We start from the raw sequence: 144,179 nt of genomic DNA on the forward strand, positions 1-144,179 counted from the left end.
GATCTTCAGTTTCATGAACTTCTATAAAGAAGAAAGAAGAAAACTGCAGGCAAGCCTACAGCCAACTTGGAAAAGTAATACAAGTGCCCACAGTTCAATTAAATGGAGAACACAATAACCAGCACTCTCAAGAAAAATGTAAGACAGAAAAAGCTACTTTTCAACCCAGAAGAAGGCAACAAAAGTTATCATATCACTGAATAGAGGAAGGAAGAAATTAACTCATTCATGGGAAATTTTTAATAAGAAGCCAGCCTTATATGCAAACAATGAATCATGGAATACTACATCAAAAACTAATGATGTAATGTAAGGTGATTAACATAACATAATAAAATTAAAAAAAAAAAGCCAGCCTTAACACAAAATTGTTAAGTTCAAATCCCTTACAGGACCTTCCTGCCCCCAAATTCTCAATCTATTAATTTTGTTTTAAAGTTGACAGGACTGGTAGATTCCTCAAATCTGTGGCAAAAGTAAACAAAATGAATTCTGAAGAAACATCATGATAAACATCATGATAGACTTAAAAGAACTTCTTCAAATAATTTTTCAAGTAAAATGAGCATCTCAGGGCATACAATTAAAGGCAATACAAGAGGTCGCCTGGGTGGCTCAGTTGGTTAAGTGACTGCTTTTAGCTCAGGTCATGATCCCCGAGTCCCACATGGGGCTCCTGGTTCAGTGGGAAGCCTGCTTCTCCCTCTGACCCTCTCCCCTCTCATGCTGTTTCTCTTTCTCTCTCAAATAAATAAATAAAGTCTTTTTAAAAAAGAAAGGCAATACAAGAAAATAAGACATATGAACAAGAAACATCAAAAACATTCTCAACTATACTTCTACAAATATTTTATATGTTAGAATTTTCAGATACAGAAAATTACAGTGGATTCAATGTTTTTAAAAAATAAAGAATAAACATAAAAGAAATGATCTGGTTAATAAGAATCATGAGGATATAATAAATTAACCAAGAATGTTGAAAAATAGCTAAATAGATATACAACTATATAATCCATTTAAATATAATCTCTGTATAACATATAAAATATACTATCTAAAATATAGAATAGAACAGAATGTCCACAATAGGAAAACATAACAATAGATATTACTAATTCTGGATTTAATAGAACACTAAGTTGAGAATTGGTGAACTGAAAGTAGATTTCTAAAAAACTATAAAATGCAGCACAAAAAGATAAAGAAATGAAATGTAGAAAAATGTAAGGGAAACCAAATACAGAGTGAAAAGCTCTACCTTCTAACTAATGAAAATTCCAGAAAGAGAAGTGAGAATGAGAAAGAGACAAGACAATGTTCACTGAATAATCGTGAGATGGCAGGACTAAAAGTGAAGCAAACTATACTCAAAAGACTATTTGTAATATAATGTAATTGTCCAGTTGTAAACTTAAGAATATCTTGCATGGCCAAGGAAGTAGAAGAGAAAACAGGGTTTTTTAAGAAGTAAATTTCTTTGATATGGTAAATGACTTGAACGGAATGAAAAGTTATTGTATGATCTTGAATAGTGGAATGAAAGTCAGTGGGTTCTGCCTTGAGGGCATTATGCTAAGTGAAATAAGTCAGACAGAGAAAAATATAATATCACTTACATGTTGAATCTAAAAAAGCCAAACTCAAAGAAACAGAGTATAGTTGTGGTTACTAGGAGTTTGAGAGTGGATGGGCGAAACAGGGAGATATTGATCAAAAGGTACAAACTTCCAACTATGATTAACAAATTTGGTACATGGTGATTAACAAGATGATTACAGCTAAAAATACTGTATCATATATTTGAATATTGCTAAGAGAGATCGCAAATGTTTTAATAATTTTGTAACTTATTAATGTATCAAATGAACACATTGTACACCCTAAACTTACAAATGTTATGTGTCAATTATATCTCAGTAAAGCTGGAAAAAAAGAAAAGACAGTTGGTTCTACAGTTATGGGTAGCTCTTAATTTCTTCTGAAATACTGAGTTTATCATCATTTTGTAATTTTTCAGATTAATTTCAATTTTTATCTTAATAATCTCTTGCTGGGCTTTAGAAATTAAAATTCTCTCATATTTATCTAAGATGTTATGTATTATGATAATGCATATGATATATGTATTCTTTTCATTCCTATATTGTTAAAATGCAAAGGTAGAAGGTCTTATTTTATCTATTAATCTATGTATCATCTAATCTATATATTACCTATGTATTATCTACAAATTTATAATACAGATATACCAAGACTTGATTCACAATTCCTCTAATAGTAATAAGGCACAGCTATTTTGTTCCAATGATAAAATAAACAGTAACACAGTAAATAAAGCTTAAGTTTAGATCTGGCTATTTTCAGAAATATATTCAACAACATTCAGGTTGTGTTTGAAAAGCAACCAATATAAAACATACTTTGTGATAATTTTCCCCAGTGTGTGCAATTATAGTTTTGAGAACTTTGTACAATAACTTGTACTCATTAATTTATGCAGCAATAACAACTTTGGCATGAGGTTAGTACTGCAGGCAGATGAAACAGTTGAGCAGGCAGAATTTTCCCTGCCTGTGAAGACAATAAGCCTCAGAGGATTTTAAGGGAAAGACTAACTGATAAGTATTTACAAGAGTGACTTTGACTACAGTTAGTTTATCTGTCCTTTAGGTCATTTGTGCTGGGAGATTCTCCAGAATAGGACATAGATGAAAAAGTTTATATAAAATCATATTTTATGCATCTCTTGCCATATATTATACATAGTTTATTTTAAGATCTGGTCACAAAAGAACATTCTATCACTATACTTAAGCTTAATGCTTAGTGTTTATTCATTGTCAACCATGGTTTGAAATTTATAGCCCATTGTTTTAAACTTAGATACATCCTCCTTTTGGGGGCACATCTTAGGGTATTTTTAGCATTTGATATGGCAGTGTGCTCTAAAGAGACACTAAACAATGAGTCATATACAAATCTCCCTCACACACAAATATTATAGGTATTTAGCTTTATTTTACTTACACTAGATTTTTATTATTAGCATACTAATTACATCAGCTAATTACTACTAGCATACTATTACATCAGCATATACACTGATATCTCTTTTGCTACTGTCAGATTTTTAAAAAGTCCCTTGGATTTAATATTGTTGAGCAGCCACAAAATATCCATTAAATACCTTGATAATTGGAAGAAATCAAGAGTCTTTAAATAAATCTGACACACTGAACAAAATGAACCTACAACTGAGATAAAGAAAATGTTGGTGTGTAAAATCAATTTTCTATGCTTGGACAGAAAGACTATGGAATTCAATTAATACTCTCCATAAATACATATTCTTTAGCATAGTCGTAGGAAATATTGCTTAAAGTGGAAGACTTGTAGGTATCCTTAAAATTCATTTTTGCCACTGTCCATCCCTACCCAAACATGACCACCAGCCCCTGTTTCCTTCCTAACCTCCTCATTTCCACAGTACCCCTACCCTCCAGGGCAGATATAGATTATATATCATATGAAAATTCAGGAGTGTTGTTGTTGTGGTTGCTACCTCAACCTTTATGGGGCTTTTTATATAGATCAGGGAAATCAAAAAGGGTAAATAAAATAATTAAATAAACTAGAAGGATGTACATTATAAAAGACAACCAGTGATTTCATAGAAGAGGCTAGGTGATTAGAGATTGAATTGTCTAAAACTATGGACTTTATAGAATTGAGAGGCAGATTATAAAAAAGGGAAAGGGATTTGAGAAGTACCTACCAGACTTGGAAATGATACTAAGATGACCAGGGCGGGGGAGATTTTTATGAAATTATTCCTGTTTCCTATCATTTCTTCTAAAGACTCTGGTAAATATTTCTATTGTTTTCTAAATTAATATATTGATAGCTATATATTTATCTTTTTTATGTTTAAGGACTTAGCTCAGAAACTAGCTAAAGGAATAAAGAAAATAAAAAACGAGATAAATAACTTGTCCAAGATCACTCCGCTAATGAAGGATAGAGCTGGAACTAGAGCAGAAGCTTCCTAGCCCCTTGTTTTGATTCCTGTTTGACTAAGCTACTCTCAAAACTAACAACAGACTGTTCAAAACTGCCCTTGTTTCCTCTTCATATTCTGTATTAGAGAAATATTTGTTCAGCTTTGTTTCTTGGAATAATTTCAGCAAATTAACACTCTATTATCTCTGACCAGACTATACATAGGAATATTTTATTTTCTCTGTTAGTAAATTGGCTCAGAGCCTGTTGACCACTTTAGACAATTTCAGTAGAGTTCAGAACCTAGCACACTGTGGTGGGTTTCTGTGAACTTCTAAGACTGATTGTATCCCACCAGATACAAATAGTTTTAAATTCTACTTTAAAAAATTTTCCCTTGAAAATCACTCTCAGAATATCATGCAAATTAATGATGTCAAAACTGAATGTATCCCCTTTTCCCTGAAATCTGAATTTTTTCCTTGTGTTTACAGTGATCTTGGGGTTTACCTCTGATCTCTCCTTCACACTTAATATACAACCATTCTCCAAAGCTTACCTCATAAATACCTATTTGATCCCTAACTTATCTCCAACAACTTCTAAACTCTACCCCAAATAGTGATTTTTCTTTGCTCAGATTAGATTACTGCTAACACCCCCTCTCCCCGCTCCCCCACACACCCCAAACAACAAAAAACCATTGATTCAGTGTTCCCAACCTTCAGGTCATTCTCTACCTTATTATCAACATTTTGTTTCATAAACAAAAATCCAGTTATGACATTCTCCTGTTTAAAACTCTTCTATCATTCCTGTGACCTTAAGATAAAGTCCAAATCCCTAGCCATGGTCACTGCCTACTGCATGGCCTCATCTCTCACCACTTAACTTTCACTGTCTTTACTCCATATCCTCCTAACCTAATAGGTTCTAAAACCTCTGCTGATGCTCTTTTCTGTGATGAAAGCATAGTCTTTTTTTTTTCCTATATCAGGTCCCAGTTAAGTGCTTCACTTATAGTATTCTTCTACACCTTAAACTTTCCTATCATAGTACCTATCATGATTTATCATATTTGTTTCATTATTTTTTGTATCCTCACCCTCCCTTCCAATGGATTATAAAATCAGAGAGGGCAGATTATTTCTACCCGTTTACTCTTATAACTCTCAGTACAGAAGGTCCTTGGTTAATAGTTTTTGAATGATTAACTCTCGGAATAGCTAACTACCAAACAAAATATATGATTTAAAAATAAACCTTTATTTGATGAGTGAAGGAGCTGTTATATCTTTACCTCCTCTTTCCTTTTATTCTCTTGTGAAATCATCATTCCCTTTGCTCACAACTGATGAAGTAAGCACGCGCACACATACACACACAGCATAAGTTTTGTGGGCAGAACTAAAATTTTCTACCCTGAATTTGGCTACGACATTTCTTTCAGTACTCTAGATCATTAGCCAAATATCCACAACTATAGCACACTTTCTGGAACAGATGAATTCTAAAAATTCAATTTCTGTCAGTTGACTCATGTTCACATTGATTTATATTCTAATTTTAAAGTGACTTTATTTTTATTTTCTAGTTATTTTCAATGGCCATTGATTTCTAATATCTTGCTACTTTTTCTCAGCCCATGAAATAATTGTATAAGCACTTACCTGTGTGTAACTGTATAAATGGTTGCCAACCTTTAAAGACACTGCTTTTTAAAGCATATTCATCTAAATAATCCTCCTGGTCAGATAATAATATTCTCCTTCATTACAATAAAGTAGATTATTAGAAATCAATCTTTTTTTAAGTGTTTTTTAAATTTTTATTGTTATGTTAATCACCATACATTACATCATTAGTTTTTGATGTAGTGTTCCATGATTCATTGTTTGCGTATAACACCCAGTTATACGTGCCCTCTTTAATACCCATCACCAGGTTAACCTATCCTCCCCACCCCCCTCCCCTCTAGAACCCTCAGTTTGTTCTTCAGAGTCCACAGTCTCTCATGGTTCGTCTCCCCCTCCAATCTCCCCCCTTCATTCTTCCCCTCTTGCTATCTTCTTCTTCTTCTTTTATATATATATATATAGAGAGAGAGAGAGAGAGAGAATTATTTGTTTAAGAGGTACAGATCTGTGATTCAACAGACTTGCACAATGCACAGTGCTCACCATAGCACATACCATAGAAATCAGTCTTAAAATGCAGAACATGCATCGTTTACTATTCTACAACTTCTGGAAAATTGTCATTTAAAGTCTGGATGACCAAGCTTCTGAGTTCAATTTGTTTAGAAAAGATTAAATTCTTCTTTTTATTATTATTATGTTTAGTTAGCCAGCATATAGTACATCATTAGTTTTTGATGTGGTGCTCAGTTATTCACTAGTTGCATATAACACCCCATGCTCATCACAGCACATGCCCTCCTTAATACCCATCACCCAGTTACCTCATCCCCCATCCCCTCCCTTCTGTAACCCTCAGTTTCTTTCCCAGAGTCCAGAGTCTCTCATGGTTTGTCTCCCTATCTGATTTCTTCCCATTCAATTTTCCCTCCCTTCCCCTCTGCACAGTGGTCCTCTGCACCATTCCTTATGTTCCACATATGAGTGAAACCATATGAAAATTGTCTTTCTCTGGTTGACTTATTTCACTTAGCATAATCCCCTCCAGTTCCATCCATGTCAGTGCAAATGGTGAGTATTCATCCTTTCTGATGACTGAGTAATATTCCATTGTATATATGTACCACATCTTCTTTATCCATTCATCTGTTGAAGGGCATCTTGGCTTCTTCCACAGTTTGGCTATTGTGGACGTTGGTGCTATGAACATAGGGGTGCATTCAAATCACTACATGTGTATCTTTGGGGTAAATTTGTTATGTGAATGGTGGAGATCTGTTTTGGGGCTTTGTAGCTTCAGTAGATATATCCAAGTAGAAAATAACTGCAAATAACTTGCATTTGTACAGTACTTTAAAATCTGTAAGTTACTTTCTTTCATATATCCTTCATTAGATTTTTCACAGCAATCATTTCAGGTAAACAAGAATTTTGCTACTTGTTTACAAATATTTTAATTACTCTGGAAAAACAAGTGCATTTTTTAAACATCACTCACAGACTAAATATTAGAGGATAGATATACTCAGGGTTTTTATATACTTAATTCCATTTTCAGTGGTTATTCTACTATAAAATGTTACTATTTAATGTGGAAAAGGCATTCCTAGACACTGGTCATTCAGTGGTGAATATGCCATACAACATTCTAATTGGCAGGGAACTTACATAAAAGTAGGAAGAATTAGAAATAATATTTAAAAATCCTTTTCCAGACAGAAAAGAGAGATGAAAGTAAAAAATCTGTAATGTGAAATGGCTTGAGAGAGGTAAGTCATGATAATCAAGGGAGACCCTATTTACAGAGGTGATATTTTAGCTGGATAAAAAATTCCAAACAGAGGTCCTGAAGAAGGAGCTGACTTGGCTAATTTGAGGAACCCAAAGAAAGCCAAGATGCTTAGTGTATGAGAACAAGGTATCAGGAGAAGAGGTCAAATATGTAGGCAGTAGAAACAATAATGTAGGATATAAAAGCTATGATAAAGAGATTAATTGTTACTAAATGTGCATTAGGAAGCTATTAAAAGGTTCTAGGTGAGGGAATTATGTGATTTGATTTATAGTTTAAAAGAGATCATCCTACTGTTATATATAGAATGGATTTGAAAAATAGAAGTAAAATTGGAATCAAGGAGATGAGCTATTGTATTAGTTCTGAAAAGAGAGAAAGTAAGAAGTTTAGCATGATAGAGTTGAGATAAAAACAAATTAAAGTGAATAGATTAAAATAGACTGTGAAGGTAGAATTAACATAATGTAGTGATTTATTGAGTATGGAATATGAGGAAAATAGAAGAATCAAGGCTAATAATAATTTATTTGAATCAATGCAATTGGTGCTTTTTTTCTTAGGTGCGGTCCACTGAGTGAAGAATATTTTCTAGTGTGTGAGAACCAACAATATTTTGCATGTGTTAAGTTCGATGTTTATTAGAAAGCAAACTGAAGATATCAATAGGAAAAAAATTTGGAGCGTAAAGTAGGATTCTGGACAAGGCTTAATTATTGGTGAACGACCTACACATACACACGTATGGCTCATAATGATGTATTAGCATTGGATGGGTTGTGGTTATGTAGGGCCAGTGTTTGATGGATAAGAAAGTCCAAGGGAGTGCAAGCTCCAGAACAATTCAATATTAAAGGTCAGAGTAGAAGAAACTGATTCAAAGAGGTGACTTTGAAAAAACAATGATATTAGAGTGTGATATCACAGAAGATTTCTTATATTATTAAAAAGGGGAGAAGAAAGCAAAGAAAAATATATGATTAATTGTTAAACCATTTTGTAGCTATTGATTGCAAATTAGTTTGATTAAATGAATTATCTCTACATTACAACTGGCTGTGAATGTGAAGATAGGTCTAGAAAATTTTCATTGTTCATTCATTCATGGGAAAGTATTAAGCTCTGTGTTGACCCTTTGTTGAATAAAAGAAGGATGACTACTCTAATAGGCTATCATCTGTATAGGAACTAAAAGTTCATTAACACATATTTACAATAAAATGCAGTATATGTAATGACAGAAATATGTAAGTGTCAGTTAATCCAGGCTAAAGCTTAGACAGACTTGTAGAAGAAATCAAATGAGTGAAGAGAATAGTGAAATGCATTCGTTTCAAGTGAAAAAACAATATTAGGCAAATGATTAAAGGCACAGCAAACTTATAAGATAGTAAGTAGCATAAAGTGAGTCAAGAACTGAAATTGCTGGCTTTGGCATAAAGGAGTTGCCATGACAAGGAGCTTGGGTTTTTATGTGATGGTCAATTAAGAGACTTCAAAATTTGGGGGTTAAGAGTGAATGGCTTATATTGATTTGAGATAAACCAAAATTGGGATTGCAAGAAAGGTAGAATGGAAGATGTCTGACCTAAGACTAAAGCATATTGTGATATGCTTTTTGCAATAATTCTGGTAAAAAAAATAAGATCCCAAATCAAGATTTAAAAAAAAGTGCTATGTGGAGAAGGCACAGATATTATAGAACTAGCTGGAATAAATTTTGCAGAAACATCTGATTGCCTGTAAAGGCAATATAAGAAGAGTCCATGATGATTTTTAGCTTGAGTGACTGAATGATATAATTACTCTCATTGAAGAAATTTTAGGTAGATGGGCAGTAGTAATGTCTACTGCAAGTAGACCAAGATTATAAAGAAAAGTATAACCAGTCATCATTAAAGATACTTTATTCAGAAAAAATATCTTTATTTAAACCAATAAGTATAGATATACCCAATTTGTTTTACATGAAATCTCCTAAAAATTGATGCCACTGTGTCTCACTTTATTCTTGAATAGATCAGATTGATTTTGGCAAAATTGAAAAGTTTGTAAGACAAACACTATTAGCTTATTAGTTATTAGTTTATTAGTACTGAACAGTACTACCTCTTGCCTTTTCTAAGCTGGCAAAGACTGCCTCCAAAGTCAGAAGCTAGAAATTGCTTCTTCATTAGTCATCAGATTTGGGACAATGAGAAGCAAAAACTGAATCAGGTAGGGGGACTTCTGGTAAAAAGTTTTCTCCCAGATAAAAATACAAAGATACCTGAAAAGTACACTCCCACCAATTAAGCTGTCCTTTCTCTTTTATTTCTTTGTATGTTGTTATGTAAGGGCATTATTTGTAGGTTTTGTAGCCCTACTAAGACCATGAGTAAAGATATGGACAGCAGGCTATGGATGGCAAAGCAAAAAGAAGGAAAGAACTCTGTCCTTGGTAATAACATTGAGCCTCTGATCCAACCTTGCAAACTATCTTCCTGCAGACTTCTTATATCAGGTAACTAAATGTCATTCTTTTCTAAGCCACTGTGAGTAAGGTATTCTTCTACTTTGTGTTGGAAGGATTCTAGTTAATATAGCAAGTAAATATAGCTACCAAAGAGTCTTAACTTAGTGGAGTATAAACAAAAAATAATTTTAATAATTTCTAAATACTACATTCAACCATACTATGTTGAATTTCCATTTCAAATCTCTAAGGAGTATCTTGGGCAGATCCATAGATCTGTTGTCATTTTAAATATTTATGAAGTCCAATTCAATTTAGTTGAACTTCAAAGTTCATTTTCTTATTTATTGTAGCCCTTATTTCCCCTTATTTTACCCTCATTTCCCTCACCATCTCCCCAAATAGAGGCCAGTGCTGTAGAGTTGGGAAGTGTGGACTGGTCTTTTATTCCTCCTCCTCTCCTTCCAGCAGGTCTGGAGGTAAGGCCTGGACCAACTTTGTTAAAGGGGCAAAGGTATTCTTCACTTAGCTTGGTTTTACATGTGAACCCCCAACCATTTATGCTACTATCTCTCTGCTGGTGTTCCCTAGGAGAGCAAGGAAGTGTGTGCTTCTGGGTGCCCTAAAGCAGCTGCACCCCATTATAAAGGGAAGCAGCTTTTCTGGAGGCGATTGTTGGGTATGTCAAATGAAAACAAATCCAGATTTAGATAAAAAGAGTTTAACTGGAAAGACTATTGCAACAGGGAGAATCCTTTGGATATAGGAAGTATCTCAAAATCAAAGAGAAAAGGTATTTCCTTCCATAGGAAACAGTAAGCAGTAAGAAAGGGGAAGTTGAGCAAATAAGGGGAAATGACAAACAGATATGACAGAAACAGCATCAGAGTAAGCAGAGTCCAGGGGCCTAGAGGGAGGACAGAGGCCAGACTAAAACTTTGGTCAAGAGAAAGCAGAAGATATAAAATGGGCAATTATGAACACTGGTCAGGTGAGCTGGCAGTCAGGGAACCGTATATAGTAGTTTGTTAGTTCTCTCCCAGCTTATGCCTTTTGTCTGAATAATTATTAGTAGTGACACATTTTGCTCTCAGAACTGTCCCATATAGGACAATAAATTATTAGCCATCCACAGTATCAGCAAGGTTGCTGATCCGTTGCTACTAACCACTCTGCCTACTTGATTCACAGGAAATACATAGTCTTGCCAAAGCAGATGCTGGGGATGGACTCAGATCCATGGAGGCCCTTTCTCTCACCCTGCCTTCTCTCCCTTCTCTCCATTTCCTTCGTCAGATAGGCACGTGGCTGGTCAGTAATTTTGCTTCCTGAGAAGGCTGATATCTAACTCAAGAACAATATACTGCTATTTCCTTTGTGTCCCTCTCTCCAGTTTTTTTAGTAGTTTTTTTAGTAGTTTTTTGTTGTTTTTGTCTTTATTGTTTTGTTTTGGTGGTAACCTACTCTTTGGAGAATTCTGAAAGTTTCCTCTCCCTCCTTCTCTAGAATTCTGTATATACAGCTTCAGGGTCTGGGTGAAGATGGGGAAAACATTTCTCGATAACAGAACTTGTGTAATTGCCTTTTATTTAGCCCCATTCTAGAGATCTGACTTCCAATTTTTTAATCCTCTTTTTGGTATATACAGCATTATTTTTTGCCTGATTCAAGTGCTGGTTTTCAATCCAAATTAATAGAAAAATACCATTCAGAATCATATGGAAATATACTAGTTATTAGAGTATGGATTCTTCAGATAACCTATCATTATTTTTGAGGATATATAAGAAATTGAAAATTTAAAATATAATCAGCAACAAATGAGAAATCAACATTTAATGCACTCAAATGTATTCTACACTAATTATTTTAATTAAAAAATAATTAGAAAATTAAACTAATGGAAATAATCATGCATTTGTATATGTTATTGTGTGTGTGCATAAATATGTTTCTACTTTAAGGGGAAATCAAGTAATAACTATAAAACCAAGTATATATACAAGTATCATCATTTTCATTGCCAGCTTAAAAAATGAGTACCAGTTTATGTACTAGTATTAATTTAATCAGACTATAATGTTTGCTTGCTGAAGCACAATGTTTGAAACACAATATTCCAGTTGCTTTAAAAAATGTAAAATTAAGAATAAGCAATTGGCATAACATAATGGATGTTAATTGTAACTCTTTGAGAGTATGTGTTATTTTTCTGACAGCTTCAAGCAACAAACCACACCTTCAAATAAGCAGGATGAGTCAATAGAGAAGCAAAGCAAATAGTATCTTCAAGGGGTGCCCATTAGTCAGCCATTAGCAGGAGACAATCAGCTGCTAAATAAACCCAGATCCCTCCTTATATTCTCCAGGAATCCACAAGGGAAGGAGTGCAGGAAACTATTAGAAAGTAAAGAGCCGACTCAGCATCAGCAGCTGAGTTGGGCAACTTATCAGGTAACTAGGAAAATTCTGAGTGGTATAAATTTACAAAAGGTGTCTAAATTTATTGTGGTGAATAGAAAAGATCCCAGTGGCCAAATCCAATCCAATTAGGATAAAAACATTTTCCTCCTTAACTGCCAGCTTTTGTATGAAAAATCGCTTCGTCTCAAACTCAGTTAATTTTAAAATGTCTACTAGCTGGGCTTGCCCAGCAGGAGGCTAAAGGGTTTATTACGCTGACAGATATTCCCTGCTTTAAGAGTGTACAGAATTTAAATGACTTTTATTTTCCATTTATAGCTATTAAAATGGAATTAATGAAAATAAAACTAAAATTTGCCATTTAAAACTTATCCCTCTTAGATAGCAGTTTACCTGATTGCGGATGTCACTAGTAGTCCATATTTTTAATATACCAGGTTATATTTTTCTCAGTTTTATATTTATCAAATTCTTTAAAATGTTAATCAATATTTATTACAAGTTTGTAATCTACAGAGTTTGACAAATATATCATTTTTGCATTATTGTGGTGGCAGTCAGATAAAGTGGAGAGTCAGGTACAGTTATATACAACAAATTTGTGAGAAAAAATAATTCTATTTATTTTTAGTTTGTTATTATTGTTTAGAAATTGAGTGGTAAAGCCAGAACTATTTCCCAGAATCTTTCCAATCTAGTTCAGAGTACATCATATTAAGCTTTCCTGACACATAAATTCAAGTGAAAGCACATTCATTATATTACATATTCATAAAATAAATCAAATGAAAAATTTGGAGCAATTATCCATATACATATGAACAAATTTTAGCCTTTTGGGAGTAGGAGGATAGAAAATGCATTAGCCATCTTCATAAATTATTTAAAGAGAATCTTTTAATTTATTTTTCTTTATGTAACCCTCAGTAATGGTTTGCTGGGACTGCTGCAACAAAGTACAGGTGGCTTAAATGGCAGAACATTATTGTCTCACAGTTCTGGAAGCCAGAAGTCCAAAATCAAAGTATTGGTTCCTTTTTTTTTATTTTTTTAATTTAATTTAATTTTTTAAAATTTTTTTCCTTTAAATTTTTTATTGTTATGTTAATCACCATACATTACATCATTAGTTTTTGCTGTAGTGTTCCATGATCCATTGTTTTCGTATAACACCCAGTGCTCCACGCAGAACGTGCCCTCTTTAATACCCATCACCAGGCTAACCCATCCCCCCACCCCCTCCCCTCTAGAACCCTCAGTTTGTTTTTCAGAGTCCATCATCTCTCATGGTTTGTCTCCCCCTCAGATTTACCCCCTTCATTCTTCCCCTCCTGCTATCTTCTTCTTCCTTTTGAGAACTAAGGACAGGATTTGTTGTAGGACTCTCTCCTTGGCTTGCAGATAGCCATTTTCTTCCTGTGTCTCTCACAACATCTTCCCCCTATGTGTATGTTTCTGTGTCCAGATTTACCCTTTTTATAAAGACACCAGGCACACTGGATTATAACTATTCTAATGATCTCACTTTAACTTGATTTCCTCTGCAAAGACCCTATCTCCAAATAAAGTTGCATTCTGAGGCACTGAGTGTTAGAAAATATAAAGGAAGAAATGTCTTAATCCAATTCTCCATTCCCTAAAATACCATTGTTCCATTTTTTCCTAGGACACTGATAAATTGTCCCTACTCTTACTATCTTCACAGTGACTTTGACTCCATCAATTATGCTATTTTTTTAATCTTCAAATTTTCCTTTATAAATTTTATGCATATTAACATTTTCTTGATTACTTTTTTAAAGTTCTTAACCTCAAGTTATTTACTAGCCGTTGTCCTATCATTTCTGCCATTCTTAACAGCTGGGCTCCTTGAAAGTAAGGAAGGTCTATGCCTACTAATCCAATTAGTCATCTCTTTCCCATTTATCCCTCATCTCATTGCTGTTCAGTTTCTACCCTCACAGTTTGACCAAAACTACTCTGAACAGTCAACCACAACAAAGAATGAATTGAAAGTAAATTTTCATTTTGCTTCTCATATTACCTCTCTTTGGTATTTGTTATTATTAATCATTTTTTTCTTGAACTTTCTTCTCTTACTTTTCTCTCTTATTGCCTCTCACTTGTCATAAATATCCTCTTCCAGTCATTTAAATATGTTGGTCTTTACCCCATCCTATTGGTCTTGTGTTATTTTCATTCTAAACAGATATTTTATTTAACTTAATCCAACTCTTTGTTTGCCACTTATGAACTTCTCACCTCCAAATTGATATCACCAGATCTGTATATCCAGTGGCTGAGTAGTTAGACCTCCACATTTGGAGTCCCCAAAATTTCTCAAAATCAACATAAAAGAATGAATCACTCATCTTCCATGCCCCTTTCCAAATCTCTTTCATGTTTTTTTTTCACTGATGTGTATATGTCCTTAAACTTTAAATAAACTTATGACTCTTGCTTCTTAGAACTCTCAAGATAATAGAAATCTAAGTTATTTGATATTCTAAATTTCTTATTCTATCTACATAACAGCTATGAAAATATGACCCTTTGCATTGGTCCTATTGATAAGGATCATCTGTATTCACCATTTCAAAACGATATGCAGAGACTTGATGTTGACCCTATAGTGGAGTCCATGGGAGTTACTGGAAGACTAGATGAAGTGCATTTGGAGGTCTGATCTGGGGGAAAACTATTACATAACGACTACATGATCTCTTATGGATGATAAGTTGGAGTGCTAGGCCTCTGCCCATCTATATGTCCAAAATATAAAAGATATAAAATTGTGCTATGTTAAGGGGATAAAGAATGAAATAATCATTTAAGAACTTACAAAAGAATACTTGATGATAAATAATTAGCATTTTAAAAATTGCTTAATAGAAAGGATTTCTATCAATGTGTTGATTAAAAAATTCTAGCAAATAGAACTAGATGGTACACAGTTTTTATATTTTTGCTATTTTGAACTTCCAATATATCCTAAATATGTCCATACTACCCAGGGGCACCTGGGCGGCTCAATCTATTAAGCATCTGCCTTTGGCTTAGGTCATGATCCCAGGGTCCTGGGATCAAGCCCTGCATCAGGCTCCCTGCTCTGCAGGGAGTCTGCTTCTCCCTCTCCTTCTGCCACTCCCCCTGCTTCTGCTTCCTTGCTCTCTCTCTAATAAATAAATAAAATCTTTAAAAAAATATCCATACTAGCCAAAGCAATCTACAGATTCAATGCAGTCTTTATCAGTATACCAATGGCATCACCAGCATGAAAAGTACAGCCTAGGGAAATATACTCAATAATATTGCAGTAAGATTGTATGGTAGCAGATGGTAACTACACTTATGGTGAGCATAGCTTAATATAGAATAGTTGAATCACTATGTCATACGCCTGAAACTAATATAACATTGTTTGTCAACTATACTTCAATTAGAAAAGAAAAATACAAATAGTATTTTTCACAGAACTAGAACAAAAAAATCCTAAAATTTGTACAGATCCACAAATTTGTACAGATCTCCTGAATAGTCAGAGAGATCTAGAAAAAGAAGGACAAAGCTGGAGGTATCATGCTCCCAGATATCAAACTATACTACAAAGCTACAGTAATCAAAATAGTATGGTATTCACCCAATAACAGAAATAGGTCAGTGGAACAGAATAGAGAGCAAAGAAATAAACCTACACTTACATACTCAATTACTTTATAACAATGGAGGCTAGAATATGCAATGGATAAAAGACAGTCTTGTCAATAAATGGTGTTGGGAAAACTGGATAGCTACATGCAAAAGAGTAAAATTGGATCACTTTCTTATACCATATAAAAAATAAACTCAAAATAGATCAAAGACCTAAATAAGACCTGAAACCATAAAATTCCTGGAAGAAAAGATAGGCAGTAAGCTCTTTGACATCAGTCTTAGCAATATTTGTTTAGATCTGTCTCTTTAGGCAATGACAAAAAAGGCAAAATTAAAAAATGGACTGCATCAAATTAAAAAGCTTTTGCACTGTGAAGGAAACCATTAACAAAATGAAAATGCCAACTACTGAATGGGAGAAAATATTTGTAAATGATATATCTGATAAAGGGTTAACATTCAAAATATATAAAGAATTCATATAACTCAATACCAAAAATCTAATTTAAAAAAATGGGCAGAGGACCTGAATAGACACTATTTCAAAGAAGATATACAGTTGGTCACAAGACATGAAAAGATGTTCAGCATCATGGAAATGAAAGTCAAGACGCACAATGAGATATCACCTCACAACTGTCAGAATGACTATTATCAAAAAGACAAGAAATGACAAGTGTTGTTGAGGATGTGGAGAAAAAGGAACCCTCATGTACTGTTGTGGGAATGTAAATTGGTGCAGCCAATATGGAAAACAGTATGGAGATTCCTCAAAAAATAAAAAATTGAACTATCATACAATCCACTGATTCATTCCACTTAAAGATATTTATCTGAAGAAAACAAAAACACTAATTCAAAAAGAATACGTACCCCTATATTCATTGCAGTATTATTTACAATGGCAAAGATGTGGAAGCAATCTAAATGTCCATAGATACGGCACCTGCATGGCTCAGTTGGTTAAGCAACTGCCTTCAGCTCAGGTCATGATCCCAGAGTCCAGGGATCAAGTCCCACATCGGGATCCTCTCCCTGTGACCCTACCCCCTCTTGTGTTCTCTCTCTCTCAAATAAATAAATTAAATAAAACCTATAAAAAATATATATGTCCGAAGATAGATGAATGGATAAAGAAATGGAATATTACTCAGCCATATAAAAGAATGAAATCTGGCCATGTGCCATCACATAGATGGACCTAGGTGGTATTATGCCAAGCGAAATAAATCAGACAAACACCATATGCTTTCACTTATATGTGAAATATATTTCACAAACAAAACAAATGAACAAACAAAACAAAACAGAAACAGACTCATAGATACAGAGAACAAAGTAATGGTTACCAGAGGAGAGAGGGGTGGGAGGATGGACAAAATAAGTGAAGGTTATTAAGAAGAGCAATCTTCCAGTTATAAAATAAATAAGACAAAGGAATGTAGGATATAGCATAGGGAATATTGTCAATAATATTTTAACAACTTTGTATGGTGACAGATGGTAATTAGGTTTATTGTCATGACCATTTCATAATGTATAAAATCAAATCACTATGTTGTACACCTACTACTAATACAATACAATTTTAATATATTATAATAATAAAATATTATTCCTCAACTTAAAAACTTGGCAAGCTTGACTTAATACTAGATTAAAAACTTTTTTAAGTACATGTTTTATCTTTTTAAAATCATAGAATTTAATTTACAATGAGATATAAAATTAATGCTGAATAAAAACCTACTGACTGTCCATTTTGTATAGCTTTCTTTGGTCTTGTTAATTTTTTTCTATAAACCGCAGTGTCAGTTTTCTCTGTATTTTGACACCAAAACATTACTCTGCTTTTCATAACAAATGATGAGTGAATGAATTTCAGCACCTACTCTATATGTTTTAAAACTTAGCAGCATTAATCTGGGTTTATATTCTAAAATGTTAATTTAGCAGTTTCACTTTTTTTAATATTTTTTATTAATTATTTTAGAGAGAGAGAATGAGAGATAGAGAGCACTAGAGGGAAGAGGGTCAGAGGGAGAAGCAGACTCCCCGCTGAGCGGGGAGCCCGATGTGGGACTCGATCCTGGGACTCCAGGATCATGACCCGAGCCGAAGGCAGCTGCTTAACCAACTGAGCCACCCAGGCGCCCCTAGCAGTTTCACTTTTAACATCAAATTAGAACTATTATTTTAAAAAATCTAGTGGCAAAAGAATATAAAATCATTTAGTATCATAGATGTAAATTTTAGTATACCAGAAATTATTCTAATTTTTTAAATAATCTTTGTACAATTTTGGGAAGCAATATCCAAAATCGAGAGCTTTACTGTACATTCATGTCTACTTTGAGATATGTCTTCTAAGGCAAAAGTTTTCTTTGCAAACAAAATTTATTTTGTGATATTTGTCTAAAACTATTTGGATTTAGAAACACACATCCTTTTTTCCCAGAAGTAAATATTTACCTGGTAGAATTAGGATTTTCAATTCTGGGAGAACAACCAAGAAAAAGGGGGGGATTATTCTAATTATGCAAAGCAATTTGACAGAGTAGTTTTAAATATTTATAATTTTCAGTAACTCTTGAGAACCAACTGCCTCTTGGTTAACTTTATATCACAGAAATGAACAGATTGGAGAAGGGGATTTCAGGGAATAGAATCTTTGCTTGTTGGTGGTTCTAATTTTGTGGTGATGAATGACAGTGAAAAAAGTGGGCAAGAAAGAAGAGACTCCTGTTGTGGGGGATTGGGGATTTAAAAAAAGATCCTGAAGCAGAAAATAACTGCTAGAGAATAGCAGAAGTATTCTTCAGGGGTATAAATTAAATTGCCTTGAATTATTTGCTGAGGTAAATATCAGAATCCTTTGAATATATGTATAACATATTTATAGTGTGTGGATTATGTTAGTTTACATCCAATATTATTTTAACAAAGGATCCTGTGATGATACACGTTATTTATGAACATATAGTAGAGGACACTAACCAAAGATAAGTAGTAGTGATGGACTGCAAATAGATAAAACTGTCTTATTAAATTCCAGTTTTTCTACCTCCAAAATAATGGAATTGAGTACAGACTTAAATAACATTCAATTTTATAAATAGTTATCAAGAATTTTTCAGCCAGAAAATTTATATTTGATGGAGAAATTCTTGCATTAAATGTTCCAATATGCCTATTACCTTTGCCTTCACATAATTAGATTAAGAAAAATTGGACTTCTAACTTCAGGAAAATTTATGTATATTTTTCAAATAGGAAATATGAGTATTGCCAGTACTTGAATGTTGCAATGAGAACTTTCCAAAAGTTATGAGTAAGGAGACCAGGAAAGCCACCATAAAGGCACAGCTTACTGGATTTGATGATAGCCTGATTGAATATATTTGCACAACTGTAGAAAGTGTTCCAATCAGATATAAAAGATAACTTCAAAAGTATTCTTACCCACAGAAACATTAACAGTATCTACCCAAGCCCTGACCAGGCAAAATGAGATCTTGGCCAATAGTCTTCAAAGTATGCTGGTCCAATATTCTAAACCACAGAGGAGTACATTTGTGTGTATACTGCCAAACACACATTGATCTACTTAGCTTGTTTTATTTTTATGCCATGCCCACATAAAACTTTAGGAATAGGGATTGGCTTCTCATCTAATCTAGGTATAGGAAGTGATTGCAATGACTATAAGGAGAATATTCTGATAGGTTTGTTATATTTATAATAGAAAATGAATAAATTAACATGTCTATTAATTAATCAATCTCATGAATTTTAGTTATGTGAGTCCATCTGACCGGTCTTACAATGCCAGACCTGTGAGTGTACAAGCTAGAATGGCAAGAATCAGTTGTGATAATTTAACAGAACAATAAATTTCAATTTGTAAGATCTCCTGACAGCCTATCTATGTGATCCTAACGTTAAGAGAGGTTTATTTTCTTTTTAATTTTTTGCGTTCAACCTTATAGAAAAATGCTGGAATACTTAGTTCAGATTTTATAAACCACCAGATAGTCCTTTTTCATGGACAGGACTTCCTTTCAACCCTGTATTTTTGGATATTTAACTCTGATTTATCATCTTTTTTTAGACAATATTGGAGTTTCCATAAAACAAAGCAAAATAATTTTAAAAAGACAAAAAAGGAAACAGGAGAGTGGCACCTGGGTGGCTCAGTCGTTAGGCGTCTGCCTTCGGCTCGGGTCATGATCCCAGGGTCCTGGGATTGAGCCCCACATCAGGCTCCCTGCTCCAAGGGAAGCCTGCTCCTCCCTCTGCCACTCCCCCTGCTTGTGTACCCTCTCTCACTGTGTTTCTTTCTGTCAAATAAATAAATAAAATCTTAAAAAAAAAAAAGGAACAGGAGAATCTTGATATAGGACCACTCCATGACTCATCATTTTCCTTTGTGCCTTTATAAATTCACAATTTTTATTTCCTTTGAGCTGATGGCTTTAAATACTGTGCTACCTTTTAAGAACACCTTAAAACGTTTCCTAAAGAACTTTGTCAACTGTCTGAATTAGGAAAAAATTGTATTGCAACTATTTCCCCTTCAAAACACACTACACTAAGACACATAACACTTTGTGCTCCAATACCTAATCTCCATAAGTATTAAAATCCAATCTTTTAAGATAAATATCTTAAGATCCGTAAGATATCTTACATTTGCAATAATGTAAGTTAACCATATACATGCATAATAATGTAAAAAGATCTAAAGTATCATATTGCCTAAAAAATTATGAGAGAGTATATTTGACCTCTCGTTATTATCCTGCAATAAACTCTTACATAAATACATTTATTCTTATAAAATATATTTATTGATTGAAAGTTTATCTATTTATCTATCTAATCATCAATCCTAATATAATCATCTACCTATCACATTCAAATAGCATGACTGACTGAATCAGAGAAAACAATGATGTGTATTACTTTTGTTTCACTCTTTTAAAGTTTAAAGAGTAGAGAATCAGTAAGTATTTGTTGTCATCATCTGGAAAAATTTTATAAGACCTTCAAAATACTCTATCCATTCTGCCATTATGCTGGTCACAAATCCCATAGTGGACTTGTACAGAACTGTGCATTCTATTAGATATATGTTCTTAGCACCAGTGATTTAACAAAAATTAACTGATTTAAACAACAAATAGTAAACTTGAGGTTTGTGGGTAATATTGGTCAGGGAATTTCCTTTTCATCCATAGCCACTGATGACACTACTAGCCATCCCTCTCCCCACCAACAAATATCTTACAGATGTACAACAGCCTGGACAATAAAAAGTTGGAAAAGATGATACAAATTGATCAATAGAAATCTGTAATCTTTGAAAAAATATTTTAAAGTATATACTTATTAAGTGAATAGAAATGCTATATTTTTCTTGCCAGAAAGTAAGTTACTTGATACTCATTTTTATTATATAGAATTTTCTTATTATCCTTAAAACTTGATAAAAGGCCTAAGTTCAAATAATACAAATTTTATATCAGAATCAAGTTTCATAGCTGTGTTGCCAAATTTTCTTTATCATTTAATTATATTTCTTGTAACAAAATGCTGGCATTTCAATGTCCATTTTGTTATGACCATTAAAAATCAGTATTTAAATAGCCACTCAGAAATTATATCCAATCTAAAGTTTAAAAAATATCCAAATTGTAACTTTAAAAAATAACTTTTCTTCTACTGACCTTTTAAGACATAGCAGGGAATAACAGGAGCACAAAAGAAATTTTTGTCATTGAATGATTTCATGCCCTTGAAAGGAGATGATCCATACTACTAGTTTTTAAATTAAAGTTTCTTACAAAATTCTCTGTTGTTATAAATGTTCCAAGCTAGCATATTACCAATTTTGTATAATGAATTATAGTATAATGAATTATCTCAAGTATAAGTATGATACGACTTAAAATACCAACCACCTGCTTTTGCATAAAATTGTTTTTTAAATATGAGATTTAATCTCTTGCTTTTCTAATCTGGAACATTCTTACTTTGCTGTAATCCCGTGTTGCAGATGTAGAATTGTTTTTTTATGGGCTTCGTCTAGGTATTTTAGAACCAGTTTATTTTTTTTAGAACAAGAATAGATTTTATTGTTTGTCCACCTCACACTAGTACCTCATGACTGAAACTGTCACATCCATATAATATAGAAATGAAACACTAATGGCATACCTGCTGCTGACAGCTATGAATATCTGTGCAGCATTCATAGTGACATCTGCAAAAGTGCTACCTCATCTAGTCCTCAATTAATGTAATCAGGAAGGTGTACAATTCCCAATGCACAAATCATTGAGAATTGTAACTTTTACCTGTCTTTTCATTGCCTAAGATTAATAGCATGCTTTTCACATAGTCAATAGATTTGCATAAATTTCCATATATACCCCTCTGTAGTTGCCTTCCTGTCATCTTCCCTAAGGGGGTGAATATAAATGCCTTTTCCTTACTAAAATTAGTCATAGGTATTTGTTTAAAAATACATTTTTATTCTAGAATAAATTAATTTGAGTAGCTAGTAGTGTCTTTCACATTATATGTATTTAATGAAGTTTCTAGTAATTAGTAGCATATAACAAATCAGTAAGTGTTATTATGAAGATGTAAGCTACAACCTTTATATTCATTTATGAGGTTTCTCCCATCGTCTGGTTTCAGTTGTCTCTTCACATTGCACTTGCTCTTAAAACATAAAATGTGATTGCGCTTTGTATATTCTGAAATATCTGGTAATTATTCTAAGACTCATTCAATTCACTTCAATTTTAGGGATAAAAATGCTGAAAAAATCTGTTTAAATCTCTGAAAAAAATTCTCTCTCTAACAAATGGACTTATATGACTATTAGGAATATTTCAATCTCATAATTAATTATGAAATTAACATTATAGTGATTTTAAAATTTTATTTTATTTAAAACAATACAGTGTGTGTAAAGATTGGTCTGCTTAATGCAGAGCAATAGACCAAGACTAAAATATAATCAACTTAGTCTATGTGAAGATTTTATTGTTTCATTTGAAAGTAAAAAAAAAGTCAGAAAAGGACTACTGCTAGAATTCACTACCTATTTTAATTTGGAGATGACACATTTAATTCATATTTTTATTATTTTTTCCAAAGTCTTTGGAAAATGTTAATTGTAAAGTAGAAAAACAAATCTCTGTGCACCATTCTTAGTATTTGATATAGCAACTTTGCAGTGTCCAAACATAGGGCATTCAGTTAGCTTCCCTTTCGTACTTGATCTGGTTGGAGTCCAATGAGGGTGAGGAGAGAAAACAAGGATATGACATGAGTAATAGATTTTTTTAAGTATAGTTTGAGGATTAGAAAAATAAAGTAACAATATTTTTTGCTGAATTTAGTCTCCTTTTATTCCTTGATTTTTTGGTGGGTGGTGAAGGGTGGGGAACTAAAGTGAAAGATGGTCAGAAGTGAAGGAGAAAATATGACAGCAATCTTTGGAAAGTGAAATTAAAGCCATGGAAACAGAAACTCTATATTATATTCTCCACAAATATTTCTATCTCAAGAAATGGAAGTAAAAGGAACTTACAAAGTTTGCATGTAATAGTCTACTTTAGAGTTAAAACATGATAGTATGGGGGCGCCTGCGTGGCTCAGATGGTTAAGCATCCCAGGGTCCTGGGATCGTGCCCCACATCATGCCCACAATTTCAAATTAACTAATTATTAGATATACCTTTAAAGAATTGCAAGCAATTTTGTGAAAAGATTAAAAATACAAGAATATATTTTTAAAAGTACATTCTTCTAACAATAAAAAAGCTATAACTTGGTATCAGAGAGAGATGTCTAAGAAATGAATTAAATTACCTCAAAAAATACCCAAAGCAATTATTTCATGTGTTAATTTTTATTATTCAGATAATCAATATTAAGCTGTTCTAATGTTGCTTTTGTTATATGGAAATACACGTTATGTTTATTCTTAAAAAAAACTTACATTCTGGAATGATTTAGACTTATAGAAAAATTCCAGATATTACAGGGAATTCCTGTACATTCCTCACCTGTTGTGATAGTTAATTTTATGTGACAATTTTTAGTCTATGATGCCTAGTTCTTTGGTCAAACATTAGTCTAGATGTTACTGTGAACATATTCTGTGGATGTGATTAATATGTACAATCATTTGACTTAGAGTAAAATAATCCTCCAAATTATGGGCCTCATTCAGTCAATTGAAGGCCTTAATAGTAAAAACCAAGTTTTCCCAGATATAAATGAATTCTGCCTCAAGCCTATAACATAAATTTTTTTTCATTAATATGGTATGAACAATCACCTACCCATTTTGTGTGGACATAGTTTTCAGATCATTTGGGTAAACACCTAGGAGCATGACTGCTGGATGATATAATAAGACTGTGTTTGGCTGTATAAGAAACTGGCAAACATCTTCCAAAGTGGCTGTTGTATTTTGCATTCCACCAGCAGAGTGAGAGTTCCTATTGCTCCACATCTTTGCCAGCATTTGGTATTTTCAGATATTAGCTCTCTATATATAATATTGAGCATTTATCACGTATATATTTTCCTCGGTGAGGTGATTGTTCAAAACTCTTGTTAACTTTTTACATTATTATTGAATTTTAAGAGTTCTTTGTATATTTTGGATACAAATCCTTTATTAGATATGTATTTTTGCAAATATTTCTTCTAGTCTGTGATATTTTTTATTTTCTTAACAGTGACTTTCACAGAGCAGAAGTTTTGAACTTTAATGAAGTCCTATTTACCAGTTTTTTCTTTCGTGAATCATGCTTTTGTTATATCTAAAGAAATCATCACTGTCATTAGGAAATTGCAAATTCAAACTGCAATGAGATACCATTACACACCTATTATACCGGTAAAAATCCAAAATTAGGACAATAGCAAATGCTGGTGAAGATGTGGAGCAAAAAGAACTCTCATTAATTGATTATGGGAATCCAAAATGGTGCAGTCACTTTGGAAGACAGTCTGGCAGTTTCTTACAAAATTAAACATTTTCTTACTATTGATATTGCTATCTTACTCCTTGATATTTACCCAGATAAGCAGAAAACTTTTGTTTAGCCAAAAACCTGCACACAGTGTTGGTGGTATAGTTGTGAGCATAGCTGCCTTCCAAAAATCTGCACACAAATATTTATATCAGCCTTATTTATAATTGCAAAAATGTGGGAAAAAACCAAGATAGCCATCAGTAAGTAAGTGTATAAATAAACTCTAGTACATCCATAAAATATAATGTTACTCAGTGCTAAAATGAAATGAGCTGACAAGTCATGAAAAGACATGGAGGGACCTTAAATATGTATTACTAAGTGAAAGAAGTCAATCTTAAAAGGCTACATACTCTATGATTCCAACTCTACAGTATTCTGGAAAAAGCAGAACTATAGGCACAGCAAAAAGATCAGTGGTTGCAAGGGGTTAGGGTAGAAGAAGAGATGTATAGACAGAGTACAGAGGATTTTTAGGGCAATGAAACATGTTACTACACATTTGTCTAAATACATAGAACATCATATCAACATCAAGAGTTAACACTAATGGAAACCATGGACTTTGATAATGATTTGTCAGGGCAGGTTCACTGATTGTAATACATGTACAAGTCTGATACAGGATGTTGATAGTGGTGGAGACATGTATGGGACCAGGGAATATATGGGAACTCTCTACTTTATACCCATTTTACTGGGAATTTAAAATTGGTCCAAAAGTAAAGTCTATTTTGGCAAAAAAAAAAAAAAAAGTCATCACCAAACCAAGGTCACCTAGATTTTCCCCTATGTTATCTTCTATGAATTTTATAGTTCTGTATTTTCCATTTAGATATGCTATAATAGGTACATTAAAATTGATTTAATTTTATAAAAGATGTAAAGTCTGTATCTAGATTCTTTTTTTTTTTAATATGTGGCTATCCAGGTATCATATTACCATTTCTTGAGAAGAGTATTTTTTTCTCCATAGAAATGCCTTTGTTCCTTTGTCAAAGTCAGTTGACTATATTGTGTGGGTCTATTTCTGGGGACTCTGTGTCTGTTGCAGTGATTTATTTCTCTCTTCTTTTGCCAATACCTGACTGTCTTGATTACTATAGCAAATCTCAAAGTTCAGTAGTGTCAGTTCTACAGCTTTGTTCTTTTTCAATTTTGTTTCAGCTATTCTGAGTCTTTTGACTTTCCATGTAATCTTCAAAATCAGTTATTCAATAACCAGAAAGTAACTTTCTGGGATTTTGATTGGGATTGTATTGAATCTATATAAAAAGTTGGGAAGAACTTGCATCTTGGCTTGTTGTGTCTCTATTCACTATCCACCAATAAGGAATATCCTTCCATTGATTTAGCTCTTCCTTGACTTCTTTGATCAGAGGTTTCTAGTTTTCCTCATACAGCTTTAGCATATACCTTGCCAGATTTATACCTAAGTATTTCATTTGGGGGGTTTTCATATATATGGTATTAATTTAAAATTCCAATTGTTCATTGCTGGTATATAAGAAAGCAATGAAATTTTGTATGCTAACCTCAGTCTTACTCAACTCACTGATTAGTTCCAAAAATTATTTTGATTCTTTGGAATTTTCTACAAAGGCATGCTATCTGCAAACAAATATAGCTTTATTTCTTCTTTCTTAATCAGTATATCTTTTATTTATGTTTATTTTTTTATTACATTACCTAAACTTTTGATAAGATATTCAATAGGATGTGAAAGGGACATCCTGGCCTTGTTCCCATTCTTAGGGGAAAACTTTAAGTTTCTCACCATTAAGTATGATGGTAGGTGTAGGTTTTTATAGATGTTCTGTATCAAGTTGTGGATGTTCCCCCTATTTCTAACTTGTTTAGTTATTTTTATTATTATTACAAATGGGTATTGGGTTTTATAAAATACTTTCTTTGTATCTAATGATATGTTTATATGACTTCTCTCCATTACCCTGTTGATTTAATGAATTATATTTATTGATTTTTGAATATTGATTCAGCCTTATATACTTAGAATAAATCTCACTTGAACATGGTGCATAATTATTTTTATGCAACGTTGGATTCTTGTTAATATTTTATTGAGGATTTTTGCCTTTATGTTTGAAAGATATTAGTCTGTACTTTTTCTTTCTTGTAATATGGTTCCTTGTTTTGGTCTTAGATACCATGGAATGAGGTAGGTACTGTTTCATCTGCTTTTATTATCTGGACGTGATTGTAGAGAATTGGTATCATTTCTTCCTTAAATATTTAGTAAATTTATTGGTGGATCCATCTGGGTCTGGTGCTATCTGTTTTGAAAAACTGTTGATTATTTATTTAATTTATAAAATAGATATAGTTTTATTCTGATTATCTATTTTCACTTGTGTGACTAGACTATGTCTTTCAAGGAATTGGCCTATTTCATCTAAGTTATCAATTTTGTGAGTATAAAGTTTTCATAATATTCATTTATAACCCTTTTAATGTCCTAAAGATCACTAGTGATGATCCCTCTTTCATTTCTGATATCAGTAATTTATGCCTTCTCCCCTTTTTTCTTTGTTACCCTGTTTAGAAATTTATCAATAATGTTGATATTTCCAAAGAACTAGCTTTTGATTTTGTTGATTTTTCTCTATGCTTTTCCCATTTTCAGTTTCATTGATTTCTGCTCTAATTTATATCATTAATTTTCTTCTGCTTGATTGGATTTTTCTTTTCTTTTTTCTTTTCTCTATTTGACAAACCTGGAAGCTTGGACTTTTTTTTTTTTAATTTTGATACCTTCTTTTCTAATATATGCAGCCAGTAGTACAAAATTCCCTATAAGTACCTCTTATATTACATCCCACAAATTTTATAAGTTGTATTTTTGTTTTATTTTATTTTTATTAATTTCTCATGAGACTTCTTGTTTGACTCATGTGTTATTTAGTAGTGTGTTGTTTAATCTCCAAGTACTTTGTGATTTCCCAGCTACCTCTTTGTTATTGACTCCTTGGCATATATGTGAAATAAGAAAATAATATTCAGTACTGTCTTGAGTTAAAATAAGCTATACTTGAATGAAAATTATTTAGAGTTTATTTCTATTGAGGTATATCATACAAAGAATAAATTTATCAGAATAGTAACTCAGAATAGTAACTATCGTTACTGGGCTTTTCTAATGATTATACAGGGAATCCTTCTACTCCTGAAGTTAATAGTTTTGCTAAACTGATTCTTCATTAAAGGCAATATTTTATTAATATTATAATCCTGACAGGACAATCTAATTGTTTTTCAAAAATATTCCAAACAAGTTGCTCCATGCCCTAATGAATCATACTGAAACTCTTGTAATATTTAGGCTTTCAAGACTTTGATGTGTAATCATTTGTATAAATAGCACATATCTTGGGTATTTTTCAGTATATTGGTTTTATATATAAAGCATGTCTTTAGTTAGATTTAATTTATGAGTAAAAATATGAAAAAATATCACATGTTTTTGTTATGCCAGAAACTTGGCCTAAAATGGATTTTTAAAACCCTTCATATTGCACATCCTGATAAGAACCCACATGTTTCTAATTTCAAGCTCAATCACTCAATTCTTCAAAAAGAGAACAGTAGCTTATGAAACATCGTTTCTAATAGTTAAAAGCTAATTAGCAGCAGAAAAAGCACTTTAAAAGCATGGTAAATAATAATTAGACATGGTGCAAAACTATGTCACTCTGTATTATTACTACATTTTAGACACAGGATAAGATATATAAAAGTGTTAATTTTAATTTATGAATACACTATTATTTGTCTTAAAATGTTAAAATAATATGTCAGACAATTTTAGGGACAAGGAATACCTATTTATCACTTAAAAACATAAATAAAGCCAGTTTCTAAAAATACCCAGGATTTGAGAAATAGTAATTTTTGACCCAAGAAACAATGTTCAAAATGTAATAGAGAAGAGAGAATAAGAGTAGAATGGTAAATATGAAAAATCTCTGAAGGTTCATAGACTGATATAAAATTCAATATTATAGCAAGTTAGATTACCTTTTCTGAAAATCAGATGAGAGCTTGTGAAATGTAATGTGATCAGAAATATAAACACTATGAAAAGTTATGGTAGCATAGTTATTCATTCAACAAATATAAAGGAGAAGATATTCTGTGCTGTTCTTTCTCTGACATGGTTACAGAAGAGAGAACATGATAGGCAAGTTCCTGCCCTCCTGAACCACATATGGGGTTGAGGATAAAAAAAAAACATAAAATATAACAAATAACTAAAAAACAATAATTAGAGGTTGTTATTAAAGAAAACAAAAATAAACCTGATGCCTTAATGTTATATGAGACAATAAAAGTGAGGACTACTTTAGATCAGAATGATCCAGACAAAGATTTGAGGAACTTTTTGTTTCAGTTATAAAATGAAAAATATGAATGTTGTGAGATGAGAAATGGTATACTGTGTTGAAGGGAATGACAGGACACTCAAGTAACTGGAGTTAACAATTCCAGACTTCCTGCTATATCACAAAGCTTTAGTCATCAAGACAATATGGTACTGGCACAAAAACAGACACATATAGATCAACGGAACTGAATAGAAAACCCAGAAATGGACCCACAACTATATGGTCAATTAGTCTTCAACAAAGCAGGAAAGAATATCCAATGGGGAAAGAAAAACAGTCTCTTCAACAAATGGTGTTGGGAAAACTGGACAGCAACATGCAAAAAATGAAACTGGACCACTTTCTTACATCATACACAAATATAAATTCAAAATGGATGAAATACCCTAAATGTGAGATCTGAAACCATAAAAATCTTAGAAGAGAACACAGCCAGCAACCTCTTTGAACTCGGCTATAGCAACTTCTTACTAGACATGTCTCCTGAGACAAAGGAAACAAAGGCAAAAATCAACTCTTGGGACCTCATCAAGATAAAAAGTTTCTACACAGTGAAGGAAACAATCCACAAAACTAAAAGGCAACCTTTGAAATGGGAGAAGATTTTTGCAAAGGTCATATCTGAAAAGGGTTAGTGTGCAAAATCTATAAAGAACTTATCAAACTCAACACCCAAAAATATAATTCAGTTAAGAAATGGGCAGAAGACATGAACAGACATTTTTCCCAAGAAGACATCTAGATGGCTAACAGACATATGAAAAGATGCTCAACATCACTCATCATCAGGGAAATACAAATCAAAACTACAATGATATATTACCTCACACCTGTGAGAATGGCTAAAATGAACAACACAGGAAACAACAGATGCAACAACACTGCTGGTGGGAATGCAAACTGGTGCAGCCACTGTGGAAAACAGTATGGAGGTTCCTCAAAAAGTTAAAAATGGAACTACTACAGTCCAGGAATTGTGCTAACTAGTATTTACCCAAAGGATGCAAAAATACTGATTCAAAGGGACACATGGACCCTGATGATAGCAGCATTATCAACAATAGCCAAATTATGGAAAGAGCCCAAATTGTCCATTGACTGATGAATGGATAAAGTAGTGAGGTACACAGCCATAAAGGAGAATGAAATCTTGCCATTTGCAACAACAAGGATGGAGCTAGAGTTTATTATGCTAAGCAAAATAAGTCAGTCAGGTAAAGACAAATACCATATGATTTCACTCATATGTGGAATTTAAGAAACAAAACAGATGAAGTTAGTAGGGAAAAAAGAGAGAGGCAAAATGTAAAACAGACTCTTACCCACGAGAACAAACTGAGGATCTCTGGAGGGGAGGTGGGCAGGGAATGGGTTAAATGGGTAATGGATATTAAGGAGGGCACTTGTCATGAGCACTGTGTATTATATGTAAGTATTGAATCACTAAATTCTATCCTTGAAACTAACATTACACTATATGTTAATTAGAATTTAAATAAAAACTTGAAACAAACAAAAAAGTTGGTTGTGCTGATTAACATTCCAACCAGTGACTTATAAGGAAAAGTACTGATAGACATACTGCAACATTTGGTATCATCAGAACTCTACTGTGTTGTAATCAAATGTTTGTAAAATTAGTGGTTTGAGTTTGTGCATATTTCTATTGGATTGTTTGTCTTTGTTAATTGATTTTTAGAAAAGGGTGTGTGTGTGTGTGTGTGTGTGTGTGTGTGTGTGGTGGGTGTGTTAGTGTGCTCTTCTTACATTATTCCCTCTCTTATGGGTTGTAAATATATTCACTGAGATCATATTTTGTCTTTTTATTTTAGTGTGGTAAACAGAATATTAATTTTTATATATCCAAAATTAACAAAATTTTGTAGAGATGGTACTTCTGGATTTAGTTAAAGAAATTATGCCCTTTACATCAGAAATATAATAACATTTATTTCCCACTGCACATTTTGAAATTTTATAATAAATTTTAAATAATTGATATTATATATCCCATACAATATTAATTTAGAATTTGATAATAAACATAATTAAGATATTCATTCATTTTTAAAATTTAAAACTATCAGTTTTTAAAACTTACAAGTCAAATAGTAATAATGGAATTTTAATAAAAACTGAATATTAGAAATATCACATATCAAAATACGTGGGTGTGGTACAAATGAAGATATAAGAAAAAATTGCATTAAATATTGATGTTAGTAAAGAAGAAAGAATAATAATAAGCTAAATGATATTCCAGAGGTCAAAGTACCTCTGAAAACATCAATCAGGATGCATACCAAAACAGTCTGTACACATGCACACACACAAACACACACATACATATTATATTCAAATTGCTGAAACCAAAGGCAAAATCAAAATCTTAACCAGAGGAAAATGATACATTACCTACAGAACATGAAGGATAAGAAGTAAAGTAGCTTTTATCTCAGAAACAATGCAAGTAAGAACAAAATCATTATATTTTTCAATGGCTGAAAAAATATGTCAACTCTGATATCAGTGACAGTAGAAATCATCCTCAAAAGTGAATGAAAATTAAAGACCCTCAGATAAACAAAAACAAATTAATGCTCTGTGAGCAGACCTAACTTACAAACAGTGTTAAAAAAGTTCTTCAGGCAAAAGGGATATATTAATAAAAATCTTGGATGTTTACAACATAATAAAAAATATTTCAAAATTTGATAAATGACAATATATCAACTTTTTAATTTTCAATTGCTCTAAGAGATAACAGATTTAAAGCAATATCAACAATGGACTGTATATTTTGTCAGGGAGTTGCAAACTTTATTTCTAACAGGCCAGATAGTAAATATTTTTGTCATATGGTCTCTAGTGCAACTCCTTAACTCTATCATTGTAGCACCAAAACAACTATAGATAATATGTAACACGAGTGTGGTTTTGTTCTAGTAAAACAAAGCCTTATTTCTGAAAACAGGTGGCAGTCTAGCTTAAGAACTTCTCTTTGAGGGTACCTCGGTGGCTCAGTCGGTTAAGCGGCTGCCTTCAGCTCAGGTCATGATCCCAGGGTCCTGGGATCAAGTTCTGCATCGGGCTCCCTGCTCAGCCGGGAGCCTGCTTCTCCCTCTTCCTCTGCCTCTCCCCCTGCTTGTGAACTCTCTCTCTCTTTCTCTGTCAAATAAATAAATAAAATCTTTAAAAAAAAAAGAACTTCTCTTTGAAAGACACTATCAGGGGAATGATTGGGAGATAATACCTAATAAAGAATTTTTATCTGTTAAAGAACTTGTACCCAGAATATTTAATGAAACTTTAAGTATCAATAATACAAAATCAGGTAACCCACTAAAAAATGGGCATGAGCTTTGTAGACCTAAAGAGACTTATAGCAAGTTCATACATGAAGAATACTAAAAGAATACTGAAATAATCATTATGAAAATGTCAGTTAAAACCATACACTTTATTAGGTTGTCTACAATTTAAGAAAGTGACCATATCTAGAAACAACAAAATGCTCATTTCCTATTCACACCACCCGAAGGTATTAACCACTATTCTGACCTCTAACAGCATACATTCATTTTGTTTTTCTACTTCTGATGAATAGTAGCATGAAGTATGTACTCTCTGGTGACTGGCTTCTTTAACATATAATGATTCATCCATTCTTTTTTATGTACCTATAGCTCTTTCTTTTTTATTACTGTACTCTATTGTGTAATGCATCAAAGTTATTTATTTTATCATTGATGGATAGCTTCCAATTATTGGCAATTATGAAGAGTGTTGGTATTAATATTATTATAATACATATATATTTGTGAACATATGTATCATTTCTGATTGGTGTATATCTAAAAATGGAATGGATGGTCACAATGTACACATATGAATAGCTTTAGTAGATACTGCCAAAAGCATTTCCCAAGTGATTAAATTATTTACACTCTTGCCAGCCCAACATTTGTTATATATGTTCCATCTTTCTTTAAATTTTAATCATTCTGTTTTTGGTGTGTTTTTAGTTGCATTTCCCTTATTACTAATTGTATGAAGTATCTACTACTGCATTACAAGTCACTGCAAAAGTTATGTATAATATAACAATCATTTATTATTTCTCATATTCTCTGCAGCTTTTTGGTTGGTTTCAGCTGATCTTATTCATGCTTCATCATTCAGCTGGACAGAAGGTCTCAGATGGCCTCCCTAGCGTATGTAGCAATTGTGCTAGTTCTCAACTTGGCTTTGTATCTAACGGTAAGCTTGACAGGCTTTCTTACATAGTTGTCTCCAAATTCTTTCACCATTGGAACACTTCTACCTAGGTGAGGTTTCATGGCCTATTGAGATCTAGGCAAGTCACAAGGCCTGCCCAGATTCTGGGCTGGGGAAATAGATAAAACCCCCAACAGGAAGAGCTGCAAATAAATTTTTATTGAAAATTCTTTTCCTTACTGTACTGCATGTCACCTCTATCATAACATAAGAGACAGTATGTATGAGGGTCTCTTTCTGGACTTTCATTCTGCTCTGTTGGTTTATTTGATTTTCCTTCAAATAATATCACATTGTCTTAATTGTTACAGTTTAGAATAGCTCCTAATATCAAGGAAGAATTGGTTACTTGTCTCCAATATTGACTTAGCTACTTAATCCTATGAATTCGAATTTCAGTATTGTCTTTTAATTTTTGAAAAATAATACCAGGATGTTGATTGGTATTACTGTAAATATACAAATTAATTTGAGATGAGTTGCTATATTTACATTACACTTATTTAAGTTTTTAAAAATTTTTCTTAATACTTTCAGGTAGTTTTCAGTGTAGAGGTTTGTAGCACTTTTTAGGTTTGTTCATGGGAATTTTATAATTTGTTGATGCTATTGAAATTGATATCATTTTTAAGTATTTCCTATTTTTTTACTGATGTACAGAAATATAATTGATTTCTGTGTATAGGTATTCCCTCAAGGATCTTGCCGTGATAATCTATTGATTGAATAGATTATAAATCTTTTTTGAAATTTTTATGTAATCCTGTCATATGCAAATAATGACAATTTTATATCTTCTATTTTTATATCCTTTTTTATTTTCTTAACTAAAAATATTTTTTTCTTTTCATTGATTTGTTTTGAGAGGGATTTATTAATATTATGCATAATTTCAAAACCAAATCTGACTTTGTTATTCTTCACTCTTCCATTTGTTTTCTGTTTCATTAAATTCTGCCATTGTCAATATTATTTCTGCTCTATTATCTTTTAAGTTTGTTTTTTTTCCTTTTTTAGTTCTCTAGATGGGGGGGTAAATTATTTTATATACACTTTTTATTCTTTCTAATATATGTATTTACATCTAAACATTTCCTCCTAAACACAGATCTTTTAGCATTGTATAACTGAGGATATTTTATTACTTTTTCTGTTCAAAATATATTCTACTTCACACTTTGATAATTTTTTCTTTCAATTTTGGATTATTTAAAATTATAATGCTTAAATAATAGCAGGATGGTGATTCTCTTGTTATTGATCTTTAGGCTAATTGCATTGTTTTTCAAACATATATGCTGAATAAGTTGAACTTTTTGAAATACAGATGTATTTCAAATACAGACGTAGCTCATTTTATAGTGCTTCACTTTATTGTGCTTCACAGATAATTGCATTTTTTTACAAATTGAAAGTTTGTGGCAACCTTGTTTTGAGCAAGTCTATCAGCACCCTTTTTCCAAGAGCATTTGTTCACATGTTTCTGTCACATTTTGGTAATTCTCACAGTATTTCAAACTTTATTTTATTTGTTATGGTGATCTGTGATCAGTTATTACAACTTTCTGAGAGCTCACATGATGGTTAACATTTTTCATCAGTAAAGTATTTTTAATTAAGCTGTGTACATTGTTTTTGTAGTCATAATGCTATTACATACTTAATAGACTATACAGTATAGTATAAACATAAATTTTATATGTGCTGGGAAACCAAAACATTCATTTGACTCACTTTATTTTGTGATAATTTCTTTATTATGGTGGTCTAAAAGTGAATCCACAATATCTTCCAGGAATGCCTATACATGGGATTTCTCCATGGCTCAACATATCTTGGGAAATATTTAAGTGCATTTGAAAATATTGGGTGAATTGGATTACTTTGAGGTCCAGGATTCAATATATATCAATTAGGTTAAATTTGTGATTTTTTTGATTATTCTGTATTACTGATATTTTTATCTCTGAGGTATTTTATTTCTGTCTTGTTGAATGAACTATATGAATGTATTATTATGGATTTGTATGTTTATAATTTTGTCTTATAATCTTTATAGATTTTATAGCTAGATTGGATTTATGATTTAGGAGAATAACACATTGCTGTTAGATTATATATTAACACTGTGACGTATTCCCTTTCATTTCTAATAATAGTTATGTTTGTTTTTTAAACAGGATCAAAATATTATAATTTTTGGAGTATTTTATTCATTAAGATGTAGTATGATTACTAATATATATGGCTTAAATCGACCATCTAATTATTTCAGTTTTATATTTCTCTATTCAGTATTGTATTTCTCTATTCAGTATACTTTATATTCCTCTATTCAGTATAATATTCAGTATTATATTTCTCTTTTCCCTTTTTGGGGAGTATTAATTTTTTTTCTTTTTTTGTAATAGCTATTAATCATACATGATTTTACTGTTATTTCAATGGTTGTAATCTGAGCCTTTGTCTTAATTCATTCTAAAAAATTGTTAGTATTTATAACTTCCTTCTTTTTCAATATTGTTAGCATGCAATTTCATTTTGCATATCTTAAACTCCAAAAGGTTATAAAATTCATTATTCTTATAGTCAATATTCATTTAATTTCTCATATATTTGCCCTTTCAGGTATTTTTTTATTCCCTCATTAATTTTTATGTTTTAAAATATGAATATTTTTCATTTGCTTCAACAATTTCCTTTAAGGTTTCTTTTTAGTGCAATACTCCTTAGTGACAAATTCCCTTACATTTCATTGACTGAAAATTTATTTATCTTCTCTTAGTTTTTGACAGATGCTTTTTCTGTGTATAAATTCTAGATTGAAAGTTGGTTTTGTTTGCCTGTTCATCATGTTAAAGTTTGTCAATCTGTTGACTTCTGGCTTTCAACATCTTTTTTGAAAAGATTAAAAATCAGCTCTCAGTTTTAATATTTCCTAGAATTTTAAAGAAGTATGTCTTTTTTTTTACCCTGAACACTAAGAATTTTTTTTGTTTTCATAATCAGGAATTTGACTAAGATGTAGCTAAGTGTGGTTTTCTTTGACTTTATTTTACTTAGTTTGTTCAGTTTTTGAATCTGTGTATGTGTGTGTGTATTTTTTAAATATTTTTTCTTTAAATTTTTTTATTGTTATGTTAATCACCATACATTACATCATTAGTTTTTGATGTAGTGTTCCATGATTCATTGTTTGCATAGAACACCCGGTGCTCCCTGCAGAACGTGCCCTCTTTAATACCCATCACCAGGCTAACCCATCCCCCCACCCCTCCCCTCTAGAACCCTCAGTTTGTTTTTCAGAGTCCATAATCTCTCATGGTTTGTTTCCCCCTCCGATTTCCCCCTTCATTTAAATATTTTTATTTGTTTTCTGTATATTATTTCTGAGGAGTTGGCCTTGATACCTGTGATGATAAGAGATTTTAAGACAATTGCATGCTTTGAAGAGATAGTTGCCAATAGTTCCAAATGTGATATTGGTGTCCACAAGACCTTAGGAGATTGGGTAATATGTCTGTCCTTTGTCATCATATTGATTAGCTGATCCAGGCAAATCCCAGATTACAGTAGTTTGAGGATTCATGGGGAGGTGGGGTAATATAAAGAATATGTATAAACAACTCATACATGACATTAGACTGTGAGGAGGAGGACAAAAAAGCAGTAATAATGGAGAAGATGAGTAGAAAAAAATGTCTTGAAATGTGAAATAAACTTGACCCTATTTAAAAGCTAACATGTGAGGGAGGAGTTGAAGATATAAAAGAGGAGTATTAAGTGATAATGAAATTTCCTTGGAAAAGAAATAGAGGCTGAGATGGAGTATGCAGCTACAGGATCAGCACTTAGGTTGGGATAGAATTTTCCTTATTGCAAGAGGAAAGAAAAAACTGTGTATAAAACATACACACAGTTGCGATATAATTTTTTTCTCATATCTGATGTCAGGAAGTTATGTTAGTGAATATCTGATGATATATTTTCTTTGTGAATTAAAAAGCAAGGTCATTTGTTGAAAACCATTGGGGGTGTTGGGACTTTGCAGAAGTTTACAGAAAGGGAAAATATTTTTAAATGATTATTATGAAAATTGTAAAATGCTTAAGTGGGATAATAGTAAAAGATTTCTGGGCATTGTTTAGTCAACAGATGAGATTTCTAACAGTGAATTTCATGTAATGTCACTATAACCATCTGAATAATTTTATCCAAAACATTCAGCAGTTTAATTACGGGACAGAGAAAGTGAATATTTAGATTTATTCAGTGTTTAAGATTCAAGGATGGAAAACTTAACGTAAGGGCATGAATAGGGTGAAAGAATGAGCCATGTTTCAGAGCTGTATAGTATGAGGAGACATAAGGTAGTCTGTGTACAAGAAGAAAGTAAATGCATCGGGGCAGAAGGAGAGTCAATATATAAAGAATTTTCTAGGGAAAGAAAGGGAAGATCAAGATCATTTGAACACTGCAGATTTTAAATTGGGCTTTTTTCCCTCCCAGTGAATAGAAAAAACTTGATATATATATCTTTATATAGACTAAATATATATATAAATGAAAAAACATGGACATGGCATTGGAGCAATATCAATCCCTTAATAAGTATACCAATTATATACTTAAGGTCCTTAAAAAATTAAAAACTTTTTCTTAAATAAGGTTTTAACAACGTAATTCACTCTAGATAGAGAAAGTATAAAATTCTGAATAGATCTTAATAATAACAGCAATGTGCTATATGAAGAAAATTAATTTAGTTGAAATTGCTTTTTAATAAATGCAAAAAAACAAAGGACTGATAATTTCACCCAGAGTCATCTGTGAGATACTTAGCTATTTGTAAAAGACAAAGTTAACAATGAGACATCCATTGCTTCTGCCTAGCTTTTCCCACAATTCCAGAAATTTTTTAGTGCTTCTTTCCATAGCTGGTCCAAGAGACTCTTTAATGGGCCTTACTTACAACCTTACTGTTTAATCTCACCATCCAGCCTTTTTTTTTTTTTTTTTGTGGCAATGTTAGAAGTGAGTGCTCTAGTTTCCGATAGACTCATTATTATAATTATCTTCCCTGTCTAAGTGGCTTACCAATGGTGGGGCAGTGAAAACTGTCTGTCTCTGATGCAGCCAATAAAGGAATACATTTTCTGTAAAGAATTTAAAAATAATAAAAAATCCAAATATAGTTTATGCATTGGCAAGTCTAAAAAAATACACAATAAAATATTTCTCCCTGAAAGATAATTATTGGCCTAAGTTCTAAACTGCTGCAGTTACTGATTTTTAATACAGGCAGTATTCAGTATGTATGTTTCTGATATATACAAATTTCACTTAGCACATCTTAAAAACAACACTGTCCCAACAACACAGCTCAAATTTTAGTTACCAGATTCTGTTAAGTGTGAGTAGAAAAGTATAAACTTCACTCTTAACTTTTCAGTCCACAAATTATTTAAATAACAAATGCACATCATGATCAGTGGCTAATCATATCACTTCATTCAAAATCTGTCAGTGATTTGTCACTGTACCTGTTACTCAGGTCAGCACAGACAGTAAAGCCTGGAGTTGTGCTCTCTCCTTGTCTTAGAGGGATAGGCCTTGTGGCATTTACAAAATTAGATAATGAAATGAAGCAACTTGGCCAATAAAGATGAAAGTACAGCAAGAAAGGAAAAGAGGTAATGCTGAAAAAAGGTGAAATATGAATTAAATTCAAATGCATATTTGAAGAAATAACTGACCAGTGGAAGGTTGATACTGTAATCATGCTAGAGACTCTTGATATGCAGCCAGAGTATCTCAATGAAGCCAAATTTTAAGACATAGTAAAGAAATTCGTTGCAATGAAAAAGATTTCCCAGAGGAAATAACTCTAGCAAAAACCTTTACATTAGAGGACAATTTGAGATATTGAAAATATTGAAAGCACAAATATTAAAATATTGAAAGCTGATTCAAAATTAGAATGGAGGATGATAATTTCTCAATCTACAGAAAAGATGCTTGCTCTATATCATAAATTATATAACAAGAAGGCACATATTTTTACTAAGAAATATAATATTTTAATTTCAATGTTCTAAATTATAGTTAAATAATAGTTTTATTATTTTTCACTTCCCTATACATTTATAACCAACAGTGAATGAGTTTTTAATGTTTTGAAACAAAATTTTAAAGGTCATGGAATAATTATAAATTTTCCAACCGATTATTAAAATCACTTTGCACAGTTTCAACTTGTACAGTTGTTTTTCTGTCTACATTACTATGCAAAGTAAGGACTGGATTTACTCTACACACAACTGTCAAATTAGTACAATATTATATTTTTTAAGATTTATTTATTTGAGAGAGAGAGAGAGAGAGAGAGATAGTGGGGTATAGAGCCAAAGAAAATAGAGGACAGAATCTCGAGCAGACTCCTCGCTGAGCATGGAGCTCCACACCGGGCTTCATCTCACAACCCTGAGATCATGATCTGAGCCGAAATCAAGAGTCAGCTGCTTAACCAACTGAGCCACCCAGACACCCCAAATTAGCACAATATTATTACTTATTCTTTAGTAAACATTGTACTTTACATGGAAATTTATTTGGAAAATTCCCAATTGTACAGTAAACACATATTTACTCAGCTATACATGTTCATTTAAAAAGAAAATTCCTAACAGTTTGGAATAATTCAAGCAATAATTTGGGCTTAATTTGTTTCTCCAACCTCTATGGCACTGCATATTCCTGCAATTAAACAGTAAATTAAACAGTGAATTTAACAATAATAGCACTGTGTTACTTTGACTTCACTTTTCTTTGTGATTAAGTTTAGTTTCTATTTGTGTTAAAATTTTTTCAAATTTTAGAAATGAAGCCTCATATTTTAATTTTTTATTGCTGTAACAATATCATATAGACATAAATTTTAATCTATATTTCCCAAAATAAATTAATGGATTTAAAAGATGTTACTCTTTTACTTTTTTGTTTTTCTATATAATAATTATATTTCATTTACTTTGTCACAGTTACTTCTGGTCTGGCTTTACTTCACCTGTTTCTGTGACATGCTTCAGATCATTTTTCTAACATCCATCCTGTCTCTGCAACTGAGCATCATTCTAGTTAGCCTTCTGATATCTGTTTCACTCATAAAATATTCCACTCAAAAAGTGGAGTCTGGTTCTTTGTTTCAAATTTTATTTGCAAGACTCCTTTATTTCCAAATAGACTTCCCAAATGCCAAAACTTGCTGATAATATTTCCATACATTAAAATCTTCTAGACGACTTTTTCTTCTCATACCTATCAGCCCTCTCTGTTGATTTCTGTTGGTATCATTTTTAATGACTTTTTCCCACTCTCCAGCATTGTGTCTTTGTATTCTAATATAAATATTGCTTATGAGCATTTTTTTGGATAATACATTGTCACAGTCAGATCGTGCTTCCTTCCAAGACCTGCAACTGTTTTTGGCCTCATTCCCTTCTACTAGTGTTTCCATCCCAGCCTTAAGCTTGCTTAGTCTCTGTTTCTGCTGTAATGAAAGAGCGTCCTGAGAAATGGCAATGCCTGTTAAAATAAGTATATATTATAAATCTGCATAATAGATACACATTGTCATAAATGTCACATCAACTGTGACAAAATACTAAATTGTTAATAATAAAAGCCAAAAATGAAATACACATTATAATAGACTAACAGAAATATTTTAGTCAATTCAATTTAATTTTGTATTATACTTTTACACTACTAACTGATACTCATGTTAGAAATTTAGGAAATATTTAAAAGATAGAAAGGAAATTATCCCTTAAATGAATAATTTGGTAAATTACTGTTTAAAAAATACTCATACATGCAGATATATATTTTTTCTGTAACATAGCTATAGTTTTAATTTCAATAAGATTTAGTGTCAATAAATGTGAATTATATCATTATGGCTAATTTCTACAGACTGTTATATTCTCTGAATATGTATTTTATGTTAAAATTTCCTTTTAATGGACATTTAAATTGCATCCACTTAGAAAATTCCAATCTTCATGTTAAAAAATTAATTTCAACTCTTCTTAAAATAGCAAAACTAACTGCTTTAAATTTTATTATCACCCTCATTTCTGCGCTTCTTTAGTTTCCCCTGTAATCAACAAGTAATAACTAATAAAAATTAAAATACAAAGTATTATGCAATTTATAAACTAACCAGTAAGTGAAGACTTAACATAAATAAATGGCAAGGGATTTTATTCCAAGGATTTTATTATAAAGACACTTTGGGTTTCCTGTCTTTATTTGTATTTTCTAAGTGAATAAAGTGACATAATAAGAGAGATTCCATAGTTATCAAATAGTGCATTAATTCTCACAAAAAAAGATATTTCCCATATGAAATCAGTTTTTCATAGTATCAGAGACAAAATCACATTTTATAAGGAGTATATTAGTATTAAGACTGCATATACAAGCATGTATGTGATGACTATATAAAAGTGAGGCAGGAAAATGGGGTTTGCTGTAGTATTGCTCTTGTGAGGGTGAGAGAGAAAGCATATTTATAATCAAGTAGACTTTTTAAATTTGTGTTGGTTGTTTGCAGTTTGGGAGTGTCATTTACTTCCTAGTGTGACAGGTATGGGTTTGTTTCAGATCAAATTATATAATGTAGCCTGGGAAACATGATTTTTCTACACTACACTGGAGTATATGGAGAGGTTAATGAGGAATTAAAAATAAACTGCAACCAGAGGAGAAACATTATCAGGGAATAAGTGAGATTAACTCCACAATAATATCCAGTTAGGATTGGATTGGATGGCCGTCAGTCCTTTTTATAACATTGGTACATGATTGATGCCTCTATAAAGTTTTACTCCAATACAAGATTTAGTTACCAGTAGCCAGTTACACTGAGACAGACACTGGCTGTATTCTATTCTATTTTGCAACTAGACTCTGGTGATAATGAATATAGGAAAGCAAGATTTATTTTCAGACAGTATTCAGATGCATTTTGGACATGCATCTTTACCTTTTTTTTAAAAAGATTTATTTATTTATTTGAGAGAGTGAGAATGAGAGAGAGTACATGAGAGGGGGGAGGGTTAGAGGGAGAAGCAGGCTCCCTGCTGAGCAGGGAGCCTGATGCAGGACTTGATCCAGGGACTCCAGGATCAAGACCTGAGCCAAAGGCAATCGCTTAACCAACTGAGCCACCCAGGCACCCCTCATCTTTACCTTTGATAGCATAGGAATAATTAACATAATTGTATAGAGGGATAGAAAAACTGTGGGAGAACAGGAAAATAATTACAAATGATTATTGATAACATAAATAGGAAAGCCTAAAGGACAATTTCTGTCATGTCAGTAGACCTCAGTTCCAGTAAGATAAAAGCAGTTGGCAGGTGCATGTGTGCAGGTATAGATGGAATTCTATGTGATTTGATTAGTAAGGTATCACCAGATCTCTGCTTCCTAAACATTTTGGTCTAGAATTCAAACATTCACGTAGGGCTGTTTGCTACAGTGCACATGAATGACATTGAATATTCTAAATGTATTCATACATGTACTGTTTTTTTTTCTTAAAATATTATCGACATGCACAGCCTGTGAAATGATTTATAGTTAAGTTTCAGGAGGAAAGATCTGAAAACTAGATATTATATTAGCATTTCAGTGAGCAAAGCACATTAAAGAAAGAAGGATTAATTAGTATTCTACTATTTAAGTAATGTTAAGTATTCTAGTTTGTAAGAATTGGCATTTTTAGTGGGAATTAATAATGTGGATTTGTTTTTTAAATACAGTATCTTCAATGACTTCATTATTTTGCAAAAACAAATGACAAATCGGAATTAAAATTTAAGAGTTACCAATAAACTACTTGTATCATTAATTTTTTTCCATATTTCATTATCAGTTGAAGTCCTATAACTTCACATGGTCTCATCATATTACAACTCCACGTTTCTTATTTTCTTTTATGTGTTATTTTCTCCATCTTTTTCTTTGATGCAGATTCATGTTCAGTGATGTCTATTGATGTAGATAGATTCTATGTTAAGGTAATTTGAATTAAAAGACATAGCTGTCTAACTAATAACCTGTTACTAAATCAAAAGAAATGTCACTGAATACAAGGCTAGAGAAGATAGTAAGATACTGAAAATAATTTGTCTCTGGAAAATGTACTTTTTGAGGCTTTTCCTCAAAAAGGAAAGTTAGTTCCTCATGAACTAACCTATTTCCATGTGAACAAGTCCTCTTAATGCAAATTGGAGCTAGACACATTTAAATATCTGAAGACTTTAGTGTGTATAAAATAGGTGTTATTTATTTTGTAGTCCTTGTGTTATTAAAGGGGAACTGGACCTGACCTGCAAGGGGCTGGAAGAAAATAAAAAGTCATGGCAGTGCAGTCAAAGCTGAAAGCTAGCAATTGATTAAGAAAAGAAAGTCATTCAATATGATTTTTAACAGCATAAACCCTCCATTTCAGTATTGGTATGAAAACTCTAGTGACTCAGCACTTGGAAGAGAAAGGAGTCAGATTTAGAAAATTCATTGCCTTTGTATCTGAATCCATAAAGTAGATTGTATCCTTTCTCCAACTTTGAGCAATTTTAACGCTGGCAATTTAAAAAATTTTCCTGGGCCTTTTTTCAAATGATTTTCCTTAAATCCTTTCTTTAAATTCCTCTGTTGTCTTACAAAATCATTTTCATAGATGTTCTTAGTTCTAAGTTTATTGTGAAATTTCAATGTGCCAGATTAAATCTGGTGATATCTGAATTAATTGGTACTTAAGACGTTGCAATGAGTCTGACATCAGACTAGTGTTCAGAGATATAATCCAAGGGGTGTCTGACAGGCTCAGTCGGTAGAGGATGCAAATGTTAATCTTGGGGTCATAAGTTAAAGTCCCAAGATGGGCTTGGAGCCCACTTAAAAAAAGCTATGTTAGAGACATATCCCATGAATATATTTAGTATTACATGTTGTTTTTTCTCATACCTCTTTCTATCACACATACTCTTTATTGACTTCTTCTTCTTCTTCTTCTCTTTAAATTACACTTCAGACAGAGCATTCAACTGACCCAGTAGTCCCCTGATTATAACTCAGTAATTTCTCTGTTCTTAGAGCAATAATCCTCACATGAATAATTAACTCATCTAATATTCTCATCCCCCGCCCTTGTTTGTTTTCTGTGGCTAGCATTCTAACCTACACTATTGAGTTCCTCCTCTTAAATATCACTACTGATTTTCTCCTAGCTAAATTCAAAGAAAATCCTACTCAAACTCTCAAATTTATTTAACATGATTAATCATCCCTCTTTCATTATACTATGTATTTTATTTTACTGAGTCCCTATCTTACTTCTCTTGTTTACTTGTCTTTCTGTGTTACTCCTCTGTTCTTAACTTGTAAACAATTACTAATACTCCCTGTTATCTTTTTATAATCTATTTTTAGAAAGATTCATCTCAACTAACTGTAAACACTCATCATTCCCTAAGTCTTTTTCAAAAATTCTCTTGCTTATATTGATATTAACACAGTATAGTTTCCCAATTTCTCTATTTTGAATTGACTTTGATGCATTTCTCTCACTTACCCATTATATTTATCCAAATGTAATTTTTTCATATTCATGTCTCTATTTAATTCTGTTTATATCAGGGACTCAAAGCTATTTGACTAGATCTTTTACCTCATAAAGTTGTTTTTGTATTAAATAATTGATATCTGTAAAATACTTTGGAAATTACCTAACATATATTAAGTATTCAATAAATACTAAATTTTAATATTACCAGTGAAACTTGAATGAAATGAAAGCTGAATTGGCAGAATTTAAAAATGCTATCAGTGAAATCCAATCTAATCTAGATAATCTAACAGCTAGGGTAAGTGAGGTAGAAGAATGAATTACTGATCTAGAAGACCAATTAATAGACGAAAGAAAAAGAGGAGGCCAGGGAAAAACAACTCAGAATCCATGAAAATAGAATCAGAGAAATAAGTGACACAATGAAACGTTCCAAAGTCAGAATTATTGGAATGCCTGAGGGGGTGGAGAGAAAAAAAGAGGACTGAGATGGCATAGGCTTGCAGGCCCCTTGCGAGCCAGGGTCATTCAAGGACTGCAGTGAGAGTTAGGAAAGCCAGGCAGACCTGAGCCAGGAGGAGAAAATGTTCTCCTCCCCTTATCTCATGTTGCAAGTCCGGAATGCCTGGATCAGCAGGAAGTGGCTCTTGCCTAGATTAGAGGCATTCCTCCTTAGAACAAGAACATACTGTCCCCTGAAGATAGGGTGGCTGGGAGAATTCTTTAACTCTGCAAACATAAACAGAATACATGCTGTTCTTGATAAATCTTGGGTATCTTTCTTCAAGGATGTTAGTTTAATCTCATTATGTGAGAAGGTACGTATTGTTATGCTTATCTGAGTGCTACAAGTATATAACTGCGTGGGAAATAAACAGCAGCATGCAGTTGCAAGTGCTGCCTTTGCTCTGCATCCCCTGTGTCCTGGTTCTTTCGCAGCCCTTACCCAGGGACCCCAACGCACTAGACGTTGACAGAGGACTAGAAGATATATTTGAGCAAATTGTAGCTGAGAACTTCCCTAATCTGGGGAATGAAACAAACATTTGTGTCCTAGAGGCAGAGAGGACCCCTCCCAAGATCAAGGAAAACAGGCCAACACGCTGGCATGTAATAGTAAAACTCGCAAATCTTAGAACCAAGGAAACAATCTTAAGGGAAGTTAGAGGGAAGAGATTCCTTACTACAGAGGGTGGAACATCAGAATAACGTCAGACCTATCCACAGAGACCTGGCAAGCCAGAAGGGCCTGGAAAGACATATTCTCTCTAAATGAGAACAACATGCAGCCAAGAATACTTTACCTGGCAAGGCTGTCATTTAGAATGGATGGAGAGATGCAGAGCTTCCAAGACCAGCAGAAACTGAAAGAATATGTGACCACTAAGCTGGCCCTGCAAGAAATATTAAGGGGGATTCTATAAAAGGAGAAAGACCCCAAGAATGATATAGAACAGAAATTTACAGAGACAATCTGTAGAAACAAGGTCTTCACAGGCAACATGATGATAATAAATTCATATTTTTCAATAATCACTTTCAACGTGAATGGCCTAAATTCTCCCATAAAATGGCACAGGGTTGCAGGTTCAATAATAAGACAAGACCCATCCATATGCTGTCTACGACAGGCTCATTTTGAACCTAAAGATACATCCAGACTGAAAGTGAAGGGATGGAGATCCATCTTCCATGCCAGCAACCCTTAAAAGAAAGTTGGGTTAGCAATTCTTAGACAAATTAAATTTTAAGCTAAAGACTGTAGTTAGAGACACAGAAGGACACTATATCATTCTTAAAGGGTCTATCCAACAAGAAGATCTAACAATTGCAAATATCTGCGACCTCAACATGGGAGTAGCCAACTACATAAGCCAACTGTTAACCAAAATAAAGAGTCGTACTGATAACAATACATTAATTGTAGGAGACCTCAATACTCCACTCTCAGCAATAGAGAGATCATTTAAGCAGAAAACCAACAAAGAAACAAGATCTTTGAATGACACACTGGACAGATGGACTGCATAGATATATACAGAACATTCCACCCTAAAAAAACAGAATATTCATTCTTCTTGAGAGCACATGTAACTTTCTCCAGAATAGACCACATACTGGGTCACAAATCAGGTCTCAACTGATACCAAAAGACTGAGATTATTCCCTGCATATTCTCAGACCATAATGCTTTAAAACTGGAACTCAATCATGAGAGAAAAATTGGAAGAAATTCAAGCACTTGGATGCTAAAGACCACTCTGCTCAAGAATGTTTGGGTCAACCAGGAAATCAAAGAAGAATTTAAACAATTCATGGAAACCAATGAGAATGAAAACACATCAGTCCAAAACCTATGGGATACTGCAAAGGCTGTCCTAAGGGGGAAATACATAGTCATCCAAGCATCACTCAAAAAAAAAAGAAAAATCCCGAATTCACCAACTAACTTTACACCTTAAAGAACTAGAGAAAAAGCAACAACTGATGCCTAAGCCATGCATTAGAAGAGAAATAATTAACATTAGAGCAGAGATCAATGAATTAGAAACCAGAAACACAGTGGATCAGATAAATGAAACTAGAAGCTGATTCTTTGGAAGAATTAATAAGATCAATAAACCACTGGCCAGACTTATCCAAAAGAAAAGAGAAAGGACCCAAATTAATAAAATTATGAATGAAAGGGGGGAGATCGCGACTAACACCAAGGAAATAGAAATAATTATTAGAAATTACTATCAACAACTATATGCCAACAAATTGAGCAACCTGGAAGAAATGGATGACTTCTTGGAAACTATAAACTCCCAAGACTGAAACAGGAAGAAGAAATTGACAACCTGAATAGGCCAATAACCAGTAACAAGATTGAAGCAGTGATCAAAAACCTCCCAAAAAACAAGAGTCCAGGGCCTGATGGATTCCCTGGGGAATTCTACCAAACATTCAAAGAAGAAATAATATCTATTCTACTGAAGCTGTTTCAAAAAATAGAAACAGAAGGAAAGCTTCCAGACTCATTCTATGAGGTCAGCATTACCTTAACCCCCAACCAGGCAAAACCCCATCAAAAAGAAGAATTTCAGACTGATATCCCTGATGAATATGGATTCCAAAATTCTCAACAAAATCCTAGCTAATAGGATCCAACATTATATTAAAAGCATCATCCACCACGACCAAGTGGGATTTATCCCCGGGATGCAAGGGTGGTTAAACATTTTGCAAATCAATCAATATGATAGAACACATTAATAAGGGGAGAGAGAAGAACCATATGGTGCTCTCAATTGATGCAGAAAAGCATTTGACAAAGTACAGCATCCTTTCCTGATTAAAACTCTTCAGAGTATAGGGATAGAGGGAACATTCCTCAAGTTCATAAAATCCATCTATCAAAAACCCACAGCAGATATCATCCTCAATGGGGAAAAGCTGAGAGCCTTTCCCTTTAGATCAGGAACAAGACAAGGGTGCCCACTCTTGCCACTATTGTTCAACATAGTACTAGAAGTCCTAGCAACAACAATCAGACAACAAAAAGAAATAAAAGTTATTCAAATTGGCAAAGAAGAAGTCAAACTCTCTTCGCAGATGACATGATACTTTATGTGGAAATCCAAAAGACTCCACCCCCAAATTAGTAGAACTCATACAGCAATTCAGTAATGTGGCAGGATACAAAATCAATGCACAGAAATCAGTTGCTTCCTTATATACCAACAATGCAACTGTAGAAAGAGAAATTAAAGACATGATTCCATTTACAATAGCACCAAAAACCATAAGATAGCTCGGAATAAACCTAATCAAAGAGGTAAAGGATCTATCCTCTAGGAACTACAGAACACTCATGGAAGAAATTGAAGAAGACACAAAAAGATAGAAAAACATTCCATGCTCATGGATTGGAAGAATAAACACTGTTGAGATGTCTATGCTACCCAGAGTAATCTATAGCTTCAATGCCAACCCGATCAAAATTCCAATTATATTTCTCAAAGGGCTGGAACAAACAATCCTAAAATTTGTATGGAATCAGAAAAGGCCCCGAATTGCCAAGGAAATGTTGAAAAGAAAAACAAAGCTGGGGACATCACGTTGCCTGATTTCAAGCTATATTACAAAGCAGTGATCACCAAGACAGCATGGTACTGACACAAAAACAGACCCACAGACCAATGGAACAGAATAGAGAGCCCAGATATGGAATCTCACCTCTATGGTCAAATAATCTTCGACAAAGCCAGACAAAATATGCAAAGGAAAAAAGACAGTCTCTTCAATAAATGGTGCTGGGAAAATTGGACAGCTATATACTGAAGAATGAAACCCGACCATTCTCTAACACCATACACAAAGATAAACTCAAAATGGATGAAAGACCTCAATGTGACACAAGAATCCATCAAAATCCTTGAGGAGAACATAGGCAGTAACCTCTGACATTGGCCACAGCGACTTCTTTCAAGACATGTCTCCAAAGGCTAGTGAAACAAAAGCAAAAATGAACTTCTGGGACTTCCTCAAGATAAAAAGCTTCTGCACAGCAAAGGAAACAGTAAATAAAACAAAGAGGCAACCCACAGAATGGGAGAAGATATTTACAAATGACACTACAGATAAAGGGCTGCTATCCAAGATCTATAAAGAACTTCTCAAACTCAACACCCAGAAAACAAATAATCAAGTCAAAAAATGGGCAGAAGACATGAATAGACACTTCTCAAAAGAAGACATACAAATGGCTAACAGACACATGAAAAAATGTTCATCATCATTAGCCATCAGGGAAATTCAAATCCAAACCACATTGAGATACCACCTTACACCTGTTAGAATGGCAAAAATTGACAAGGCAAGAAACAACAAATGTTGGAGAAGTTGTGGAGAAAGGGGAACACTCTTACTGTTGGTGGGAATGCAAGTTGGTCCAGCCACTTTGGAAAACAGTGTGGAGGTTCCTGAAGTTAAAAATAGAGCTACCCTATGACCCAGCAATTGCAATACTGGGTATTTACCCCAAAGACACAATGTAGTGAAAGAAGGGCCATATGCACCCCAATGTTCATAGCAGCAATGTCTGCAATAGCCAAACTATGGAAAGAATCAAGATGCCCTTCAACAGATGAATGGATAAAGAAGATGTGGTCCATATATACAATGGAATATTCCTCAGCCATCAGAAAGGATGAATACCCAACTTATACATCAACATGAATGGGACTGGAGGAGATTATGCTAAGTAAACTAAGTCAAGCAGAGAAAGTCAATTATCATACGGTTTCAGTTGTTTGTGGAACATAAGGAATAGCATGGAGGACATTAGGAGAAGGAAGGGAAAAATGAAGGGGGGAAATTGGAGGGAGAGACGAACCATGAGAGACTATGGACTCTGAGAAAGAAACTGAGGGTTTTAGAGGGAGGTGGGTGAGGGGATGGGTTAGCCCGGTGATGGGTATTAAGGAGGGCACATACTGCATGGAGCACTGGGTGTTATACGAAAACAATGAATCGTGGACCACTACGTCAAAAGTAATGATGTATTTTATGGTGACTAACATAATAAAATTAAATTAAATTAAAAAAAAGAAAATGTTATTTTGGGGATTTCCCCCTTCTGTAATGGGGTTAACTTTTTATTTCAAAAACCTTGAATTAATCATAGATTAAAAGCCAGGATTGACAACTGCAACCCTTTAATTGAAATTATGCTATTAAGTATCAGTATTTTAAAGTTCTGCACAACCTGATAACACATGGCTAGATTAATTTTGGCCATTATAAATTAGCCATTCAATATAAGAGCAATATAAAGGAAGAAAATAGAAGCCTTTAGCAGTTTGATAACACTGACTCACCATCACAAAACTAAAGACACTTTTTAAAAATATGGCTCATGAGAAACCATGGATATTTATTGAAACAAAAAATGGTTCCTTAAAAAGATAATAAAATTGATAAATATCAGAAAGACAGACTAAGGTAAAATGACAGACACAACTTAACCAATATTAGGAATACAACGAAGGATATTTACAGATTCTATTGCCACTAAAAAGTTATAAACAACTCTACTCACATAAAATCAGTAACTTAGATGAAATGGACCAATGCTTCAAGAAATCACAAACTACCAGCTCAATATAAAGTAGAAATTTAACCCACAATTAAAAAGCTTCTGAAAGGCCAGATGGTTTTACTAGAAAAACAGACCCATATGATTTCATTGGAGAATTGTATGAATCAGGGAGAGAAAAATTAGCAGCAATTCTGCTAATCTGTTCTAGAAAATAAAAGACAAGGAACACTCCCTAACTCATTTTATGAGGGCCACAATTATCCTGATAGCAGAAACACATAAAGACATCACAGAAAAAAGAAAAGCACAGACTGGTATCTTTCATGAAATTCTATGTAAAAACTCTCAACAAATACTAAGCAACTAAATTCAGCAATATATTAACATAAGTATACACTAAGACCAGGATTATAATCCATGATATCAATAGAATAAAAAAAGGAAAACACAAGATCCTATCAATTGACGCATAAGGAATCTTTTACAAAACTCAACATTAATGATTAAGCTCCTTGCAAACTAAGAATAAACACTCCTTCAATTTGATAAATAGCATTCATATAAAACCCACACTTCACTTATGCTTATTCATATTGCAACTAACTTATTCCCCTTATTGTACTTCCTAATGAAAGGCTGAATTATTCCACCCAAAGATGGGAAACAAGGCAAGGTTGCTCACTCTCACCACTTTCATTCAACACGGTCCTGGAATTCTTAGCCAGCATAAAGCAAGTAAAAGAAATAAAAGACATATAAATTAGAAAGGAAGAAAGAAAACTGTCCCAATTTGCAGGTGACATGGTTATCTATATAGAAAATTCCAAGGAATCTGAAAAAAAATGCAGAACTAAAGAATGAGTTCTAAAAGTCACAGGATACAAAATCAAAAATGAACAAAGTTAATCATATACTATATATTAGCCATGAACATAAAATTGAAATTAAAAACACAATACCACTTACAATGACATGTTCCTGGTGTTTTACTACACTAACTTCATATAAGATATGACTTTTAGCTGGTTGAAGGGTAAATGATACTCCATGTACTACCAATGAAAAGCTTCCAATGATGCTTACCATACAGTCACCCCTCTACAAAATTCTTAACTCACTGTTGTACTCCATACTTCTCCAAGTTGTTGGTAATAATTTGAGTGATTAAATTGCTTAACTACATAGTGACAATGTTTATTGAATGGTCTGGCAAAAAGTCAGAATGATGCTGGCCTTACTTAGAAGCCCTGGTTCTCAGAGTCCTATTTTGTGCCAGGCATTATCCCTATTCATTGCTGGATTGAATAGAAGAAATTTGGAGAGAGAAGTCTAGGGAGAGAGGCATTCAGTTCACTCAGAGTCCCAGTTATCTACCAACGTGTACAGAATTATTTCAATAATCTTTCAATCAAGATATCCATCCAAGTACATATTATCTTATGTGAGCTCAGATTGCATATGACTTTTTCAATTAATGCCAGTTGTTTATCCTTTTTTTTCCCATTTTTGTAAGGGAGGTATGTGGTTTAGGTAGTCATAGCATTGTCTTTAGAAAGCATAATTAAGACACTGAACATTCTTTGCCAAAAGTGTTCACATTCTAGTATTATCAGTATATTCTCTGAAATAAATTGGTAGTTTTTAAAAGTTTTTATTTAAATTTCAATTAGTTAACATGCAGTGTAATATTAGTATCAGGTATACAATATAGTGATTCAACACTTCCATACATCAGCTGGTGTTCATCACAATAAGTGCACTCCTTAATCCCCATACCTATTTAACCCAGCCTCCCACCCACCTACCTCCCTTCTGGTAACCATCAGTTTGTTCTCTATAGTTGAGTCTGTTTCTTGGTTTGTCTTTCTCTCTCTCTCTTTTTTCTCCTTTGTTCATTTGTTTTGTTTCTTAAATTCCACGTATGAATGAAATCATGGTATTTGTCTTTCTATGACTGAATCATTTCACTTAGGATATACTCTCTAGCCCTATCCATGTCATTGCAAATGGCAAGATTTCATTCATTTTTATGACTAATGGTCCATTTTATATATATATATATAAGAAATGGACCATTTCTTCATCCATTCATCAATCAATGGATGGACACCTGGGCTGTTTCAATATTTTGGCCGTTATAGATAATGCTGCTATAAACATCGGGGTGCATGTGTCCCTTTGAATTTGTATTTTTGCATTATTTGGATAAATATCTAATTATATGATTACTGGATTACAAGGTAGGTCTATTTTTAACTTTTTGAGGAACCTCTGTACTGTGTTCCAGAGTGGCTGTACCAGTTTGCATTCCTACCAACAGTGCAAGAGGGTTCTCCTTTCTCCGCATCTTCACCAACATCTGTTGTTTCTTAGGTTGTTAATTTCAGCCATTCTGACAGATGTGAAGTGATATCTCATTGTTTTTTTTAATTTGCATTTTCTTGATGATTAATGATGGTGAATATCATACGTCTATTGGCTATCTGATGTCGTCTTTGGAAAAATATCCATTCAAGTCTTCTGCCCATTTTTTAATTGGACTATTCATTTTGGGGGTGTTGAGTTTGATAAGTTCTTTCTATATTTTGGATACTAACCCTTTATCAGATATGTCATTTGCAATTATCTTCTCCTATCTTGTAGGTTGCCTTTTAGTTTCATTGATTGCTTTCTTTGCTGAGCAAAAGCTTTTTATTTTGATGTAGTTCCAATAGTTTATTTTTGCCTTTGTTTCCCTTTTTCAGGAGACATATCTAGAAAGAAGTTACTATGGCCAATGTCAAAGAAGAAGTTACTGTTTGTGTTCTCTTCTAGGATGTTTATGGTTTCCTGTCTCACATTTAGGTCTTTAATCCATTTTGAATTTATTTTCATGTATGGTGTAAGAAAGTGGTCTAGTTTCATTTCATTATTTTGCATGTTGCTGTCCAATTTTCCCAACACTATTTATTGAAGAGAATAGTCTTTTCCCATTGGATATTCTTTCGTGCTTTGTTGAAGATTAATAGTAGTTGTGGGTTCCTTTCTGGGTTTTCTATCCTGTTCTATTGATCTGCATGTCTATTTTTGTGCCAGTACCCTACTGTTTTGATTACTACAGCTTTGTAATATAACTTGAAGTCTGGAATAGCAATGCCTCCAGCTTTGCTTTTCTTTTTCAAGATTGCTTAGGCTATTCAGGGTCTTTTGTGGTTCCATACAAGTTTTAGGATTGTTTGTTCTACCTCTGTGAAAAATGCTGTTGGTATTTTGATAGGGATTGCTTTAAATGTGTAAATTGCTTTAGGTAGTATAGACAATTTAACAATATTTGTTCATCAAGTCCATGAACATGGAATGTCTTTCCATTTTTTTGTGTCATCTTCAATTTCTTTCATCAGTGTTTTATAATTTTCAGAGTACAGGTCTTTTATCTCTTTGGTCAGGTTTATTTCTAGGTATCTTATTGGTTTTGGTGCAATTGTAAATGGGATTGGTTCTTTAATTTCTCATTCTGCTGCAACAGATTTCTGATGTTGATTTCATGTCCTGTGACTTTACTGAATTTGTTTATCAGTTCTAGCCGTTTTTTTGGAGTCTTTTGTGTTTTCTGTGTATAGTATCATGTCATCTGCAGATAGTAAAAATCTTATTTCTTGCTGATTTGGATGTTTTTTATTTCTTTTTGTTGTCTGATTGCTGTGGCAAGGACTTCCAGTACTCTGTTGAATAAAAGTGGTGAGAGTGGACATCCCTATCCTGTTCTTGGATCTTAGAGGAAAAGCTCTGTTTTTCCCCATTGAGGATGATATTAGCTGTGGGCTTTTCATAGATGGCCTTTATTATGTTGAGTTATTTTCCTTCTAAACCTTCTTTGTTGAGGGTTTTTATTATGAGTGAATGTACTTTGTCAAATGCTTTTTCTGCATCTGTGGAAATGATCATATGATTCTTATTCTTTATTTTATTGATTTGCAAGTACTGAACCACATTTGCCACCCAGGAATAAATCACACTTAATTGTTGTGAATGATTTTTTAATGTATTGTTAGATTCAATTTGCTAGTAATTTTCGAGAATTTTTACATCTATGCTCATCAGGGATTTTGGACTGTGGCTCTTTTTTGCGGCGTCTTTATCTGGTTTTGGTATCAGGATAATGCTGACCTCATAGAATGAATTTGGAAGTTTTCTTTCCTTTTCTAGTTTTTGTAATAGTTTGAGGATAGATATTAACTCTTCTTGTAGAATTTGTCTGTGAAGCCATCTGGTCCTGGACTTCTGTTTTTTGGAAGTTGTTTTGTTTTTGTTTTTGTTTTTATTACTGATTCTATTTCTTTTCTAGTTACCGGTCTGTTTTCTATTTCTTTCTCTTTCAATTTTGGTAGGTTATGTTTTTAGGAATTTATCCATTTCTTCTAGGTTGCCCAATTTGTTGGCATATAGTTTTTCATAATATTATTTTATGATTGTTTGTATTCATGTTGTATTGGCTGTTATTATTCCTCTCTCATTTGTGATTTTATTTATTTGGGTCCTTTCTCTTTTCCTTTTGATAAATCTGGCCCAGAGGTTTATCAATTTTGTTTATCTTTTCAAAGAATGAGCTCCTGGTTTCATTGATCTGGTCTTTTTTTTTTTTTTAGTTTCTATATCATTAATCTCTGCTCTAATCTTTATTATTTCCTTCCTTCTGCTGGCTTTGGGCTTTGTTTGTTCTTTTTTCTAGCTCCTTTAGGTTTAAGGTTAGGATGTTTATTTGAGATTTTTCTTGCTTCTTGAGGTAAGCCTGTATGGCTATATACTTCCTTCTTAGGACCACTTCTGCTGTATCACAAAGGTCTTGGATCATTGTGTTTTTATTTTCATTTGTTTCCATGTATTTTTTAATTTCTTATTTGATTTCCTAGTTCACCTGTTCATTGTTTAGTAGCATGCTGTTTAACCTTCATGTATTTGTCTTTTGGTCTTTCCAGATTTTTTTCTTATTGCTGACTTCTAGTTTCATGGCATCGTGGTCAGAAAAGGCAACTTCAATCTTTTTGTATTTGTTTAGGCCTGATTTATGACCTAATATGTGATCTATTCTAGAGAATGTCCCATGTGGACTTAAAAAAGAATGTGTATTCTGCTGTTTTAGGATGGAATGTTCTGATTATATCTAAGTCCATCTCTTCCAGTGTGTCATTCAAAACCATTGTTTCCTTGTTGATTTTCTGTTTCGATGATCTTTCCATTGATGTAAGTGGGTGTCAAAGTCCTCTAATATTATTGTATTATTATCAGTTAGTTCCTTTATGTTTGCTATTTACTGTTTTATATATTTGGGTGCTCTCATGTTGGATGCATAAATATTTATAATTGTAATATCTTCTTGTTGGATTGTCCCCTTTGTAATGATATAGTTCCCTTGTTTGTCTCTTGTTACCATCTATTTTAAAGTCTAGTTTGACCAATATAAATATTGCTATTCCAGTTTTGTTTTGATATCCATATGCATGCTAAATGTTTCTCCATTCCCACCTTCAATCTCCAGGTGGCTTTAGGTCTAAAATAGGTCTCTTGTAGGCAGCATATAGATGGGTCTTATATTTTTATTCATTCTGACACCCTAAACCTTTGATTGGAGCATTTAGTCCATTTACATTCAAAGTGATTATTGATAGCTATGAATTTAGTGACATTGTATTACCTGTTAAATCATTGTTTCTGGAGATTTTTTTCTGTTATTTATTTGGGTCCTTTCTTGTCTTTGTCACTTTTGTTCTTTCCTTTCCACTCAAAGAGCCCCCTTTAATATTTCTTGCAAGGCTGGTTTAGTGGTCACAAACTCCTTTGGTTTAGTTTGTCTGGGAAGCTCCTTATCTCTTATTCTTTTCTGAATGACAGCCTTCTTAGTCAGAGTACTTTTGGCTACAGATTTTTCCTATTTAGTACTTTGAATATATCATGCCACTTTCTTCCGACTTGCCAAGTTTCTGTTGACAAATCTCCAGCTAGCCTTTATGGGTCTTCCCTTGTAACTTAAGGATTTCTTTTGTCTTGCTGCTTTTAAGATCATTTCTTTATCACTAGATTTTGCAAATTTAAGTACAATATGTTTTGTTGTTGGCCTGCTTTTGTTGATTTTGATGGTTCCTGGATCTGTATGTCTGTGCTTCCTGGATCTGGATGTCTGTTTCCTTCCCCAGATTAGGGAAGTTTTTAGCTGTTATTTCTTCAAATAAATTTTCTCCCCCCTTTTCTCTCTCTTCTTCTTCTGGAACTCTTATGATATGAATATTATTGCATTTGATGGAATCACTGAGTTCCCTAAGTCTATTCTTGTGTTGAATGATTCTTCAGCTTCATTGTTTTCCATTATTTTGTCTTCTATGTCACTAATTCATTCCTTTGCTTCTTCCAGCCTGCCATTCATTGCATCAAGGGTTTCCAATATCAGTTTTGCATTCTTCATCTCTGATTGATTCTTTTTTAACTCTTATCTGTGTGGTAAGGGTCTCACTGATATCTTCATTCTTTTCTCAAGCTCAGTGAATATCCTTATGGTTATTTCTTTAAATTCTTCATCAGGCATGTTACTTATATCTGTTTCACTTAAATCTCTGCCTATGGCCTTATCTTGTTCTTTCACTTGGGATAAATTACTCTGTCTTGGTATTTTGTCTAAGTCTCTGCCTTCTTGTCTGTGTTGGAAAAGCTAGTCATATCTCCTGCTCCTGATTGGCCTTCTGAGGAAAAAGTCATGTAGTGCCCAGGGCCTGGTACTTCAGGAATCATCTCCTGTGTGCCCTGTTTGTGCTCTGCTGTTGTGTTCTGGCTGTTCTATTCTTCAGACCAATCATCTGCAGAGGCTTTCCTTGCCTCCTGTGAGCAGTGTTTGCTCCTTGGTCTGAATGTGGAAAGTTTTAACTAGTGTTCTCTGGTCTGCTTGTGAACTGAGACCTGATATCACTTTCACTGGAACTGAGTCCCTGCAGCACTCTTTGGTCAGAAGATGTGGTGTGGACAGGAGTTTGTGCTGGTTTTCTGGGGAAGAGGCCCACTGTGCTGGGACTGAGGCAAGCTTGACTGAGAAGAGCAGTCCCACCAGAGCACCAGGGTGTGGGTCTTGGTATAAGGAAGTTCGGCAGCCGGTGTCAGGGCTGTACTGCTTCCCACAGGTGGCTCTGTATTTATGCCGAGGGGCAGGGGAGTGTAATAGTGACAACCAGCTCCTTTGTTCCCAGAGATGTTTCTGTGAACTCTGCCTCTCAGGGACTCTGAGAAGAGTAAAATATCTCCCCCCTCTATACCCCAGATGCTCTTCAGATTGCTGTTTCCATGCTGTCTGGCCCCAGGTTATTTGCTTGTCTTCTCTCTAGGAGCAGCACAGTTCCCTCTGTGATCTATCTCAGTCCACGCCCACTGTCCCTTAAAACTCCAGGCTATGAGCCCCACTGATTGCAAGAACTCATGAAATTCAGCCTCTCTCCTTTTCCAAGCCAGTGGTTTTGGGGAAATGTTCTCCTTGTGTGTTCCCTTGTGTGCTCCTCTCTCTCACCCTTCTCCATGACCATTGCTCCCTCCCCTCTGCAGTAGCCTTGATCAATTTTTCCCTTAAATCATATTCCACAGTTCTATCTTCTTCAGTATGGCCTCTTCTCTCCCTTTAGTTGTGAAGTTTGTTCTATCAGTCTTCAGGTTCATTTCTGGGGTATTAAGATGAATTGATAGTTATCTAATTGTGTTCATGGGAAGAGGAGAGCCTAGGGTCCTCCTACTCCACTACCATCTTCCTTCTCCATTCAGAAATTGGTAGTTTTTGAAAAGAGAAATAAAAAATGACTGTTGATTTTATATATTAAGATATTTAAACCCAGGGTTTAAACCTGGGTGGCTCAGTCAGTTAAGCATCTGACTCTTGATTTTGGCTCAGGTCATTTTCTCAGTGTCATGAGATCACGCCCTACAATTGGTTCCACTCTGGGCATGGAACCTACTTAAGATTCTCTCTCTCCCTCTCCCTCTGCTCCTCCCCCACCCCTATCATGTGTGTATGCATGCTTTCTCTCTAAAAAACAACACCAAAAAAATATTTAAACCCAATCAGTATTGTTTCAGCTTTTCTTTTTAGTACTACTTTTAGAAATATTTTGTCTATGAACAAATGATTTTAATGTAAAATATATTGTTGTTAATATTTTATGGGCTAGTTAAGATGCAGGTTTTAATAAGTGGCACACATAGTATGGCTTATAAATTATACTATTTTCATTTCCCTAGAATCCAATTCCTCACACCAAGAATCCTACTTCTATCAAAAATAAACTGTTTCTCTGTCTTTAGGCCATTTCATTCTCAGGATCTATATAGTGTATTACAGAGTGACTAAGCTCTGGAACACCGTCAACTAGGTTACATGGAAGAAAAATTATTAATGGAGAGAGAGTGACAACTGTCAATTCCTTAGAACTAAAACTAACCAAACAAAATAGAACTGTGTCTCCATGTTACACAAAGACCTACCAGCTCTAGTCTTTATAAACAATGCGGGATATAGAGGAACATAAAGATAATTTTTCTGTCATTGTTAATGCAAGTGAATATAATTATTTCATTAAAAAGTCATACATATATATCTTATCTTCCTTTTGTCTATTTTACCTTTTCATTGACAAAACATCAAGCTAATGACATGTTTTAATTAGTTTTTAGCTGACAACATGTGCTGTCATAATTTTGGCAAACTACCTTGACTGTCCCATGTATTTCAAGTATTTGTGCTTTTTGAATAAGTGTATAAAACCATATTGATGGTTACTTCAATTACCATGGTGAGCATTGAGGAATATATATAATTGTTAAATCACTAAGTTGCATATTTGACACTAATATAACATCATATGTAAACTATACTTTAATAACAAAAATTTTTAAAAACGTGAAATGAAGAAAATCTGCTTTCATTCAATTTTAAAAAAGTTAAAAATAAAATTATAAATGTGCACAGAGATTGTGTAAACAACTAACTCTGTAATTATGTCATCCTGTATTCTTAGAACTTTGAGCATAATCTTACAATATAATAGTGTGTTAATTTGCCATGTGCTATTTTGCTAAACGTCAAAAATGTAGTGTCAGTATTTCACCAAATCTTATTTTTGTTTAGTGCATTCTTAAAATTCTTAAAATAATATAACATATAACATAACATATATATATAACATAACATATATATATACACATAACATAACATTCTTAACATAGCATAACATATAAACTAATAGAAACATTGTCTCTTAACTATATGCAAATTAAAAAGTTCAACAGTGTATTATTTTACTAAAATATTAAGATTCTGTTACTTAAAAATGGATATGTTTATCTACATTATTATAGAATGGCTTCTCCAGCTACCTTAAGTTATAATTCTAAGTAACCCATCTCTATGTTTTCATTGAATGAAACAATTCACATTTAATTTAAAAAAGAGAAAGAGTACAATTTGTTGTAGTCAAATAAGAAATTATAGAAATGGCAGCAATCAATACTACCTTTAACCTTAAACTCCTCTCCCCTTTCCAAGATGCTTACCATAGGTTCTGGGTCAACATGGAGATGTAGGAAAACTCTGAACTTACCTCCTCATTGGAACACACCAAATTACACCTATTAATAGATAATTCCTGCTGAAGAACAACTGTGGGCTGACTGAATAACTACTGAACAACCAAAGATAGAGAGATTGACAAGAGAACAGCAAGAGAGATGGAGACATGCCATGGTTTAAAAGAGTAACTAACATATATAGCCACAGCTCCAATCAGCAAAAGTCGCCAAGCACACACAGTCTGCAGAGGGGAAACCATACACAAGACCACTCCTTCTACATTAGGAGGAGGAGCCATTCCACCTAATCCATAGAAATAAACACCAAAAGTCAAGCAAAATGGGGAGACAGAGGAAAATACTCCAAAAGAAAGCACAAGAAAAAAAACTCAGAAAAAGAACTAAATGAAACAGAGATAAGCAATATGCCTGATAAAGAATTTAGAGTAATGACCATAAAGGTACTCACCGACTGCAGAAAAGAATGGAAGAACAAAGTGGGACCTTCAATAAAGAGATAAAATATATTAAGAAAAACCAATCAGAGTTGAGGAATACAATAACTGAAATAAAAAACACACTAGAGGGAATTAACAGATTAGACGATGCAGAAGAATGTAGCAATGACCTGGAAGACAGGGTAATGGAAAACACACAAGGGGAACAGAATAAAGAGAAGAATTTTTAAAAATGAGGCTAGATTAAGAGATCTCTCAGACATATCAACTAAACAAACATTTGTATTATAGGAGTTCCAGAAGAAGAGAGAGAAAGGTATAGAACACTTATTTGAAGGAATAATAACTGCAACTTCCCTAACCTAGGGAGGGAAATAGACATCCAGATCCAAGAAGCACAGAGAGTTCCAAATAAGATGAACCCAAGGAGGTCCACACTATGACACATAATAATTAAAATGTCAAGAGTTAGATAAAGAGACATTCTTAAAAGCAGCAAGAGAGAAACAAAAGGTTACTACAAAGGAAAAATTAAGGCTGTCAGCTGTTTTTTCAGCAGAAACTGTAATCAAGAAGAGAATGGCATGATATATTCAAAGTGCTGAAAGGAGAAAACCTACAACCATATACTCTACCCAACAAAGTTATCATTCAGATTTGAAGGAGAAATAAAGAGTTTCCAAGACAAACAAAAGATAGAGGAGTTTATCACTACTAAATCGGCTTTACAAGAAATGTTAAAAGGACTTCTTTAAGTGGAAAAGAAATGACTATAATTAGACATAAGAAAAATATGAATAAAAAGATGTAAAATATGATAACATATACATGAAACGTGGAGAAGACAATAAAATGGGAAGAGAAGGGGGAAAAGAAAAAGAAAGATTTTTTTTTCTTTTTCCCTTCTTCTTCCTCCTCTCCTTCTTCCTCCCCTTCTTCTTCTTTTGTTCTTCTTCTTCTTCTTCTTCTTCTTCTTCTTCTTCTTCTTCTTCTCCTCCTCCTCCTCCTCCTCCTCCTCCTTCCTCTTCTTCTCCTATTATTTGTTTGAACTTACATGACCATTCAATGAATATGGACTGCTATTTACTTAGGATGTTATATATTGTGGTAACCACAAACCCAAAAACTGTGATGGAAACAGGAAAAAAAATAAAGAGAAAGAAATCCAAACAAAACACTACAGATACTTACTGGTCACTAAGAAAGAGAGCAAGAGAAGAAGAAAGGAACAAAGAACTACAAAAACAACCAGAAAAAATTTTTAAAAATGACAATAAGTATAAACTATTAATAATTATTTTGAATGTAATCAAATGCTCCAATCAAAATACGTAGAGTGGTGGAATTGATAATAAATAAATAAATAAATAAATAAACCCCAAACAACAGCAACAACAACAAAAACAAGGCCCATCTATATGCCACCTACAAGAGAATTCACTTCAGACCTAAACATGCCTACAGACTGAAAGTAAATGGATGGAAAAATATTCACCATGCAAAAGGAAGTGAAGAAAAAAAGGCAAAATAGCAATACTTATATCAGACAAAATAAACTTTAAAACAAAGACTCTAACAAGAGACCAAGAAGGGCATTACATACTGATAAAGGGATCAATCCTACAATTGTAAAAATAATTGTAAATAATAAAAATTGTAAATCTATGCATCCAACACTGGAACATAAAAACATAAAGCCAATATTAATGAACATAAAGAGAGAAATTCATGGCAGTATAATAATAGCAGGGGCCTTCAACACTCCACTTACATCAATGGATACATCAGCCAGACAGAAAATCAATAAGGAAACAATGTCTTTGAATGACACATGGGACCAGATGGACATAACAAATATATATAGAACATTCCATCCAAAAACATCAGAGTCACATTCTTTTCAAGTACACATGTAACATTCTCCAGAATAGATCACATATTAGACTATAAAACAATCCTCAATAAATTTAAGAAGATTTAAATCATACAACAATGATATGAAACCAGAAATAAAACAAGGAGAAAACTGGAAAAAACACAATCACATGGAGACTGAACAGCCTGAAACTGAACAACAAATGAGTCAATGAAGCAATCAAAAAAGGAATTAAAAAAAATGCATGGATACAAATGAAAATGATAACATAATGGTCTAAAATCTCTGGAACACAGTGAAGGCAGTTTTAAGAATGAATTATATAGCAATATAGGCCTATCTCACAAAACAAGAAAAAGTCAAAAGAACAATCTAACCTTATGCCTAAGGGAACTAGAAAAAGAACAACAAGGCCCAAGGTGATTAAAGGAAAGGAAATAATAAAGATTACAGCAGAAATAAATGATGTTGAGATTTTTTTAAAGTAGAAAAAAATCAGTAAGACCAAGAGCTGGTTCTTTGAAGAGATAAACAAAATTGATAATCTGTTAGCCAGACTCATCAGGAAAAAAAGAGAAAGGGCCCAAATAAATGAAGTCAGAAATTAGAGAAGAGGAGCAATGACCAACACCAGAGAAATACAAAAGATTCTAAGAGAATACTGTGAAAAGTTATATGGCAACAAACTGGACAACCCAGAACAAATGAATAAATTCCTAGAAACATACAATCCTCCAAAACTGAACCAGAAAGAAATAGAAAATCTGAACAGATTGATTACAGGTAACAAAAATTTAATTAATAATAAAAAACTACCAAAAATAAAAGTTTAGGACAAGACAGATTCCCAAGTAAATTCTATCTGACATTTAAAGAAGAGTTAATAGCTGTTCTCCTCAAACTGTTCCAAAAAATAGAACAGGAAGGAAAGCTTCCGCATTTGTTATATGAGGTCAGCATTACCCTGATACCAAAACCAGACAAAGACACTACAAAAAAAAAAAAAGAGAGAGAGAAAACTACAGGCCAATATCCCTCATGAACATAGGTGAAAAAAATCCTCGACAAAATATTAACAAACCACATATAATAACACATTAAAAATATCATTCACATCAGTGAGATCATATGATACATGTCTTTCTCTGATTGACTTATTTCACTTAGCATAATACTGTCTAGTTCCATCCACGTTGTTGCTCACGGATACGAGGAATTCTTAATCTCAGGAAACAAACTGAGGGCTGCTGGAATGGTGGGGGATGGGAGGGATGGGGTGGCTGGGTGACAGACATTGGGGAGGGTATGTGCTATGGTGTGCGCTGTGAATTGTGTAAGACTGATGAATCACAGAACTGTACCTCTGAAACAAATATTATATGTTAAAAAAAAAGAAGAAGATAGTAGGAAGAGAAAAATGAAGGGGGGGAAATCGAAGGGGGAGATGAACCAGGAGAGACTATGGACTCTGAGAAACAAACTGAGAGTTCTAGAGGGGAGGGGAGTAGGGGGAAGGGTTAGCCTGGTGATGGGTATTAAAGAGGGCATGTACTGCATGGAGCACTGGGTGTTATAAGCAAATAATGAATCATGGAACACTACCTCAAAAACTAATGATATAATGTATGGTGATTAACATAACATAATAAAATTAAATTTAAAAAGAAAAAAAGAGAACCAGTTCTCTTGAGGAACTTGGAAGAGGTGGGTAGGGGAAGGAGAGACACATAAATAAATACTTACACGTGAATACAACCTACTTTAATAAAAGCATGTGTACTGTGAAAAAAAAAAATCATTCACCTCAATCAGGTGGGTTTTATTCCAAGGATGCAAGGATGGTTCAATATTTGCAAATCAAATGTCATACACCACATCAACAAAACAAAGGTTAAAAATCATACGATCATCTCAGTAGAAGCAGGAAAAGCATTCGACAAGATTCAACATCCATTCATGATAAAAACTCTCAGCAAAATGGAGTTAGAGGAAACATGCCTCAACATAGTAAAGGCCATATATGAGAAACCCACAGCTAACATCATCCTCAATGGTGAAAACCTGTGAGCTTTCCCTCTAAGGTCAGAAATAAGACATGGATATTCACTCTTGCCACTTTTATTTAACATAGTACTGGAAGTCCTCACCACAGCAATCAGACAAGAAAAATAAATAAGAGGCATTCATATAGGTAAAGAAGAAGTTAAACTATTTGCAGACAAAGTGATACTGTACATAGAAAATCCTAAAGACACCCCCAAAAAACTACTAGAAATAATAAATTCAGTAAAGTGGCAGAATACAAAATTAATACTCAGAAATCAGTATTGTTTCTATACACTAACAATGAAGTTATAGAAAGAGATATTAAAAAACCAACACCATTTACAATTACACCAAAAGAATAAAATATCTAGAAATAAACTTAACCAGAGGTGAAAGACCTGTACTCCGAAAACTGTAAAACACTGATGAAAGAAATTGAAGAGGACACAAATGAGAAGTTATTTCATGTTCATGTCTTAGAAGAATCAATATTGTTAAAATATCTCTATTACCCAAAGCAGTCTACAAATTCAATGCAATCCCTATCAAAATACCAACAGCATTTTTCACAAAACTAAAACAAATAATACTAAAATTTGTATGGAACCACAAAAGATCCTGAGTATCAAAGCAATATTGAAAAAGAAGAACAAAGCTGGAAGTATCACAATTCCAGATTTCAAGATTTACTACAAAGCCATAGCAATTGGAACAGTATGGTTCTGACAAAATAATTGACACAGATCAAAGGAACTGAATAGAGATCCCAGAAATAAACTTACATTTACATGGTCAATTAATCAATGACAAAGAAGGCAATATACAATGCAGAAAAGACAGTCTTTTCAATAAATGGTGCTGGGAAACCTGGACAGCTACATGTAAAAAATGAAACTGGACTACGTTCTAACACCATACACAAAAATAAACACAAAATGGATTAAAGACCTAAACATGAAACCAGAAATGATAAAAATCCTAGAAGAGAGCACAGGCAGTAATTTCTCTGACATTAGCCATAGCAACATTTTTCTAGATAGGACTCCTAAGGCAAGGAAAACAAAAACAAAAATAACCTCTGGGTTATTTTATTTATTCTGACGTGGTCCACGTCAGAATAAAAAGCTTTTGCACAGCAGAGGAAACCATCAAGAAAACAAAAAGACAACCTACTGAATGAGAGAAGATACTTGCAAATGACATATTGGATAGGAGTTAATATCCAAAATATATAAAGAACTTATATAAGTCAACACCAAGAAAACAAACAATTTGACTAAAAAATGGGCAGAGAACCTGAATAAACATTTTTCCAAAGAAAACATACAGATGCCTATCAGGCACATGAAAAGATGTTTAACATCACTAACCATTAGGGGTGAAAATCAAGACCACCTCACCTTAATATCACCTCACACTTGTTAGAAAGGCTAAAATAAAAAAATAGATGTTGGTAAGAATGTGAAGGAAAAAGAACCCTCATACAGTGTTGGTGGGTATGCAAGCTGGTGCAACCACTGTGCAGAACAGTGTAGAGGTTCCTCGAAAAATTAAAAATAAAAATACCATATGATCCAGTAATTCCACTACTGGGTATTCACCTAGGGGAAATGAAAACACTAACTCAAAAAGATACGCATCCTTATGTTTATTGCAGTGTTATTTACAATAACCAAATTATGGAAGCAACCTAAGGGTCCATCAACAAATGGATGGATAAAGAAATATTGCACAGTTATAAAAAGGGATGAGATCATACCATTTGAGACACCATGGATGGATCTAGATGGTATTATACTAAGTAAAATAAGTCAAACTGAGAAACACAACTACCACATGATTACACTCATAAATGGAATCTAAAAAATGAATAAACAAGCAGAATCAGAACTCTAAATACAGAAAACAAACTCATGGTTTCCAGAGGGGAGATTGGTGGGGAGTTGGGCCAAATGGGTGAAGAGAAGAGGGAGTTATAGGCCTCCAGTTTTGGAATGAGTGAGTTACAGGAATAAAAAACAAAGCATAGGAATGAAGTCAATTATGTTGCAATAGCATGTAACAGGACAAATGGTAGCTCTACTTGTGGTGAACACAGCATAATGGATACACTTGTCAAATCACTAGATTTGTACACCTGAAACTAATGTAACATTGTGTGTCAAATATACTCCAAAAAAAATGCTTACCATAGATTTTTCTCCTGATGATTGCTTTGTGTTATGAGTATAATACTAGCCCTTATGTCTAGTTGGTTTGTTTATTCTTGTGGGTAAGTTGACAGTGCAATATTTATGCCAGAAAAAATAAGTGTCATATATATATATGACAAATAAAAAACATAAATAAGAAATTGAGATAAATAAAAAAGGAGAAATTAGAGAATATTTACATATTTGTACACACCACTGTGAGATGAGAGAAACTTGAGAGGAGTTTGGCCAAAGTGGAGGTTCTTTTTAAGGAAACAAATGTGGCTTTTCCTATCACACAACTGACATTATACTGAGAAACGTACTTGCAAGTGAAGTAAATATATGGCAAATTTTGGTCCTAGCAATAGTATGGGAAGGAAATGGGAGGTGTTTATTGTAGAACAAGATTTAGATCATGGGGAGAGCATTTGATTTAGGTATGAAAATGTTACTTGGGAGTCTGCAAGCTCCAGAAGTCTGCCAAGCACTAACATTTCCTCAGCCATCGATTATACTCAATTCCCTGTCAGTAATAACTCTTAGTGTTGCATGCTCATGTTATCTTCCATGTTCTGCTGGCCACTGTCTGACTAAAAGAAACCAGGGCTCAGGGCGCCTGGGTGGCTCAGTTGGTGGGCGTCAGCCTTTGGCTCAGGTCATGGTCCCGGGGTCCGGGGATTGAACCCCGCATCAGGTTACCTGCTCGGCCGGGAGGCCTGCTTCTCCCTCTCCCACTCCTCCTGCTTGTGTTCTCTCTCTTGCTGTGTCTCCCTTTGTCAAATAAATGGAATCTTTAAAAAGAAAAGAAAAAGAAGAAACCAGGGCTCAGAAGAGTATAGTGCCCTGTGTAACTCAGCCTCAGAGCCAAGCAATCCTGCTTTTCTTGCCATTACCATCACCCAAGAGGTTTGTGCGTTTCCCCATGGGAAAACAACAGGGGTCAGCAGAAGGGGTCAAAGGGATCCTAGCGGAGATCAAAATATTATCTGAATAAGCAAGATGTACACATGAAAAAGGAAAAGATCAATGCTCTTCTATCTGCCGGCAACTCTTACTTGTCAGTAAAAGGGACAGAGATATTTGTTTTCTTTTAATATGTGGACAGTGAAATAAAAAAAAAAGAAAGAAATATCAATGACTCTATTAAATCCATCTTTGTTTTTTGTTAGGATACTAGAAATCAGGACATTTTTCTGGCTGAACTGTTCTGAGCAAAACCAACTTTTACATGACTTGCATATTTTAAATCAATATATACTTACTATTTGAACTGTGAAAAAAGTATTAATTCTACTTCAATTCTCTTTTATTGTGGAGTGGAGTGCATAGCAACATATACATTGTCTGACAGTCGCAATGGCTTGTCTCATTACAACTGAAGTTAAGTAATGGAGATCACTTTAAGAAATTTCCTCTACTACATATATTTTAAAGAGATCATTTGAGGAGAGTGAAGGTAATTACTTTCTAATTAATATTTACCACACAGTATCAACTAGAAATTTATTTACAAGAATATTAAAATTAAAAAATAAACTGAATATACAAATACAAGAATCTATTTGATGAGAAGTACCAAATGGTTTGTTTATAGAACAATCCAATGATAGGATTTTCCACTTTTCATTTCAGTGGAGGCATAATCTTTTTTGAATCTTCAAATTCTCCAGTACTCTGTAGTTCGTCGGTCAGGAGCTATTGTGGATCAGTAGCTAAGGAACCGATTTAAAGTCCAGAGGCTATTCTCCCGTATTTCCTCTGCCAATAACTTAGCATGAGATGGTGAGCAAACCATTTAACTTTCCGATTTCGCTATCCCTCATCTTTTCAACAGGGAGATAATATAGCTTACTTCTCACAGCTTGGTGAAATATCTCTTAAAGAATTCCTCAAATACAATGGAAAAGATGCTGTACTGTCAAGAAGTAAAAACAGATCCACTTTCCACTTTTGCCACATGATGTGCAAACCATTAGAGCCAATATTTCCTAATAGGGAAATATTTCCTCCCCATGCCTTAAAGTTTCCTAAGTAACCCTTTATAATTTGCTAATGTTTCATCAATTACCAAATCATGGAAACCTTCATAAATAAGGCTAGATTTATTTAATTCCTTTTCATATTTATGGTTATATATAGAATCTATTTCACTGTCCTTAATATTTGAAGATCATTTCTTATTAGGAGTGAACATAGGGGAAGAGTGTGTTTGAATTCTATAGCATCTTGACATAGACTTAGAATGGAATGCCTTTTTTTTTTCTTTTTACCTCCTATTAAAACCTTACGTTTGCCTGTGATCCTAGTTTTTTATTGAAGTGCCTGCTTTGAAAAAATAAAAAGAAACGTGAGACTAAGTATCAGAAAGAAACTATATTTCAGTGTTTTCTCAGTAAAAGTAACCTTTGCTTCTTTCTGTTCATAGATTTGATTCTAAAATATACAACATAAGCTGTTCAGGGTGGGTGGTGGGAGAATGATGGTGGCAGGGGGTATGCTTCCAAGATCTAAGTGACAAGGTTTTTGTATATAGAGGAATGATGATTTATATAATTCCTAATTTACTCATTCTTTTTTCCCCTCAAGTCTCAGTGGAAGAATATACAAGTATAGTTCATAAATTTACTCATAGAACTTCAATTTTCCTATTTTTATGAAGAAATTTTTTTAAAGAGTTTATTTATTTATTTATTTTAGAGAGAGAAAGAGAGAAAGTGGGGGGAGGAGCAGAGGGAGAGGGACAAGCAGACTCCACACAGCCGGGAGCCGGTCACGGGATCACCCTGAGATCATGACCTAAGCTGAAATCAAGAGTCAGTCGCTCTACCAACTTAGCCACTCAGGAGCCCCAGGAAATATTTCAAGACCATCAAAGTAACCTCCCTAACCACCTTTCATTAAGCTACACACATTCAGCACAGGCTTACATATCCACTGTGGAGCCAGAGATAATATTATAAGAAAGTATTCTGTGCATTTCTATTACATGACAAATTTGCAGTTTGTGTTTTATTTTTATTTCATTTGGTTTTATTTTGTTTTAAAGAACCTGCCAAACAAATGAAAATACTAGGGAATATAGATAGACAGAAGGTAATTTTTCATTGAAATTTAGCCAGACTATACCAAGAGCCTGAGAAAGTTGATGTCTCTTCAATTATTAAAAATCCCTTAAAATCATATTATTATACCAGATGTGCTGGTATAGAATTTGGCCACATTTTAATAACCACCATTAATTGCTGCTATAGCAGTGTGTCAACAAAGAGGGGATCTAAACAGGTTGAGAAAATGGAGAAGAAACAACACTGCATAAACCAAGGCTTTAGAAGATTAACACTAAAGTAACAGTGTAAAGCTCCTTTGCTCTCCAAATGCATTTGCATTTTCCTATAATGATGCTAAAACCACCTTATAAAAACTGACCAATATTTCTTATAATTTATATCACTTCCTCCTTTCTTATTCAAAATTTGTCACTATAGAGCACATCATCTGTCATTATGAGGCACAGCATTCTTTTCAAAACTTAAACGTGTATTCTGATTCAACTTCTCTTTCTGAAAGACGAAGTATTTAATAAACTTTTTTGCCCTGAGATATATAATAACTATTACTTTATTTTGATATAGTTGCCAATATAACAGTTTTAAGATTTCTATTTTAAATTTACCTTTTATAACAGTGGCAGATTACTTTCTTAAAGACCGACCATTAACTCAAATTGTAGAAAATTGTACACTATCATTCTGAAACTTAAAATGCTCCATCTACCTGTCAAAATAACCTCTCTCCTTAAAATAAAATAAAGAGTAAACAACTCCTGATATCTTCAGTCCTATTTCAAAAAGGTTCAGATATTTAAGATATTTAAGGTATCTTAGAGTTTGAGTAAATTGTCTCAATTTAGGATTTAGGTATGACTAGGCACATCAATAGGAATAAAATTTGTTTTTACACCAGGGAGATTTCTACAGAAATAAATCATCCATAGAATAGAGTGCATTTAAATTTGATTAGAGACAATTGGCCAATATTTGAGAGGAGAAATAATTCCAAATAAATACAATTTCTGTCACTCAGATTGTGCTCTGACTTGCCATTTTGAATTCATGGCTTTCAGTTCTAGGTTAGGGCAGTTAAGAGATCAAGACCAAGAAAACATACAAATGTTACTACAGTACACAGCATCAATACCATTGATGTAAGGAGTGTCTAAAGTATGATAGGAGCTGGTGCCATGATTGCTCCAGGAGTGGCAGGACAATGTCCTAGGAGCAAACATGAGCGCTATTGTCACTGATACTGCAGCCTCAGCATGCACATGGACAAGAGTCAGCCATGTTGTGCTAGTGGCAAGCACTAGCCCTGGGAGAATTACATTAATCTTTTGGCTACACAGATTCCACTTTTGTCATCTAATCCCTTTCTTTGTAAAGTTTAACATGCGTATGAATCACCTGAAGATCTTATTGAAATTGAGGATACTGATTCAGTAAGTCTGAGGTAGGACTGAGATTCTGTGTTTGAATAATGTTTCTACATGTTATAGATGCTGCTAGTCCATAGACCAAACATTGAATTTTGAAGCTCTAATGCATCTAGAGGTAACCAAAGTAAGTGAACTGGAGCAGGAAAAGAGAAAATTGGTAGGTGTTAAAGGTTGAAAATCCCTGGTGAACAACCACATGATTTAGAAGAAATTTGAAGTGGTTTCAAGTTCCAATAAGCAGGAGGATGTACTTTTCTCATAATGTTTTGACTGCTATTAGGCTAGTTAGATTTGGGACCTCTGTTATATGTGATAAATATCTAATCTTAAAATGTGGCACCTTTCTCTCACTTGATATATATATATATGTGTGTGTGTTTTAAATTGTGGTTGCAAAATTATATTGCTTTCTTATATTTTTCTACTATTTCTGTAGGTTGAGGACAGAAGGATAACTTTAAAATTATTTACTGAAGTTATTCAAGAAAGAATCCAAATTGTTGGGCACCTGGGTGGCTCAGTTGGTTAAGCGACTGTCTTCGGCTCGGGTCATGATCCTGGAGTCCCGGGATCGAGTCCCACATTGGTCTCCCCTGCTCAGCGGGGAGTCTGCTTCTCCCTCTGACCCTCTTCCCTCTCGTGCTCTCTGTCTCTCATTCTCTCTCTCTCTCAAATAAATAAATAAAATCTTTAAAAAAAAGAGAAAGAATCCAAATTGTTAAATATATGTTTTATGGTCCAGATACTCTTGACTGAAGAAGTTGCAACAATTTATCTCAACTTAATCACAGTTCACATGAGCTAAATGAACTACATTATATCACACAATAGTACATTTAGGAAAAGATTGACAGGGGAAAGATGTGGATAAGTCTAGAAAGCATAAAAGCCCAAAAGCACCTGAATAAGTTCTGTCTGTTTTTTTGCTTTTTGATTAGACTTTTTTTAAGAATATTATTTAGTGGGAAGATTCTTGAAATGGGTCAGAATCCAACCCTCGCTAGAATTACTTGCTGGAGACTATAATCCTGGTGGAGAAACTGACATCCAGCATGCCACTAAAGCAATGGAGCCACAGTGGCTACCAGGGTATGTGAGAAAAGGGGAATCTGAGAAGACGCACAGTCCTGTGTACCACTGGGTTGTGTGGAGAGGTCAGCCAAGGTTTCCAGTATTCTAGGGAAGTTTTTGTTTTGTTTTATTTTGTGTTTTTGTTTTTTAATGACTTTATTTATTTGAGAGAGAGACAGTGAGTGAAAGAGCATGAGAGAGAGAGAGTCAGAGAGAGAGGAGGAAGCAGACTCCCCGCTGAGCAGGGAGCCCGACATGGGATTCAGTCCCAGGACACCGGGATCTTGACCTGAGCCAAGGCAGATGCTTAACCGAATAAGCCACCCAGGCGCCCCTTTAAGGAAGTTTTTAAAGATTTAACTGAAAGTAGGACCAAAAATTTCCTTTAACTTCTGGCAGGAAGGGCTCAAGGTTTGAAGATGTATTGCACAGGTGCAATAGCTGAACTGCTATCTTAGCTGTTAGGGATTGATGCTAACTGAGGACCAGTGGGGATTACATAGTACAGCGGAAGAAATTACAGCTGAGCATTGGATGCCCCTGTGACATATACAAACAATCTTTCCCAGTGAACATAGATGCCATTCCTGGGAATAGAGGGTGAAGGGACTGAATCTTTAGTAGATAAAGTTTAAATTCTGAAATGATTCAGTAAATCTCAAAATAGCCAAGGAATCACAGAAATGACGAGTTAATCATGAAATGGCTAGAATCTGGTCTGTTTGCATCTATTGGATGGAATGAGAGTGCAGGACTAAGCATAAACACAGAAAATATAATTTACTCTTTTGTTCACCCAAGGTTTTATTATGAAATCTGTCTCCCTACAAATTTTGTTTTTATACAAACATGCCACTTAGTGTGGCTTTTAAAATTTTGATCCTGTGATGAGGATGTTTAGAAGTAGAATTTCATGCCAGATGCTTTCATTTTATATGGTTTTTCAAGCTACTTATACTTTTTTAAAACCCCTTACCAAAATTTCCTATTATCTTTAAATTATCCCTTCTACATATAGTCTCCTATTGATAAAAACACTATAAGCTAATTTCTGTGTGAAGTACTTTCATACATTTTTTATATTTATTTATCACAAAACCCATTAAATAGGCACATTTTACAGAAGGGAATCTCAATTTCATAACTTGCTGAAACTCAAATCATTAGAAAGTGGGGTATGTAATATTTGAGTTTAGCTCTAGCAATAAATTGTCATATAGCACTTCTCTTGAGGTAATGTCTAATAACTAGAGATATCTTATGGCAAAGTTGAGATGTAAAATCACAGTTGTGCAATAGCCTTGGCCTTCTGATGTCTGCTTTACCAACGTGAAATCTATTTCATGTAGAAAAGACCTGTGTGCTTAATTTAGAGACCTTCTCTCTTCGGCTGCTCAACTCCAAGTCTGCATTTCAGTTGAGAGAGCTTGGCCCAGGAATAAAGCATCTGACCCAAGCCTAAGCCCATCTGTGTATCCCATTCACACAGGACCTATTTCCCACTGGAACCAGTGAAGAATAACAAGATTAGTCTCGGACTTCTGGAACAGAGTCAGATGTTTTTCCCCATTATTTATGAACTTGAGGGCAAGTAAGAGCTGGAGCTCTTGTAAGCATTTTGCTGAGAGAGAGTCTGTGAGCCAATCTGCAAGTAGCCACATTGTCTGGGCATCTGCATCAGCTGCACTGTTCATTTTCATAACTTTCATTACATGAAATTTTCATTCCATGATTCAAGAACCCTTTATTGGATTAAATAGTTTGGTTGGGATCTTTGTCACTTGCTGTTAAGCTAATTTGGAATATAAGAGATGCCTGAAGTGAGGCCATTTGATTTCAAATGAACTATTTATTGGTGGGTAATACTAATTCCATCACTGAAATAGCCATCTGTCTCCCAGTACATAACAGGCCGTTCTGTATGTGGCATGTATCTTTTTATATATAGCAGTATATATGAGTCCAGGAGAGGGGTCGACTGGCTTCTCTCTCACGATTTGTATTCCATTTTATTTTGGAGATATTGCTAGCCCTAATCACGGGATACCATTTTCTCCCCAACTAAAACTGTTTCTTTCCAGATTCTCATGTTTTATATCTTTTTCTGTCTTTTCCCATCCCTTTACAGTTTGACCCATTTCTGCCTCTTGCATGTTTTCTTTTGTTTTGCCTAACCTTTCAGAAACTGCTTTCCACTTATTTCAAAATGCTCTCATCCTTTTGCATGACTTTGGCAGGACACCTCTGAAATTCCAGTTTAGGTCAGGGATCAGACCTGAGCCTCTATTGACTCTTAAAATTTCCACCAAGCTAAAAACTTCTAGTTCTCTGCTTTGATCACTCTGAATCTTGAATGACAGGATGCGTTATTGAGAATGTATCTGTCTGTGTCAGTTTTTGTTGGATAAAAGAATCCCAGATGAGTTATTTTCTGTATATTGTAACAATGATTTTACTGATTTTCCTCTGGTATTTGCTTTTTGAACCCATAGTATTTTGCCCCCAGTATTTTGTTCTCTTATAAGTTTGAAAAGTGACCATTTCATTATGGTCTTTTCTCAATTGCAGTACTTCTAGTTTTTGAAAATAGCAGGTGCAGGTGCGATATCTCAAGCATAAAAAATGCTGTCATGTTTACCCTAAAAATATATTACTACAGTCTAATGATATAAGATTAGATTATTAAAAGGAGGGCATTTCTGTTTTCCTAGGATTTCCAAGGTAAACAAATTCAGCTCAAAGAATTGCAAAAAAAATTTTTTTAAAGATTCAGTTAAATAATACTTTTAGAAATAAAACATAATTTTATAATGTGGCATTATCTACCTAATGTCATCTTCTTACCAAAAATATCGTATCAATTATTTGGATGTTTAGAAATATTTCTCCTGTGGGTGCATGTATGGATGCTTGTGTGTGCTTGTGTGTGTGCATGTACCCCACCGGTTGGTTAAAAGCTCTATTTATTTAATATCCAAACTATGTCTGGCAGAATGATTACTGTTGTTTTTATCATGGTTCACATCCTCTCTTCCATCTTCAGAGTTATCACAATAGTTTACGACCTTCTACTTCTGAGATAATTGCAGCTTAGGCCTCTGCATCTCTGGATGCTGGCCTCCTGCAAAAGCCTTTCTTTCCATCCTCTAATCTGGTGCCAGTTTAAAATTTTAAGCTCAGTCCCAGTCATATCATCCAAAGGCTTATGCAGGGAATATTAATAAATCAAAGTTTTATTTGTTTCAGAAAAGTAGAATGTTGGCACTTTAAAAACATGTGACTCTGCACATTTAGTTTTATGAGCAGGGAGTAATACTTAAGAGGTTAAGCAGACCAGTGGTTGGTCAGTGTTTAAAGTGTACCCCTTAGGACGGGATTTAAATTGTTCTATTGTCCACATGAGACACTCCTCATAATTTTAAATTTAACTTTTATAGAAAGAGGTTAAATATATCTGCATGCAAAGGCTATCCATATAAAACACAAGAATTATCTTAAGGCTAAAATGCCAATGCTAATGAGTTAGAATGTGCCAATAATACTTCGTATTTTCTCTTACAATGAGTGGCTGAACTTTGAAAATCTATATCCCCAAATCTACAATATTAGTTCTGACAGCTAAGCTTCGGAGCTTCTCCTGAAATTTATATAATCTAGTTGCTCTTAAGATAAAGTAATCTTATAAAATATTGTGAACCTAATACATTTTTGTGTGGCTTATTCAGTAGTCCACTTAAGATTTTTGTCTTAGTTGTCTTTGAAGGTTACAAATACTCCTAGAGATGTGTCAGCTTACCATTCCAGATTTTGTGTGTCTGCACCTTTGGCAATGCCCCTGCCAAATATAGTGTTCATATCCTTGAAAATAATATATCACGTTGGCAATATGCTCACCTTATAAAATCAAGGGTTTTAAAATTGAGACAGACACCTAGCTTTAGGCAGAAAGATATGAGAAGCCCAAGTTTTGATTAATGTTTCTGACCACCACATGGAACATTAAGAGCTGTAAGGACAGTATAGCATACATACAGGAGTTCTAAGTGGACATACTAAACATGCAAATTTAGCAGAACCATCATGTATCCCCTCCATACCTTTCCCTTCATAGGACTATTCAACAGTCCCTTGCTGCTTAAGAAGTGTGCAAATTATTTACATTGCTACCCAAGTCCTTTTGCAACACGAATCTCAGACCATATTAACTCGTCTTTGTCCTATTTCAGTACTATTGATGTCCAGTGTTCTGGAGCAGAGGACTGAAAACTTTTTCTGTAAAGGTCCAGGTAGTAAACATTTCAGGATTTTCAGGGTACAAGCATTCTCCTCCTCCCTGTCCTCTTCCTCCTTCTTCTGTTTGCAATTCTTTAAAAATGTAAAAAAAAAAAAAATTCTTGATTCACAGGTCATACGAAAATAAACCAAGGAGCAAATTTGGCTCTTTCAATATTGTGAAGTATTTCCAAGGGTTCCTTTAATGCGAAGGTTTCTGCTGGTGTTACTTGTGCTGGGACATCTTTATCTTTTTCATTGCAATCAGTTTCCTCATTATGTCTCTAAATTTCCCTTTACTTAGATCTTCTGGCCGCATTTGTATTCTTTAGAATGGTGACAGCATCAATATCTGCACATTTCTTCTGTATTTCCATTTCCATTCAATTCTGATTGCCTTTTTTTTCAGTATTATCACTTTTCATTTCTTTGTTGTATTTTCATTTTTGCTAGGCAGTTGCCTCATTCTGTTATCCACTTCTGTAAATGTCCCATGGGCTTCTCACACTGAGACACGGAGTCAGAACAACTACAGGCTTTGCGATCTGAATGTAATAAATGCACAGTGGCCCATTGCTGAGAGACTTGGAAAGAAGTGATGGGACTGGTCCCACTGATCATGAGATGCATTCGTCATTTACATAATGATTTGTGGACAGAGAGCTAGCAGTGAACTTTACACTTTATGCTACTACTCACACTTCACATAGCAAGATAACTAAAATTGAATGGTGGTGTTGGGATACTGCTATTATTTACTAAAACGTGGTAACTGAACCTTGAAAATTTGAAAATTGAAAGTTAAATAAATTAAACAATACAGGTACACAATTTGATTTGGTTTCTCTCACTACAATCACACTCTCTCTGTTTCTCAAAAGTAATTTCTCTTTGCTTCCGTCCAGGTTCTTTTCAGTCAATGGAAAACATATGAACATAAATAGATTTAAAGACATGAATTTTGTTTTTTTGTTTATTTCTGTTCCAAAATAAACAGGGCACTGGAGTCGAGATCAGTACCTGGAAAATAATATAGATGCGATAGACAACTGTTGGACAAATGTCTACTATTTGCTACAAGCTCTTTTCACAGGACATTAATTCTTAAAGATTTTTTCACAACAGCACACATAGAATTGCTCCATTCATTATAATGGCTGCATAATATTTCATAATAACAATAAAATTAGATTTTATATATTATTTCCTTGTTAATGGACCATGATTTTACTTCTGTTTTTTTGCTGTTGTAAAAGAAATCAACAAATACTGTTGTTTATATCTTTTGTGTATGTATGGAATATTTCTCTAAAATAAATAGTAAGTTGCTGCAGGGTTTTTTTTCTTTCCCTAATACTGACTTAATTTCCATTTTATATGGTGCTAATGTTTTTGAAAAGTTTGTCTTTTATCATTTAATTTGGCTTAAAGTGTATATTGTCCCAAATAAATTTTTAACTTAGGTAGTTACATATATCAAATTTGGAAAATCTTATCGGTAATTTGATGAAATTACAAAATGTACTACATATGCTGATTGCGAGTTCTACATGAACCGGTCTGCTAAATGTATCTCATTGGCAGTGAGATGTTATGCAGGTCTTCGTTAAGTAAAGAGTTAAACATTTAAGGGAGATTATGTGATGAAATATTTTCTTATACGGATAAACGAATATTTTATAGAAATAATCTGATTTTTTGTTTTGTAATTAATGGAGTCAATATTTTTATTAGTAGTAATATAATAATCACTGCAACATTTTTATCTGCTTAATTAATAATAGTTTTTACTACCTTTTGGTATTATAAATATCACCGTATAATATTTCTATCCTTTTATGTTCAGATTTTAAGATATATTCATCCAAAATTTTTAAATATATTTGCTTTATTTTAGTGTAACAGTCTTCACCTTGAATTTTCATTCTCTGTTCTGTGATGTTCTAGAATGATGATTCTATGCTTTTGAAGATATAAATTATAAAATATTTAAAATATGTCAAAAGCAACATATAGGGTTCTGACCATTCTCATAAACTTTCCTCAGGACAAAAGATGCTTATAATTGTCTTGAATGTTTAGCAATTAAGTATAATTTAAAACAATAAGAACAAATATTTACTTATTTAATATTTACATTTAGACTTGATCCAGGATTTTAAAAGCCATTTTACAAGAGCTAAAAAAGAAAGAGGATAAAGGACATTGCTATAAATAATACATATCTTAACTTTTTTGAAAATTATATCTTTTTGCTCTTGAGTTGTATCTTACCTGACACTGGGAAGGAAGAACTCTCCTTGCCAAATATGGCTTCACTTCTTGACTCCCAAAGGTCAGTTCAGTTCAGACGAAGCTGTGGTTGTGTCGCCCTCTGTCAGGGAAGGTGTGAAGCTTGTGATCTCTGATGAAGCAGCCACAGGGGTCCAGGCAGTCTTGAACTTCGAACAGACAAGGCCTAAGACTGTTTTGCCCCCCACACGAATGTTTTAGCAATAAATTCATAGAATTCCTAGAGTAAATAACTGTAATTTTGAGTTAGTTGATAAATATATTATCAGAACACTAGACCAAACAGCTTTGTAGACATTTTATATATTTACATAATCTATTAATTGTCAGATTAAGCCATATAATATTGCTAATTTTTAGGGTCAGGATGTTGAATGTTAACAAATTTACAGGGTTAAAATCAACATAAGTAAAGTTAACCTTCATATACTCTTTTATAAATTGAAATCAGAACCCTGAGGATGTTTTTAGGAAAATGTTTTTAAAGAAAAATCCTGCCCTAACCCATTTTTCAAAAGTAATAATAAGCCAACAAATAATCAGCAAAATCAAAACAGTAAATTAAAAGATTAATTTTAAGTATCATAAAACAAAAAGTTATTAATTCAAATTGCTTTGCCAATATTGAGACTTAACTACTCGAAGGCATACTTTTTTTTCCCAAAAAACTTGTTTAGATTGATTTCTTCAGCATGAGGTAGGAAGTAAGATTTCCTAAAGCCATCAAATATATCATTTTACAGGGTTCTGTGATCCTTAAAAAATATGGAAATTACTAATTACTTAGGATAGAAATGAACATTTATCCTTGTACATCCACTTTTATATGTTTAATATTCTATATAATATTACTATTTAAAATGCTTTTGGAGAGATATGTAACTTTTAATAAGAATTACAGAGAGATCGATGATGCAAAAGTTGGGTATTCATCCTTTCTGATGGCTGAGTAATATTCCATTGTATGTATGGACCACATCTTCTTTATCCATTCATCTGTTGAAGGGCATCTCGGCTCTTTCCATAGTTTGACTGTTGTGGACATTGCTGCTATGAACATTGGGGTGCATATGGCCCTTCTTTTCACTACAGCTGTGTCTTTGGAGGAGATGATGCTAAGTGAAATAAGTCAGGCAAAGAAAGTCAATTATCATATGGTTTCACTTGTTTGTGGAACATAAGGAATAGCAGGGAGGACATTAGGAGAAGGAAGGGAAAAATGAAGGGGGGGAAAATCGGAGGGGGAGACGAACCATGAGAGACGATGGACTCTGAGAAACAAACTGAGGGTTCTAGAGAGGAGGGGGGTAGGGGATGGGTTAGCCTGGTGATGGGTATTAAAGAGGGCACGTACTGCATGGAGCCCTGGGTGTTATATGCAAACAATGAGTCGTGGATCACTACATCAAAATCTAATGATGTATTGTATGGTGACTAACATAACATTATAAAATAAAATTAAATTTAAAAAAATTACAAAAAGATCAAAATAAGAAGCAAACTGCAATGAAAATATCCATTCATTACATAAAGGATATGACTATCCTGAGTATTTTTCTGGCTTGTTTAGTAAGCTCTAAAAATGTATCTTATCTAATCATAAAGATTAATTTAATATTGGTTTTCTTTCCCCTCATTGTCCCAGGAGCCACTGGGACATGAAAACAGAGAAACCTATTTAGAGATTTTCTATTTTTCACGTGTCTCTTTTCTGATTCTTTTTCAGTCATTACTCCTATCTAGCTAGTATGTGATTAAGAGCTTGAGTGGTACATGTGTGTTGAGTGTGTTTGTTTCAGCTTTACACACAATTATAACAACAGCTGTTAAAATTTAATATTCTCTCTTTTTTCCCCAAATCTTCGTGCTGTATAGGAAAGTTACTTACCTAAGAACAACAATATAATATTAATATTTTATTTTAGCTTTTGTCCTATTTAAAAAACCTCACAATCTGCACCAGTGTAGTTTTATGATCAAAGTATTTCCTTATTTTCTTCTACTCAATCTATATTCTCAGAGCCTTTAAACAATGGCTTCTAACTTATTTGGGTTTTCTTTTAAAAATGCATTTTTTGATTTAAAAATGAAAAGTGGGAATAGGCTTTCTTGTATGAAAGCACTCCATTATATGGTTATATGTTTATATGCAAGAAATAAATAGCCATTTCCTTCAGGTGATAAATATACATTCTTAGGAATGCTTAATTTCCTCTGACAACCAATTTGCTTTTGAAATATTACCCCACATAATAACCACAAAATGTAATTTTTACAGTAAAGTACAAATAGCTTAGCATATAATCTGGTAAACTACTTTGACACTGTTGGGATTTTGTTTTCCGAAACAGGATCTCAAGACCAATGCTCTTTGACTTCTACAATAAATTAAGAAAGTGAAGTTTCTTGTTGGATTTTGTCTATTTTCTGGTCCCAAATGTGCATATCCTGTATATTATTTGATTTCCTTTGTGCTAATATATATAGGAGAGCCAGTGTGAACCAAGAGCAATGGCTTAATATTGAAGTACAAAAATATTTCATTTTTACTAGCTGTAGGGTCTGGGTGGTATTAAGGAAGTCCCAATGTGCACAATTAGGCTTCTAGGCTTTCTGCCAGAAATAATAGGAATTCTGGTTAATTCAAATGATTCCTGAAAGCAACCAACTGAATGTAATATTCCCACTCCACTTTTAAAGTTTTTTTCTTTCTAAACCTGCATTTTCATTCACTTTGACAAAGATATGTAAGGATTTGTGTGTTTGAGATATGCTATGATACTTTAAATGTCAGGTAAATCAATAACTATGACAAAATTTTAGAATAAGAACCACTTTGGCATCTAATTCTTCCATCAATACAATTTTTTGACTGGCATGAACATGAATAGAAATTACAACCCTATATCAAGGAATAGATTTCTATGGATTGCACCATGGCTAAGAAATATTTATAATCAGCATGCTTCATCATTTCATCCAGGCAATTGTTGCCTGATTGCATGCTTGGAAATATTAAAACAAACAAAGAGAGTGTAGAGAAATGGTAATCATTAAAGAGAAAGGCAATGTTGTTCATTTTATTTGAGAGTTTTATTGATAATGCACACTAGAGGGTACTGGCAGTTTGCAGACTGCTATAATAAAATTACCTGCCAAGGTGCCAGACTTCTCCAGAGCAAGCTTTGAAACCTGAATTCTTATTGGGAGACTAAAACTGAAGTTATACACCTGTTTTTTTTAATCATATTTTGTAATAAGATGTGAGCTGATTTCTGTTGTCAATTCTGACATAATATAGATTATTTCATACCACTTGTGTATTAAAAATTAGGATGTGAATGGGAGTGAGTTAAGACATTTTATACTTTTTGCCACATTGGTTTGCATCCAAATAGATCTGAATACTGTTTTCTGATTAGTGCAGTCATTTACACTATATTTGTTGTGTATGGAAATTAGGCATTTCCTACAAATGCATACATACAAATAAATTGAAGATGTTCCATCAAGACAAAATTGATGGCTTAGCAAAAATTTAGAAGTAAACTATATGTGAACTAAAAGAGGAACATTTGGTGAACTTAATGCAGCAAATATTATAAAGCATAAAATGTACAAGTATAAAAACCCTAAGTTCATGAACAAGAAGGTATAGGAAAAATTGAAACTTTTTTTTCTTTTTTCCTTTTTTTTTTTGGATCGTGTTCCTTCTTTTCTTGTTGTTTGCTGTCTTTTAATGTGTTTAGATCCTATAGAACTCTTCATGTTCCTAACAATATTTCCTACCCATGCATCTCTTTTCCATGTCTTCTAGCATTTCTAGGTTACTAACCTTTAAATTAAAAAAAAAAAAGAGTAACTCTATGCGCAGAATAGAATGTCATTGACATTATGTCATTGAACGTCATTAATTCAGTCTTATATAACTTCAACAAAAACCCAATCAAAGTAACAATATAGTCATTGAATATCCTACAACTGAGGAAGAAGTTAGGTAACAGCCTCAATATACCACCAAATTTGCAAATAGAATGGTAGGAAGACCACAAATAAAGACATTCAAAGATAGAAAATATAGAGGTACCCATTAATCATGTTTTTACTGATGAAATATTATGTCAGTTTTGTTTTTGTCACAAACAGATGGCCTATTCAAAAGGGGTGATTGAGGAAAATTTAATGAAGGGACTACTTACTACAAAAATTAGCAAATTCCTGCTTATTTTCTTATACTTTTTTTTACGCAAAATGTAACATAGTATTGATACTCTTGTTATTTATTTTTTCACATAACAAGATGTCCAAGTAATTACTACATATCAATTTATTAATATCTACTCACTTTTCAATATAGCTACTCAGTACACAATTAAGTGGGTGGGCCATAGTTTATTCAACCTGTGCAAGGGTATTTAAATCATTTCCAAACTGCTTTGATCACAAATAATGCTGCCTGAATAATCCAGAGCAGATGTAGTTTCACATTGTTGAATAAGTACCTTCAGGATACATTCTTAGAAATTAGATTTTCTGGGTCAAAGGTAAATTCATATGTAATTTTTTAAGGTATTGACTAGGGGTTGTACAATCTCATATTACCAATATCAATCTGTGAGAGTGTTTGTTTTATGATAGCCTTGTGAAAAGAATATATTGCCAAACTGATAGCTGAGATGTTGTATCTATGTCTAGTTTAATTTTGTATTTCTCTTATTCTCTTACATTAAATGAAAATGAACACTTTTTTATATGTTTATAGGCCATTTTTATATCTCTTTATGGAATTTTTTCTGTCAGATTTTGGTATCATGTTTCCCATTTTTAAAAGATGCCTGTATATAGGGATGTTTGCTCTTTACTTATGATTTATATTGCAATTTTTTCAGTTTTCACCCCTCTTTGATTTTGTTTATGATAATGTAGAGAAACATACCGATGTTATCCTCAAGTGTTTATATGGTTTCATTTTTTATATTTAGATCTCTAATCTGGTTGGAATTCATTCTTGTGTGTGATGATAGGTATGGATCCACTTTTGTTTGTGACTATACAGTATCCTTTCACCTTTTATTTTAAAAGAAGTTATTTTATTTCCCAGTGATTTGAGATGCCAGTTTCGGGCATATACTAGAAACCCCTTGGGTCTACTATTGACTTTTTATGCTATGCACTGGGCTGTTTCCTTATTTTTGAGGTAGGCCCAGTTTAATAATGGTTTAATTATGCTTATATATGTTTTAATACCTATTAGGGAAGTACCAATTTTCATAGCCTTTCTTCTTTGGTTATTTCATAGCTCATTTTGCATATTCATTTTTCATTATGAACTTTAGTATTGACATGACTAGCTCCATTGAATAAATCAAACAAGTAAGCAAACAAAATCTAATTTTTTTTGACAAAGATAATGTAAAATTGATGAATATCAACTTAGAAACTTAGAAAGAATTGACCTGAATAATGTTCAGCCATTTGATCCAAAAATAAGAATTATCTTTCTATTTTGTTCCAGTTGACTTTTAGTATACCTACTACTGTTTCCTCATATAGATTTTATACATAGCTTTACCATTGCTATCAAATCTTTTTTTATAATTTTGTGCATTTTAATCATTTTACTTATTAATATACTTGCTACACTAAAATTTTGAAATATTTTCTAAATTTACTATGCTCTGAAAAAAATACATGGCATGAGATTATCTGATCTTTCAAAGTTTGGTTGAATTCACTTGGAAAAATATTGGTGTATGGTGCTTTGTTTTAAAAAGTCATTTAGTGAGGATGAATTCTAACATTCTGGTGTGTAGCGTTGATTAGGATAGGTCACTAGTATTTAGTCTGGGATTGTGTTGACTTAAGACTGGTTTTAATATTTCCTATGGATTGTTTCTTTACCTCACTCTAGGGTGTAGCCGTTTTGGAATTCAAACCGTAAGTTTGGAATGTTTAGCAAGGCACCTTCTCTTTTGTAGACCCTGGAATCCACTTTTCCGTCTTTCAAACCCTGATCTCTGCTTCTTTCTGCTTGAGTTCTTAGACTTTCTCCTGTGTCACTTAACAATCAGCAAACTTCTCAAGGATTTAAGTACTGTAGGAATCAGGCTTGTGCTTTCCCTTAACGCAGGAGTTTTGATTCTGAAGTCTTTGGTTCTGTTGTAACTCTTTTTTTTTATTGTTATAGATATATATATATATTTCAAATATTCTTTTTTTTATTATGTTATGTTAATCACCATACATTACATCATTAGTTTTTGATGTAGTGTTCCATGATTCGTTGTTTGCGTATAACACCTGTGGTAACTCTTTAATGTTTTCAAATGTTTATTTAGAATGTGTTCTAGATTTTTAGGGTGATCTTGATGAGAACAAGCAGGAATAGCAACAAGTTATTTGTCTGTTAGCAGATACAGAAAAAGAATCTTTGATATTAATAAAGTGTTTATATAAGAACATTCTTACAATGCACATTATGAAGATTTTGTCAATACATTATTAACTGTCATTTATTTTTAATATGATCTATGAGAAACAGTCTGTCTAGAATACAGTAACTGGAAAAAAGCTACAGTACCTTTATCTTCCTTTTAACAAAAGATGAAATCCTCTTCCTTTCTTTGCCGTCACTACTTTAAAGTTCCAGACACTGATTTTGGAAATAGCTGACCTCTTTTTGGAAGTGTATGCATTTCTAAGACTGTTGTAACAAAGTATCACAAACTAGGTTGTTTAACTTTTTTTTTTTAAGATTTTATTTATTTATTTATTTGCCAGAGAGAGATAGTGACAGAGGGAACACAACCAGGCAGAGTGGGAGAGGGAGAAGCAGGCTTCCCGCCGAGCAGGGAGCCCGATGCGGGGCTCGATCCCAGGACCCTGGGATCATGACCCGAGCCGAAGGCAGACGCTTAACGACTGAGCCACCCAGGCGCCCCTAGGTTGTTTAAACATTAGAAATTTATTCTCACAATTGTGGAGGTTAGGGACAAATCCACTACCCAGGTGTCAGCAGAGTTGGCTTCCTCTGAGGACTGCATGGAAAGGGTCCATTCCAGGCCTGTCTCCTTGGCTGGTGGTTGGCTTCACTTCATCCCCTTTCTATATGTGTCTATCTCTGCATCTAAATCCTGCTACCCCTGCTTTTTTTTTTTTTTAAATAAGGTTACCACTCATATTGGATTAGGGCCCATCCTAAAGACTTCATTTTAACTTGATTATTCCTGTAAAGACTGATATGTCCAAATAAGGTAATGTTCTGAGGTACTGGGGGTTAGGACACCAACAAACATTTTAGGGGAGGCTAAAATTCAACGAATTACAAAAAGTAAATGAGGTATAAAAGAAAATACACACATATATGCATTAATGTAGGGAAAAAATTGTTCTATTTACAAAATTAATAGCTTATGAACTTCTGATGTGTGGAAAGATTAAACTTCAGGGAATGAATTCACAGTAAGCGGCCTAAAGCAGCAAAAACTATTGGTAAAAATAAGCTGGTGTCAGTCATTTAGATTCTCCTAAGCACTAGAACAAACAGTATTTTATTAGTTCTTCCTAGGCAAATCCTTTTCACAATTGGATTACTAATGTGGGAACATCAATGAGCCTATTGATTCTGCTTTTCTAAATTGTGAAGATTTAAATAAATATCTTTGAATCTCTTAACATAAAACCAAGTACTCATGAGTTATAGACTATTCTATACTTCCTGATGAAAACACAAGGTAAGTCACATAGACAATTTTTTAAATTTAATTTAATTTTATTATGTTATGTTAGTCACCATACATTACATCATTAGTTTTTGATGTAGTGTTCCATGATTCATTGTTTGTGAGTAACACCCAGTGCTCCACGCAGTACATGCCCTCCTTAATACCCATCACCAGGCTAACCCTTCCCCCCACTCCCCTCCCCACTAGAACCCTCAGTTTGTTTCTCAGAGTCCACAGTCTCTCATGGTTCATCTCCCCCTCCGATTCCCCCCCTTCATTTTTCCCTTCCTTCTCCTAATGTCCTCCATGCTATCCCTTATGTTCCACAAATAAGTGAAACCATATGATAATTGACTTTCTCTGCTTGACTTATTTCACTTAGCATAATCTCCTCCAGTCCCATCCATGTTGATGTAAAAGTTGGGTATTCATCCTTTCTGATGGCTGAGGAATATTCCATTGTATATGTGGACCACATCGTCTTTATCCATTCGTCTGTTGAAGGGCATCTTGGCTCTCTCCACAGTTTGGCTATTGTGGACATTGCTGCTATGAACAGTGGGGTGCATATGGCCCTTCTTTTCACTACATCTGTATCTTTGGGGTAAATACCCAAGAGTGCAATTGCTGGGTCATAAGGTAGCTCTATTTTTAATTTTTTGAGGAACCTCCACACTGTTTTCCAAAGTGGCTGTGCCAACTTGCATTCCCACCAACAGTAAGAGTGTTCCCCTTTCTCCACAACCTCTCCAACATTTGTCATTTCTTGCCTTGTCAATTTTTGCCCTTCTAACTGGAGTAGGGTGGTATCTCAATGTGGTTTGGATTTGAATTTCCTTGATGGGTAATGATGATGAACATTTTTCATGTGTCTGTTAGCCATTTGTATGTGTTCTTTTGAGAAGTGTCTGTTCATGACTTCTGCCCATTTTTTGACTTGATTATTTGTTTTCTGGGTGTTGAGTTTGAGAAGTTCTTTATAGATCTTGGAAATCAGTACTTTGTCTGTAGTGTCATTTGCAAATATCTTCTCCCATTCTGTGGGCTGCCTCTTTGTTTTGTTGACTGTTTCCTTTGCTGTGCGGAAGCTTTTTAACTTGATGAAGTCCCAAAAGTTCAAGATAAGTCAACATAGAAAATTTTAATAATACCAGAAATACTACTAGAAAATCTGCCTGTACAAGAATATTTTTAAAACACTCCTTAATCTGACATCCTCTGCTGTGACAAGGTTGTTTCATGAGCTGAATGAAATAATTTGTACATTTCCTATTCTGCAATTAGGTCTAAACTAAGTAACAAATTAAGTTTGAGCTCTCATCATTTTAATACTAAATTAGAACTAAAACTTTATTCAGATTTCATTTACCAATGACTTCTGGATGTATGTCTTGTTAATAACCTGTTTATTAAAAACTAAAATAATCATGTTTACATACCATTTAATGAATTATTAAGTATAACTCATATCTTTATAATTATCTGTATTTGTCAGGGTCATGGCAAGAAAGAGAGGGCATACTCATACTCAAGTGAGGTTATTCACAAGGTGACCATGTCACTTATTGTCCAATCTGCAAATCTACTATTAATAAGTACACCAGAACAGGAGGCATAAACTGGAACTTTATTTAGCAAACCATAGAGCACACTTTAGTGATTGAAAAACTTTAAGAAACTGCTAATAAATATGTAGAATATTTATGAATATTAATGTATGAAGAATATCACCAAGAGATGGCATAGTAGTACCACAGAGGTAGCAATTACCCTCTCTTGAACAGTAGGATCAATGGGAGTATTACTCAAACTTTTAGAGAGAATGGCTTATGAGAGAAGCTGCCTCTTTCAGTTAGAGTAATACAGCTAACCCTTTTTAACCTGACAAGGAAGTAGGAAAAATAAATCAGTATTTCTCCTCTCTGACATTCCAATCTTTGGCTGGTAACTCTCATTGCTTAACCTTAACTAAAAGCCAAACAACAAGGAAATCATTTATGTCCTCCATATAGGTCAGCCTCCTGGGATACAGAGCAGGAAGAGGAAGAATGGAAAGGTGAGGAGAAGGGATAGACAATATCCTTAAAATTTTAAAATAATTTTTCTAAACACTTTTCTTTCTACACAGACTTTTCTCCTCTAACTTTCAGTCAATAGAACAGACATTTTCCCAAATATGGGTGTGAAAAAAGAAGATAAGGGAGATTGCATAACTTGCTGGCCATCATGGACTTATTATGTAGGTGAGGTTAGATTTTATTCAAGTCTACCTCACCTACTGCACCATTTTTCCTGAATGATCAGACAATTTCTTGAATTCATTCTCAAATTAAAAATGTATATATATTTATATATATTTTAATAAATATAATATTTATTTGTATATGTAAATGTATATAGTAGCTCAGAATATGTGGATATCATTAATACTATAATTATGTTTTATTTTAATGTTAAAATTCCCTTAAATATTTGATTTTAGAATATATAAAATGCAGTGTTTATTTTTATGGAAGAATGCCTAAAATTGTCAAATGGTGATATGTTATGAGATCAAAGAGAAGTAGAGTCATTAAAATTAAATGTTCCCTGTTTAAAAGTTCACCCTTTTCTTTTAAAAAGAAAATGTGTGTGTGTCTGTGTGCGTGTGTGTCTGCATGTACTTGAGGAACTACTTAAAAGGTTATCTAATTGTTAACTCTGGATGCCTGTTGAGAACTTTCTGACTCAAATAAGGGATGGCAGTGAAAATGAATTAGAGTATGAACTGTGTGCTAAGTGGCCTAGCATTTTCTGTTCTTGTTTCCTTTACTCTAGTACCTCTGACTTCACTGGCATTTTGTCTTTTATAATTTTAGGTAGTAGTTTTACATGAAAGATCATTTAAAAGTAATTTTCCAATTTATTCACTGAGTTTAAACTAAATGCTAACGATTAAAAATTAATACATTATTAGAGTAAACTCTGATGTCAAATTGCTGAAGTTGACACACATACTTTTCTCCCCTTATTCTGTAGATTGCACTAAAGTATAAGTATGGAAGTTCTAAGAAGAATGAAGATTTAATGTTGAGAAGAGAGCAGGGCATGGAGAGGGTTGTCATAAGCAGCAAAATAGATTTGAACTCATTACTTGGAAAAATAAAATGAATATAATGAAACACGCAAGAAGCTAAACCCAAGAACATATAATTTGGATGCTACTCCGTCCAATAGAACTTTGTAGAAATTCTGGATTCAGCATTAATAGATAAAATGTCATATGGATATGAATAAATGGATCGAAACTAGTCAATTAAATAATTAAATTAAATATGGAATAAAGGGTTTGGTAAGTACTCTTCTTCCTCTGCAAGGCATAAGTATCTGACCTTTCTAGAAAGAAATAACTTTGTGGAATCCTCAACCAGTGCATTTCTGGTTATACCACATTGGTCAGAATTATGTCAAATGGCAACATGTAGGGGCAAGAAAAGTAAGAGGGTAAAAAAAAATAAAAGAAAAGAAAAGTAGGAGGGTGAGAAATTTTAATGGGGAACTTTGTTGTCCTGAAAAAAATTAAAGCTCTATTAGTAATAATTTGATAAAATATCCATATTTTGAAGACAAATACCAGTGCTGGTCACACACACACAAAGAAACAATAAGCGATGACTATGACAATCTATCATTTTTCCCCCAGTTTTAGTGAGAAATAGTTGACATTTTATCAATGTATAAGTTTAAGGCATATAGTATGGTGGTTTGATTTACAAATATTGTGAAACAGTTACCACAACAGGCTTAGCTAACATTCATCTTTTCATATAGACACAATAAAAAGAAAAGAAAAAAACTCCTTGTGATAAGAACTCTTAAAATTTACCCTCTCACCAACTTATTGATATATAATACAGCAGTATTAACTATAATTATGATGTCATATATTACATCCCTAGTATTTATTTATCTTATAACTGGAATTCTGTATCTTTTAACCACCTAACTCTAATTCCCCCTTTTCTCACCCTCTGCCCTTGGTAACTGCAAGTCTGATCTCTTTTTCTCTATGGATTTTTTTAAATTCCACATGTAAAGGAGATCATGCAGGATTTGTTTATCTCTGTCTGACTTATTTCACTTAGTATAATGCTTTTAAAGTCCATCCATGTTGTTTCAGATGGGAGGATTTCCTCATTTTTTGTGGCTGAATAAGATTCCATTATATACATATTATTATATATATAAATATATACAGATATATATGAATTTTTATATATATGGATTTATATATATGTAGATATATATATGTAGACATATATATATGTGGAGATATATATATATATATATATATATATATATATATATAAAACTTCTTTATTCATTCATTAATGGACACTTAAGTTGTTTCCATGTCTTGGCTATTTCCTTTGGCTGTATTTTCAGACCTATAATTGCTGGATCATTTGGTAGTTCTATTGTTAATTTTTTGATAATCCTCAATATTGTTTTCCACAGTGGCTGTACCAAGGTACAATCCCACCAGAAGTATCCAAGAAGGGTTCCCTTTTCTAAACATCCATGCCAGTGATTGTTATCTCTTGTCTTTTTGATGATAGCCATTCTAGCAGGCATGAGGTGATAACTCATTGTAGGTTTAATTTGAAGTTCCCTATTGACTAGTGATATTGAACATCTTTTCATGGACCCTATTGCCCTTTTGTATATATTCTTTGGAGAAATGTCTATTCAGGTTCTTTGCTCATTTTTAAATGGGTTGTGTGTGTGTGTGTTTTTAAAGTTTCAAATTTTTATTTAAATTCTAGTTAGTTAACATATAGTGGAATATTAGTTTTAGGAGTAGAATTTAGTGATTCATAACTAACCGCCAGTGCTGATTCCAACAAGTGCCCTCCTTAATACCCAACACCCGTTTAGCCCATCCCCCCACCGACCCCCCTCCATCAACCCTCAGTTGGTTCTCCATAGTTAAGAGTCTGTGTTATAGGGGTACCTGGGTGGTTCATTTGGCTAAGGGTCTGACTTTGGCTAGGTCATGATCCCAGGGTCCTGGGATTGAGCCCTGCTTTGGGCTTCCTGCTCCGCGGGAAGCCTGCTCCTCCCTCTCCCTCTGCTCCACCCTCCAGCTCATGCTCTTTCTCTCTGTCTCTCAAATAAATAAATAAAATCTTTTTTTTTTTTAAAAAAAAGAGTCTCTCTTACGGTTTGCTTCCCTTTCTTTTTTTTTTCTTTTGTGTAGCAAAAGAACCCACCAACAAAATAAAAAAAAAACCTACAGAATGAGACAAAAATATTTGCACACCATATATCTGATAAGGGATTAATATTCAAAATATATAAATGATTCATGCAATGCCACAGCAAAAAATAAAATAAAATAAAAAATAAAAAAATTGTGAGTGGTGTAAAATATGGGTCCAGTTTCATTTTTTACATGTGAATATCCAATTATTTCAGCACCATTTATATAAAAGACTGTCTTTTCTCCATTGAGTATTCTTGGTTCCCTTGTCAAATATTAGTTGACCGTTTATGCTTGGATTTATTTCTGGGCTCTCAGTTCTGTTCCACTTATCTATTTGTTTTTATGCCAGTACCATACTGTTTTGATGAATATGGCTTTATAATACAGCTTGAAATTCGACAGTGTGATACCTCCTGCTTTGTATTTCTCAGGATTTCTTTGGCTATTCAGAGCCTTTTGTGGTTCCATATAAATTTTAGGAGTGTTTTTTTGTACTTCCGTAAATTATGAAATTGGAATCTTGATAGGGATGGCATTGAAGGCTTTTGATAATACTGGCATTTTAACAATATTAATTATTTCAATCCATGAACATGGTTAACTTCCCATTTCTTTGTGTCTTCTTTGATTTCTTGCATTAATGTCTTGTAGTTTTCAGAATAGTGCTCTTTCATCTTCTTGTTTATATTTATTCCAAAATATTTTATTGTTTTGGTGCTATTTTTTAATTTTAATTTTTTTTTTTTTTGAAGAGAGAGAGTGCACCAGCAGAGTGGAGGAGAAGCAGAGGGAGAGGGAGACAGAGAATCTTAAGCAGGCTCCATGCCCAGTGTGGAGCCCAATGCAGGGCTCAATCACACAACCCTGAGATCATGACCTGAACCTAAATCAAAAGTTGGATGTTTAACCAACTGAACCACCCAGGAACCCCTGTTTTGATGCTATTATATATGGGAGCAATTTCTTTATTTCTTTTTCAGAAAATTTGTCATTAGTGTATAGATATGTTACTGATTTTTCTATGTTAATTTTGTATCCTGCAACTTAACTAAATACATTGATTAGATATAATAGTTTTTTTAAATTGATCTTTAGGATTTTCTTTATATAAAATCATGTCATCTACAAATAGAGACTATTTTATTTCTTCCTTTCCAATTCTGATACTTTTTTTTCCCTTGCCTGATTGTTTTAGTTAGGACTTCTAGTATTATGTTGAATCAGAGTGGTAGGAGTGGGCACCTGTGTCTTGTTCCTGCCCTTAGAGGAAAAGATTTTAATTTTTCATCACTAGGTATGATTAGCGGTGGGCTTCTCATATATGGCTTTTGTTATGTTGAGATATGTTCCTTCTATGCCTAATGTATTAAAGTTTTTAAACTTTTGTAATATATGAATTCAGTACTATAAATATCCTTCTAAGCACTGCTTTTACTGTATTCCACAAGTTTTGATACGATGTGTTTTTATTTTCACTTAGTTCAAAATATTTTTAAGTTTCTTTTGAGATTTCTTCTTTATCCCATGTGTTATTTAAAAGTGTGTTTTTGGGGTGTCTGTGTGGCTCAGTCAGTTAAGCATTTGCCTTTGGCTCAGGTTAGATTTTGGGGTCCTGGTATCAAGCCCTGCGGTGAGAGAGCTCAGCAGGGAGTCTGCTTCTTCCTCTCCCTGTGCTCCTCCCCTCACCCCATTTGTGCTCTCTCTGTCTCTCTCTCTCAAATTAACTAATAAAATCTTTTAAAAAATAGATTAAAGTGTGTTTTTGAAACTCCACATATTTTGGGATTCTCCAGTTACCTTTTTGTTATTGATTTTCAGTTTAATTTCAGTATGTCTGAGAGCAGCCACTGTATGATTTCTACTTTTTCAAGTTTCTTTCTTTTTTTTTTTAAAGATTGTATTTATTTATTTGACAGAGAGAGAGTGAGACACAGTGAGAGAGGGAACACAAGCAGGGGGAGTGGGAGAGGGAGAAGCAGGCTTCCCGCGGAGCAGGGAGCTCGATGCGGGGCTTGATCCCAGGACCCTGGGATCATGATCTGAGCCGAAGGCAGATGCCCAATGACTGAGCCACCCAGGAGCCCCTTTTTCAAGTTTCTTGAGATGTGTTTTGTGGCCCAGAATGTGGTCTGTCTTGGTGACTGTTCCATACGAGATTGAGAAAAATGTGTATTCTGTTGGTAGATGAAATAGTTTATAGGTGTCTATTATATCTGGTTAATTGTTGGTGTTGTTGAATTCAACTACATCCTTACTGATTTTCTGCCTACAGAATCTGTCCATTTTGGGAAAAGGGGTATTGACATTTCCAACTATGATAGTGGATTTACCCATTTCTCTTTGCAGTTTTACCAGTTTTTGTCTTGAGTTTAATGCTCTGTTGTTAGGTGCTTATATAAGTTTTTTTCTTGAACAGATTTGTCACAGCTCAAAACAAACTGACATTTAACAAAAATACAATGAAAGCATTTATTTGTTTTTTATTGAATACCTTGTATCAGTCAGGCACTAATAAAGTAGTAAAGAAAACTGATGAGTGTCCTGCTCTAATACAGCCTACAATCTACCTGGGAGATAAAAGGGAAAGAGGAAGAAAAAACACACAATTTAAAAGATAATTTAAGATGGTGAAGTTATTAGGGAACTTTCTCATCTCTGTATTAGTTTCTCTTGACATCACATCCATGGACATTCATACTCCTCTTTAATATTCCACGTACAATAATAATTTTACAATTTCATCTCAGCAGACAACTCAATGGCTAAGATTAACCAACGTTGAACTTGGCTTCTAGTCAAGGATACCTTTACTAAATGGATCTGCCTGAGGCCTTTTCACATGGTTTCCTGAATAAATTAGCCTGGAATGCTTATAACTTATTTTTGCCATAAGTAACTGGCTGACTCTGCTAAATTAGGCCCGTTAAAGTTTTCTGGTGCTAATAATTCTGTCATTATATAGTCACAGAATATTAAAACACAGAAGAGAAATGCAGGCATCTGCTTTGATCTGGAGGGTTTATGAAGGTACATTGTAATAGTGAAATATTTTAATATAGGAAGTTAAAAGAATCTAAACTTAAATACAAAATTTCTTAGCACCATAGACTTCTAGTATAGTTTATAATTGTATAAAATATATCTTATATTACTATTGATGCTTCTTGTTTTCTTGGTTTTGTTTTCCTTAATATTATTTTTGTTGCAGGCTGAATAATGGCTCCCAAAAATATCCATATCCTAATCACCAGATTAGGTGATAATCTATAAACTAATACTAGTTTATAAGGTAAAGGGACTGCAGATGTGATCATGTTAAGGATTTTGAGTTAGGTAGATTATCTGGATTATCTTGATGTGCCCTGTAGGATGTTGTCAAAGGGTCATTATAAGAGAGAGTCAAGAATGTCAAAGGAGACTGTAGGAGACTGAACAACAAAAGTAAGAATTGAAGAAATGTGAAGAAGTGGCCAAGAGCCAATGGACCACTGCAAGTTGGGAAAGACAGTGAAATAGATCTCTCCCTGAGCCTTTAATTGATTTAATTGATTGGAACAAATAAAATGACTTATCAAAATGAAATTGAATCAAAAATTTAAGAGAACACATTATAAACAAACAAAGTAATTCACTGAATTCTTTGTCAAGGTGGTATATTGAAAACATTTCAAACAGATTAGTTCAAACACAGTGTTCCCAATGAAGGTTTGAAGGTATCTTTTTGAATCTTAATGAACATAATGAATTTACATATATGTATATATAACATTCCATTTTGGAGATGTATAGCCATGTATAATATTCTTCTCTTTTGATTGCTCATTCAACAACTAGAGGCACACCTCAGAGATATTGCAGGTTTAGTTCTTGACCAAGGCAATAAAGCAAATATTGCAATAAAATATCAGGTGATTTTTTTAGTTTTCCAGTGCATAAAAGAATAATGTTTTCACTATACTGTAGTCTATTAAGTGTACAATAGCTTTATGGTATAAATAATAATGTACATACCATAATTTAAAAATACTTTATTGCAAAAAATGCTAATCATCAGCTGAGCTTTTAGTAAGTCATAATGTTTATGCTGGTAGAGGGTCTTGCCTTCATGTTGATGGATGCTGACTGATCAGGGTGGTGATTGCTGAAGGCTGGGGTGGCTGTGGTAATTTCTTAAAATAAGACCATGATGAAATTTGCCTCATTGATTGACACTTTCTTTCACAAACAATTTCTCTGTAGCATGAGATGCTGTTGGATAGCATTTTACTCACAGTAGAATTTTTTACAAATTAGACTCAATCCTCTAAAACCCTGCTACTACTCTATCAACTAAGTTTCTGTAATATTCTAAAGACTTTGTTGTCATTTCAACAATCTTCACAGCATCTTCACCAGGAATAGATTTCATTTTAAGAAACCATGTTCTTTGTTCATCCAAAAGAAACAACTCCTCATCTGTTCATGTTTGATCTTGAGATTACAGGAATTCAGTACCATCTTCAGGCTTCACTTCTAATTTTAGTTCTTTGGCTGTTTCTACCACATCTATAGTTACTTCCTCCACTGAAGTCTTGAACACCTCAAAGTCATCCATGAGGATTGGAATGAACTTCTTCCAAACTCCTGTCAATGTTGATATTTTGACCTCTTCCCATAAATCACAAATGTCCTAAATGGCATGTAGAATGGTGAATTCTTTCCAGAAGGTTTCAATTTACTTTGCCTTGATCCATTAGAGAAGTCACTGTGTATGGCAGCTATAACTGTATAAATGTATTTCTTAAATAATAAGACTCAAAAGTCAAAATTACCTCTTAATCCATGGGCTGCAGATTAGATGTTATGTTATTAGCAAGCATGATAATAGTAACCTTGTTGTACATCTCCATTAGAACTATTGGGTGACCAGGTACATTGTTAATGAGCAGTAATATTTTGAAAGGAATCTTTTTTCTGAGCAGTAGTCCTCAATGATGGGTTTAAAATATTCAGTAAACCATGTTGTAATAAGTCTGCCATCATCCAGGCTTTGTTGTCCTATTTATAGAGCACAGACAGAGATTTAGCATAATTGGTTAAGACTCTGGAATTTTAGAATGGTAAATGAGCATTGGCTTCAATTTACAGTCACCAGCTGCATTAGCCCCTAATAAGAGAGTCAGCCTGTTCTTTGAAGCATTGAAGCCAGGTGTTGACTTCTCCTCTTTAGCTATGAAAGTCCTAGATGATATCTTCTTCCAATAGAAAACTATTTTGTCTAAACTGATAATCCGTTGTTTAGTATAGCCACCTTCATCAGCTAGATAACCTAAATCTTCTGGAGAGCTTGCTGCAGCTTCTTCATCAGCACTTGCTGCTTTACCTTACACTTTTACATTACAGAGATGGGTTCTTTCCCTAAACCTCATGAACTAACTTCTGCTAGCTTCAAACTTTTCTTCTGCAGCCTCTTCACCTCTCTCAGCCTTTCTAGAATTGATGAGAATAAGGGCCTTGCTCTAGATTAGGCTTTGGCTTAAGGGAATGTTGTGGCTTGTCTGATCTATTCAGACCACTGAAACTTTCTAATATCAGCAATAAGGCTGTTTTGCTTTCTTACCATTAATGTGTTCACTGGAGTAGCACCTTTAATTTATTTCAAGAACTTTTCCTTCGCATTCATAACTTGGCTAACTGGCTCAAAGGCCTAGCATTTGGCCTAGCTCAGCTTTTGCCATGCCTTCCTAAGTATAATCATTTCTAGCTTTTGATTTATAATAAGAGATGTGTGACTCTTCCTTTACTTGAATAGTAACAGGCCATTGTAGGGTTATTAATTGGCTTAATTTCAGTATTGTTGTGTCTCAGAGAATAGCGAGTCCCAAGGAGAGGGAGAGAGATGGGAGAATGTCCAGTCAGTATAACAGAATACAATAACATTTATCAGTTAAGGTTACTGATATGGGCATGATTAGTGGAGCCCTAAAACAATAATAATTTAAAAGTTTGAAATATTATGAGAATTACCAAAATATGACACAGAGACATGAAGTGAACAAATGCTGTTGGAAATGTCACTGATAGACATCCTTGAGACAGAGTTGCCGCAAACCTTCAATGTGTAAAAAATGCATTATCTGGGAAGCATAATAAAACAAGGTATGCTTATATATAAATGGATAAATGGATACTCTTTTGGAGAAAAGAAAAGAAAAGCTTATGTATCCAAGGCAATAAAGCAGCTGTAAGAAATAAATATAGGGCACAGACTCTGACATAATAGAAAATGGCCAAGTAGGGGGCTCCAATAATCTGTTCTTCCACTGAAACAAGAATAAATTGGCAGACTGGCAAAATTACTTTTTCAGCACTCTGGAATCTAACTAAAAATTTACAGCAACCAAACATGGGACTACTTAAGGAGGAAGAGGTTATGCGAGTTTTGGGCAGAGAGCATTATAGCATTTTCACCCACCAGTCTATCAGTCTCCATTCCCCAGCCCAGTGACAGCATCCAGGGGGACAGGGTCCACATTCCTGTTGTGGCATGTTGGTGCCATGGAGTTAATATGGACTTGTTCTTAGAATACCATGGTCATGCATTTTACTTGCCTGGTGGTTCCCTGAAGGTTTTTGTTCTTTTTAACTATCTATGGCCAGTTTTATATTTAAAAAATTTGCACAATTTACTTTTTACCAGTTCTAACATGTTCTAACATGTTTCTAATGCTATCAGAATCATCCAGATCAATGACAGCCAAGAGTGCACAGTGTATGTATTTTCCACATGCTGTTCCCAATTCATAGTGATGGACACCAGTTTTGACCAACATGACATAGTCCTCTATTTCAGATTTCCTGAATGCTGGGCAGTTATTGGTGAGAAAGATCAGTTTTGCTTTGCCTTGTCTGATCATCCCACACAGAGGATGACAGTATTCTCATACATATGGATTCCTAGAACATATCCACATCTAACAGAGTTTAATTTTTTCCATTGTCTGGCATATTCAGGCCAAAGAACAAACAAACAAACAAAAAACTCTAAAAGTTCTAAGAGCATTGAAAACAATTTTTTTTCTACTAATCTCTAATGTAAAATTGAGATCACAACAGATTAAAAGAAGTCCTATTTATAAAATGCAATCCAAAATTTTAAGTATATGCATTTATTTTTTCTTTTTCAGGTTATTTTGTTTGTTTCCTTGTTTATTTGGGGGTAGTTTCCTCTGGCAATAAGAGTGCAATTTCCAAGATAGTTTGTACCTATTTTAAGGATAGAGTTATTTTCAGTGTCCCAACTCGGGGGGCAAGTACTTGTGTTTAAACACTGACCCAACCCTTTTCTAAAGTACTGCTTTGGTCTGGTTACTTATGCTTGTACCTTAGCTTCCATGTGTTTGAAATGGACATAATAAAAATATTTACCTTGTACACCTGTGAAGATTAAATGAATTAACAACATATCAATTATATAAAATATACTCTAAATGGCGCACACACAAACGAAGGCTAGGACAAGGAAAGAAAATAATAAACATAAGATGACATGAAGCAAAGAATAATTCATTATTTGGCATAGTGGTTGCATATTGGAAAAAAATCTGTGTTTATTTAAAACATATATTTTAGGTATGTTGGCTCACGTATCCTAGAAGATCATAGTCCACGACTTCCATGGACACAAAGCATTCTTCATATGAGTATTTCACAGTAATATGTATTCTTTGTGTTTCAAAATCTCTATGAAATTTTTTCCAAACTCACGGGTGCAAATGCATACAAGTTACAACCAACTACTCAGATGGATGACTAGCTAACTCCCAGATAAGTAAGAAAATGACTGAATTCTTTTATTTTTTTTAAAAAGGAAACAATATATTTATATTGTAATTATACTTTATCCAACTGTTAGCAAATATAGCGTGATTACTGTAGAAAAAAATGTTACCTGTCATATAGAATGTAATATTTCAACATTTATCTTGACAGTAGCCATGTTTACACAGGTTATACCCTACATAGATTATCCTAGACATGAGGTTCTAGTATCTATTTTCTGTAGCGAAACCATAAATGGGGGTGCCTGGGTGCTCAGTTGTTAAGCATCTGCCTTCAGCTCAGGTCATGATCCCAGGGTCCTGGGATCGAGCCCCACATCAGGCTCCCTGCTCAGAGGGAAGCCTGCTCCTCCCTCTGCCACTCCCCCTGCTTGTGTTCTGTCTCTCGCTGTGTCTCTCTCTCTGTCAAATAAATAAATAAAATCTTAACAACAACAACAAAAGAAACCATAAAAGAAAATTACTTTTCAATTTCTCAAGTGTCACTTTTGCTACTGTCAACAGGCCTGCCTCTAAGTAGTATTTTCTTACACTTTTAAATCACTGTTTTAGTATATTGTAGCATATGGAATCAGGGAAACTTTTTTCAAGTGTGTAACTCTTGCTTATGGGCTTTTAAACATATAAGTTAACTTTTTAAAAGGACCTGAGGTTTCTTTCCACATCGTTGCCTGATGCCCAATAGTCCACATCTCCAGATTAATAAATATGGAATAAAAATTTGTCACCTCATGTGATTTTGGTCACGGTCTCAACTTAAGTAAATAAAACATTTAACTTACTGAAACCCAAGTTCGGCTGCCCGTCACTAGAAAGCCCAATAGTCTAGGGACGAGTTTGACTGGAAAGGAATATGAGTTTTATTCAGGAAGCCAGCCACCTGAAAAGAAGTTGGCCCCTTGTCCAAAGGCCAACTCCCGGGTTTCTGCCTGGCCCAGAGATTTTTAAATGGGTTTAATCAGTTAAGGGAGTGCAGTGGTCTGTGACATTTCTTCATTACCTGCAGACTTGATGACGCAAGCTTGAGAGTTATCTCAGAGCTTGGAGATTGTACAAAAAGTTCTAGTTCCTTGGTGCCTAGGGTGGGGGTTGTGCAAAAAGGTCTGGTTCCTTGGTACCCAGGGGTTGTGCAAAATTACTCTGTTCTTCCTGCAAACCAGGGCAAGGTCTACAGATGCACAAAGGGAGATCAGTAGTCATTTGTGTGACCTTAAAAAGAAAAACATTTTGTTAAAAGATTTTTGGGCTAATCAGAGGGCTGACATGGCTCGAAACAAGTTTCTGGCCTCTGTGGCCTAGGAATGTTCTGGTTCTTCATTCCCCAAGGCCAGTGGTCTGCAAATATCAAAGAAAGTAAATTAGTTTTGTTACAGATCAAGGACTTTAAGTCAGCAAGCTAGGGGTGTGTTACCTTGAAGCAAGTTAACCCTTAAGACTGGCAGGAGTGCTGTTACATAGCTAATGGAGGAAAACTTGCCAACATTATTTTTTTTAACAGGTCTTTAATATATTGCTAAATAAAATCATTTTTACTTTCTAATTTTGAAATGTGCTTGCTTTGTTTCACAAAATAATTAAGATTTTTTTCTGAAATATGCTTTAATAAATATTTTTAATTAAAGTGAGTTATTATAACAGTGATTCCTAAAACGTCAAACATTTAAAGAAAGGGTTCTCCAAATATCAAATATAAAATTATTTTTAATTAATTTCGTAAATTGCAACATAATGAAAAAAGGAGATGATGATCAGTGATAATATGATTGAAATTATATAGAAATAATTATAAGTTTAATATATTTTATATTAAGAATTTTCATATTAACTGATTGAAGTTTATATCTACTACCAATCAATTCTGCCTGTAGCTCATTAACATAACTAGATGAGTTAGAGGGTATATGGTATCCTTTGTACCCAATTCTTCCCACCAAAGAAAAAAAGAGAAATTGAAAGTATCTTTCATTATAGAGCCATTTGAAGTTAATGCATTTAAAAATGAGACCACAGCATGAGAATGAAGACTTCACACACTGTATGCTAAAGTTTTTGTGTGCACAAAAAAACATTGGTACAGTATTTTACAAAGTGTTCATTTTTTTCTATTTACAAGTCACCATATTTAATTTTAAAAAACATCAAAGCAACCTCCAAACTAGTCAATCCTCTTGAATTAAGAGTTTGCTTGGCACATTTTCAATTTTAATACGTAGCTCTTAGGATCCTATCAGCTGGTTATATTGGAATGTATTTTTCAAATAGCAAAAATAGTCATAGGGAATCACCCCTACCATTTTTTTAAGATTTTATTTATTTATTTGAGAGAGAAAGAGAGAAAGACAGAACATGATCGGGGGGGAGGAGGCAGAGAAAGGGAGAAGTAGACTCCCGGCTAAGCAGGGAGACTGATGCGGAGCTCTGTCCCAGGACCCTGAGATCATGACCTGAGCCAAAGGCAGACGCTTAACCAACTGAGCCACCCAGGCACCCCTTACCCAAGACCATTTTGATATTCATGTTTAACTACTTTTTTTTTCCTTTCTTTTGGCAAACCAATAGTAATTCAGGCTTAATTTATTTTCTTCTTTTTTGGCTGTGACTTAGACTTTTATAGTATCTCTTGACAGTATTTCTAAAATAACAATTAAATAGGTGTTCATTCTCTCTCACATTCTCTCTCACACATAGTCACACTCAAGCACACATAGAGAAACACACAAAGGAGGTCCTGGGGAACCTTAACTCATATATACCAAATTAAGTATTTTTTGTTTCAAAGTCCAAGACTTAAATTAAAATTTTACTTTCATTACTTAATTCGAGAAACTTAATTAATGTAGGCAGTTTTATGTATTTTACTCCAGAACATTTGTAGGAGTAATTAATAGGCTCAGTGCTTTAATATCAATATGAAATATGGCCAAAAAATTCTCTTTCTAGTATTTTCTCTCTTGGAAATTTGTTCTTGTTTATAACTAGGGTAGCATTACATACTCACCAAAGTGGCTAAGAATAAAAAGAATGTCAATACCAAGTATTGGTGCACATATGGAACTGGAAATTTCATACCTTTCTGGCAGGAATGCAAAATAGTACATTCACTTTGAAAACAATTTAGCAGTTTCACATAAAGTTAAACTTGTAACTATCATACAACTCAGCAATTTCACTCAAGTATTTACCCCAAAGAAGTGAAAACATGCCCATGCAAACAATTTTATATATAATAGTTTATTCATAATAGTCTGAAGCTAAAAATGAGCCACATGTCCATCAACTGGTGAATAGGTTAATTTTGCTACAATTATAAAAATGAATGCTACTCAGTAATAAAACAATGAACTTCTGATACATGCAACTACATGGATGAATCTCAAAAATGTTATGCTAAAGGAAAAAAGCTGGACATAAAAGGCTACATTCTCTATGATAACATTTGCATAAAATTCTAGAAAAGATAAAGATTTGTCGAGCACTTTACCTCATGGATCATGTGCTGTGAGGGTGAATTTCAGTAAACCTGGAATTGGCCTGAAGTGTTTTGCTAAAATACTGCCATTACATTGACCCTTAATCAAGGTATGAAATACTGTTTAATGGTGTTGCTTTGTAACTGTGGGTCTGAGGAATTTTGGAGTGGTTTGTACTAGTTTGTAAGTATTCTTTATTGATAACTTACTGTCAACATTTTAATAGATTTAGTTATACTAAGCCTCCCTTGAATTTTGAGATAAATACTATCTGGCTATGTTGTATTATACCTCAATGTAAGGGCTAGCTTTGATTTCTTCAGGTGCTCTTACCATGATCACCTTAGGGGTCACAGGGCCTACAAAACAATTTGCACACTAAGGCTATGGCTTAAGTTAAATTCCAGGTACATGTCATCCAGTCTTTTACGAGGTCAAAAGAATAGAATTATCTTATACTTGGACAGGGGCAGCTTCATGCCTCTTTCTGGAGAAGCCTGGAAGTCTGGAACTGACCACCGGCCAAGAAAAGAATGAGCTGTACTATCTAATAATTTATAATGTGCTGTTTAAAATTCAAATCTTTCCTGGGAGCACATGTTACTAATTTGTCTCCATTGTTCAGGGAAGTAAAAATTGGTACTTTACTCCTGGTTTAATGGATCCAGAGCTTGGCTTTAGCCAAGTGACAAGTGGAGTATAAAAAGATCCCTCAGTAAACTCCAGTATGGGCCTCTCTGGATCAGAGAAATATTGCACATAACTTGGTGATTCATAATCCAAAACCAAAGTTGACCTGTGTGATGTAAAAAGGCCCCTGGGGGACTGTGTTTGGAAATTTTGGAGTTTCTACTATTACTTGAGTTTTCTTTTTCCTGTTGTTCCATATCTTTTACCTTTACTAAAGCCTTGCATGAATATTCCCTGTGCAGTCTTGTTCTTTTAATTATCTGACCCTGTGATATCACTACAAAAAGTATTCCTATGGAGAATTTGTTTTCACTTAAATTTTCATCATCAGTTTTTTGTCTTATTTTTATTCTCAATACTATTTATTAATTCAATTTCCCACTATTATCATTAGTATTGACTCAGAGAGCCTTTAGAATATTGCCATATTCAAGGGTCCTGGACTCAGAGAGAGAGTATAGCATGGTCTTGGATAAGACTTCGACTATTATTTTTAGCCTGATAAAAAATAGCAATTAGTGAAAAAATGTTAGCTCAATTTGAAGCCACTTCAATACTCATTGCCTTGCAATTTCAAGTATATGGCAGAATATAAAATAAGAAGTCATACATTTCTTTAGGTGACATATAATAACCTACAAACTAATAGCTACGTTTTAATTACAATTTAGTTTATAAACATGGGGAAAAATCAGGTAATTTAATTGAAGGAATGATCTTAATAGCTAAATTCAAGAAGTTAAAATAGTAACAGTTATTTTTATCTTAGGAATATGCTTGCCATATTCAACTAATATTTTTGTTCTTGAGTTGGAGGCCTTTCCACTATCCAGTGAAGGCTAGAAAATATTGCCAACATACGGTTCTTAGATGTCTTTCAAAATCTTTTTTCCTATTGCAAACACCTCATTTTAGCTCAAATTCTTTGTTGACACATAATAATGATGTTGAACAATTTTCATTTGAGTCACATGGCCAAATATTCTTTACATTTCTTTTAGTCTTGCATAACATTTTTTGATCCACTAAATACTGATTTTATAGTTTTGTACTCAGAAAGGAATTCTTTCATTTTTAATTTCTACTTTCTTGAAGCAGACAGTAATGATATAAGGGTATTTCCCTATTTGTAGAAAGACTCAGGTATTTTGGGTTTTCAAAATGTATCTAGCTGCCTATGTTATATTGATATATTTTCCTGAGAAGCTGCTAGATAATGCTAGTTATACCAGTGGAGGAGGCCAAGAAAGAAGCTTTTTGCACAATTAGTTCACTGATAAAAATGTCAAAAAAAGAACAAAAATATTTTTATCTGAGAGATTAGAGCTATTGAATTGACAATCCTTTTTTAATGCTCTAATGAACTTTAAATCATCTTTTAAAAAATTATTTATTTATTTGAGATAGAGAGAAAGAGAGAGAGAAAGCATGAGCCACAGGGAAAGGGAGAAGCAGACTCCCTGCCAAGCAGGGAGCCACTGTGGGGCTAGATCCCAGGACCCCGGGATCATGACCTGAACTGAAGGCAGACACTTAACTTCTCTTATATTAAAAATTTGGAATTTTTAGGATTGCTTCATTGCTTTCAATTAACTCCTCAGGCTAAAGTTAATATATCACTTTGTATGTTAGCTACTTAAAAATGAGTTTGATTTTATACTGAGATTTATAAAATGCTATTACCCAACAGTTGTAGACAAATGTCTTCCTTGAATAAGCTTTTCTTTAAAATGGTAGGTGCCCAGAGAACACTAACAAATTTAAAATATATTTCATTCTAATATGTTTCTAAAATTTTATTCTTTTTTTTCCCTCTCTGGAAGCATGAGTCACTGATTTGGTGGAATATAAATAGGTGAAAAACTGACCATATAATCCACCACTACTAAGGGGAGTCTTAAGTGTTCCTTTTTAAAAGGCAGTTGTTCTATATAAAGGTTGATATTCCAAATATAGTCATATGGGAAATGATTTCATGCTAAAAATTTATACTCCATGTGTAATTGTGTTACTATTAGTTGAAGATTTTTTCAACATTTAAAAATATGTAACAACCCTTTTGATACCACACTTGTTGCTTCTATAATGCATATATTGAGAAGGCAATATATGTGTGTGACAGAAATTAAGAAAACCCAAGCTAATCTGATTTTTGTAATACCAATAGGTTTGTGCTAAGCCCAATCAACGTCATAAAATAAAATGAAATACTGACAGAACTCAAGCTGTTATGCTAAGCACCATAGATTTTGCAATCAATTAGGAAATATATAAACACAAACAAGTAGATAAATTAATAATAAATGATTTTTAAAAGAAGCAGATAAAAGTGATTCAATCGTGTTTCATCGTGATGAGTCTTAAACTGGTCCTTTAGACGGATTTGGGGTGCAGTGGAGAAACTGGAGAGAACAAGTCGTCCAAAGAAAACAGTAGACTAGACTCTGGGATCGTGAGCAGCCTGTTGTAGTTGAGAGTATGAGTAGTATATGATATGCAATTAAACAGTAAAAATAGTTACAAAGAACATTATATTTCTAAGGATTTTGAACGTGAACCTCAAATCCAGCATTTTTAATCCTGTACTCTCGTTAAAATCATGCAAGGGAGATTTTAGAAAGTACTTTGCATGAACTCCACCACAGGCCAAATAAACCAAAATTTCTGAGATTGGGCTAAGGCATTACTGGTTTTCATTTGTTTCTTGTTGTTGTTAACTGCTGTTTTTAAGTTTCCCAGGTGGTTCTAAAGTGTAACCAGATCTCTGAACCACTGCTTTCATCAGTAAGCCATTATTAAAAGCTTCTGGTGAGTCTAGCATGATTCAAAAGTATTTTTGGTTGTAATATCTGCTTTTCAGATACTGACTTTTCAGAAGAAGTGTAAAGAAGCATTATAGAAGTAAGAGATCACATTTTAGGAGATAAATTATGTTGGTCCAGGTAAGAGATAGTTATCTTTTGAATTAGGATTGTAGGAACAGAAAAATTGGAATGAAATTTAAATGTGGAGATATAAGTTTGCCATCTCAGTATTTGGAAGACACTGTGCTAGGGTTTGTTTTGTTGCGGAGGTGATGCATTTACATCAATATCCAACACTTTGTATCATTACTGACATGTTGACACACCTTTTTCTGAGAATGGACTGCTATTAAAATCAACGTGAATATGTAATCAATGACTTCACTTTCTATTGCAGTTTGTTGTTAGGATTGCCTGTGGCTTTATGTAGAAACATAGCTCCTGAATTTAATCTTGTAATAAAATTTTGTCCTTGACCTTATTATCTCATTGATTCAAGTAATACACTTATTAATACTGGGTCATTTTAGATAAAAATCGTATATGAGTTAATGTGAGTTTTCACACCTAGTCATATATTTTTATGCATTGTAATGTAATATTAAATATTTATATTTTTAATTAATCATTTATTTTGGCAATCTTCAAGTATGAAAACTGAAATGACAGTAATATTCAAACTAAGGAAGAATATTAAAAATTAATAATGCTTTTATCCATTTGTAATCATTGAGAAATTATTACCTCTTAGAGATTAGTAATAGTAACCAGGCACTTTGGATTGGTTTGGATCAGAATCCTATAAAAATAGGTACATATAAAGGCTGTGGATTATTTTAAGGAAAGAAATATCATGGCAAGTAAGAAATAGTTGTGTTGACATTTTATTATTGTATCATAAACACTCTTTTATAAATAGTGAGATTTTCAAGATATATATGGAAGAAAAATATAAGAGATTCCCTAACAAGCAATTTGACAAATAAACAGTTGAATTCCCAGCTAGTGATGTAATCTCATAAAGAATAAACCATATGAATTCACTTGTTTTAAAAACAAAAGAAAAAAATGTGTCTAATTTGAGATAAATCATCCTACTGATTATTTCAGAGCCTTTTAGAAGCTCTGGAGAACATAGATATTCAGCAGAGAAGGGTAATTGACTTATCTAATTCCTTAATTTAGAAGAGACAGTATTTTAACTCCAATTTTTATTGATAGTTTATTAAGTAAATATACACTTTTAATCATTACTGATATAGAAAAATAAATGTCATCTAAAAACCTTTCTAAATATTATATTTTGCTTTTATATACCATTTGTATATCACTTCTATTGTTTATATATTTTGTAAATAGTTTAATAAGGTTCCTTTTTCTGCTTATGACCAACTCTGATCTGTTATTGGAGTCATTTACTGTTAAAAGATCAAAAGTCCTGAAACAAAATTGTGATGGGATCAGGGTCACTTATGAGCACTAGTAATGCTCCTTACTACATAACATTGCCCAATTGCCAATTCCTGTTTTCCTGTCTTTTAAAGCTCATGCAACCTAAGCTGCATTTTATAAAAATATTGATTTAAGCTAAATGCCCCATTGGGCAGAAGCTCCAGAGGCACCACTCAGAGAGAACAACTCAAATGTGAATAACTGTGTGGAAAGTATTGCAGTTTCCAAATGATGCATTCAAACACTGCCCGCCCCCCCGCCTTTCCCTCCCACAACAAATGCCAAAAATCATGGGAAAATTGTCAACAATATAATAGATGCATGGAAGATAAGTATCTAGGTAGACAGATAGTTGTAGGGGAGAGAGAAGGAGAGAGAGAATAGCACTTGAAAATAATAAATATGGTTCTTGAGGGAACAGAAACTGTATGGAGTCCATGAAATGGAAAGAAAATGAGATATGAAAGAAGAAGCAAAGTTATACCAGAATGGAATGACAGAGGATTGCCCCAGAAGGTAAAAGCACCGCACAGTGTGTTCTGTGTCACAGAATGATGGTTGCCAGAGGAGAGGGGCTCTAGGCGAAACCAATAGATTGAGAGCTTTGGCATTGCAATAGGAGCTTCTAGGCAATTCATTTCCAAATACTCACCCCAGCTCTTTTATTTATTATTACTGGAAGCAGCAATGGGAATGATGTCTTCCCATGAAAACAGAAAGTAGTTTAGGGTAGCAATAAAAGGCAGTGCTCTCAGATCACTGGGGATACCTGGGAGAAACTGGGAACACGTGGGTTCAGAACACAAGTGCTGAGATTGCTTCCTTTAGCAGTATATCTCCTCCTCCATTTGTAGAAAAGCAGGCCAATATGAAGATTAAAGTAGCATGCTTAATTAGGCAAAGTATATTTTTTATTACCACCTCTACTTCTAGCTTCCTTCTTAATAATGGAAGAATATCTGAACTCTTTAACTCTGATCTTCTTTTCCATTTTCAAAGTTAGATATGCTACATTTTTATCTCCACAGTTTATTTCTTAATAAACTTTTTTTAAAAGGATAGTTTTATATTCACAGAAGAGTTATGACAGTTGTACAAGTTCCCCCATTGAGTTTCCCCTACTGTTAACATCTTACCTTAGTATGGTACATTTGTCTCAGATAATAAACCAATATCACTGAATTGTTAATTAAAGCCCACACTCTATTTCAGCTTCTTTAGTTTTTATCTAATGTGTTTTTTCTATTCCAGGATCCCATCCAGTGTACCACATTACATTTAGTCATCATGTTTACTTAGTCAGCTTTTGATTATGACACTTCTCATACCCTCCTTGTTTTTGATGACTTCCAGCGGTTTTGAGAAGTACTAGCCAGGTTGTGGAAGTCTCCAATCAGACTTCTCTGTTTCTCCTTTCCAGTCTAGTAGTTTTTGCCTCCTGTATTTTGACACTCTTGTTAGGTACATACACAGGATTGTTATGTCTTATTGGAGGATTGACTCCTTTGTGATTGTTTAATATCCCTCTTTCTCTCTGCTAATTGTCCTGATAGTTTTTCTGCTTTGTCTAAATTCAACTTAGCCAGTCCAGCCTTCTTTTGATTAGTTTTAGTGTGTTTTATCTGTTGCCATACTTTTACTTTTAATCTATGTTGAATTTTTTTTTTTCTTTTCAGAGAGAGAGCTATGCAGGGTGGGGAGGGGCAGAGGGAGAGGGAGAGAGAGAATCTTAAACAGGCTCCACGCCCAGTGCAGAGCTGTACGTAGGCCTCAGTCTCACAACCCTGAGATCATGACCTGAGCCAAAATCAAGAGTCAACTGTTTAACCAACTGAGCCAACCCCTCTTTTTTTAAGAGAGAGAGGGAGAATGTGAATATTCATATTTAAACCAAATTTCTTCTGGACACATATAGTTGAGTCTTGATTTTTTTAATCTACTCTGACAACCTTTGTCTTTTAATCAATGCATGCACTCAATTCAGATTAAAAAATTATTGAGATAGTTGAAATAAAATCTATTACTGTCTTCTGTTTACTGAATTTGTTCTTTATATCTTTCTCCCATTTTTTTGCCTTCTCTAGTTTTAACTGAACATTTTATGTTTCTATTTTATTTTCTTTCTTAACATATATTTCATTTATACTTTTTAAATTTTTTTCAGTTGTTGTCCTAGAGTTTAAAATATACATTTTTTAATAATCTAAATTCACCCTCAAATATCACTATGCCACTTCACATATAATGCAGATTTTTTTTTTAAGATTTTATTTATTTATTTGACAGAGAGAGATAGGGAGAGCAGGAACACAAGCAGGGGGAGTGGGAGAGGGAGAAGCAGGCTTACTGCCGAGCAGGGAGCCCATGCGGGACTCGATCCCAGGACCCTGGGATCATGACCTGAGCTGAAGGCAGATGCTTAACGACTGAGCCACCCAAGCGCCCCTATAATGCAGATATTTTAAAAGTGTTCTGAATTTCTCCCTCCCACTGTTCAGGACATTTTTAAATTTATTTCATTTATCTACAAGTAACCCAATGCATTGTTACTATTATTTCTTCTTAAAAAAAAAAACAGTTAACTTTTAGATCAATTAATTCTCTAAGTTTCCACCTCTCTGCTTACGTTGACCGTCTCTATGTTGTCTTTTTCCATTAAAGGCCTAAATATCTAATCATAGTTATTTTAAATTCCCTTATATAATAATTGCAACAACTGTGTCATATCTGAGTCTGGTTCTGAGGATTGCTTTGTCCCTTCAGACTGTTTCTTCTTGCATTTTGGCACACCTGGTAATGTTTTGTTGTGTTGGGTAAGACAAACTGAAGCAAATAGGCCTTTAGTGTGAGGATTTATGTTAATATGGGTAGGTGGTGAACTGTGTTGAATGTTTGCTGTAGCTATAGGTACCAGAGGCTCCAAATTCTGCTAGTGTCCTTGTTTCTCTCTTTTGACTTCAGGGCTTTCAAATGTACTGCCTCTCAGAGAGTCTCTCTTATAGCAGTTGTAACCCCCTGTTATTAGATCGGAACCTTGTAGATGTGATAATGGAATGAGGGCAAGGGAGGATCCTTCTATAATCTTTTATGATTAAGTCTCTTTATGGGCCTGTGTCCCAGAGCAATGCGGTTCACTGGTGGCATAGCTTTGCCCTTCCTGTCTCCTAATCCTTTCACTGGCTGTGCTGCTCTCAGTCTATTTCCTTGAAGTCTGGCTCCTTGTGGACAATATTGTTTCCAGCCCACTTCAGTGAGATAGAAAACACTGAGTGCCTGGACAGGGGAGGAACGCCTCTCCACCAGCTGGGATAAGGTTTCAGAAAGGTGTTCTGGTGAAGTCCATTCCCCTGGAGTGTTGACTTTTGTTATGGAGAAGAATCTGAATTTGCTTCACAATAGTTGCTTTTCCATTCCCTGTCAGGACTGGGAGAGGATCTTTCTCAAGTCCTCACTCTGTGAGGTTGCTTGAAGAAAAATCCTCAGAAGTGTCTTTGAAAGTTCCAGGAGTTATTTGCTATCACTGGGCCACACTCCATCTCCAGCAATTTGTCAAAATTAACATTTAAATGTTCTTACCAGTTTATGTGTTCAGTGGTTTTGACTCCAAGTAAGCAGATCTAAATTTCTGTGTCTCTCTGGATGTGCCTGTCTCTTCAAATTTCAGAGTTGTGGATTTTCCTGAAAGGCAGGTATCTGGTTGACCTGAGAAAAGTCTTTGATTTTCAGTTTGTTTGGGCTTTTTCTTGTTTCAAAATGGGGATGACAGCTTCCAAACTCTACATATATGGGCTAAAAGGACAAATCTCCACCCCGTTTTTAAATGTCTCCATTTTGTCATTAATAAAATGATTTATAGATATTTATTTAGAATTACCAACATACACAGTTTTAAATTTCATTCCCTGTATTGCTTTTTTTAAAAAAAAACTTTATTGAGATATAATTAATATACTATAAAATTCACCCTTTGAGTGGTCAACTTAGTATTTACTATTTTTACTGGATTATGCAACCATACCAGTATCTAATGTTAGAACAATTTATCTACCAAAAAAGATATACATACTCATTAGCAGTCGCTTCCCACTCCCGTCTCCCAGTCCTTTGGCAACAACTAACCTACCTTTTATCTCAGTGGGTTTTGTATTCTGGACATTTCATAGAAATGTAATCACTCATAATCTTTTGTAACATGGCTTCTTTCACTTAGCATAATGTTTTGAAGTTTCACTTATATTGTAGCTTGTATCAATACTTAATTCCTTTTTATTGCTGAATAATATTTCATTTTATGTATATACAATTTATTTATTCATCTGTTGATTGCCATTTAAGTTTTTCCTCTTTTTGACTATTGTGACTAATGTGAATATACATATACATGTACTAGTTTGAGTATCTGTTTTCAATTATTTGGGTTATATATATATGAGTAAAATTTCTATGTCATATGATAATTGTGTTTAACTTTTTGAGGAGCTGTCAAACTGTTTTCCAAAATGGCTGCACCATTTTACTTTCCTATCAGCAATGAAGGAGTTTCCCATCTCTCCATATCCTTGCCAGATCTTGTTGTTTTTAGTCTTTTTGATTATGGCCATTCTAGTGGGAATGAATTATTACCTAATTGTGGTTTTGATTTGCATTCCCCTAATGGATAATGACGTTGAGCATCTTTTCATGTGCTCATTGGCCATTCATATAGCTTCTATGGAGAAATGTGTACTTAGATACTTTGCAAATTTTTTTAATTAGGCAAATTATGTTTTTATTATTGGGTTGTAAGAGGTGTTCATGTATTCTAGATATGAGTCCCCTATCATATCTGTTTGCAAATAGTTTGTCCCATTTTTTAAGTTGTCTTTTCAGTTTCTTAATTGTTTTCAATTTGGTTAAATTCAATATATCTTTTTTTTCTTTTGTTATTTTTGCTGTTGGTGCCATATCTAAGAAGGCTTGCCTAACTGATGTTACAGATATTTACTCCTATGTTTTCTTCTAAGAATTTTATAGCTTTAGCCTTTATATTTAGGTTTATGCTTCACTGTGGGTTAATTTTCATATATGGTAGAGGGGAAGGGTCAACTTTATTCCTTAGCATATTAATATCCAGTTGTCCCAACATCATTTGTCAAAAAGTCTCATTAAATTGTCTTGGAATCCTTGTCAGAAAGCAATTGACTATAAATGATGTATCTCTGGACTCTCAATTCCTTCCCATTGATCTATATTTCTACCTTATGCCAATATCATATCGTTTTGATGCTTGCATCTTTGTTGTAATTTTGAAATGGAGAAGTGTGAATCTTTCAAATTTATTATTCTTCTACATGATTATTTTGCCCATTCTTTCATTTCTTTTATCAAAGATTTTTATTTATTTATTTGTTTGAGAGAGAGAGCATGTGTGCTCAGCTCACATGAGCAGGCGGAGGGGCACGGGGGAGCGAGAAGGACAAGCAGACTCCTTGCTGAGTGCAGAGTGAGATATGGGGCTTGATCTCATGACCCTGAGATCATGACCTGAGCCACAAGAGTGGATGCTTAACCCATGGAGCCCCCCAGGTGTCCCTCATTGTTTCTTATATGCAACCCTTTTCAGCCCTGGTTCAGTTTTAGTATATCATTAAATGGCTCTCTCAGGAAAACCTGCAAATATAACTTTACATCTCTTTACCTGAAAACCTTAAGGTTATCTGTGTTTCTTTTGAATTTAGGAGCTTTTTGATTTTAATTTATGTAACACTTCCAGCAGAGTCTGAGTCAATATACATATTCAAAATGGTAATTTTCCAGTAATATGTGTAAATATTCACACTAACTGAGATGAATAAAGGCTATATAAAAATAGCTTCACATCATTTCAGATAAAATTTTGTTGCCAAATGAATTGCCTAAAATCTTTGGAATTCATGAACACTCTTTCATCCAGCACTCTTAGGCTTTTGAAATTGCAGCTGATGTACCTCATCACTTGTTGATTACAATTCCTCAGACTAAGTCAGGTATTACTTAAATATGAGCTCTAACAGCCCCTAATTATCTTGTAAATGTTATTAAAACACTAATTGTATAATTAATTGTTTAATGTCTCTTACAACCACTAGATTTAAACTCCAGGAGTTCAGAAGCTAGTCTTTCTTGTCTACTACTGGATGTTCAGGGCCTTACAAAAAACTACTTCTCACCATAGGAAACTCGTGCTTACTCATTCTTCTGTCTGGAATAATCTCGTACCTGGTCTTGAGATGATTAGTTCCTTCTTATCCTCGTGTCTTAGTTTAAACACTGTTTCTTCCAAGAGTTGTCCGTATCCAGCCATCCACGGTGGGACTCTGCTTACTTTATTCATCACAATGCAATTTTTTTTTCAAATCGCTAAAGATACCCTATAATTAATTTAACTGTATACAGTTATAAAATATATATTTAAAAACATGATTTTTATGGCTCCAATTAGTATTATTTATGACCTTGTATATTTCTCTACAACATTGAACTTGACTGGCCCTAGGAATCAATTTAAAATATAAACTGAAGTGGAAGGGATGCTGTGCCAGTTGTCATAAACCTTAAGACCTGATAGTGGTTTGCTGTTTACTTTGGGGGCTCTGAACTAACATGTAAAGGACTATCTACCCTTTCTACCCTGGATAGACCAGGTGGAAATGCTGTATGAAGAGGGAAAAGCCCTGAGACTACACGGAGCAATAGAGCTCAGTCTTCCCAGTACTCCAGATGATCAGATTTCCAGTTATTCTCAGTAATGTGTCACATATGTGAATAAGCCATCTTAGACATACATGCTGCTATGAAACTGAATTGTGCCCCCCCCAACAAATTCATATTTGAAGCCTTCACCCTCAATCTGGCTCTATCTGATGATAGGGTCTTTAGGAGGTAATCAAGGTTAAATTAGGTCATAAGAATGGGGCCCTAATTCGATAGCACTGTGGCCTTATAAGAAAAAGAAGAGAGATAGTTCTCTCTTTCTCTGTAATATAGGGATGTTACCAGAGACTCTAATCTGAACTTTGAGTGGCTGCTGGCCACCCAAAAATCCATACCTGAGAGACAAGTGATGGTGGGAAAGGAAAGTTTGCTCTGTTCAGAAAGCCAGCACCCTGGGAAGATGGTGCACTAACTTCCTAAAGACTATCTTCCCTGTCCAGGTAAAGCTGGAGAGTTTTAAAGAGAAAGGCATGGAAAAATGGAGTTGGAGGTACTATGTGCAGAAGTTGGTGTCCAGGCAATTGTATGTTGTCATGACCCTGAATAGACTTGGTGGCATCAGTAGCAACTGTTTTCCCAAATGTGGTCAGGCCTTATCTTATGGGAAAGTCTGGTCCTTCTTTCCTTAAGGCCGGTGGTCTGCAAATCTCAAAGAAAGTAGGTTAGTTCTGCAACAGACCAAGGGACTCAGGTTGGCAAGCCAAGGAGTGCAGAAGCTTGAAGCAAGTTGACCCTTAAGACTGGTTAGAGTCCTGTTACAAGGGCATAGTACAAAGATAGCTATCTGCAATCCAGGAAGAGAGTCCTTACTGGATCCCGATCATGCTGGTACCCCAATCACAGACTTGTCTCCTCAAAGACTTACGGAAAATAAATTTCCATTGTTTAAGCCACCCAGTCGATGACATTTTGTCATGGAAGCCTGAGCTGGTTATTACACTAGCCCACTGAAGCCCTAGAGAAGATGGCTGCATCTCCAGCAGACACTGCATGAAACAGAAGTTAGCCTGCTGTATCTGGATCGCTCACAAAATTGTGAAAGATATTAAAATTGGTCTTTAAAGACATTGAGCTTTGAAGGGATTTTTTTTATAAACATTAGATAACTAAAACATACTATCTGCATTGTACTCCGTCTTATATATCTCCAGTACTTTGCACAATTACTTCAACATGGTAAACAATAGCTATATGATGAACAAATGGATGGAAAGAAGAATGCATGAATGTATTTAAGGCAATCAAAAAATATACAGAGAATAAATAAAAATCACTTGGAAAAATAAAAATGCCCATGCTTTCAGTCCACCATTTAATTACAACGCACAATAAGACAGGGGTATTTTCACTGTTTAAAACAGTGTTTCTCAAAATGTGTTTTAATGACCATCTAAACACTGACCATTAGTTTGCAGTTCGGATCCTTGAGTTCCATTACTGATTTGCTGAGCCTAGAGGGAAAATGTAAGTATTTTTTTTGCCAGAATTTTGTTTCCTTATTAATATTCTCCAGTTATATTTGATATTTGTTCATGATAGTTTGAGACTCACTGTTTATTTAATCTGTTAGCATGTACATATACAAACATGCTGCATACAGAGCCACATGAATAGACAACACACATAGAGAAGGAAAGGCAGCATCATTGCATTTATTTGGTTAACACAAGTAAAACTTGCTGATGCCTCAATGATCTAGTTACTTCAATTAAAACATTTTACTTGTCCACGTTATATATGGCTTATTATTATTTAAACATAAATGACCTTTGGATCTGTAGAATCATTTTATCCAAATTAATTTTATTAGCTTAATACTAAAATGTTTCTAATAGAGCACTTCCTTTAGACAAATGGTATATACAAGCCATTGTTTTTATTCTAAGGCTCCCAAAAGAGAAATCACTTCCAATACATTTTTTTTTTTAATATGGGGTCACTACCAACCATGCCTGATTTTCCAAATTTTCTTCCTACTTTCCTGCTCTAAGGAATCAGCAATTCTCAACTTATGCAACTGATTATACTGTTCTTCCAAATTTGGTTACTGAGTTCCACTTACATTTACTTGCCTTCCACCAACTTGTGATAAATAGAAAAATGTTTTCTTCTTCCTCTTCAACCATAATGTAAATCTTGATGAGCAAGCAAATGTGTGACTGAGTAAAGCATAGTGTGTCTAGGACTCTGGAACATCAAGGTAAGCATTAGTCATGTTATTAAATTTATTCCTTTTTTTTTTTTTTTGGTGGGCAGCAAAGCAAGGTTTATTGAGTGATAGCAAAGTGGTAGTACAAAGCTCCCGAGAAGGGAGGGGACCCAAGAGGGTTGCCTTAAATTTATTCTTTAAAAGAAAGAATGGAATGAAACAAACCAATGATATAGTTGACATTATTGAAAAAGTGATTTAATAAATTGTGATATCACATTTTTTTACTTGAGAAAATGTACCTCAAATGCTCATAGATTATTTTTCAATTAATTGAAGGGTCCTATGCATTATGTCCTATGTAAGCTTTCAAATACATCTTTAAAATTTAATATGTCAGACTCTGATTTCCCTTCGATGTTAACTTTTTTGTATGTTTCTGTTATAAGGTGAAATATAGAATGCTTCCAATTTTGGTTATATTTAGAGAAAAAACATTTTAATATATTTTAATTATTCTATTGCCCATTTTCTCAATCAAAATGCTTGCAAAAATACCAGGAATGGTACAAATAAATTATAACAAAATCTCCCAATGAACTGTAACTATGTGCTTCAAAACCTAACATTAAAAAATTTTAAATCATCTAGAATGAAAAAAAACTATTATGTCCTCATAACAACCTCAATATCCTTTGTGTCAATGGATTCCTCTGACTGTATGCAGTAGGATAAAATTAGTGAAGTAAGGGTAGGCACCTCTCAAGTTCATTAAATATATTGGCACTAAACTCTTTGTTTTGGAATATATTTTGTTTTTTTTTTGAAATGTGACAAAATTATTAATTTTTTGACAAAACTTTTACTAAAAAAAGTAAATATTACCATGTCAGTGAGCTGAAAGCTATGTAGTAATAATAACCAATAAATGAGCTTTAGTATAAGTTTTATATTTATATATGTTATTATAAAGTTTCTAAAATATTTTATATATATAATTTACCTTCTTAATAAAGTATATCTCAAAAGCAAATAATGAAATAAAAGCCGTGCTTACATGACCCTTACATCAATAGAAGGCTCCAGTGGTAAGCACTTAATATCAAGATCAATAAAAAGATAGCAGATATCACTCATTAATACTTCACAGTATTTTTAACATCACATATATTCAACTAAGCCAATAAATTTCTTTTTATAAACTGAATAAATATATCAAAGAAACTTAATATACAAAAGTTAAATATATCTTGTCCACAAACACTAGTATTATTAATCCACTTAAAATTTGCTGCTTTCTTTTAAATGAGCCAGTTAAGATTTCTAAAATAATACATCTCACTATGCAATTACAAATAATTGCAATAATATAGAAAAGAAGGAAAATATTTGGGTCAATTTATGTTGCTATGCGGTTGTTATCAAATGTTCTGGAATTTTAAAAATGCTTGTATGTAATTCCAAGAGAAACAGGTAACCATTAAAACTATATATAGAAAGACTGTCATTGACTTTCAAAAATGGTATCAACCATAAAATTACTTGAAGAAATATAAAGCTATTAGGCTGCTGATTCTGGCAGGTAATTTAATGTTAATGTTAAAGAGTTTGAATTTTATAATTTATGACATTTTATTTTCGATTTTTTAAAGAGGAAAGCTATTAACTTCAGCTTATTTGGATGATAGAGTCAATAATATAAGTAGACAATAAGGTGAGAGCAACTATTTTTTTCTCCTATTGTGCTCATGATGAAGGTGAATGAGTCAGTTTCTGCCCTCAAAAGGCACTTGAGTCCTTTGACTTGCTATATGAAGTAAACATGTAAAAAATTAATATAGAGAGGTTGATTAAAAGATGTGAGAGAAATCAGGAGGTCTTTGTTTAACATGTAAAAATAATGAAAATCAAATTTCCAAAGTTAAATATTGGTATTGTGTCTATTTTTCAATATTGTCAATTTTTTAATGATGACCTGTTAGGGCAGATGAGGAGCCTGGGCTATAAGGACTACACAACCTTATAAGGACTAAAAGGAATGTTCATTCTGAGTTCCTATTCCAATGGCATAATTGATCTTAAAATTTCTCACTGGGCGGCGGATTTGAAAGGAGATAGAAACAGGAGCCCTTGAGTTCTTGAAATAATTCTAACTTTCTGAGCAAGATTGTTATTTGTAAGAAATGTAGGTGAAGCTTAAAACATAGTATAATTTTGGGAAAAAAAAGAGGGTTTGAAGATGACAGTGGTCAAATACTTCCAAAATTTACAGACATGAAAAATTAAATGTTACAACCCTAGACATATGGTCTTGATAAAAAATAATAATGTGAAACCCTTGGAAGCATTATGGAGGAAAAATAATGTAAAATGATAGTTTCTTTGAGAAAAAAATTATTGTGGCTAATGCCTGCTGCATAAGGAATGCTAAAAACATAGTATTTAATTTTCATCAAGACTATCCATGAAAAACTTGGGGTTAAGGACTACATGAAAATTGAATCATGCAAATTCTAAAGGATTTAGTAGTTGATGACAGCCTACATGAAAGCATATCTTTAAAAATATACCATGAAGCCAATTATTTGTGTTATCAGTAATTCATAGAAGCCTTGTAGGTAAAGGTTATCACATTTTCAGATGACAAGATTCTAGATGGGATGCAAACACAAGAATTCATATGATATTCAGAAACAAAAATGATGAGCTGAGTCTATCAATATTGTCTATAAAATATCTGAACATAAAGCTTAGAATGTTATTATATGGAGAATTTGAACCTAACAGTGGACCAGGCTCAAAATCTAATGTAATTAACAAAATAGAAATTAAACAAAAATTTAAAAAGTAATATAAAAGTAGACAAGTACCAATAGAGAGGCTTAACTTACCATGGTGTTGAAGAGAATTAGAAAGTCCATTTGTTGTTTTAATTTTGTTTATTCCAAAAACCACAAGAATCTATGAACTAGAGTACTTCACACAAAAAATTCAACTGGGAAACAACTAATGAAACCTATCTTGCTTTTCCTGAAAATTTCATTAAGTACAATCTTCTTAGTTAATTTTATTTCATATTTCAGATGCAATAGACAACCGATTGTGACAAGCCATCTCTCATTGTCATTCACAGCTCAAAATAAATGACTGCACAACATTAAAATGAGAAAATTAAATGCTCCAGAGAAACATTTGAGGACTTAATCTTAATGTTTTATAAAAATTTGTTTACCACTCTATAAAAGAAAAATTCAGTCATTGATTTACTGAATCCTTTTTTTTTTTTAAAGATTTTATTTATTTATTTGACAGAGAGAGACATAGCGAGAGAGGGAACACAAGCAGGGGGACTGATAGAGGGAGAAGCAGGCTTCCCACGGAGCAAGGAGCCCGATGTGGAGGCTCGATCCCAGGAGCCTGGGATCATACCTGAGCCGAAGTCAGACGCTTAACGACTGAGCCACCCAGGTGCCCCGATTTACTGAATCCTTCTTGAAATGATGGTACAACTCTGCCTTTCAAGCAGCAAGATTAAAGTGGAAAGAGGAATATATATTTTTTAAAGAAAGGAAAACCCAGCCTTCATATTTTTGTCAAAAACTGAAATACATTTGATTTCAGAACTAAAGGATCATAAAGATCTGATATATCCATTCATTTTATTGAAGAATATAACACTGTAAAACTTCTGTATTATAGTTATAGCAAGGGCTAACTTAGTAGCCAAAATGACATGCAAAACAGTGCCTAAAAACCAAATAAATATGCATGTTTCATTAAAATCAGTAGTGTGCCTTTTAGTTGTTTCCATCACTGCTAGTTTTTGTGAAAAACATGTATGTACCTTAATTGTATTTTTTCTTTTCATATTTCAGAATCTAAACTATTACTTCTTATTCTGTCATATCCCTGATACAAAAAGTTTTGTGATACCATACTGACCAAACAAAAAGAGAATTATAAAGATTGTTTTTTATGTTAATATATGGTAAAAATTATAAATTATTTATGTGTCTATTAATTTAAAATTTGCATTTTCCAAACAAAATAATGTAAAATAATTTTATTTTGTTGATCATTTTGTGGGAAAACAGGAGTTTTGATCATTGCCCTTTATTTCATTTTTAGCATATCAACTCAGTTATTTTACACTTGGTATAATTAAGGCTCAGAGAAATTAAAGGTCTTCACATAATTTTTTTTTTTTTTTGTCAGAATGCAGCCTGGCAGCACCAAAAAATGTGTTCACTTGTCATTTAGGCCATCACGTGAAAACATTTCCTAAAGGTCCCACTGGCAGTATCAACCCCTGTTTTCTGAATCTGAGTACCCAAGTAGGTTTTTAGTATTTTAGCAATATAAAGATCATATTAGTCACGGTTCTCCAAGGAAAACAGAACTATATACACATGAGGAGAAAGATTTATCTTAAGCAATTGACTCATGTGATTGTGTGGGCTGGCAGGTCCAAAATCCCCAGGGAAGCTGATAGGCTGAAGACCCAGGGGAAATTTGATGTTGCTCTGGAGGCAGAATTCCTTTTTCCTCCAGGGACCTTAGTCTTTTCTTTTAAGACCCTCAACCTACACATATTTTGGAAGGTAATTTGCTTTACCCAAAGTCTACTGATTTAAATGTTAATCACATTTTAAAAATACCTTCACAGCAATATCTAGAGTGGTGTTTGACCAAAAAAAAAAAAAAAAAGGGCACCGTAGCCTAGCCAAGTTGACACATAAAATTAACCATCACGATGACAAAATCCATTTCCCTGGGGAAGAGAAGATCCTGATTACTGCTACAGCATATCAAGTCTTTGGACTGGTTACCTAGTAAAGAAGACAGTTCATTAAGTTTAAATATAAGTAGGGCATTCCTTGCATTCAGAGGCTAATCCACTTTGAGGGTTACAGTCAGGTTTTTATGATGAGAGCTGTCTGAATCGAAGGAATTTTGATTCTTTATAATTTAAGAAGTGTTACTTAATAAACTAAACTATATGGGATGATAAAAAAATAACAATAGCATGTGGGAAAATATGTTTTTCAAGTGCCTAAGGCAATTAATATCTATTGCTATTATGTTTCAAAAAAGATGTGGGTTTTTTAGCAATATAAAATCATTAAACTTCATAGCCCTATATTTTTAAGGCTAAATGAAATAATTGCTGTTACATTTATTTTGATGAATCTTCCAAATCACTGAGGTTGTTCTCTAGCATTTAGGCACTGAATATATGTGTAGCTGGAATGGTTTTTAGTGGTTGTGCCAAAGAATATCATTCTTGGCCCTGCATTATTGAACATTTTAACTGATGATCTAAAGAAGCCACCTGTGCCAAACAACTTCCATTTGATTGTCCAGATCTAGTCCATGATCTTCTCCACTATGCTCTTTGTTGGGGAAGCTAATGTGTACTCTTGTGCCCTGTGGTCTGTGTTTGGTCAACGAAGAGCTCCTACAGGAGATCATATGGTGGAAAAAGAGTAAGGTTTACTCTTTCACTGCAGGCCAACACATGATTCCTACATGGTGAGAGAGCAAAAGTCAGCTTTGCCTTGCTTCATCACTCTTCTGTTTGGACACCTCCTCTGTTTTAACCCTGCACCATCCCTTCTGGTTCCTTTCCCTCCAGCTCACATTTTTGTAAATAATCTCTTTATAAATAAACCCTGTTGAATTATACTAAAAAAAAAAAAGACAAAGAAGGAGACAAATGAACCAATAGTCTTCCACATGTCAGTTTGAATATCTATAGATTCTTAAATCCAATTTCAGAAAGAAATGTCAAATAAGAGTATAAACAGCTTTAAATTGTAAATAAATGTGCTATTCTCAAATTATTATTTTGGACATGAATAAGTGTATTTTAAAAGTGTGTCTGTGTTTGTTCTCTTGTAAGGCAAAGAGAATTTTTTTTTCCTGTTCAAGAGTTTTGGTAAACAGTAACTCTGTAATTTTTCAAACATTTAATATACTGAAAAAAAACTTAATAAACTGATAGGTAAAGCTTTGCATTCAAAGCTTCCAAAGTTTAAAAAGCAACTATTTGGTGGGGTGCCTCGGTGGCTCAGTCGTTAGGCATCTGTCTTCGGCTCCCGTCATGATCCCAGGGTCCTGGGATCAAGCCCTGCATTGGGCTCCCTGCTCTGCGGGAAGCCTGCTGAGAAGCAGGCTCCCACTCCCCCTGCTTGTGTTCCCTCTCTCCCTGTGTCTCTCTCTGTCAAATAAATTTAAAAAAAAAGCCTTAAAAAAAAAGCAACTATTTGGTTAGAAAGACTCTACTAAGAAAATAACAAACTCTTAATTAGAGAAAAAAAAATGATTGACCTGATAAAAAGTAGTAAATTTGTGGTAAAATTTTTGTTTGGAAAATGTATGTTTGTGTATATATGTAAGTAAATGTACATATGTGTCCTGGTCAGCTTGCATGTGTGAATTATTTCTAAGTGGATAATTAAGAAGATAAAAAGTTCTAGAAAAAGCTATTTTAGGGGTTCCTTGGGTGGCTCAGTCGGTTAAGCATCTGCCTTCAGCTCAGGTCATGATCCCAGGGTCCTGGGATGGGGCTCCATGTCAGTCTATGGGCTCAGCAGAGAGCCTGCTTCTCCCTCTCCCACTCCCCCTGCTTTTTCTCTCTCTCTCTGTCAAATAAATAAATAAATAAATCTTAAAAAAAAGAAAAAAAACTTTTTTCAAGCATAACATGTTTATCAATTAATATTTAAATAAAAATGGTTTTATAAAATAATGTTCTTGGCTAATAATTTTATTTCTTCATTTGTTATAAATTTATCTTAGAAAAGGAGATTATTTTTATTAAAATGAAATTTACTGATGTAATGTGATAAAGATAAACCAAAAAATAAGGGAAATGTATAGCTATATGAAGACTACCTAAATTAGTAGTCAACAGACTTTTGAAGACTGTAGAATAAAGCCAAAAAAAAAAAAAAGTAGAACTTCTGAGTCTTTAAAAAATTCTGGTCTGGGAACACAGCTTTTTAGCATCAGCAAGAAAGGGAGAGATTAGATAGCCATGTTCACTTGCCTAAAAGAAGTTTGTATAAAATATTTTTAAAAATCTATTAAGTGCCTTTTCTATGCCTATAAAATTCTGAGCTGTGGCACTGCTTTCAGCTAGGTGGCCTAATTCCAGAACTTTAATAGAAAGAAATCTTACATTATGTAATTTTAAAAGCCATTAAGTTATTTTAAAAGTGAAAGGTCATAAGCCTACATAGTGTAAGAATACTGTGAAATTAATCAGTTTTTAGTTTGGAGATTTCATTGTTTTATTTTGAACTTTGAAATAAAGAAAATGTTGGGAAAAATTGTACATAAATTCCATGTTTAAGAATTGATTTTTCTATTTTTGATAATCAGGTAGTTTTCATAAAATGCAAAATGGAGTCATCGCCACGTCTTATCCAAAGGAAATGAAAATCACAGAATAGTGATTTGAATGGACTGCAAATCAAGTCTACTTGTGCTTTTTACTAATAATTTTTGGGAAACAAACAATGTTTAAGAATTATAGAGACATGTTACAATTACATTATTTTCTAGATAATTATTAATATAAATACAATATTTGGCACCTCTATAGTTAATTACCTGGAGAAAATATGGTTTGAAACTTTAAAATATCCTACAACAAAAATGAACAATTTTATGAAACAAGAAATAAAAATTTGTTCCAATACTGAACATCAGATAAATGAAGACTGGATTTGACTTTTATAAAAAGCTGGTGAACAGTCTTAGATAAAATCTCAAAAGCCAGTGTCTCCATATATTTTTCCTTTCATTTCTTTTTGCTATTAAACATAAGAAAAAACTCTTATGGTTCCCTCTCTTTCTCTCTAATAGTCAATATTAATATTTGGGTGGTCCTGGGATTATATAGGGAGTCAATTCCAAAGTCAGAAAGGATGGAAAAGTGACCAACAAACAACACATTATTTCCACTTTTGTCGTATATGTATATATTCGTATTTCATGAATATAATAATAATTACCACAGTATTTTTAGAAAGATTAATCAATGTTTATGAAACACTTAAAACTGCACAGGGCACATCGGTGCTTTAAACAAATCAGTGGCAGTTCGTCTTTATTTATTTATTTATTTTTAAGATTTTATTTATTTATTTGAGAGAGAGAATGAGAGATAGAGAGCACGAGAGGGAAGAGGGTGAGAGGGAAGAGGGTCAGAGGGAAAAGCAGACTCCCCACTGAGCAGGGAGCCCGATGCGGGACTCGATCCCGGGACTCCAGGATCATGACCTGAGCCGAAGGCAGTCGCTTAACCAACTGAGCCACCCAGGCGCCCAGCAGTTCGTCTTTAAAGAGAGCAACCAAAAGTTACTATGTTGTACACCTGAAACTAGACTGACATTGTGTGTAAAACAGATTATTTATTATTATGCCAGATTATTTTGCAATAAAATAAAAAAAAGCATGTTACATTCAACTGTATGTCACTAATCTTTGTTGACATAAAGTAACAATTTTTTTTAATAAGATAAATTAGACATAGCTATGTTTATGATGATGAAGCTTAGGAGTAACTGAGCTCCTGCAGTTAGGATTGAAAGTAAACCTCCTACTGGCAAAGGAATGGCCAGAAGTTTCGATTCTCTTAGGAGACATCTAACTATTTTATTTAGGATAAGCATTTCTTTAATAATGTACTCAAATAATGCACTGGGTAACTATGAATTAAGCACAGATGGTGTTGGCCTAAAGCTAGAAATAAGATCAGTGGGGATACACTATTTATTAGCACACATCTAAAACCAATGCAGTTTGAATTACTTCATTTCTTAATACCGTTTGGATTATAGTACACCTCAAACCCAAATAAAATAAACTCAATTCTCTGAAGAGTTACAGAAAGCTGAATTTACCTATAAGATTGCCACCCAGGTGTGGGCAAATTGACACCAAAGGGATTTTCAGGTTCCAGTGGAAGTGTATGAGAAATACTAGACAAAACAAAATATTTACAGTGGCTTGACTGTGGATCATTACTTTTCTTTCAACATCTTTGTGTTTTCCTGAGAGACTATAAATTACATTTACTTTTTTTTTTTAATTAAAAGGGCCACAAGAACAAGCTGAAAATAAAGCAATGTCACTGCAGGTATAAAGTCAAAAACTGAATGGAATCCATGTTGATTTACCTTTATTTCTATTTTGGTTTTCTTGGACTGTTACATATGGGTGTATATAATGTGTGTGTATATATTCTTATGTATATATACAGTTTATTACAACTGTTTATTTTTGTTAGTAGATATTATTTTCCTGTAGTTGCTAAAAAATACTTAGGAGAAAACAAAGCTGAACAAGAATGAGCTTGAGGGGTAGTTTTGAGGAACAGCCAGATAAAGACAAATTTAATTATTACCTTCCTGGTCTTCAGTCAAGGAGAAATTTAGTAGGGACAAAAAAGTGGGTAGCGAATTCCATAGCCATGAAAACTACTATAGCAATAAAATTACTATATAATAAAAACAAACTAGCTGTTTTTTAATCAATTTGAAACCCCACAGTTTTAAACTTTCTTCCTTAATAAATATATTCATTGACAAAATAATAAAATTTACTGATAACCTATAACCTTATTAAGATGTCTTCCACAGTTGAGAAACTAAAATAATATGTACATTATCTGAGTTTGTCAATTTAATGATTTGTTTAAATAGCATTTATAGAAATATATAAATTGTGAATATCTTATTATTTTGCTTTATATTTTTCAGTTTACAACACTACTTCTGCCAATTTTATAAATTGTTGATGGGGAAACAGAAATGAATTTATAACATTAATCCTTTCTCCTTCGCTTTTCTGATTTCATTCTGATATATGTTCTAGGGATTGTAGCGTATATTTGTGCTGCTATGGAGTGACAAACTAACCTTGACCTACTTATAATGAAATGTGTTGTCACTCAGGCTCAAGAAGTCATTAAAGCTTGACAGCATTGGCTCCTTCCAGCTTTTCCCAAATCCTGATTGAAGAAAACATCTACCAGAATTATGACTTTGTTTCACTTTTTTTTTTGAAATGACATCTTAACTAATTAAAAGTAACTTGTTAGATTTCAGTTTGGGCCCTCCACAAGCCAAAGGTCAGCCCTATTAAGGATTTTCTCATTGACAAGGCAGCTTTGCTTCGTATGGATACATCTTCACAGCAAAATAGGGTAGTTTGGAAAAAGAAAAAAACAAAAACAAAAATAGTTCATCATAACTTTGGCTTGGTATTTTTTTTTCTAAGCTTGTGGTTTGCTGGACAATAATCTATTAAATCTGAAGGGAAAAGCAAATACAAACCCTCACATGAGCCTAGAGGAAAGTTTTCAAGTAATAATGTTTATAACACAGATCTTTAAATTGCATGAATTCATAATTACAAGCAAAATGCAATACTGCAAGCTTTATCTTGAGTCCAAATTGAAGAATATATTTAAGTATTTAAACAAGATCTATATACCAAAGAAGAAAGGTTAAGTCAAACAAATGAAATGAGTTTAATTTAACTAGATTTGCCATTCTTAAGGATCAAAGAGAGATGAAGGGGGTCACAGTGAGTTGCTGGGACTCATAAACTAAGCTACAATTTTCATCCATTAGCTATTATCATATTTTTAAACATAAAAGAACTAGAGAAAGAAACAAAGGGTATTTGAAGTAATTCCCCCAAATAGCACTTTAAAATGCTTTTCCTGTGGAGACTTCAAATTTAACTTAATATTATCTGTGATTGGCCTATGAATATTGCTAAATGGCACAAATAAAATACAATATAAGAAAATAAAAGGAAAAAAATTATTAACATTTAAAAATGTATTCTAACAACAGCTGTGTTACATAGAATATATTGAGTTATAGATTTTAAAAATCCACCACACAAACTATTGTATCATTTTAGCAACCTAAATAAAATTTAGCAACCTAATAAAAATTTAAATCATACCATATTTGGCAAGAGATGGTAACATCACTAAACAAAAATTAATTTGGATCCAGACCTTAAGAGAGAAAGCATTTCTTTGATCAAAAATATGCACCTGTAGCTTTGGCAACTGGCTGGGAATGTGATTCTAAATCTTCACCAAATATATCAATGAGAGAAGACTTTTAGATGATTGCTTGCCATGAGTTTTGTCTTTTTAATAGACAAATTTTTTCAGAGGTCCCCACAGTCCATGCTAGTTCTTGATCTTCATAAAATGTTTGTCTTATCCAATTACACTCCTGCACTGCACTTTTCTGATAACTAAATATACCTCCAGCGCCCCTTGCAAACTCCTCTGATATGACAGGTGTTGTGCTGAGCACCGGGAACATCCAGATGGGAAGGACCTGGTACAAGAACCACTGTAGGATTAACAAGAACTGGTCATGTAAGTCATTTAGAAAAGCAATTCTGGTTTACTCAGAGGAAAATTATGTAACAGTGTAGGACTAAAAGCAGGACAACCAATTAGGAGGATACTGCTGGAGAAAATGTCAAGATTTGGTGATTAACTGTGATATTTAAGGTGAGAGGGAGGGAAAATGGGTCAAATATAACTAACTTTCAAGGCTTCAAGATTGGGTGTCTAATAGTAAATGATTTTGTCATCCATGAGGTCAAGTACAAAAAAGAAGAGTAGTTGGAGATTTAAAATTACTGAATTCAGTTTTGCGCCTGTTGATTTTGCAGTGTTTTCAGAATATCCAGGCAAATAAAACATTACAAAGAAAATAAGCATATGAAGATGTTGTCTGCCTATCAACATATAAAGAGAAATTGAGTGGGGACATGGGCCTAAGTACGTTCTTGAGGTATAGAATTTTCATGAGAAACTGCAATCCTTGGGTGCCTGGGTGGCTCAGATGGTTAAGTGTCTGCCTTCAGCTCAGATCATGATCCCAGGATCCTGGGATTGAGTCCGGCATTGGTGTGCTTGCTAGGCGGGGAGACTGCTTCTCCCTCTGCCTCTCTCTCTTTCTCTTTCACTTTCATGAATAAATAAATAAAACATTAGAAAAAAAAGAAATTGCAATCTTTGTTTCTGAGAAACTTAGGTTTTAAATATAGGCTAATATTTTTTTTCTACAAAATCAGTTAACCAGTATCTACATTCAAGAAGAAAGAATGTGTCAACTTAATAGAGGCCAGAGATATTTTAGTTGACATCTTAAAATGAGATTAGGTACTGTTTAGGGATTTAGAAAAATAGCATTGGTGCTATTTGTTTTAACAAAAGAAGTGATATGGTATTGGGTTTGAAAGGTGAGTAGCCTTTTTCAAGCAGAAGAATAAGCTATACTTGGGAAAAAGTAGACATTTTAAGCAGAGGAAAGACTATGTCCAAAAACATGAGATGGCATTGCATATTTAAGAGTGATATTATATATGTCACTATTGTTATACAGTGTACAAATATTAAATAATAATCTCCAGAAAAGTAATCTAGCAGTCAGATTGTGAAGGACCTTACCTTCCACGTTAAGGGCTTTGCACTTTCAGATATTGATTCTTTAGCCGATGGAGAACCAACGGTGGTGTTACATTTTTGCTGAGGAATTAAATGATCTGGTATGCTTTTTTTAGAAGTTGATAACGTTTGACAGTGTGAAAAATGAACACGTGTGCAAACAGAGCCGCAAGAGAGCAGTTAGCAAGTTAACAATGAGAAATGATATCAGAAAGAACTAAGGTAGGGACAGTGGACTGGAGAAAAGAGAGGAAATATTTGTAAGGTATTAAAATTAAAGATAGATCTTGAAAACCCTTACGTTGGTGTCCTCACTATGCTGGTCACAAATTACAATCAATTAAATATTTAATATAAAATATGGAGCCCCTGGGTGGCTCAGGGTTGAGCCTCTGCCTTCTGCTCAGGTCATGATCCTGGTGTTTCAGGATGGAGCCCCATGTGGGACTGCCTGCTCAGTGGGGAGTCTGCTTCTCCCTCTGGCCCTCCTCCCCTTTCATGCTGTCTCTTTCTCACTCTCTCTCTCTCAAATAAATAAATAAAATCTTTAAAAAAATAAGAAAAATATTTAGTATAAAATATAAAATAAAAAAAATAAATTTTGAAAGTAGAAATGATACTATTAGTGGAAATTTAACAGACTGTAGAATAAGAAATTACTTTTTTAAGGGTTAAAAAATACTCCAAACTAAAAACTGATGGGTGAACAATGTAAAGTAAAAACATCTCTAGATTAAGCATCATATAGATAGTTAAAATGGCAAAAGTGGTAAAATGCTAAAGTGTATCAAAATATTTATAACAAATACTAAAAAAAGTATCATTAATGACCTCAGGAGATATGATTAATTAAATATCCCTCTGTTACCCCAACAAAATAATTCATAAAATATATAAATTCTTGAAAGAACAACAAATGGCCAATAAAAGGAAAAAGATATTTTATTGTTGCTAATGATCAAAATTATAAAGTAAAACCAATATTGATTTATTCTTTAAACTATTAGTCCATCATATTTTAAAAAGATAATATTTCATGGTAAGAGTGTAATATATATATCCTCAAATAAGTTTTATTCAATTATTTAGTAATATTTTTATAAGTATTATTATACTTTTTTAAACTGCATGAAAATAAACTGCAATTTCTTTCCATATATATCAGTGTGTTTAATCAGAAACTTATCTGTAAAATCTTCTAACGTCTATACAAATCAGATAATTATAATGCAAACTAATCAGAAACAACCTCTATATTTGACATATGTTGGAATAAATTAGCATAAATAGATAAATTACGTAGTACATATTTTCAGTCAAATGCTTTTAGATATCACTCAAGGGACTTCTTTCACAAAAAGACCATTATCCTATAACTTCATTAGTTTAAAGAGAACCTATACTAATTACTTCACTTGGCTTCTACCAAATCACTATTTAGCTTTAACAACAACAACAAAACAATATCTTGATTATCTCATTCTACAAAGAAACCAAAATTACCTACCCCTTAAAATGCCTTTTCCCTTCAGACTTAAAAATTCATATATTTTTCCAGGTTGTCCACCAAAAAGGATAAGATGCTTATCTTAATAAAGTCATCCAGACACTCAAAATTAACTTTTTTTCTGTCCATTTTTCCACCTGAATTTCATGAACAGAATTAAGTGTAACTTATCTTGCTGAAGCTTCATAAATGAGTCAGAGAAAATAAGTCAGGATTAATAACAAATGCAATTTTTTAAACTCTTATTTGCCCAATGGTTCTGGAACATTTCCTATATTTATTTTTATCAGTTGAATTCCTGATGTTTTATTTTTATCAGTTGAATTCCTGGCCAAGTGGGAGGTAATGGGAAAACTGATAGGTAAGGTGCCAATTTATTTGAGAAAAGATTACTGGCCTACATTCTGTTCTCCAGCAGGTATATTTAGTTACTTATTTAATTTTGTTTATTCTTTTATGACACTCATCACACTACATTATAATTATATATTAACATTTCTAATTCTTCTAAATAGAATAGAGGCTAATGTCTTCTACTTCTTATGAGATTATGACAAATTGGGTGAAATAAAACAATTAAGTGAATGCATAATATCGAACACTGAACATTGCATGCATAAATGTTTTTGATAGATTCACTAACTCACAAATGAAATGATTATAAAGAGTATCTGTGGACCCAATTTTGCATGTATTTAACTGAAGACAAGCTTCGATAAAAGTGAACATCCTAATAAATTCACTACTTCTAGAACAACTAAATCTTTTGTCTTTGGTACATCCTATTGACAAAATGGTTTATTCATCCAAGATCACTCTTCTAGTGAAAACATGATGGAAAAAATAAATGATCAGGGAGGAGATAATTAAATCAGCGAGGATTATTATCAAATGAACCATGAAAATCGTTGTCCCTCACTCATTCAACTGGAAATGCTCCCTTTTCACTTTGTTAAATGCTCACGGCTCTCTGTTCGCAAAGGTTTTCCAGGTTGGTTCACAGTATCTGCAACTATGCTGACTTGATTTATGGGAGGCAACATAATACTGTGACTAATTTTGGAGGTTCTGAAGGTAATTTTTTTGGATTGGAAGCTTGGCTGGCTCTACCATCTCCTAAATGGGTGATCTGTGGAAAATTTCTTAACCTTTTTAAAACTTCAATTTTCTCATTTTAAAACCTAAATGTAAATAACGCATTTACTACCTCAATTATTTTTACAATTATATTGATGTGTTTAGCACAGAGTCTGGCTACTAGTAAATGCTTGTTAAGAGTTGTCACTTTTCTTGTTTACTTTGTAAGCTTTGTTTTGTAGACCTTATTAATTTGCCCTACTAAAAGCAAAGCTGACCACAACAAAATGATTACAGTAAATTCCCTTACAGGAGATATGCAGGAGATATGTATATGTATCTACTTGCATGTAGGAATCAAACTTTGCAATTGATAAAATTCATTGAATGTCAGATTTTAATATCTGAGAAATGTGATACAATTTTTGAGATGCTTGTCTGTAATTATTTCCCAATCCTGAAATTTACCTTTTAATTTTTTTCCCTTAAAGTGAGTTGAAGAGAAAATGGAAGAAAATGTTATTGGGAATGGTGAATGCAGACAACTCTTGCAAGAAGTTTTGTTGTAAAGAGCAGAACAAGGGAGCTATTTGAAAGGCGGTGGGATTAAGAAAGTAAGAATATATTGAGCAACTCCAGTCATTAGAGTAAGGGCTATTATTAAGTGAAGAGCCAAGAAGAATCCAAAACTCCATCTCTACCAAAGTTTAAACCAAAAGCTTATCCTGTTCTGTGGGTGGGGGCAGAGAGGGACAGATTGGGGATTACAAATACTAGTTCCAGCAGTAAAGATTTTAAGTCTTTAAAAGCAAGGATCCTTAGAGCATTCCTACTTAAAATCCAGTTTGGATTTTGGTTTTGAGTAAAATCTTGCCCTCTATGACAATTTGTGGCTCTGCTTTTAAGGCATGCTCTTGCTTCTGGTTCTAGTTAAAAAGCAAAAATCTGATTATGGGAACTCAGGTGACCACATAATCCAAGTTTTCATTTTAAGCTAGGGCTTTCTTACCATCAAACCACAAAGTAGGACACACAGATTACATCATCACAAAGGATCAGGCCAAAGGAAGGTGCACAAACCATCGGGCTTAACTATCGGCATGTTTACATCTGCTAAGATGCTACTGCTTTTCCAGCATTTGATGTGTAGTCACATGGGGTGTTCCCTCTATGAATAGCTATTCGAGGAGGAAGAAAAAAGATTCAAGCCTGATTTACAGAAAATTCTGTAAATATGCTGGCATACTCCAGATGTGAAGAGGTGTAGCTATGTGGCAGCATTAGGGCTACACTCATGAGTGGCTCTGAGAGACGATAAAAGAGAATAATTATTAATGCCACCAATTATTAGAGTCTCTTGACAAATATATAAAAACAAAGACAGTGATATCTGACTAGATTTCCTTCCAAAGTGTGAAATAAAAATATATTTATATATTTAAAATAAATTTTACTTTTCTTTCCTTTTGCTTTTATACACAGAATTATATAAAATATTTTTGGGGTGTATAAATTGCCAGTTTTGGCTTTCAATTGTGCACCTAATTCCAATAAGGGGGGGTTGGGGAAAGGGGGGATTCTTCACACATCCAACAAGTAACTCTCCAACCCTAGCTGGGTGTCCTATAATTTTAACACTGTACACAGAGAAATAGCATCAGATTCCACAGGTTAAGTGCTCAATACCACATGACTGCCCTCCCCCACCCCCAAGTCCCCTCAGACGCTAGTCAACCGTTCAAGTTGTCACCTGGGCTCCTGACCAACCGGCTATATATTGAAGGCTTAATGACCTCTTCCTTGGATTCAATTAATTTGCTATATGAGCTCATGGAATTCAGAGAAACATTTTACCTACTAGATTACTGGTTTATTATAAAATGTGTCACACAGGAGCAGCCAGATAGAAGAGATGCATCAGAGGAGGTATGGGGGAAAGGGGCAGAGCTTCCATTCCTTCCCCAGGTGCACCACTTTCCAAATTTCCGCATGTTTGCAAATCTGGAAGCTCATTGAACCCTGTCCTTTTCGTTTTTTGTTGGTGGTGGTAGTTTTTTTTTTTTTTTTTACTTCATTACATAGATGTGATTGATTCAATCATTGGCCATTGCTGATTGATTGACTCAACATCCCTTTCCCTCCAGAGGTGTGGAACCGAAAGTTCTAAACTTCTAATCCCCGCTTTGGTTCTCCTGGCAGGTAGCCTCCAATCTGAAAAGTATCCATTAACATAACAAAAGACACCTTTATCTTTCCCAGAAATTTCAGAAATTCCAAGGATGTTAGGAGCTCTGTGTTGGAAAAGGGACAAGGACCAAATATATATTTCTTATTATAAGTCACAATATCACATGACTATGGTTTGCAGATAATCCAGATGAAATCATCCCAGAATGGGAAAAGGATTTTACTTTAGCTAAAAATCCAAGACTTGTTTTTAGACGCAGTAACTGAGGAGATTTTGAATTGATTTCTTTGGGAAACATACTTTCTGTTAGATAATGAAGGTTACACATAAGATTTCGGGGGAAAAGAGTTGAAAAGATGGATGCAGAGTTGAAAAGAGTTGAAAAGAAAAGATGCAGAACCTCCTGCATTTTCTGTCGAAAATGAAAATTCCAGGTACTTCTTTTTCAGTCAAGCTTGTCTGTCATGCATGAGAACATGACCAAATGAAGACTCACTAATCAAAAGTACTAACTGTAGGTTTTGAATAAGGAGCCACAAAGGCAAAGAAGTAAAGACAGCAGATTAATTCCCCAGATTGCAGAGTCAGAAGTGTTAGGGCTTGGGCAGTTTTGGCTGGGTAGGGCTGACCACAGGGCTGCAAATTCGAGCTATCCAGATTTAATGTAGACAGCAACAGAATCCTTAATATGTGTGTGGGCATCTCCTTTATCCCATCCATTTCCAGGCCTTGTTCTTTTGAGTTTGAAGTAAATTCTATGAACTCTCCCATTATTGTTTAATATGTTTTTTATATGTAATTCATCCATTGTTAATTTCTGATCCTTGCAAAAACAACAAAAGAACCCATGCAAAAAACAACTCTGATACATAATTAGTTCCTTTTGTTTTTAATGATCAGCATTGCCAAAGATTTATTAGAATTTAAAAGGAAAAAACTGTTTTAGTAAGGAATTTATTTTTCATTTTTTAAATTATTCTGTTTTATATTTATTATTTTATTTCTCCCTATTTATTTGGATTTACAATTTTAATCCTTTCTAGTTTTTCTTATATGAACTATTACTGCCTTTATTTTCATACTTTTCTGATTAAAATATTAAAATCAATTTGTATTTGTCTCTCTGTCTCCCTCTCAGCATCCTTCAGTGGTCACTTTGGATTTAGCCTATAAATTTGGAATTTATTGCTTTTAATATATTTTGCTTTAAAGCCATGAGTTATTTAAAAATATGATTAATGTATTTACACATTAACATATTTTATGATCTATTATGTTTCTGTTTATAAGCTTAATTTCTTTGTTATCATTGGTTACAATGATTCTGTGAGACTTATTGAGACTTTGTTTTTTATACAATGTTTTTATTTATTTTTTTAAAGATTTTACTTATTTATTTATTTGAGAGAGAGAGAGAGAGCATGAATGGGGTGAGGGGCAGAGGAAGAGAATCTCAAGTAGACTATTCACTGAGCTCAGAGCCAGAGGGATCTCAATCTCATAACCCATGAGATCATGACCTGAGCCAAAACCAAGAGTCGCTCAACTGACTGAGCCACGTAATGTTTCTTTTTAATGTCAATGTTTATATGCTATGTGTCTAAGGCAATTGTATATAGTATGTCTCTGTTAGGAGAACTGTTCTTCATTAATTTATTTTCTAATCAAACTTTTGATGCCTTGATTATTCTAATCAGGTACATTTATTAGTTCTCAAGATACAAAACTGTAATTTTAGAATGATTTCTTTCTTTCTGTATTTCTGGCAAATTTTGACATATAGATATTAAGACTATATCAGAAATGCAATATATTCTTAGTAAATTATTCTTTTAGCTATTTGCTCTTAATCTTTTATGGTTATTCTTAGTCTTAAATTATATTTAATCTGATATGAAATTGTCCAGTTGGGGTATCTGCTCCATATTTGCCTTCTGCTTATTTATTTCCCTTTAAGCTTAAATTTTCTGTTTTCTTTTGTCTTGATATGTTACTTTAAGACAACACGTTGCTGAACATTTTTTAAAACTCAATCTGAGGGGCACCTGGGTGACTCGGTTAAGCATCCGCCTTTGGCTCAAGTCATGATCCCAGGGTCCTAGGATTGAGCCCCGCTCAAACTAAGCTCTGTGTCCAGTCCTTCCCCCCTGCTCATGCTCTCTGTCTCAAATAAATAAATAAAATCTTTTTTAAAAATCCCAATCTGAAATTTGTCTTAAATTTGAATATGCATTTTGTCAATTTAGAAAAAAAGCAAATCTAAATAAAGTCTTTTTTGGTCTTGTTCTCCATATAATGGTTTCCTCCTAGATTAATTTTACTTCAACTAAAGTAGTTCTCAATTTTTTCAGAGCATGTTTCTAGTGATGTTGTATTTGAATCTTGTGCACATGAAAAATATGCATATATTCAGTTAAAAATAAGATTTATTATGGAAACTTATGTTCAAAGTTTTTTTTTTCCCCAATTTTTGGCTTATTTAATAATTATCTTCTTTCATCCAGTATTTTAGATAGATGATTGATGAAGTATAATTCTTGATTTTTATAGGATACACAGTTTGTCTCTAAAACAGTTATTTTCAAGTTTGAATTTTTAGAATCATCAGGAAGGGACTTTAAATATGTTTAGGCTTAACCCTCAAAGAATCTTATGTATCTGATTTTCAGTGCATCTTCTGAAGCAGTGTAACTAAAATTCCCTAGGCTATTCTGATATAAAGCTCTACATGTAAAACAATGCATGGAAGCTATTAGCATTTTTTCCTGCCTCTTAAACTAGTATTTCTTTTTTCTCCTGTTGAGACCTTTTTATACTCTTTCGTGTGAGGTCTTTGCACTTTCCTCGGACCTATGAAGAATTTCTGCAAATATCACTTTGCCTTCATTTACTCTTTTTTCTTCTTTTAGTCTAAAACTCACAATAGTTAGAAACTGTCACACTCAGTTTCCTCAAAGACAGAAGCTATAATGCTTCACAAGCCTCCCTCTTAACTTTGAGAACTGTTTCTTAATATTAGACTTACTTGCTATCGGGAGAACCTGAAATTCTCAAATAAGCACGTTCTAGCGCCTTTATGTTCAATTTTTTTCCTTTAGGTTATCATTCTTCTCTCATTTTAATCTAAGCAGCAAGAAGAAGCCGGTGTGCACCTACCACACTGCGTAGAAATCTCCCTAACTTGATCAACCTGTTCATTAATTATATCTTGTACTTTTTATGTTGATTTCAACAACAGTATTGCTGCCTCTACATCACAAGAATCCCGTTGACTCTAAAATTTTCTGCCAAAATTGTCTTCCCTTTCTTTTAGCTCTATCAATACTTCAATTTCATTAGGCTTCTGCCAGCATTATCCTCTAAACTCTGGTGAACACTCCCCTCAGGGTCTTTCCAGCTCCCCTTCTAGCTACGGACTGGTCCTAAAGCCACTTCTACATTTCTAATTTCAGTTTTACTTTTTTTAAGTGGAACCATGTTGTTTTTGATATCACAATCTGTGTTAGTTATGAATTGTTCTCTAATACATTACCCCAAACAGTAATTGGCTTAGATGGATGGTCTGGCCCATGACTTTTTATGACTGCAGTCAAGGTATTGGCTCAGGCTGCCATCATCTGAAGATTGACTGAGACTGGAGAATCTGCCTTCAAGGTGACGGGTTCGCTCATATGACTGTTGAGTTGCTACAGGTTCCTGGCATGAGGACTCAGTTCCCCCTCCTGGTCCTCCCATGGAATGTTTAAATGTATTCAATGTGTTCATGATCTAAAAGTCGCTTTTCCCCAGAGTGAGTAATCCAAGAGACAAAGGCAGAAGCTATAATGCTTCACAAGCCACACCTTACCCCTTCTGCCGTATCCCTACCACTTACTGGCTCCTGCTGACTGGCAGAATGCTGCTCTTCATTGCAGAGGCAGCCACCCTGGTCATCACGGCAAACTGCACAGGCTGGACCTGTCAGTTTGTTGTGTGCTGGTCTCAGGATGTGCACCTCTCTGGCAGATCTGGCTGCCCCCAGAAGATGCCCTGGTGCTGGGCTGCTCTTCTCTGTCCTGGACCTGGATTTTGCTTCCTTGGCCACTTTCCTGGGTTTTCAGGCCACCTTTGGCTATACATGGCCAGTGCATGGGTCAGTGAGGTCTCTGTGGGACAGGGCAGGAGCATTCTCACCCTGTCCCCAGGGCCTGGATGGATACCTGGACCCAGCTAAAGATGTGCCCATGGCTACAGCAGTCCCCTGTGAAAGCCCACCACAGCAATGGCACAGTCCCCAGCTGCTGCCTGAGCCTTTAAAGCACCTGCTGTTCCTGGGAGCTGAGCTCAATGTAGCCTCTGTCGACTCTTCTCCAGCAAATGGTCTCTCTGAGGCTCTGCTGTCTCCCCACTCCTGTCTCTGTGGAGTTGGCCCTCTCAGCTTCATAGATCATTCTCTCTGTTACACAAACACACACACACACACACATACACACACGCACACGTGCACCAGCATGGAGACAGACCTACCCTTGGTGCCTTGGAAACATCCTCCAACATTGATTGCTGCTTTGTTATCAGTAGAAGGTTGCCGTTCAAAGCTGTGGTCACATCTGTCTGGATGTAGTGACTAAAGTTGCATATCCGGTCTGTGTGGATGTCTGGGGATCCTGGGCATATCATGTCCACATGTTTAGATAAACAAGCAGGCAGGATTATCTGCCCATTCCTCACTTACCAACCTGATTTTCTTTCTCAAGATCCTGCTGCTAAATGAAAAGCCACTAAATAAAAATATTTTCATGAAAAAAAAAGCCTTGATTTGATATGGAGGGGAACTATGTAAGAAAGTGAATATAAAAAGGTGAGGATCATTTGGGACTGTTTTGGAAGCTAATTATCACATTTATAAAACATAGCAATCTTTCTCACATGATGGTTATGAATACTACAGCAAATGGAAACATGGATATGAGTCAGCTTTCTTTATTAATTTAAAGAGTAAAATTAAATTCACCTGAACAAATAACTTGAGAGCTTCATGTCTCCCCATGGTAACATTTGTTGCATTCTTATGATACACCAAGTATAAGGTTAATTCCTTTATATGCAATTTTATTTTCATAACAAACTAATTAAATGCTGGCATGCCTACAAAGATATATTTGTTTGCAAAAAATAAAAATTAGTTTATTATTTAACATTTGTGGATGTATTCTGACACCAATTCTTTGGCAGCAACTGGATGTCCTGCAATCCAATTCAATTGTGACACTAAATACCTAGAGTTAGTGTCAGATCCTGCAAGTTAAAGGCTGAGGTCTCTAACAAGACTGCTCTTACTCCAGACTCCAGCCACAGCTGGGTTTCCCAGGTTACTTCCACTTTTCTCCAATTGGGCTGCAAATTCTAGGATTCTTATGACGCCCCCACCCCTTCAACTTATATAATTTGCTAGCAAAATTATAGGACTCATAGGACTCACTGAACTCATAGGACTCACTGAAAGTGCTATACTTAATTATTCTTACGATTGTATTATAATGATTACAACTCAGGAACAGCCACACGGAAGAGATCAATAAGGCAAGGTCTCATGTGAGGAAGGGGGTGCAGAGCTTCCATCTTCTCTGCTTATAGAATCCAGGCATGCCATCCTCCCAGGACATCAATGTGTTCAGCAACGCAGAACCTCCACTGAGCTTCAGTGTAGAAAGATTTTATTTGGGTTTCATTAAGTAGGAATGATTGATGAAATCATTAACCACATGACTGAACTTAATCTTCAGTTCCACTACCCTCCTCAGTTTGAGGGATGGGGCTGAAATTGCCAACCCTCTAATCAAGTGCTTGGTCTTTCTGGCATGTCTAGCCTTCTTTATTATAAGAAATAATATAATAACCCAAGACATTTCAGGTTTCCTTTATACTCCACTTTTGAATAGTATGTGTATGAAAATATCAAATAATTACAATTACTCAACCACTGTAATGCTATTATATCTTTGTTTAGTGTTCTGAATACAGAACAAAAAAGATATTATATGACTAAGCATTCATTTCCTTCATAATCCTCCACTTTAAAGAAAATTGATTGTATAAATATATATGAAACTTGTTTATTTTACTTTCCCTATACACACACACACACATTTGAGTAAACTGCCCCTTTTACAGAGAGCAGCTGATGTAATTTGTTTTTTAAAATGGCCTGGGTTGATGGGAATGTTGTGGTATTTAAGAGATTAGTAAGTTATACTCTATGAAGAAAGGAGCATATCTAAGAAAATATCTTAACTTTTTATCAAAAGGAAATTTCTCTAACACATCCTATTGATAAAAATGTTAAATGGTAACCTGAGTCCTTTATATTTATTGATGTTGGAAATTCTTTGCCTAAGGCAGGATTTAAAAATAACTCAAAAGCTATTTTAATGTAGTCAAAGGTTTTTATTTTTAAAAAGTCATTTCTTGCCTTCCTCTGGACTTCAATTCACAATGATCTTCTTTTAACCTGGAGTCAGTCCTGCATAATGCAGAAATTGAATATGCCCTTTAAAGACACTCTGAACCTGAGGTTCTTTGATTTTAAAATATAAATGTAGTGTTATTTAGTGTCAGAGCTGCTTGTTTTCTTCTACTCACCCTGTCTTACGAAGGATACCAATTTAATCCTTACACAAAACACAGCTCCACAAAACTTTGGCTCAAATTCTAGCTCTTGGAAAGGAGACTTACTACTTCGCTGACTCTGAATCACCTCAGCTTTGCTGTTCATCTCATCTGGCTCTTGTGTTTTAAACTCTGAGTCAGGGTTTGTGACACTTGTAGTCTCCTGTCTGAATTTCTAGACCACCAACTGCATCGCCTAGATTCTATGTCTTCTAATTCCTCATGCATACTAAAATCACCCACCAACTCAGACTACAATGAAATCACTATTTCATTAGGACATTTATTTTGCCTTCATTTAGGAACTCACAGTCACACTAACAGTTCATCTGTCAAATTTGCCTCTTTTTTTTTTCTTTTTCAAGTTAGTATTTAAATTCCATTTAGTTAACATACAGTGTAAGATTGGTTTCAGGAGTAGAATTTAGTGACTCATCACTTCCATACAACACCCGGTGTTCATCACAAGTGTCCTCCTTAATCCCCATCCCCCATTTAGCCCACCCCCCACCAACCTCCCCTCCAGCAACCCTCAGTTTGTTCTCTCTAGTTAGAGTCTGTTTTATGGTTTGCCTCTCTCTCTCTCTCTCTTTCCCCTATGTTCATCTGTTTTGTTTCTTAAATTCCACATATGAGTGAAATCATATGATGTTTGTCTTTCTCTGAGTTATTTCACTTAGTGTAATACGCTCTAGCTCCATCCACAGTGTTGTAAATGGCAAGATTTCTTTCTTTTTTATAAATTTAATTCTTTCTTCATTTTAATTCCTTCCTGTCTTCCTCTTCTGCCCATGACCCGTGACTAGATTGAACTTGGGTTTTACTTTGATCTTGGTTTATGATACTCATGTTCTACCAGTTCTTTTCCTTCAGTCTCACCTACTGTTTCACTTTGCTAATTAATGTGTTATCAGTATGTTTTATGTCATTTTTGTAAAGCTGACCTGATTCTTACAAATGTAAAGTGACATAAAAATTCTCATCTTTTAATACATAATGCACGTATTCCTTACCCCTATATTTTCCTTCCAGGTGGAGAGTGCTCCATTCATGGCATCTATTTCAGAGAAGGAACAGCTTTTCTGATTAGTGAATTCGGGAGAATTCAGCATGCATCAATCATATTCTTTTTCCTGTTCCACTCCTTATTTGGAAGGAGGGGTATCTAACTTTCTCCAGCAAAGACTTTCTTTAGGCTACTGTAATTCTTTTGGGGAAGGTAGGGCCGTTTCCATTGTCTACACTTGGTGGTGACTAGCTATTTGATGAGATATTCACATCCTTCCCATTCAGTTGTTATATAAATCCCAGTCTTCCATTTGCTTCATGTAAAGGTTTCTCATCTCACCAACAAAATAAGTTCTTTAAAGCAGTGGCCATGTTTTTTCTTCCCCCTCTATGCCCTCAGTATACTTGCACAGAAAATCTTTCATAAATAAAAACACTCTGATAAACATCTTGTGAAAGGGTTATATCCTCTTCAATTTGTAAATAAGGTTCTAAGAGTGTATGTGGTTAAGTGAATTACCTGAGATACCATACCAGATATGAAGCCTCCAGAGCCTACTGTATCCCATCATGGCAAGGAATCTTTCTGCTAACCTGGGTCTATGTCAGCTTCCTGCACTTATTAGTCAAGTCACTCTGAGCAAGAGTTGAATTTACTTGCTATTTTTTCCTCTTCTGTAAATAACGGACAAAACCTGCCCTGTAGAAGTTTTAAAGTTGCATATAATTAAGAAAATACATATATGCACGTTGTACATGTGATCAATGACATTTAAAAGACCAACCAGAATCCTTTAAAAATGTACCTACATTTGAGAAATTGTCTTGGAGTGAATAATGTTAGTTCTTTAACAGGATAAAGTTTAAAGTCATGAGTGAGTTTGCCATGAAAAACACTTACTAAACCAGAAGTTCCTAACTTATGGGTCCACTGATGCAATTCAGCAGGGTCCATAAAATGGGATGGGGATATTATGATATCTTTAGTGTTTCTTAATGTGGAACTTAAATTTAGCATTTCCTTCAGTTATGAAAGTAGGCAACAAACCACAGTAGTATCAACAGTAACTGTAATTTTTTCCCATATAGTCAGTGACATTTTCATATTTTTTACTGTAACTCTTTAAATTTTTTGAAAGTTTGACAATTTGTTTTAGTACTTACCTTTTATTTTTTTAGAGAGAGAGAGAGCAAGCAGGGAGAGGCAGAGGGAAAGAGAGAATCTTAAACAGTCTCCATGCCCAGTATGCAGAGCCCATCATGAGGCTTGATCTCATGACCCTGAGATCATGACCTGAGCCAAAATCAAGAGTTAGATGCTTAACAGACTGAGCCACCCAAGGTCTCTTCTGATTTTTTTTAAACCTTGGTTTCCATCAGAAAATGGCACCCAAGACAAGGGCTTGCTGTGCAGTTTTGTTTTGGGAAGCGATCTCAGAGAACAAGGTGAGGGGCTGGAGA

The sequence above is a fragment of the Eumetopias jubatus genome, unplaced genomic scaffold (assembly GCF_037043125.1).
Source record: "Eumetopias jubatus isolate StellerSeaLion01/CBP00866 unplaced genomic scaffold, mEumJub1_p1.0 scaffold_3, whole genome shotgun sequence".
Taxonomy (NCBI): domain Eukaryota; kingdom Metazoa; phylum Chordata; class Mammalia; order Carnivora; family Otariidae; genus Eumetopias; species Eumetopias jubatus.